This window comes from Glycine max, chromosome 2, assembly GCF_000004515.6.
Source record: "Glycine max cultivar Williams 82 chromosome 2, Glycine_max_v4.0, whole genome shotgun sequence".
Taxonomy (NCBI): Eukaryota; Viridiplantae; Streptophyta; class Magnoliopsida; order Fabales; family Fabaceae; genus Glycine; species Glycine max.
This window is the reverse complement of record NC_016089.4, coordinates 46686624-46829531: the sequence shown is the minus strand read 5'-3', so window position 1 is coordinate 46829531 and position 142908 is coordinate 46686624. Positions and strand designations below refer to the sequence as shown.

The following is a 142908-nucleotide window of genomic DNA, read 5'->3' as shown; positions in this document are numbered from 1 at the left end:
GCCTGGTGGTGGGTACAGTGGCGGGCCCAAAGGAGGCGGTTACGGTGGTGGTATTCCTATAATGGGTTTACCTGATGGGGATGGGCCCGGTGGAGGTTATGGTGGCGGGCCTGGAAACGGTTTTCCTGGTGGTGATTATGGTGGCGGGCCTGGTGGTGGATATGATGGAGGGCCTGGAGGTAGTCTTCCCGGTGGGGGTTACAGGGGAGGACCCTGAGTTGGTGGTTATGGAGGCGGGCCTTAAGGTGGTGGATATGGTGGAATCCTTGTGGGCTTGGCGTTAAGAGTCATCCCGAAGGCCATAGTTAGTGTTGTTTTATCAACAATAATTATGTTAATTATGTGATTGTATATATGATACTTAACAAATTAAAAGTAGTGGAAATTTGTCCACCTTCGAAGATTGTTTTACCGAAATAATAGAGTTTCTTTACTTCGACTTCAATGTTGCATCTAAACCCATATTATAAGGTTTCGCTGGTTGAATTCCTTTATTGTCGTATTCAATGACATTCGTCATCAGTTTTTTTTCTTCTATTCCTACTATCTAGAATAATAGGAGAGTTATTAAAACACTCTAATATCATGATTTTTATTAGCTAAAATTTATTAAACATCACATTATAAAATTATGAATTGGCCTAATTAAATAAAGAGTAATTAAGACTAATATGTTATTGGTCCAAGTAAGTTGAATTTAGATCCCTTTAACAAGATTTCTGATGCAAGTTTTATAAATAAATAAAATATGATCAATTAGAAGAAGAAACTTTATCAATGGTAATTAGAAAAATTCTCTTATATATAAAGATTCGTTATCAGCAAAGTAAAAAGTCGATGAACACTTTACATCAATATTATCATTATGATAAAAAAAATAAAAAGTGAAATTCATAATTTTGTAATTTCTAACAAATTTTAATTATTGATATAAAGTATGTATTAGGAAAATTCTATTAGAACAAAAAGCATAAAATACTATATACAACAAAACGTTTAGGCCTTATTATTTGTAGTGATTTTTGGCTTTAAGTTTTAGAATTCTTCAAAACTAAGGCAACGTTTTAGTTTTTAGTTGGTAATTTCTGGCCTCTAAATTGTACCGCCTTTTATGGGCTCAGTCCATATCGAATCATGTGATTGGATCGGGCTAAAAATACCTAGATTTAGATGGTGCTCATGATCTAAAGTTAGGCCTTATTTTTCATTGGGTGTGTTCAAATTAGGTTGGTCACAGACTATAGTGGGTCAAACCAAAAAATCAAAATTTAATTTGGAGTTCTAAAATGATGCCTAAGCTCATTGAAGAATTAAAAAAATACTAAAAAAATGAGGAAATAAAAGAAAAATAATAAATTAAACCAAAAAGGTTGTCGGAGGGTTCAATGAGTTGAGTCATATGTATCACCATTCTATTTTCATCATTATATGGTAAACCATTGCTCATTTTCATTATCTTAGTTCTAGAATTTATTTTTTTTTAAACATTAATGTTTGTCATCTGGTTGAAGCCGAAGGCAATGCTGGTGGCATTTGGGTGCTTTGCATTTGGACAAAAAAAGAACCTTTACTACAAAAGAAGTAGTGAGTCTTTCTTTCAGGTCAACAAAGGAATGTTCACTTGGGTGTGCTACACGATGTTTGCCTCCTTTTATTTGCAAAGTCACTTAACTCAATGGGACCGTCTCACTGATATTCATCGGAGCCTTAGGCGCTCAAGCTGAGGTTATGGTTGTAAATTTTAATAAAGATACAAAACCTTATCGGAAGTTGAGGAGGTAAATTCTCCCCCACAACAAGCTTTTGATTTTTTTAAAATATGACTAACTATGATCTTCTGGACCTTTGTGTTGTAGGACACTGGTTTACCTCATATAAGAGACAAGAACACTATTTTTTTCATGCCCAAACAATCTCCCGTTGGACGGGGAATATAAGATCTTTGATTTTTATTTTTTTTCTAAAGAAAGTTTCCTAACATACAAATTTTGATGTTTTAAAATAGAAAGCTATCAGGCACTTAATATCTCTTTTTTCTAATGACATTCTTGGCCCCTGTTGCATATTGGTAATATTTCTTAACTGAGCAAGAAGCCCAAGAGGCACTACTTGCCTCGGTCACAAAAGAGGAGTTTAAGAGTGCCACCGTGGGAATGAAGTCCTTTAAGGCATCTAACTCGGATGATCTTCGATCTTTATTTTCCAAGCCATACTCCTACTCGTTTTTGGCAATGACCTTTGGCATCTAGTACGCAAAGCATCTACTGGTCTTTATTCCCATATTGGACCATATATCTAATTGGACTAAAGGAGTACTAGTTGATTAGATTGTGCAATGTGGGTTATAATTAAGGTAATCACGAAAGTCCTTATCTGTCGTCTTAGTCCCTTCTTGGATGTATTAATTGGCCTGTTCCAAGCAGGGACACTATAGATAACACTATTTTAGCATGAGTGTTTCATTCAAAAGTCTAAGGCAAAAAATGGATTGAAGCTATTAAAATTGACCTCGAAAAGGCTTATGCATGATAGGATTGATTAGAATTTCATCCAAGAAGCCCTTATAGAGTTTGGCATTCTCAACATCATTGTTAATCTTATCATGTGGGGTGTGGGTGGTTCCATGCATGTTATACCTCCTCTAGAATGGGTCAAAGCTTGAGAGTTTTTCCCCATCCAGAGGCGTTCAACAAGGCAACCCTCATTCACCTTACCTTTCTATCCTTTATAAAGTCCAATCCTAACTTACCTTTTGGAAGGACAAACTCGATCTTGACTAGGGCAGGCAGGCTATGGCTCACAAGCTAAATCAGTCCTTTCCGATCCATTCCATTATACTTCTGGCTCCCGCAAGGTTTGTGCGACAAAATTGACGAGTTGTGTATGGCTATGATTTGGTAAAAAATGGGGATATACTTAATTGTATATATCAGATGCTAAAATATGGTAGGCTGGAATGTAATATGGGGATATATATCAGATGCTAAAATATGGTAGGCTGGAATGTAATATTAATTATTATACTTAATTGTATATATATATATATATATATATATATATATATATATATATATATATATATATATATATATTTCTTTTATCTCTTTGTCTCACTAACCATTGAGATAGAAAACAATTGGGCCTTATGTGTCTCTCCTCCACTCCTATATATAGATAGTATACTTTTCCATTAATTTTCTCATATGTATATATATGATATATCTTTCGTTATCGAACATATCTCATTTGAGTTAATCAACGTTAATCAACTTGTTCTCGTTAATTAGTACTGAAAAATGACTTCCAAGATACAAATATTATCAATCCTAGGCATGTTGGCCATGTTCTTTCTTATCTCCACGGAGGTGTTAGCCACTGGATTACATGGTGTTGGTGTTGGTGGTGGATTACCTGGTGTTGGTGTTAGCGCTGGATTACCTGGTGTTGGCACTGGATTACATGGTGTTGGCGGCGCTGGATTATCTGGTGCTGGTGGCGTTGGATTATCTGCCGACGCGGGATTATCTCGTGCTGGTGACGCTGGATTATCTGGTGCTGGTGGCGGCCGTCGTGGTCGTGCTGGCTCCCCTTCTTATCATGCAAGTTCCCCCAGTGGTGGTGTCAAATAATATGGTTGATTCCCAGGCAAAAGAGGATAAGACTTACATGACAGTAGTGTAGTTGTGTGTAATTCTACTTACGTACTTGTAATATATATCATGATAACAATATATATAACTAATGAATGGAAAGGGTTCTTACCGTTAATGGTTGGAGCTTAGATAGATGGAGAAATCTTTCCTTCTCGTAGAATTTTCAGTTTAATTAATTTTATATATTATTAATGTAAATTATTTTATTATAAATATAATAAAATAATCCTTATAAAAGTCCATAATCATATTATAAAAAATAATCTATAAAAACCTAAATGTTAATTGACATCCAAAGAGACAAAAGAAAGAAAAATATTTTAAAAAATAGGTATTGATAAAGTCTTTGACATATAATAACATTTATATCTAAATAAAAAATAATAACCTTTATATATCATTCTTTTTTTTTTAGGATTATAGTATCATTCTTTCTTATCATATATGACAATCGATAACCAAATAGGTGTATAATAAACTTATATCTATTCTAATTAAATTAATTTTGAACTAATACAGTATAAGAGGACAATTAATTATTGACGCTTCTGAAGAAATTGGATAAGAGTTAACTAAAGTTTGAAAATTTCTCGAATTTGGAGCATGTACCATATATAGATGTCTAACTGCACTAACAACTTGCAGTTGCAAAAACCCCTCTTTGCTCCTTCCATTTACTCATCCAATTTCCTCTTTCCCAATCCCATCCCATCGTCCAACTGCACTAACCACTCTTAAATATATCATAATGGATGGCCGTTACACCTTCATATCCTTTTTGACTTCCTACCCATTATAAACCAAATAAATAAAAGGTCAAAAATTACATTTATGGGCTGAATACTCCATCCTAACTGCCATACTTTTAAAATCATCATCATGTCTATCCAACTAAAGTTTAAAACAAACATTTTAAATTAATGAAACAAACCGTGAAACGTTATAAAATAATGACAAAAGAACCAGAACACAACACGAACAAACAAACCGGTCAAATCTTATCCACCTTCCTTGCTAGAGTTTCCAGAAAAAGGCGTTATTTGAATTGGTTAGACAAAGGAAGAAGTTATAACTTCCCATTATTAATTAATCTTTTCTCACTCTCTCTTCATAAGCGCTCAATTTTCTCAAAAAGTTAAAAACATAATTATAAAAAAAAATCACCTATAAACTTCCACCTACCTAAGTCCAAACTAAAAACACCCACACAAGTTAAGGAACATATTCGAACCAAACCTTCCCTCATATGTTATGTTCAAAAAGCAGTTACACTTTTAAGTTTTAATAAGGTTCGTGCCAACTAAATCTTTTATTCATTCATTTATGATCAAAACAAGAAAACAGATCACATAAAAACGTATATAAAACAGGCACCAACCTTTGTGTTTTTTCTCTGTCATTTTCTCGAACAGGTGAAAGGCGACGACAACGATGACCGGTGGCCACGATCGCGTGAAGGGTTCATGGAGTCCTCAGGAGGATGCGACGTTGCTGAAACTCGTGAACGAGCACGGGGCACGCAACTGGTCCGTCATAAGCGCCGGAATTTCCGGGCGTTCCGGCAAGTCGTGCCGTCTGCGGTGGTGCAACCAGCTGAGTCCGGAGGTGCAGCACCGTCCGTTCACTCCGGCGGAGGACAAGATGATCATAAAGGCGCACGCCATTCACGGAAACAAATGGGCCACCATCTCGCGCCTCCTCCCCGGCCGCACCGACAACGCCATCAAGAACCACTGGAACTCCACTCTCCGCCGCCGTCGCGCGGTGGAGTCATCCTCCTCCTCATCGGCGTCTCCGCCGGCGAAACGTCACTCTTCCTTGTTTGACACGCTTCACCCTTTCAAGAAACAGTGCATCGAGAAGGAAAACGAAGAAGAGCGAGTGCTGAGTCCCGTTACGACGTCGTTGAGTCTTTTCCCTCCTGGGGAAAAATCAGAGGAAGAAGAGGAAGAGGAAGAACAAGAAGAAGAAGAAAAGGAGAAAGAAGAGTTGTTTCAAGTGAATGTTAATGTTAATCAGAAGGTTACGGATCAGAATTACTTCATGCAGATGATGCAGCGGATGATAGCGGAAGAAGTTAGGAATTACATGGAGACTTTGCGAAATTGCCAAAGGAACAACGGTCTCTCCCTTGAGCCTGGGTTAGATCTTCTTCCTCCGACGCTTCCAAAGTAAATTATCATTCTTTTTTCTTCTTCTTCTCTTTGGGATTTCTGATTGGTTTTGGAGTTTCTTCTTCTTATGATCACAGTTTAATAATTCCTAATAGTAACATTCAATTTACTCGGTTTAAGAATAATAATTAGTCAGTGCAATGTGAAACTTTGAATAGAACTTTTTTCAAGCAAACAAGCTAGATCTCTTCCAATCCAAAAGAATATTTTGTTACCTGGCTTATGTGATGCATAAATTTTTACATGTAAAAACTTTCATTAGTACATGTTATAAGAATGAAATCAGAGATATTTTTTATGAGAAACATAAACCACTCTTACATATGCTAGTTGTTAATTTTTTAATCTTAATTATTTTAAAATTTATTAACGAGATATTCATCTATTTTTCATGAAAGTTTATGAATATTTATTAAATAAAAAAATATAAGCATCAATTAAAATCATTTATTTATGAGTAATTTTAAAATAAAAAAATTATGATATCATTAATTAATAATAACTAATTTAATTATTTTTATTAGTTTTGATGATGTAGTGAATTCTTTTATAAAAAAAAAAAAAAATCGGTGGTAATATTATTATTTTTATTAGTGTAATCATCGTGTTATATCACATATCACATTTGTGTTTTCTCTGTCTTCTCTTTCTTTACATCTTTAGGTGCTGAGTAGAGTTTGGTACCTAATAGTAATTATTTTCGGACATAATGAAAAAGTAAGAGAAATGAAAATAAATGAAATAAAGGAGAAAATGAATATTCAATACTAAGTATTGTTATTTCTTAGGCCATATTGACCATTTATTTTGAGTTCCAGAAAAAATATATATACACATACAAATATGCTCTTGATTTTGCTTTGGAGTTAAAATTAAAGTTACAATAATTAGATCCGATGCTTAAATGGGTTTGGGGGGGAGTAGGAAATAGGACAAGATGAGTAATATTAAAAAAAGAATAAGTTAGTATAAATGTATACCAAGTAGCATTAATTAAGTTTACTTTATAAAAATTAAAGATTAAGTTTGCTTATATAAAAATTAGACATGTTCTTAAGTTGTGTTCGTTTAATGGATAAAAATTAGACATTTTTTTTAATTAGAATGTAAAAAAATGTAAATCATATTAAAAAAAAGTAATTTTTTTTTCAAATGTTATTTTCATCTATTTTTTCCAACACACCCTAGTCAAATTTTATTGGGAAAATAAAAGATTAAATTATTTTATAATTCCCTATAGTTTATTTTTCTTTAAACTAAAGCGTTATATTTCAACAATCTTATCAGTCAAAAAAATTCTACAATTTTATAAGTAAATCTTTAATAATAAGGCTTTCATTAAACGTTTGAGTTAAACTTTTTTTATGTATCAAAGTTAGGCACCTCACAAGTAAATATTCACATAACCATCACATGTTTCGCCAAAAATCCTAGTCCTAAATTTACCAGGTGATGACAGCATTATAATATTATAATATCCTATAAACTTGTATGGAACAAAAGAAAATACACATGTTGAGAGAATATAACAAAAGAAAAATTCATTGTGGATCAACAGAATGGTTGATTAATCAAGAAAATAACAGACTTTGTCTTCAATTATTTTCTTCTTTCTCAAAAGAAAACATCATTTACCATGTGACCTACTGAAAATCAATTATTCTAAATTTCTAACGAATCTATACTAATCTGGTCATTTCAGATGACCCACGAAAATAAATTCAAGACATATAGGTAATTCAAACCCTAAGCATGGATGAGTCACTCGGTTGAAACCTCCAATCTGGTTATTTCAGAATTCCGCTTCTAGTCTCTAATGTATTTGTAATGCTCAACATTGCCGTGCCAAGGTATTATCTACTAGAATCAGAAACTATTAATTGGTGAAAAACTAAATTGATGTTTATTTCAAAATATTTATAAAAAAAAAAAACTAATGCAATACCGTGCCCCAATGGCTAATTTGTATCAAGTTTTTGTTGGTGGACATATTAAGTACTCGATCATATTTCACAACTGGTGCTTACCATCAGACTTAAAAAAATGTAACTGGCATTGTTTTAAATCATATTTGATATAAATTAAAAATGAAAAAAAAAATTCAATCTCGTGGCCCAATTGCTAATTTCTATCGGACTATTATCAATTACATTCAAGTCCTCAATCATGTTTCACAACTGGTGCTTGCCATCAGAGAATTTAAGTATTAAGCCTTAAGATCTAACATCGGGATAATTTAATCAAACCCTAAAAAGAATTGCAGCAGATATAATCCAAAATCAAAATCAACATAAGAGAATGTGGCTGCAATGTACAGACAAAGTAGCAAAGAGAGAAACAGAAATGCAAACAAGATATCCTGTTGATTCGCAAACGCAGTAACAGCATTGTTTTCAGCTAAGAACATAAGACGAAATAAAATCCAACAAAATGTATCAAAACATCAAAAAGGAGAGACCAGTGCCACTAACAACTGGGTGTCCTATTTGACAACATAAGCAATTGTAAAAGCAACGGAAACAAACTAGGTTTAACGCACTACTTGGATCTCTGTCTCATCTTTCGGCGCTTCCTCTTCAGCCTCCTCATACGCTTCTTCTTCCACTGCCAGACATAAATAAAATCCCAAACAGACCTCAACGCTTAATAAAAACACAATAGGCAAAGGACATGAGCGAAACAACAGTGAAAAATTGAACTCACCTTGGCCCTCATCGCGAAAAGAAAACAGAACCCTTCTTCGTTTCCGAACCCTAGCCGAGGCGGCTGAGAAACAACAGAGGATTAAGAAGAAAAGGAATGGGAAGGTTGCAACTATTTATAGCCTACAAGAAACCCTAGCAAACTATTAGGAAGTTTTGGGCTCTAACGCAAAGGCCCAGCCTGCACGTGTAATGAGTCATCAATGAGCTTAGAAAGGGGACTAGTATTGGCACTACTAAAAGTGTTATTTAAACTACCCAGGTGGGTCAATTTTCATGTTATTTCAAACTTACTCTTTCCACAGAACCTTTCCTACTAATACAACCGTAACGGTATTTCCATTACAAAGGTGGAAAAAAAAATATAACAACAGAAATATCCTTTTAGGCCAAATATCACAAACGGAATTATACTTCTCTTAGATCTACCTCCGATCCTCAACTCTCGTCCTCATCCACGACAATTGCTACTCCACATCCTCTGGTCAAAATTTGCACACGATCCGTAATCAAAAATCATTTACCCATCCAGGAACATCTGATTGAGACCCAAAATCAGTTTCCCTGCAGCTTCCAACCACAACACACAAAACCCGTTTGTTCCAACCTTGGAGAAAAGCCTCTCCAACACTTTATCCGAGAATATGCAAACATACCAGAGGACAGGACCTTGGGGTGCACGACTCGGGGGTGAGTTGCGCGCAAGATGGGTCGCAACGCGAGGGTGGCGTGCACGTGGCAGAGTTGCGTGGCTCCATAGTGTGGTATGAGAAATGGGAAAGGGAAGGTGGTTTAGGAATTTGGTGAGTTGACAAAAGAGAGATTTCACTAAACTTGCTAGTTAATAGCAAATTGGATAGCGGTAATAGTTGTTCCAAAATAGGAATTCCTCCCCTTCAAGCATCAACATTTTTCTTTTTTTTTTTAATTTTGTCCTTCACACTTCTTTTCTAAGATTTTATAGAAGAAGTTCCGTAATTCTTGTAGAAGAATCTTCCGTAAGACCCTATGGAAGAGTAGTGTCTTATGTCTTTTTTTTTAAAAAAAATTTGAAAAATATTTATTACCAATTAATTTAAAAATAATGACCCAAACAAGGCTCAAACTTATAACTTTCAGATTATTAGCATAATGTTCTAACCAATTAAACTAATGAGTCAATTATGTTATAAAATAAATAGTGTTGCTATACATAACAATAAGATTTCTAATGTATATTTAATGCACATGTAAATTTAAATAATAAATTTTGAGACAACTAATTTTGATATAAATAATTGGTATGATTTATATCAAAATTAATTGTCACAAAATTTATTATTTAAATTTACATGTGCATTAAATATACATTAGAAATTTTAGTGTTATATATAACAACATTATTTACTTTATAACATAATTAACTCATTAGCTCAGTTGGTTAGAGCGTAAGACACTATCTTACGGAAAACGGAAGAGTTCTTCCAAGGATCTTATGGAAGAAGTGTGAAGGGCAAAATTAGAAAAAATGGGAAATGCTGGGTGCACCAGCAATACTGCTGGTGCACCTAGCAACACCCCATCAACAATTAGAACGACCCGTTAGGTTTGTGTTTGGAGAAAAGCCCATATGAAATTTTTAGTTTATTTCTAGACCACTAAAAAAGTTTTTTACTTATCGAATAAATGAAATTTAAAATTAAAAAAATGTATTTAATTCAATAAATTAAAGTCAAAGTTTTGAAGAACTTGGTTAACTTGTTATGGTTATCTATTTATTGTTTTTGGATTTGTTTGGATACAAAATTAAACATTTATACAAATTAAGAATTTGAATAGCATATGTATGTGTGTGTGTGTTTTTTTCGAGTGAAATAGCTACATTATCACCAAAAACAAGGGCCTAGTCCCAGTTACTCACGGATGATTTTTGGTTGAATAGTACCAAATAGTTTCAAAAAAACAACCGTATCATAACTCTAAAAAATGTAAAAACATTTAAGCTTTTACTGTGATTACGGTTTAATTAGATGGATTCTCTATGTGTGGACGACGGAGAATAAAAATTTTGAAGTTTTACGATTCTTCTTTTATTTGGATCATGCAAAACAGTAAAATGGAAGCATTTACACTATGATTGGGCTAAGAGAAAGTGAAGGGTAGAAAGAAGAAAAGAAAAAAAAAATGAAAAATATATTCTTATATCTTATTTGGCTGGTTAGTACATGGAAGGAAGGAATAAAATTCTTATGGAATTCACGTTTTCTTCTTTCTTCCTCATTTGAGAAGAAAAGGATAGAAATATCTTATTAAAAATTAAAAGACAATTACTCTTAATTCTAAATGTGTTTTTTTATCATGAATATTTATGTCATTTTGTATTTATTTGTTTTTTTCTTCTTTCCTTTCACTTTTTATACAATAAAATTAATTATATTTTTTCTCTCCTACTAAACAACCTAAATAATCATTTTATTTTTTTTTACTTATTTTCCTTTCTTCCTACAACAAACAACATTAAAGTATTACACATCTTAAAAACAACTTACCCATACTTGGACAAAAAAGGAGAGAGCAAATAATAATCTTATATAATATTGGTTGCTAAAGAGGGAAGAAGGGAGGGATTATGGGTTCAAATTTTGAAGAATGTTTTTAATAAGTTTCTAAAAAAATATTATTAATATGATAAATAATTAAAATAATTAATAAAAATAGAGATTTTCAAGAAATGATTCCGTACCCTAAAAGTCCACACGTCATGGATGACTACTGAGTACTATGCTAAGGATTTTAATTTGTCTCTAAACACTTAAAGTAATTCTATAGTAAGTATTTTGTTAATTAATAGTAATTCTACTATTTTTTTTCCCTTATACCGCTAACAATTCACTTACCACAAACATGATTTCTTTTCCAACAACGAAGTGTCAATTATTTCATACTACTAAGTGCAATTTTTTGTTCTCTCTTTAAAAAAGTGAGAATTTATTCATTGCACTGCCTTTCAAATCTAGTGCTTATTTATTCTATTTTCACCCGTTAAACAAGTCTAATGTTCTATCTTTTTACCATTAACGGAGTAAGCATTTCATTTTCTAACTTCTCAATTATTTATTACCATAATGCGTAAATAACTAAAACTAAAAAATGTATAACCTAACCAGTGTGGCAAGAAAATAATTGACTAGAAATATATTATTGTAACCTTAAAGTTAAACTTTGAAAATGATAAATACAACAAAGTAAATTTTATCATAAAAATAGACACCTAAAATAAAGGGAGGGAATATTAAATTTCCATGAACTCGTTTGTTTCAGAGATTTAATTATATTCTCAAGAATAACATTCCTAGAGATGCTATTACTAAGAATATTATTCTTCAATATTCTTAAAGGTGTTTGGTAAATATTTTTAATTGTTAAGAATGTTTCTTAATTTATCTTATTTAAAAACAAATAGATATATGAGTTAGAAAAGAAGTGAGAAATTTTAAACATTCCAACAGAAATATAAGACTTTTTTCACCAAAAACAAAAATACAAGATTCTTTCCCATGAGAATATGAAGATAAAAAACATGGGTAATATGAATTTCCTGAAATGCATTATGCATTATGCCTATGAATATTCCCTTCTAAAAAACATGGGAATGTATATAGGTTTGTGGAGCTATTAATCGAAAGTGATGTATCTATTAGCATCAAGAACTATTAATTGGCGGAAAAATAAAGTCATTTTTCTTTAAAACAAAAATTCGAGTTAGATTTCAAAAAGAAAAATTAAAACTGAGAAAATTTTGTGGCTAATTGTTAATTTCTATCGGATACTCGGCTATATTTCACAACTGGTGCTTACCATCATAGTTTTAAAAAATTGAAAGTTGCAATACAGCAAGAAATCTTGTGAAATAGTTGAAGATAGACTACCTAAATCATCTAAAAATTGAATGGATAAAGACTTCAGATCTAGCATCGGGATACAATGTTTGAATTAACGAGCTCAATTAAACCCTAAACAATTGCAGTAGATATAAAACAATCTGGCTGCCATTTATAAGCAAAAAATAGCAAAGAGAGAATCAGAAATGCATATAAGAGATCATGTTGATTCGCAAACGCAGTAACAGCATTGTTTTCAGCTAATAACATAAGACGAATTAAACCAAACAAAAATGTATCAAAACATCAAAAAGGAGAAACCAGTGCCTCTAACAACTGGGTGCCCAATTTGACAACATAATTATAAAAGCAACGGAAATCAACTACTTGGATTAACGCACTACTTGGATCTCTGTCTCATCTTTCGGCGCTTCCTCTTCAACCTCCTCATACGCTTCTTCTTCCACTGCAAAAAAAAAAAAAAAAAAAAAAAAAGTCCCAATCATACCTCAACGTTTGATAAAATCAAGGAATTTAGCGAAACAACAGTGACGAATTGAACTCACCTTGGCTCTCATCGCGAACTGAACACCGAACCCTTTTTCGTTTCTGAACCCTAGCCTAAGCTGCTGAGAGGTAACAGAGGATTAAAACGAAAGGATTTGTGAAGGTTACAACAATTTATAGCCCACAAGAAACCCTAGCAAATTATGACGAAGTTTTGGGCTCCAACCCAAAGGCCCAGCCTGCACGTGTAATGAGTCAATGGGCTTAGGAATTCCTCAATCGAATTTGGAGAGAAACATGCTGACATGCGAATTGCGAAATGTATACAGTTTAGTTTATTTCTAGACCGGTAATAAAGTTTTTTTTTTTAGTTTGTACCGAAATAATTTATTTATTAAATTAAATTTAATTCAATAAACAAAAAAAGGAATTTCTTTTTTTTTTCTCCTATCAACATAAATAATAATCTCATTCAGCAAAAAACTTAAATAATCATCTCATTTTATTTATTTTCTATTATTTTTTTCCATTCACTTCCTTCCTACAATAAACAAAGCATTAAATATGTGACAATTTTTTTTGTTAAATTGAAAATTTTGGTTGTCTTTTTTCACAAAATTTTAGTTTTGGTTCCTCTACAATCTTATTGCAACATTTAGTCTTTTTAATTTTCAAACTTTACAAGTTTAATCCTTGCTTAATTTCTAGCATTGATTGTTTATCAGATGACATGACACGCTTAAAATGAGTTTATTAAAACATAAATAATTATTGTTTAATTAAATTGAGTATTAATTAATTAAAAACAAAAATTAAAATTAAAGAAAATCAGGCTATCCTTTTTTCCCAACCTTTCTCCTCCCTTGATGTTTGGAAGACAATGAAGTCGATAGGGTATTTATGTTTTTAATTATTTTTGTACTTAATTTAATTAAACAATATTCATATTTATGTTTTAATAAATTTCTTTTAAATGTGTTATGTCATCTAATAGTCAGTCCATTATAACAGTCTAACGCTTGAAATTAATAGAATGATCAAAATAGTAAAGTTTGAAAACCAGCAAACCAAATATTATAATAAAATTTTAGGAAAATCAAAATCAAAATTTTATAAAAATTGAGAGAACAAAATTATAATTTATTCTTTTTTATCTTTATATACAACCAAATAAGAAAAACGTTTTGTTTTTTTACAATCTAGACTTAAGCCTACTTCATATTACAAAACTTCTAAGTCTCAATCCTCTAAAAGCCCACAATTCATGGGCGTTGATTAAAGTCGACATCAATAGTAGGACCTATCACTACCCACGCAAGTAGAAAGCAATATCTTAGCCTAGAGTATAATTATTCTACAGTTAAACCAAAATAATATATAATTATCAACAAGACGCATTGAGTACTATGCCAAATATTTCAACTAATATCTCTTCTTCTTTTTAACAGAATTTCAACTATTCTCTAACACCTATATATATCATCAACAATACTATAGTGAGTACACATAATATATACCTCATCATCTGCGTTGTGTGAGAGTTGTTTTAATATTCCCCTTGTTTCTAAATAATAGTCATGCTAGTTTTAATTTTTTTTTCCTATCATTTTTAATTTAATTAAATCAATTTTCAAATTCAATTAGAGCTTCTATATAACACCAATTTATTTTCCTTAAATTCAAATCTAAAATCAATTATTTAAACACACAAATTATTTATGTTGTAATAACAAGAGTTAAGTTGTTGTTGTGGCTGTCTTTGCGTGGTGATACAGTATTTTGGATAGATATTTTTAGGGATGTAAGATTGAGTACAAAATTCACAAAGAGGGAGAGTATAACAAGAAGGACACACAGTCTGAAGACATGTTTGCATTAATGAATAAGCTAGATCAAGCAAGAGGCGCCTGTGCCAATAATTATCGATGGTAAATTAAAGAGGCTCATTGGCGAAGTTAGTAATAATAAAATAGTATATTTTCATAATTGATAATTTTTTTGCTTCATTAAGTTGACCTCAAATTGAGAAGAAGGGGAAAAATGGAATTAAGTAATATAGAATGAAATAAATTATGATTCATCATCCTCTCTTATTATGTTATATCCTTAATTCTACAGATTAAACAATGGCATAATTCCTCCTTTTAACTCATCTCCATCCATTACACTTTATACCACCAATCAAAACATAGTTGGATTCCCTTCATGATAATATATATATAAGAGCAATATAAGTGTTTCATTTTAGTTTTGTTAGTATTAGCAATTGTTCAATTTCCATTTCTAGTTAGATTTCAATAACATCAAATGGATCTCTCAAATTTGTTCTCACATTTAAAACTTTGTCCCTTGACTCCATCCATTATTTAATGAAGCTAGTTTATGAGATAAACTAGACATGACATCAATCACAATAAAGAAAATACAATGTATGAACTAAAGGTGCTCTAACTATATTGAAATAATATCATGTTGACGATGCTTGTAGTAAATAAATATTTCTCTGACAAAAATAAACAATAAAAGAAATATTTTTTATTTTATTTTTTAGAATTTTTTTTATTATGAGTCGATTAATTAATGACTTGAATTAGGTTATGTGGATAAAATTAGCTGAAAAAGGTTCTTGGAGTCTAAAAGTTTGAAGGTAGTAGTTATAATCTGAAAAATTAAATTATTAAATTATAAGTGTTCAATAAAATTAATTATTGAAATAACTAAAAAATATAAAATGACATAAAAATAATAAAATAATGATTTATTTTAAAAAGGTAACAAGAAAAATGAATAAATATATTAACAATAAAAGTAGAAGAAAATATAAAAAATTAAAAACTAGAAATTAGTGTTTTAAAAAATATAAATTCAAATAGAGTTTAAAAAACTGTTAGAAATTATTAAAAAAATTGTTTACCATATACACTAACAAGCTATTCAGCTAATAAAAAAATCAAAAATTAAGACTATATTCAAAAGACATTTTAGTTAATTTTTTTAATTTTTTTTACTAGCTAAAAAATTTATTTAATTATTTAGTAAACAAACCTTTATTACATATCCAATGCGACATATGGACGAATATGCAAACATAGGTTTCATATTTGTTTGGGTAATAGTAATGAGATTTCCCATTATCATGCTTAAAACAGTTAGGATCTCCAGAGAAAGATGTCATTGGTTTGATGAGAAACAAAAAGAGATATAAAAAATTTGAGTCTTTTTCTTTCATTCTTGATATATTTATTCATTTTTTGTTACCTTTTAAAAATAAATTATAATATTACTATTTTGCTATTATTTTACATTTTTCAGTTACTTCAATAATTAATTTTATCATATAATTTTAATTTAATAAGTTAACTTTTTAATTTTTAACTACCAATTAATTTTTTTAACTAGTTTTATCAAATATAATCTAATTAAGATGTGTTAGACAACATATAGCATTAAATAGAACCATTATAGAATGATTTAATTGTAAACGAAAAAAAAAAAAAACTTCAGTGCAAATTAAAAATTTACAAGAGTAAAATTGCACTTCATGATAATTAAAGAAGTAACAATACAAATAATTTTTTGTCAGAAAGAATACAAATAGTTTTTTTTGTAAGTTACAACTTATCCCATATGTTGTTTTCGTTATTACTTATTAGAGCCAATGTAATAGATAAGACCATCCAATATCTACCATAGAAAAACGAATTTGTTTTATCTACTCAATGAATCCGAATATAAAAATGTATCAATAAAAGTTTTATAAAAATAGGTACAGGTATGAGTTGTTTATTTAATACATCAATTGCAAAATTAAAAACTAATATTTTGCTTGCACCCTTACTACTTTATAATCATAATATACAAATCTTATTATAATTATCATCATCATCTAAAATCTTTCTCTTTCTAGCTATGCTGCAATGTTGTTGCAAGGTCAAACTTTTAGTTTTGAAATACGATGCAAATATTGTTCTTTAATTTTAGTTATTCCTTAAATTCCACAATTAGTTTCATTTTAAGTTTGGAATATTTATTTTATTCCTAATTTGAGCGAAAAAATGTCCCTAAACTATTTTTATTTTATTTTATTTATATTAAGATTTCATTTTTTAATTTTTTAGTAAATTAAATTTTATCCTTTTTTTATTTACAAAACTTCTCTGTGAATTAAACCTGTCATCATATACTACTTCTTTTTGTTTGATGTGTTAATTTTTTTTTATCTCTATACTTTAACTTCCTAAAAGTAAAAAAAAAAGACTTGAAAATCCGTTTGAAAACTGCAAACTTAGCATGAAACACGCATTGTAAACGTAATCCAAATGGTGGGCAAGTTGCTATTAGAGAAAACATATATAAAAATTAAAACAGAAGTCTTGACATAAAGTCACAACGATGACATTGAAGTGAACCAATTGAAAATGAGAAAAAGGATGAGGGGTCGGAGCATAGTCGTGCTTTTTCATGAAAAGTCCCCCATTATCTATTTGCACAATATAAACAGAACCTTCAGTCTTAGCTCATAAGAGCAATATTATTTTAGGACTTACACAGATGAGGGGTGCAAGGAAATTATACTCTTACCTTTTTGAAACCCGGTCTTGTACTTTTCCATCACCCAACGTGGGAACAAAACTCAATCAGAAAATATAAAAAAAAAAAATAAAACAACCCTGTCTGGACCTTTGTCACATGTGAAGGAATTTCTTGGGTAACCCTTTTTCTTTGGCTTTGGCAATTGGCATCTTCCAACTTATTATCAATATTTAATTAATTCTCAATAAATATTTAAACTTGGGCAAATGCGACTAATAATTATCACAACATTTCAAATTAAAAAATACACCAATACATTTTTAAAAAAAACTAACCATACCTTTTTTGTATTTTAATATTCAAATGGCAAGTTAGACTCAATTATTTTGATTCCACTTCGAATAAAATAATACATTTCGTTGATGTTCTTTACTCTTAAAATTAAGTGCTTCCTTACCTGAATCAGAAAACTACTTTTGGGCTAAATCTAGGTACTTATCTCCTAATTCAAAGCCAGTGACTAATTTTTTGAATTGTTGAAATCAATTTAAAAGATTAACATCTATTAACAGACATTATTTCATGTATTTAGATCTTATGCGGCGGTGATTTTAACCAATAGATTTACATTTATATGATTATTAAAAATGAGAGTATAAAAAATTATAAAAAGTTGATATGTTGCTAGAGGTAAAAATTCAAACTAATAATTCGATGCACATTATCAGAAACCTTTAATTCAAAACTCTAATCACATATTTAAGAGATATAGTTGCTTATCCAACGTATCAAACCATGTCAGTAGTGAGATAACTACTACTCCTTATAGTTTAGGGGCACTAACTTTGAATTAATTTATTCATATTTGTTATTAATCATAAATAAGATTAATTGAAAGCAATGCAATGCCATTTATGAAAAAAACTGTTAAACTATCGATATCTCTAAGGATTCCTTCTTGGTTCTTACAACGATTTACATTACTGAAGACAAATAATACATAACAAGTGGATTAGGATTTAGGATTACTAATTTACTATTACTAACTTACTATTGAAGTTACAAATCAAAAGAAAGAAAAAAAAAAGAAGGATCAGACCAGAAGACTAGTTCGAACGGGTGGCGATTGGATCAAAATCCGGGGAAACGAAGAATCGAGCTTGAGCGAAGCTCTGCAGAGAGGGCAATTGGAGTGATTCGCGAGCCACTTGTCCACGCACTCGCAATGGAAGCTGTGGTCGCATCCTGGAAGAACCTTCAGCTTCTCGCCGTCGGCGAACACGCCGAGGCAGATGCAGCACTCCGTCTCCTCCGCCGCCGCGAGGTTGCGCCGCGGGTGGAGGACGATCGGGAGCCTCTTGATCGCCTCGGCGTCGAGGCCGCTGTTCTGCGGCGGAGACAGCGACGCGTGGCGCGGCGGGACGGCGTTGGGGAGGAGGAGCCCGTGGTGGTGGCGGCAGATCCGGCGCGCGAAGACGAAGAGCGCGGTGAAGAGGAGGATGATGGAGAAGAGGACGATGACGAAGAAGAGCTTGCGGCCGCGGATTTCGAGGGTTTCATCGTCGAGTTCTGTGTCGTAGTGCCAATTCAGTGATTCCGAGTCCCGAATCGACATTGTGAAGGAGTTGATAACGGTGGCGGAGCAAAACGACCGCGTTTTTTGAAGGGGGAGCGTAAAAACGACGGCGTTTTTGAATCGCCGCACGCACAGTGATGTGGTGTGAACCTGCAACGGGCACAGAACAACTTTTTGAGTGGGTTCTGTATGTTGCTCAGGCTCAGACTGCTTAGTGAGAGGGATAGAAATGAGGATCCAAGTAACATTATTTATAGTTACGTTTGGTGATTAGGATTAGGTATACTCTCTCAGTGGGGCACACGACACTTTGGGTTTTCAATTTTATATAAGTGCAAGTGTTTATCTTAATAATGAAAAATGCTTTAGAAAACTAATAATCTGAATAATGAAATATGAAAACGATTAATTACATGTTTGACTCATCATTTAACTTATTGTATACGAATTCCAACATAAATCTAACCGGCCAACAAAAATTAAAAGCAAAAGAAATTATATAATGCATGTTTGGATGTCTTTTGTAGACAACCATTGGTAGTAAAATAAAATTTGCAAAATTATTTTTATTCTTAGTTAGTTGAGTAGGAAGTATGAGTATTATAAATTTTTTAATAATTGATTCAATTATTACAAATAAAAAATCATTGATTAAAAAACAATAATTGAAATTTATGATAAAATCAATAACTTAAAATTGTTTATTATCATTATTACATTTTATTCTTAAAAAGTACACTCTTCTTACTTTGATAGACTTTGCGGTTAAGCTAAACACGATGAAAGCCATTACATTTGGCATCCGCGTACGTGGGAACCGAAATACGAGGAGGAGGGAGTGTATGTTAAATCATACAACACATTAAACAAATACATTATCATTAAGGAACAAATAGGATGAGGTTACTTCCTTGAAAATTTAAGAGTAAACTTACCATTCAAAAAACTAAGTACTGCCACGCATCGCTGTTGGATTATTACTTGCTCTATTATTTTTTGTTTATTTGTTTGAAATAAAAAAAAATTGCAAAGAGAACTTTCAAAAATTAAATTAAAGAAAAATTCAAAAATTTGCTATAAGTTTTTTTTTTCTTTTTATTTTCTCTTCAATAAGATAAAGTTAAATAAAAAAAATCGTTATTCATATTTTTTCCCCCTTTCCTTCACAATTTTTTTCACTTCAATTTACAGCCGGCCCGACAGTTGAAGGGGATTGAGCCCTATCTTCTAACTTATATTCTGTAGAATTTGTGAGTAATAGTCACTCACAACAACCAATCAATAGCTATCGTACTCTATGACTTTAACTGTTAATAACCAGTTACATGTGCCCAAAGAATATCTTTGACTTTATTATCTGAATCGAAGTAGAAAATGATGTCCCAATTCACGCTTGCAGATAAGATCAACAAGTTCAATTTTTACGGCCATTTCACGTTACGCGTTTGAATTGGACGGTAAAAATTTATTATCGTTAGCAATTTTGTTATGTTTTTACTTTGCCTAATAAAAAAAATCATTGGAAGGAGATTTTATCAATTGTTGTCGAGCAAAGTTGAACGCTCATACTTTATGAATGTACCGTAGTACCGTACATGATTTCGGTCCACTAGGGACTTGGTCATAACACCGTGGTAGCTTATCCTGTAACAATGTCGGAAATACAACCATTTTACTGGATGTATACGTACAAACCAATGTTTTTAATGTTACGTCTATCATTCAACTATTTTGTCTCACACGCAAAACTTTTGGGTTTACCCGAATGAATATAATATACTAGTACCGGATTCGCATAATACTTTTTCTTTTATATTACATGCATGTTAAATTAGGGAGAATTTTATTTAAGTATAGTTATAATGTGTGATAATTTTTTTTAAAAATATTTAACACAATTGTATAATTAAGATTTGAACATATAATTTTTTATTAAGTTGTAACAATTTTACGTTAATCTATCTGTAGATTTGATGGGTAAATTAAATGATAGTTACATGGACATTCTTTTAAAATATTTTCATAATGAAATTATGGAGAATTTGTAATTATTTAAAAAATAAACATTGATTTGCATGAAAGATAAAATAGCGAGTGAGAAGAAAAAGAAAAATGAATGACTAAAACTAAAAGAACTAGTTTTCACAATTTGTAATTTTTATATAATAAAGAAATGGATAAACATAGAAGAGAGAAAACAATGAAATGTAACGATCTAACAGAAAAATAGTATTTCCTTGAAAAAAGAGAGAAAAACTGTGTTATACAAAATGTTTTAAAAATGATTGTCTAAATAATATAACTCTTCATTTATTTTTTATTTTAAAATAATTATTATTTCAATTTTTATGAAAGAATCAAGATATTCATTACTCATTTTAGTTTTAAATAATATAAGTTTGTGTAGTTAATTATTATGTCTTTTTATATTATTGATATATTTTATTTATATATTTTTTGAAAAGAATCTCCATGAAATCGGGGAATTTACGCAAATAAATGAGATGTCACATTTGACTGAATAACATAAATTAGATTTAATGTGGATGACTGACCCAAAGTCTCATTAAAAGGATCATTTTTGAATTAAATTCACGCTCAATTGACTTGTGTTGATGCAAGAAAATCGTGGAATTTGTATAGTTAATTAAGAAGATATATTTGACTGAATAACATATACTATTTTGGATTTCGTGGAATAACCGGCACAGAGTTCTGTTAAAGAAGTCATAGTTGTTATTATGAGCATTATTACTGCGAGCGCCTGTTTAAAAGATCTGATTTTTTTTCCTCAACAAATACTCCTATATGATTTTGATATTATTTTTTTGCGAGTCATCTTGAGATTAATATAATCTGGTAATATTTGTAAACTTAATAGTTATATAAAATGTAAATATATATGTTCTGGACTTCTTGTCCTTGTTAAATTTTCGATTTTTTTCTAATTTTAAAATACATTATTTTTGGCATCCAAATGATTTGGATAAAATTTTATAAATTAAAAAATAGATTTAACAAAAAAATGTCATAAAACAAAACTGCTCTATCAACAATTCCACATACTTGATTTAAGATGATCCACTATCCAACATTGCTTGAAGAACAAACTTTTTTTTATCACTATAACATTAATACATATTATAATCTTCATTAAAAAAATGTAACTGACTTTTAAAAGATTTTCCTCTTAATCATAATTTTAATTTTATCTTATTCATAACGAACTACACTCTATCAAAAATTAAATTAAAAGACTTTCCTCTTAATCATAATTTTTTCTTTCATAAAACTCAAACTTAAAATTTTACTTAAGAAATCAAACCTTATTCCACCCAGACAAAGTTTGAATATGTTTATCAATGTCCTTATCTTGTCCAAGATTTTTATCAAATTAAATTTTAAAATTCAAACTTTTTTCAACCTAATAATATTAATCATACCATTGTATTCATTAAATCAATAAACTATAAATTATAAAATAAGGTTGTTCTGACATTAAGTCGAATAAAACATTCCATATTTTTAAAACTAACGAATCCATTAATTTGGGCCGTGCTTTAAACCCGATGCATACTCTGTTCGAGTCCCAACACAAAATAAAAAATAAAAAATTACTGACGAAAACAAAAGCACCAAAGCAAACATGCTTTAAGTTAATATAACTACATGAAGAAAAATATTTAGGAACAAATCTAATAATAGATTAACTAAATATTTATAAAAAAACAAAAAAAAATATTTCTACCATTTCCAAATTTTCTGGTGTTCAAAATTTTTACACATAAAACAAAAATATCTAATCTATATCAATTTAAATTAAACTACCCACACTTATACGATGTCCACAAAGAAATAATATTAATGCTCCATTATAAGTAGTTTGTAAAACCCAAAATGGTCAATAATAAATTAAAATAAACTTTAACTACTCGACTACATATAAAGGTATAGTTGAATTTTTTTCATAATTACATATCATCAAAATTATTAAAATTCTAAAACAACAAAAATTTTGAAAGATAAAAAACTAAAACATACATCCCAAGTTTTGAGATGGAGGGATAATAAAATAGAGTTTTCATAAATTAAATTAAACTCATAAATATACGTTAATAATAATAAATAAATAAATAGCATTTGCCTATTGATACTATATTTTCAAGAATGATACTATATTTTCAAGAATCATATTCCCAGGAATATATGATAATTAGAATTGTTATTCCCATCGAATATCACACTCACATCATATCCTTATGAATTTTTTTTTTAGGGAAAAAAATAATAAAAAGGGAAGCTACAACATTCTAAAAAATAAACAACATTCGGAGTAACAAACATAATAATATTACATTCGCATATTAACATTTCCGGGAATAAACTATTAATTAGTCCAACGCACTGAAACAAAAATTTCCAAACTAAGTCCTCGATCTAATTTGTTAGTGGCTGGAATGTAACATTTTAACATTTTCTTAATAGACTTAAACAATCTTAAATAACTAAATAAATTTTACATTAGATAATAATTTCATGTCATAATAACATTAAAAAACAATATATCAACATATCTTGTAAGGATTTATCAACATATATACAACCATAACTATTTAATAGAATATTTTAACGAACTGCACTCTATATATCAATCATAACTAAAGGATTTATCAACATATATAGAACCATAACTGTATTTAAAAAATATCAATTCATAGCTTGTTAGACCCTGTCAATCTCTCTCTATATATTAACTCCCATTTAAGCTATGTATTGATACAACTTTTCATGATGACCCAGCACAGTGCTCTCAGAGTGTCATAAAATATATAAAATAAAGAAAAATAAGTAGAAAAGGACAAAAAGTACTCACTTTGCTACATATTAATGTTTTTTTTTTATTTCAAATTTATTGATGTTTTAAAAATCTACAAAGATAATAATATTTGTTCAACTATACCCTTGTTTAAAAAAATAATTTTTTATTAATAAATGTTTGATTTTTGCAATGTTATTGTAATAGAGTATCCTTTTTTTCAAATAAGGTCATGCCTACGAAAGTTATACCTTGTAAATGAATCTATTATCTGACTATATGAAAAGTTATTTTGAATTCTCTACATACTAAGGTCGGCTAATGACGGAGTTAAAATAATTAAATAAATACATGAATATTTAAATTTAATTGTTTATGACATTATGAAAAAAAAATCTCTAAAAAAGACACCTATCTAATACAAAAAAAGAAAAGTTGAGTATTCATAAAGTTTTCTAAAAGTGTTTACACAACTAAAGAAAATATTACCTCATCAAATAGTCCACATATAACAGATTTAGAAATTTGCAATATAACTTATATGATTTTTAGGTTAAATAAAAAAACTACCCTTCTTTCATACCTTTCATATTAACACTTTTAACTTTAAAATAATTTTAAAAAATAGGCAAACTTAAATACAATGCAGATCGAGTAAAGTAATATTAAATAAATAATAGTATGAAGTTGGAACCAATAGTAAAATAAAGGATATTAAAATATTAGAAATGAATTTTTTTACTCCATATCATTTCATAAGTCACATGTTTTACTATATTAATATTATCATATACCGATATGATGAGGAAATAAAAATTTTAATACACAATTATAAAAACCATACTTCTCAGTTTTCATCTCCATATTCTTGTAGATTATTTAACCCACTAAGTAACTTTATATACAAAATCTAAAATTTGTAATATAAAATTTAAAATCCATGATAAATAAAATTTATTAAAATAAACTATAAATAATTTATAATAACAAAATTCTAAGAAAGTATATTAGGTTTATAAAAAAAATTAGACTTTGTAATAAATTATTTTCATACTTCCCCAAATCAATATTGGGCCATGCCAACAAGAACATAACTGTGAAGATTGAAGAATGTTTGCATCAACAATTAGACAAATAAAAAGAAGAAAAAATTATATAGACAAAGTAAGAACAACGTTTATTAAGAAAATAATAATAATACAGCTTTTCTTTTTCTTTTTTCTTTCAATCATTCAATTTCTCAATTTCTGGTTTCACAGGTAAAATTCCATGAAAACCTTAGAAAGATTTGATCCCGGGAAAGAATGACTACATATATATTAATTTAAACATCACATATCAAAGGATATAAATTAATCATACAATATTGAAGTCCAAATAATAGAGAGCTGGGCTTACCGAATAATCGGACGAAACTAATGGCAAGATATATAACTCCATTGCTGATTGCTTCTCAATCACCAGCAGAAAAATGTATTTGCACTGCGTTTAGTATTAATTTCAACTGAACTAAATCTCAGCCATCAAAAATATTTTTATTTAATTCTATCAAGCTCATTATCCACAATTAACAATTAATACTAACAAGCACTAATCTTTCAGCAGCGTCGTAGTCTACCCAACACTTTATTCACAACAGTATCCATTAATCTATCTGTGATCCTCTTCCATCACGATGTACTAATACTAAGTTCAAACCAATCGAACGATAATTAACTTGAACAATAAACATGTTATAATTGCTAATTAACCAAGCAATTTTATACTCAAATTTCTCTAAAGATCAAAGAAGAAAGGATCATTATAATCCCACAAACTACCAGTGTAATCATCCTCGTTCGCCATGGACCAAAAAGGCGAAGAAGATCCAAGCCCCATTGTCCCCACCAACGCCAGATCCGGATCCACCGAAGAAGCATCCATGGAAGACGAAACCGAACCCACGACGGAGGAATTCACTCCCTCCACCACGCTATTCTGATGTTGCTGCTGTTGATTCGAAAAAACCCCATGTTGCACTTGCACATGCACATGGTTATTGTTATTATTAATATTATCCAGAAAACCATGCCGCTGGTACGAGGTTGATCTAATAGAACCATCAACAACAATATTATTATTCCCACCTAAACCCCCCAAATCAGATTCCGAATGTGGCACTTGCACCACTTCCTCAGGACAACGATAGTGATGTGGATGATGAACTTGCACTGTATTAATATTGTGATTCTTACTATTATCAATAGGGTACAACACGGGTGGGGTGTAAGTGTAATTGTGACTATTGTTATAAGGGTAAGGCACGGTGGTGGCGGGGGCGGAGTTGAAGGGAAAATTGAAAGTAAAACCAGAAGGGCGAGGAAGCAAGGGTCTTAGGGTTTGAGTGGAAGAGGAAGAGGAGCGAGAAGAGGAAGATTGAGAAGAGGAACCGGAGGGTTGTAGGTTGAGCTGTGCTCTCGAACCGTAGAGGATGATGGCGGCGCGGTCGTAAGCTCTGGCGGCGTCCTCGGCGGTGGCAAATGTTCCGAGCCACTTGCGCGTACGCTTACGTGGCTCGCGGATCTCGGCGACCCATTTGCCCCAGCTTCGTTGTCTGACGCCGCGGTACCTAAATTTGTTGTTGTCGGGGCCACCTTTACCTTTGCACTTACGACTATTGCTACTACTATTGTTGTTGTTGCTGCTGCTGCTTTTGTTGGCACTAGCAGTGATAGATGTTTCGCTGGGAGTGGTTTCTGTGGCGGTGGTGGCGGTGGGTTTGGTTTCTTGGGGTTGAGGAAGGAGAGAGGCCATTGGTTGGTTGGGCCCAGTTAGAGGGGAAAGATGGTTGGGAAGGTCGTTCCTTCAGTGTTGATGTTGATTAGGCTCTGGTGAAGGGGTTTCGATGTCATCTCTGTCAATGGTGGAATAGGGCGGTGTAACATGCAATTTATATAAACAGGAGAGAGAAAAATAAGGAAGGGATTGGTGTGCATCGAATAAAGAGAGTACCACACTCCACAGGTGCATAATACTAGTATTGGTTTCGGAATTTGGAATCGCTGCTTGCTTGCTTTTGTTGATTTTCTTCGGTTTTGTTTCGAGACTAGGGTTATGCTGTTTATTGCTCGGATAAGTTAATTAATTACTTCCTTAGTTCCTATGCTGCTTCCCGAAAATTATTTCTAAACTCATACAGCTAAACTCATTAATACAATGCCACCTAATATGGTACATGGGATTCTAATCAGGATTTTGTGCTTTGCATTTGTATCAAGGAAAATATTTCGTTTGTTTAAATATTGTTCAATGTGGTAGTATAATTTTTTTTTAAAAACCAATATTGTTAAGTGTAAGAGTATAAGACTAAAAGTGGTATAAATTTTTTATTTTTAAACTAATCTTTATCCCCTCTTATTGGAAATTAACTACTGATATTACACAAGTTTTTAGGCTCTTTTGAGGTGGCTTTTTGTTTTTTGTTTTTTTTTTTATTTTAAAAAATTTAAATTAGTTTTCGTTTTGAATTTTGATTTATTTTTTGTTTTTAATTTTTATAAAAATATTATAAATTGAAGATAAATAAAATAAATTAATTATTTTATTTTATCTCGCTCTATTGTAAAATAATGACGATATAAAGATAGAATGATGGAAGTGACAACAATGACAATGGTGGTGATGTCGGTAAAATAATGGTGGTGACAACGATGGTAGACCAGATCGAGTTATCTATCGGATTGACAGGACATTAAACTTGGTGTAATTGACCAGTACGATATTGGTCGAGTTAGCGATTAAACTTATGACCTATTGACCCATGCAGTGTGGTGGAGGCATCAAAGGCAAGGTTCAATGGTGGTGGAACGGTGGAGGCGATAGTGATGATAGTGATAGTGTGGTGGTGAGGTTACATCAACAGGATGTAATGACAGTGGTAGCACTGAATGGTGGTGACAACGACGGAAGTGATGATATCAGTTAGAATGTGTTTTTTGAAACTAAAAATCAAATTGATAAAATCTTTTTCATGATTTTGATAATAAATGTAAAATTAATTCAACTTTATTTTTGTAAAAAATATTTTATTCAGAAAATCACCATCACCGACCTTAACTAGTAGTAATATGATTAAAATCAAAGGGCTAGCTAATTACACAAGTTTAATTATAATTAAAATAGCGGCTACAAAATAAAAACCTTGTAGGGTGAGAAATGGCACAACTATCATTTTGATTTATTTAACAAATGGCTAGATATTGTCCCATTATAGGCAACCGTGTTTCTTTTGTTGGTGTTAAAGAGATTTAGTTGATGGTATCTAGCGTATTTTATGGTAATACTACTTGACATATAAACATATTCCAGCCACCCTTGTTTTAGTCACACATATTGCATGGTAGTATGTGGTAGTTAAATGTTTCTAATGTCGGAAGTTTATTCTTCAAAGCTAGTTATGTGTCATTGGACTACTAATCTAGTTATATGAAGCTTTCTGTGCTAGGGAAAAAAAAATCGGTTCTTTGTTTGGCTCATCTTCCATGATGAACTCCCAAGTCCCAACTAATACGCCACAAAAGACATTTAACTTCTAGTCCCTCTTGCAATTTGAGTGCACATGCCATTCAAGATGCATCCCATTGTCTGTGTAATTGCAAAAAAGCTTGTCATTTTTGGGAATGGCTGGATTTTCTTACCAATCTGATTTTTCTGCTTTAGACATAAAAAACTGGCTTCACCACTTGAGTGACGGCACCAATACAACCTTCCCATAACTCTCATGTTATATATGGTGGATTTGTATGCTTCCATATTGGATATGACCACTGAAGTACGTTTGATGTATTCCCAATTAATGGCCGTAAATATCGATCTCTCATGTGATGATGTGATTAGAGAAATAGAGAAATTTAACGCATGCATTTTGCTGGTACTAGTAATTTAATTACTTCAATCTTTCTTGAAAAGATCTAATTATAATTCATCAATGGTTATGGCCTCTAAATCTTGAGGTTATTCAATGCATATGACAATACTAACAAAGTCAAATTTTGAGTCAAATGAATATATAGCTTGTTCCACCACATGAATGGTTTTTAGTCTGATTAGTAGTTACCATAACTCTTGTAGTAATCATTGCTGATTAAGAAAAAAGAACTCTTGTAGTAATCATTATTCTTATGTGCAAATATTCAATCACACTTTTTAAGGTTTGAAGTCAGACTGTCTCACCTTATTAACTCCTTTATTATGAACATTTAGAAGAATCTCCCAAGTTTAATTACTTTTTCCTTATTGCACTAAATTTTTTCTCAAACATGCGTGTCATGTTAATAACACACAAAAGTCATAGGTTTAAGATTTACATAAATTATTAATTTTAAATTATTTTATAAAATATATTTTTAACAATTCATATGTTTTATATGTAAGGGTAATATTGGAATTATAAAAAAATATGTTGAGTGTAAAAAAAAATGAGGGGAGAAAGAAAATCCTGGATGTGATACTATACTGTTAAGGCCCACAAGTAAAGCCAAGCCCATCAAGGTCCAAGATGAGGTCATTATACATGGGCTGATCAGATAAGGTCCAAGTCCTTACCTTTCTTGACCAATGATCAGGAATATAAAAAAATGCTGCTGCCCATTGTGGACCAAAAAGAACCTTTCCCTTTGCGGCTTTGCATCTTCCACCTAACGCTAGTGATCTGTGCCTTTGTGGTATGAAATCACTAAATCAGTGAAAAACAGTGATAACAAGAACTATATTTTCTTCTCTCTCCACTTACTTATAGAATGGAGAAAGTTTTGAGTACATAATTACTTGTGAACGTACATTTTTGTGGTGTAACATTAACATTAAAAAGTAATATATTATTGCCCATAATCTTGAGAACAAAACCTTCAAATCAGCGTTACACAGCCCCGCGGGGCGTATAGCTATCTAGGTTCCTTCAAAATGGGAACAAAGAGATACGTAAAATCGTTTTTTTATTAATAAAGTATAGATAATATAATTTTGAGCGTCCATCTATCGATCTTGTGTTTTTGCTTTTGTGAAAAGACGTGATGGGCATGCAGCAAGCAGGACAAAAGAGGCAGCCAAAGCAACAAGGAATCAGATAATAGTGCAAGCAAATTTTCCAAATTTTACATGCAGAGATATCCATGCATATCCATCAAGAAACAAAGGTAACAAAATTTTGATTACTTTTCTGATAAGCCCTACCCTATAGCCTTTTAATATTAATAAACACTTTAATTTAAACCCTTTATGTAGATGCACTCATGCACATCATCTTAATTAATCTCGAATTGGATCCAAGTGGGGGGAGGAGAGGTCCTATCGCCTCAACTATACTTTATTCATTAATAATTTTTTTTTTTTATAAAAATCTCTTTTCCTATTGTACGATTCTGATCCCTGAACATATAATTTTTTTATTATTTATTTTTACCTTCTCCAGTGTACTATTGCGCTAATTGAGAACCATATACTTCTCTATCTCGGCACTGGGCATATTTTTGTCTTGTGTGGAAGAAGGAGACCACGTTAGAGAGAATCTGCATGAGAATTAAATGGCCGGTGATAGCTAAGTTGGGGATTTGACTAAGGTAATTAAAGACTAATAGACTATGGTTGTGTCGTTGTCAACGTCTTGCTGGGTAATATATTACATGTCATGTATGTATGTATTCGGGGTCATGTGAAAGACCCAAGCTTATTTATATTTATTTTTAATCAGGGCATATCTTCAATCATGTTTTTAAATTAGACTTTTATAAGCAATTTCATATTAACACAGCAACATTGAAGAGTACTTTACTTTTAGAAGAGATAAAGATAAAAAAACCATCCCCCAAGGCCAAGACCCCACTCTCTAAGTTGTTCTCAATTATGTGGATCCATGCAACTCTAATTTGCTGACTTCGGGGTTAGGGATAAAAATATGCAACAAGTAGGTAAACACATACTATATTTAATTTAAGTTCTATTAGATTTCATAAAGAAATAAATAGAAAATTCTTTTAAAAATTATTTAATTTATTTTAACACGAACTGTGTTTTAAATTAAAAAAATAACAAAAATGAAATTTATGAGTGTGACTCCATCGATGATATGTATGCATGCCACATGTATGCATGCGTAACCAGACCTAACATGATCTATTTATACAGGCAATGCTTTAAACTTTTATCCGTGCCTATCCTCCCAGTGAGTGCTTTTCAACTGTTGCATTTCAATATTTTGATACTCAAAATTTTCAAGCACCCACTTAACAAGTTTTTTTTCCCCTCTTGATCATCTTTCTTTTTCAACCACATTATATTATCAATCAAATCAATTATTTATCTCTTTTTTTCTCTCTCTTAAACTATAGACAATTTAAAAGTGTCCGAGAAACATTTATCTAATATTTTTGTGAGTGTTTATGTTTAGAAATCCATAAATTTTATATACTTAATTGATATTTTGTTTTCTCTTCATTTTTTTCCAATTAAATTATATATTTTTTTCTCCCAATTATAACATAAGACATGAGTGTGTATCTACATTTATTCTATTTTTATTCATAAAAATTCTGCCAAGTATAGCTAGCTTATGGAGACACAAACTGGACAGAATGACAGACAGGCCGGTGAAGCACCCACTCACGTCAACCTCATCACAAATTCACAGTTCACAAACACGACACCACCACACAAAAAAACAGCAAATTTTGTATGTGTAAATAATTTTTTTTCACTCTAATCTTATACCCTAAAAGTATAACCAATGTAATAAACAAAATTTGAAAACTAATTGTGCTTGGCGATGATTGAGATTGAGGGAGTAATAGCTATCAGTCCAACCCAACAGACAAAAAAGCTAGCGGGCACATCTGTTCTACAGAGTACAGTGTACTACATTTGTTTTGATGTTTATTTTCTTCCATAAAGCGATGCCCGGAGAATCTTGGCACCTCAATTAAAATCAAGTTCGTAAATAAATGCATGACAACACTCTTCTCCGAACATCTCGAATGCTGGAATTATAGTAGAGTTGAGCCCCTACAAAGAATTTAAGAATTTTAATAAGGTTTTTTTCCCCTTATTAATAATATAATTCTTAAAAATTTAGAATAATTTATTTGATTTACAATTCTTAAAACAGTTTAAAATAGTTACCAATTGAATTCAGATCCCTTTAAGTATATAGATTAAAAATAAAATCTTATTAAGAGTGATGAGTTAAGTTATTTGGCGAAAAGTAATCATAAGAAAATAACTGTTTGTATAAACTATAATTATTAGTGTGACCAGAAGATTTACTCCAATGAGAATTGCTTGTTAAGTTTTGAGAACCCACGAGAAACTCACATGTTCTTTATTCCTTATAAATATCATCCATTTGTAGCTTCAATTGTATTCGCACTCACACTAGCACGCAACCTGTTTGTTCGTAAATTCGGCCACTCCAAAGTATATGCACCACAAACAACAACACCATCTTAATCTTCTCCACCCAAAGCGCAACTTGCAAAAATTACATAAATTCCTAGCCCAAAAACTTGATCAGTAAACAAACATGGGAAGTTCCGTGCGTGTAAAAGAAGCATCTGTGGTTACACCTTCTGAGCCCACTCCATCGAGTGTGTTGGCTCTATCAGCTCTTGATTCGCAACTCTTCCTTCGTTTCACCATAGAGTATCTCTTGGTCTACAACCCTTGCCCTGGCCTGGACCAGGCTGCCACCACGGCCCGTTTAAAAGCAGCATTAGCCCAAGCACTGGTTCCCTACTACCCCTTCGCGGGCCGGGTCAGGACCAGACCCGATGGACCGGGCCTGGAGGTGGTTTGCGGAGCCCAAGGCGCGGTGTTCATAGAAGCCTCCGCTGACCGTTACAATGTTAACGACTTCGAGAAAGCGCCTAAAGCAGTTGCGCACTGGAGGTCGCTCTTGTCGCTCCACGTGGCAGACGTTCTCAAAGGATCGCCGCCGCTGGTCGTTCAGCTGACGTGGCTCGGCGACGGCGCCGCCGCAATCGGCGTGGGGATCAACCACTGCATCTGCGACGGGATTGGGAGCGCGGAGTTTCTAAACCACTTCGCCGAGTTAGCCAACGAGAAACGCGAGTTGTTATTATTAGCTCAGAGGCCCAAACATAAACCTATTTGGGAGCGTCACCTTCTGAAGCCAACGCGTGGGAAGCAGACGCGGGTAGACTCGGAGAGTCACCCCGAGTTCAACCGAGTCCCGGATTTATGCAACTTCATGAACAAAGTCTCGACGGGGCTTAAACCGACCTCGGTGACCTTCGACAAGAGGAGACTAAACGAGATGAAGAGACTCGCGAGTAGCACGAGTGAACCAGGCGAGACGGTGTGTTACACGTCGTTCGAGGTGCTGGCGGCGCACGTGTGGAGAAGCTGGGCGAGAGCAATAAGGTTTCCGCCGAATCAGAAGTTGAAGCTGGTGTTCAGTATAAACGTGAGGAACAGGGTTAAACCGGGTTTACCAGAGGGGTATTATGGGAATGCGTTTGTTTTGGGGTGTGCGGAGACGAGAGCGAAGGAGCTGGAGGAAAGAGGGATAGGGTTCGGGTCGGGTTTGGTGAAGCGGGCGAAGGAGAGGGTTGGGAATGAGCACGTGAGGGGCGTGATGGGGATGGTGTGGGAGAGAAAAGCGTGCCCTGACCCGGTTGGGGTGCTCATAGTGTCGCAGTGGTCCAGGCTGGGTTTGGAGAACATTGACCTGGGTATGGGCAAGCTTCTTCACGTCGGACCCGTGTGCTGCGATAGGTACTGCTTGTTTTTGCCGGTCAGAGATCAGTGTCTCAGTGTCAAGGTCATGCTGGCTGTTCCCACTCACGCCCTTCACAATTACCAGCTTTTTATGCGTAATAATTGATATATAAATTATCTTACTCATTTTATCATCGTCTTCTATTATATCATAATTTTTTTTCTTTCTAAATCTAGAACAACATACTATAGGTCTATTAAATTTATTTTGCTTTCGTATCCTTGCGTCGCATCGGTGACTTGTGTCGTCAAAAGTGTGAAATTGCCAACTCTCACTCAAGTGTGTTTTTGTCGCTACTTTTTTTAGCTTTTGAGTATTGAAGTAAAAATCTAACTTATTAACTACGGTAAATCGGTAATTTTTGTACACCGTTGGTTAGAGAAAAATAATGAAAATCCGAAACGTAAGTTGGTTATTGATGTGGTATATCTGCTCCATCGAAATAGTATTACGAATTGGGATCGAATTTAGATTAGATGCGATGAATGGCTATGGTTGAGGTTTTACGAATAAGAATCGAGATTCGGTAGTGTGTTTGCATTATCTTACATGGTGGACCATGAAGCGCTGTGGCAACGAACCAAGTGGCACAAGCTCTATCATGTAGTACAGGGAGGAACATGATCTCCCATTTTCTCATCATGTATGGATGCGCCTTTAGTAGCGAAGAAATTAAGGAGATTCAAATTAAATTTAATTTAGACTTTAAAAAAGTTTACATACACTAACTAATGTGTAACAGAATGCAATCTGTCTCTCTCTCTCTCTCTCTATATATATATATATATATTATCATAATTTTCTTAGTCTTCTTTTTTTTTTTTTATGAGCAAAAAATATTATATCAAGGGTACAAAAAGTATCATGCATGATTATACACAAACAACAACTGGCATAAGTGTGTCCACCTCTCAATAGAGTAATATCTAGCAACACTACCAGCCCCTTCCCCTTACAGTATATAAACCCAACCCTTCCATGCATATTTCATCTATTCACTTATCAGCACAACATGAATCTTCCTTACAATCACTTTGATAGTAGCTTGCAGCATCTTGTAGTTGTTTACACCAAATTCAGCACTAGAATTGGCTCTCTCATTCAAGTATGATAGTATATGATAGTAGCTTGCGCATCTTGTAGTTGTTTATTCCTTAAAGGCCCAAATTTTTCCCGAAGCATAATTTTCAGCAACCACGGGTTTGAGAACTGTTGACAATATTTCAAGGTAAGACGTTCCGTATCTGCTGTTCCATGACAAGAATCTTTGACCTAGACAAGGCTGACGAGGGAACCGAAGGGGCATTATGCTAACTTATGCTGATTAAACGGTATATTTTGAGGGCCAAGAATATCCTTTTGTTCTCTGCCTATTTTTTTCATCTATAATTATTGATATCCAAATACTATTATTAAACATTTATGCAATATTTGAATTAGTGAAATGAGATGATACGAAGCATAATAAAATTAGATAGATAGAATCTATTAAAACAAAAACTCCATTCCGTGTTATTAAAATATTTTATGATGGATCGGAACAAAGTTTCTATTCAATTTTTTTAGTACTGAATAGAATTAAATAAATTATAAATTTTTTCTTAATACACGATTAATTAGTATAACTTTATTTACACTATCAATTAATTAAAAATTGTTTTAAATAGTTCTTAAAATAATTATTATAAAAATTACCAATATGTAATTATATGATAATCTATAAGTAAATAACACTGTAAAATCTTTATAATTAGTTGCATATTAAGATATTTTTTATATTACCCTTATTTTAACAGGACTAATATTAATGCAATGTGATATTCTCCCTCATTCTATCCCTTCTCTACTTTAAGCACATTTTTCTTTGCTGTCGGAACTTTGGACGCACAAATTTTGTGGTACCTAGATGGAGAGGTTAGAAAGGAAATGCTTTGGTTGGCATATGTTGGATATCTCTCCAAAGTTACCCCAAACATACCCGAAGTTATAAATATCCCTTCTTTAATCCCAAATTATCATTCCATGAATCAGTTTCCTTCTCATAACTAAACTTCCTGCTGAATCGAACATAGAAGAGTGAGTCAACAAGAAAACTCAAAAATTAAATAAAATCAACAACATGCTGAATCTAAAAAATATATATACTTTTTTTTAAAAAAAGAGAAAAAATATACTACTGGTTTTCGTGGGCTTTTGCTTAGAAAATGTTACAGAATGCCATAATGGATGGAAAGTTGGAAACTAAGTTCAGTAACGATATCCCTTTAATGATTTGTAGTTACCAACTCAAGGGCACTGCTATTTTTAAAAAAAAAATATGTGTTACGAATTAATTAATGTTTTAAGTAGAAATTGAATCTATGACTTTCAGGTTATTAGCACAATGCTTTAATCAATTGAATTAATAGGACAATTATGCCATAAAATAAATAATGTTACTATACATAACACTAAAATTTCTAATGTATATTTAATGTGCATGTAAATTTAAATAATAAATTTTATGATAATTAATTTTGATATAAGTCATACGAATTATTTAATCCGTATATTTTTTATAAATAAAAAATATTTACTATTAAAAAAATTAATTTATTAATAAATAAATAAAAACAAATTATTGATTTCTTTTTTAAAAAAAAATACTTACTCATCCCATAATCCGTATGATATGAGTCATACAAATTAACTCATACGGATTATGTAATTTATATGACTCGTATGGATTACGTAATTCGTATAACTCATATAGATTACGTAACCCGTAAGTGCTATTTTTAATTTTTTTCAAAAATATATTTTTTTAATTTATTAATATATTAAATTTTTTAATAGTAAATATTTTTTATTTATAAAAAATATACGGATTAAATAATTCGTATGAGTTATATTAAAATTAATCATCACAAAATTTATTATTTAAATTTACATGCGTTTTAAATATACATTAGAAATTTTAGTATTATGTATAATAATATTATTTATTTTAGGTAAAATTACACTTTTGGTCCCTCAGTTTATCTCCAATTTTAGAATTGGTTCCCCTATAATTTAATTCACAAATTTGGTCCCTCAGTTTTATAAATCCCTGCAAAATTGGTCCTGAAAGTCCAATTTGAACATTGACCGTTAACCTCAGACGTTGACTGCTACGTGCCAACGCCACGTGTAACTGTCACATGTCAATGCCACGTGTCAACATTTGAGTTGTTCCTTGTAAATGCTTCATTTTTTGTAAGTAAAATTATATTTTTAGTCTCCCATTTTTACTCCAATTTCAATTTTGGTCCCCTTATAATTTAATTCGCACATTTGGTCCCCCAATTTTATAAATCCCTTTATAAATTCAGCCAAATTTCATTATTGAAGAAGTTGTATTTCAAATTTCAAACAAAAATATCATTGTCATACATAGGCCATTTAAGCAGTCGTATACACATAATATTGCATGGGGGAGCAAAAAAAGAAAAAAAAATAGGGGGTTATTACAGAACCTGTTAAAGTAAGAGATCTGAAAATTTCAGACCCTGGTTGGGATTCATGCGCCACTTTCCCAAGTTGAACAACCCTGAAAGTGGGAGAGAGACAAAAAGTGATTTTTCTCTGGGTTCCAAGTGAGTGAAAAACTTGTGATGAAAAAAAAGTGCGAGATTTATCAAGATCTACCATGTCTCTATCACCAGTGGCTAAACCATTCAAAAGAACAATTTTACAAGAACAATTTATAAAGGGATTTATAAAACTGGGGGACTAAATATGTGAATTAAACTATAGGGGGACCAAAATCGAAATTGGAGTAAAACTGAAGGACCAAAAGTGCAATTTTACCTACAAAAAATAAAGTCTTTATAGGGAATCACTCAGACGTTGACACATGACATTGACACGTGACATTGACACGTGACAGTCAACATCTGAGGTTAACGGTCAACGTCTAAATTAGGCTTCCAGGACCCATTTTGCAGGGATTTATAAAATTGGGAGACCAAATTTGTGAATTAAATTATAGGGGGGTTAAATTCGAAATTAGAGATGAACTAGGGGACCAAAAGTGCAATTTTTCCTTTATTTTAAAACATAATTGATCTATTAGTTTAATTGGTTAGAACATTATGTTAATAACTTAAAAGTTATAAATTCAATTCCTGTATGGGCCAATAATTTTAAATTAATTTGCAACACATATTTTTGAAAAAAAAACTTTGGGATTGAGCTTGGATCAACTAATCCGTAGCCCAACTCAAGTAGGATTTGAACCCAAAATCACTTCATTACCTTGAAAGAAATCAGAAAAAGTGATGCCCTTTTGCAACTTTTTTTTTTTTTCTTTCTCAAAACACTCTCTGTCACTTTTTCTTTTTACATTCCAAATTCTGAAATGTATAAAATAGTTTTAAAAATTAATTTCTAGAATGTTAAAAAAATGCATTAAAGAAAAACGGGTGCAAAAAGAAGCCCCCGTGATGAAAATGGATTGAGCTTTTCATTTGTAGGAAATTGGTTGAGGTGGGTTCAGAGTTTCTGATGTTTCTTATCGAGCCGTTTGATAGCACTGTATAAGATTGGAAATTGTCATTTTCACCTTAATTGTTGTTAAGTTCACTCACTATCATCGTTGCATTTTTATTTTACAAAAGTACCTCATGTTTTCGTTTAAGACATACACAAATGAAAACAGTTTCATTTCGTTATAAAATGTGCAAGCATAATATGAAATGGAAACACGTAAATTTTCTATTTATTTTATTGAGTTTAACTTTTATATATTCTCAGTATAAAACTTTATACATTATTAATTTATCCAAAATTATGATAAGTATAATGTTTAAAGATAATTATTGTTAAAATTAACAAAATAGTCATATTCAATTTTACGTATACTCTATATACTCCTTTCATTTTCCATGTATCACATGTATCCTTACATCCAAAATCCCGGGACTACTAGCTACTAATACGCTTATACGCATGTATCTTTTAATCTTTGACAATTGTCGACTTATTTCCCTGCATTTGATAGGAATCACAGCATTAACATATTTGACGGTAACTGAGATGTGATGCACTAATGCTTGGTTGCTTGTTGCCCGGTCTTTCAGTGCTTGCATATTCATCTGTACAATGAAATGATATATATATAAATGAAACTTATTTGAAAAATTAACCTTATGTTTAACCTTGTTTTCCAAATGCTTGTAATTCGTTCGATCAGACCTGTTAAGGGCTGTCAAGTTAGAAGCCAAGTTATGTATTGATCCGAAATGGTTTACAAAATTTTATTTTCTAGATTTTTTTCATATGTGGCATGAAGATCAACTTGGAATTAATATTTGTATTATTTTCAATCATGCGTACTATATTACTATGAGAGTGAGTCTGAGAGCTACCTAGGTAGTGTTGGACAAGTTCTTTTTAGTTTTCTAGTTTAAACAAAATACTAAAAAGTTTATGAAGAACAAAAATAATTTTTTTAATATAAAGAAAATATAAAAATTAAGCTTTACATGAAGTCATGAACTAATTTTATTAGTAATTTTCTCTTGTCTTTGTTCCAACATTCAATAATATATTATCCACGGATAAAAAAATATATTGTCAATTTTTTTTCAAATCACATTTTATGAAAATTAATCACAATCAAAACATATATAATAATTTTTTTTAATATTTAACACATGTTACACGTATTCAGAACTAAAACATCATCAGTTAAACAAAACCAATCTAATGTTAATTGATCCAGATGTTAGTATCCCAAAATATTAAAATTACTAATTATTTTTAACCTGAATTTAAGAAAAAGTTAATTCAAATTTTAAAGTAATTTTATTAAGACCCAAAAAAGTCAAGATATAAGCGTCACCTTAATGTCGGCAATAGCAATAGCTTATTAATGTCGACAGTTTGGGGACAGATGATTTGAATAATCCATCAACAACGACCTTAACGATGAAATCAATTAATTAATAAGGCAAGTTCATGCATATATATCGGTTTGCGGTGTATTAATGCAATTAAGAGACGGTTAACGTATCTTGAATAAATGTCATGCGTTATCTATTGGGCCATGGCTTGTAAGGAACTACACTGTTGTGCCATATACGGCAAAGAAAGAAACTGTAGAAGTCTTACGGTATTGGCATTAGTCTTTGGATTCCCATGACATGACACGGTTAAGCTTATATATGAACCATATGGTGGTGGGGTTGGTGACTTTGAAAATCACAACGGGTGCTCCGTCTTGCAATAAAACAGTACGGTTATTAGACCCACTTTCGTTCGTTGAGAGAGATTTGCAAGAATCAAAAGTAGCTATAGTAGTGTTGCTGTCTCTATACTAAATGGTGTCTCACACATGTAGGTGGTGCCATTCAATACTCAGGTTCATCTGGTCCACTGTCTACATCACAAATAGGTTATCTGAGTTCACCATCAGGGTCTTGTTCTTTTTCTTTTTTTTTTTTTTTTTTGGTTTGATGGTGGTGGTGGTGTCTTTACTAACCAAACAACACCGGAAATAGATCATCAGATGAACATCATACATGCGTTTAGGAGCAGAATTTCTTGTTCACTTTATGATCAGGAGAAGCATCATCGACCGTGAAAATCCTATTATATATTATTACATAAATGAAATTGAAAAGACAAAGAAAGATCATCATTTTTCCTATAATAATAGCATGGACAAAACTTAGCTATTGATCCCTTTAGGAGTGTTTTGGTGTTATTTTTCAATTAGAATTGAAATTTCACCTCAATAATTGATTTGTGTCATGCTTTAATAGAAACCTTTATTACATGAATTACTAAGATGAAACTCCAATTCTGATAGAAGAACAAAACCCAAAGCAATCGTGCAACGATATAAATCTATTTTTTGTCCTAGTAGCATAGGAATTATGAAACTAAAAGATTTCAATTAATTAAGACCAATTCATTCAAGAAAGTACTTATTTATTAGCATATACAACACAGTCGCTGCTTTTGATTGATCAGAAAATTCAGAACAATTACAACAAAAGAGAGAAAGGGGGAGGGGGGGGGGGGGGTTGGGGGGAGGATCATAATTAACTAACATTAAATCTCAAAATATATATGGGGTTTGAATAAAATCATCCACCGTTTCATGTCTGGTCAATGATGATTGAGAAGAAGAGGTGTGGCAGAAGTTGTCATTATTATTATTGAAATTATCAGCACAAGTGTAAAAATCAGGGAAGGGTGGCAAACTAACGTGGCCATTAAAGAAGGCATCATGAGAAGTGGAATTAGAAGGGGTGGTGGTAGCAGTAGCAGCAGCAGTAGCATAACGAGCAAGACGGTCCTTAGCAATGGCAAGGTCATGTTGAAGCTCCACCATCTTCCTTTGCAGCAGAGCTATGGCACCAATGCATCCATAAACCGGGTCCCGAAGCCGTGCTTCCGCCTCATAAGCAAGTGAATTCACCGTGTCCTCTCTCTGTTCCTCAGGAACCTCAACGAGGATCTTGCTCACATTGCTTGCCCCGAACACCTTGTGCACCTTGGCGAATTTCTTGCACTCGTCAGAGCGAAAGTACGGTGCAAATATGCAATTGGGTATGCACCTTCTCTTCAAGAACTTGCAAGCTGCACAAGAAGAGCTTGAACGTGGCTCATAATAACCCTTCATGGCTCGATCTCGTTCTCAATCTCAATTCTCTCAAATTTCCACTTTACTATAGTGTTTGCCCTTATAAGTATATGGTTCTCTCGAGACAGGTATTTTGCTCAATCGCTATTTAAGGGCAACCACGTTTCCTTGCCTATTAGCTCAGCTAGGTCGCTGGACTTGCATGGGCCAATGCTGTCTTTTTACTGCATTTATTTTATTTGCTTTTGATAAAAAAATAATACTATTTAGGTTTTCTCTAGCTAGTAGTACGTATAGCATATTTAATTTCCCTTCTATAGCATTCATTCAAATTGGGGAGTGCAAAAGTAGGTCCAAATAATTTATTCATGTGGACAATGGGTGGTATGAGTTGGTAGTTTTCAAGTTAGATATGATAGTTCATGAATAAAGATGGGGATATTTTGATTGATTGAAGAAAAGAAATATTCTCAATAAAAGCAAAATTATCCCTTGGCAGTGAGAGGCATGGTCACTAGAAGGAAACCAATAAAATCGAATTGAGTACTTTAGATGTAGTTGGAATCTTCAGTACAGCATAGTGGAGCCAAAAATAAAGCTAGTGAGATGTTTTTATTCTTTCTATATCATTAGATATTTCGTTTTTTCCGTTATTATTTTTTGCAATTCTAGTTGCTTTCTAACAAACTGAAACGGGAAGTTTAAGGTGAAGAAGCTATAGGCCTATAGGGCATGGAAACAAAACGAGTGCGTGTCAAATTTTAACCACATCAAATTAAACATCTTCTGGTTGGACTTGCATAGTAACCTGACATGGGTTTCCTTTTTTTTTTTTTTTTTTTTTTTCATTTCTACAAGAAGAAACACAAGGGTGTGACTTTTTTACGGGTGCATTATTATATTTAATTTTATGGGAATTAAATATACACCATACACGCATGAAAGCATATAAGAGGCTATTCCTAAGCATAAAAGCAAAACCAGGAGCTAATCATGAACTGATTGATTTCCATTTTGGCAAGCAAGGCCAAACCTGACTTTATTATTAGATTAATATAATTATTCGATCAAGGAATCCATAGATTCAAAAGTTCAACTTCATAATAAAGATTCAAGAGGAAAAATAAAGAAATCTTATTATCCTTAAGTATTTCCTGGTGAGCAAAATTAAAATAGTACGAGTCAAGAAAACATTGACGATATATATACTATAGATTTTATATTATTTTATCTTTAGGAGGCCACCTCACACTGAAATTGATGCTTACACCGATAAGGATTGAAACATTAAAATATTTTATCATTATCAACTGGATAAAGAAGGCTTTAAACTGTATTAAGAATTAACATATTCGAAGGTTCAACCTAGTCGTAAATGTCCTATAACGACTTTCTATCATTGCATATTACTGTGGGGGTGCAACTGTAAAGATTTCCTATCTCATTATGGAATCTAATATAATAATTGTAGATTGCATTTTTAGGTGGACTGATCATAGCCCAGAATTTGGAGGGACTTAAATCATTTGGTGAAACCAATCTCTTGGTTCTCAGACTGTATTTTGACACAATTTAAAGTTATTAAAATTAGAGTTTATATTTTATGCAGGATAAAAAAGTTACAATGTTAACCAATTAAAATTATGATAAGTATAACTTTAAAATTATGATTATAGTTAAAATCAACAAACTTATTATACACATTAATTTATAATTGAATGACATTATAATTTTTTATACTATTAGGTTGTCTCTAATTTTGTTGTTTACAAGAGTTGTTTTCAAGCTAATCAGCTTAAGGCGATTGCTTTAACATAACAACGGTTTTAAAAAAAATTCATAGCAAAAACAACTAAAAATTATTACAACAATATTTTATTTTCTAAATTTGTTTTTGCACACATAGTTAACATGGTGATAAATTTTAACCTTCATTATAACATTAAAAAAATATAAAAATATAAAAGATGAGTAAAGTGTATGTCAAGTCAATTCATTTTACCTATTATAAACAAACTAACTTAAATAAACATGATAATTTTTGTGTTTTCAAAGGAATGAGTCAAGTTTATAACAACTAATATATACTGCTAGATTGCTTAGTTAAAGATAATTAACTTATATTTCATTTAAGCTTAAACCTAGTGAATTCATGATGATTCCGAGGGAAATCTTGTAAGCTGTTTAGAAAGAAAAAGAAGAAGATAAATGAAGGGTAACATTATGATTAGGTGTGTGTGAGAGTGGGGAAGATAAGTGTCACCTCAAACTCAAAGTCATGGTGGTAGAGAGGGGAAAGGGATGGAAGATGATAATGCACTCACCCTCCAATTTCTAAGACCCCAACCCGAGAGCCCACTTGTTTAATGCGCGTCGTTTTCCCTTAAAACAAATAATAGACAATGGGGTGTGGGGGGAGGGAACCTTCCATGCCATCCGTTGGATCAAGATCGACGGTAGATAAGTCTCACGCGAAGGAGTGGATCGCGGAACTACGGATAATAGCTTCCGCAAAATGGGCCGGCCCAGGAATGATTGGAGATGAAGATGAGTCCCACTTCCCCCGTCTCTCTTTTGTTGTTTATTTTATTTTTCTTCATTTTAATGCACATTCGGAGACAAAACAAATATGAATTCACATTTTCTGATATTCTGTACCATGCTGGACCTAGCTTGACTCGGTCAAAACCTTGTGAGCGGCAATGTACCATAGTTCCCTCTCTCTATTATTTATATTTGAGGAAACCCTCAATTTCATTTCTAAATTGTTATTCTTTTTTTAAAATAGTTTTTAAAGTAAGAAAATTATATGAATAGTCTCTGAAGTATTAAAATCATAATGAGTAGCACTCTAAGTATTTTTTATAAAAAAAATCAATTTAAAGTATATCAACTCAAGGATTAAAATGATGGATATTTAATACTTGAAGGGTTACGTATATAATTGTATTAATTTAGGAAGAGAGAGGATAATACTTGAAAGACTAAGTTAGTTGTTTATTCTTTATTTTTCTCTAGTATAGAATTAGGGGTGAGAATAAATTAGGTTATGGCGACTTGAGTCTAGTCTACGATGAATTTTTGAGGTTTGAACCTGACCTATAGCCTATCAAAGACTTTTATTTTGACTCGGTCTTGTCTTTCTAAACGCTTAACTTGGTTAGAAAGTTTTTTTAAAAGCCTTTTTATATTTATTTGCTTTGGGGGTAAGAACATAATAAGAAAGTTAATGAAAAAGGAAACGTTAACCAGAATAGGCAAGCCAATAAAAATAATGAGTAATATAAAGGAACACATGACTCATACCTAAATTATAATTAAAGTCTTACTTGATTATATGAGTGGAAGTTAATCAAAGTCTACTGGTTTAAAAAAAATTAATTGTACCCAAAAAATAATATAAGTATAAATTAGTACCAAAAAATAATATAAATATATATAGATCGGCCTATCAGGCTTATAAGGTTTTTTAACAAGCTTAAGCCTGATCTATTTAATTTAATAGGCTTTAAAAAAAATTTGAATCTAACATTTTAATTAAATAGGTCAGTTCAGACCAGACTTTATGTAGGCCACTATAGGCCGGTCTGACCTATTCCCATCCCTAAATAGTTTTTTTTTATGAGAAAAAAAATCTTATTTAGAAGATTATTATAAATAATAAAATTTTTCTAATATAATTACATATTGAAGAATCTAATATGAAATAACTAATTAATCCGAAACAACACTATTAATCGACACGTTAGATGTTAGGTGGTGTCTCTGTTATTCATTTTGCTTTATTGAAATTGAATCATTCCTTTTTAGTTATCAAATAAAAAAGAAAAGAGAGAAAATATGTTGATTGGGGGAAGGAGCATCTTTCTGTGCTGTGTTCAATAAGTGAAGGAGAAACATAACAGCCAAAGACGAGGTAGGGGAGTGGTACTAACCCAGACCAATTACCGTTTACTATAGGTAGGCCAAATGTCTCTCTTGCTACAAAAATAATACAGTGTTGTGCTGCTTCTTGGTTCAGAAATCAGAAGTGCTACTACTCGTTAAAGTGAAACAAAAAAAAAAAAAAAGTAAAACCAAATATGATGTACTGATTGACTTACCAAATCAATGACATGCACAAACTATTGCGTCTTTTTTCTTTAGTTAAGAAAGTGACTGTCACACAGTAGTGGAGACATCGTGCATTGTTTGAAATTTTCAGTAGACATAATATTTAGGTCTTTTCGTTTTGAAATTAGAAAATTAATTCTCATATTTATAATAAAAAATATACGTTTTAATATACCTTTTCTTCTATTTTTTTTGAAACTGAACTGTATCTAATTTTACCTTAATGTTAAACTAAATGGTCTCTTAGTTTCGGATAAAAAAAAGGTCTCTTAGTAAATCAAGAAAACACGAGGAATTTAGTTATGCGATATGTTTGGAGCTTCTGTAAAGAAAAATACTGAAAGGTATTTTTGCCTTTTTTGTTACAACAAAAATATGAAAAGTTGATGAGAGGTATGAGAAGAATGAAAGTGAAAACAAGATGAAGCTATTGGGAATCATTGAGAACTGAAGTAAAGTCAAAAAAGCTTGTAAAAGGTGGGTGCGTGTGGTATTGAGTATTGACATTGCTACTTTTAGTTCGGCGGACTATGGATGTGGATCGGGCAGCTAGGCTTTCGAGTTGAAGTTGCCAGTCCAAGTCAATTTTAAGCAAGATACTGAACTTCCAAAGAGTGTTGTTAGGTGCACCCAGCATTATAAAAAAATGACAAAATTATCCTTGTTTGGTTTTAAGTTGATCCGGAACAAAATAAAATTTTTGTTAATTATACAATACATTTAAAGATATTTATATCAATCAATCATAATCATAATTCAGGCTAATTAATCAATCATGCTAATTAATCATAATTTCCTAAAAGATGATATATCTATATATAATCATAATTGATTCTAATCAATCATAATTCTCTAAAAGATGATATATCTATATATAATCATAATTCATTCTAATAAATCAATCATGCTAATCAATCATAATTTTCTAAAAGAGGATATATCTATATATAATCATAAGTCATGCTAATAAATCAATCATGTCAATCAATCATAATTTCCTGAAAGACGATATATCCGAGAAAACTGAATCTAATTCAATCATAATTAGCATAAATTATTATTATATATAGATATATCAATTATGATTGATTAGCATTAATTATGATTATGATTGATTGATTAGCAAAATAAATATCATTAAATATCTTGTATAATTAACAAAATTTTTATTTTTCCTATTACGGATTAACTTGATCCAGAAGTTACACATCAACTTGATCCGTAAGAGGAAAATCAAACAAGGACAATTTTACCATTTTCTTATAATGCTGGGTACACTAACAATAATGTTGGGTGCACCTAGCAACACTCAATTCCAAAGGATAGGCTTGACCTAAGGAAGTTATAGGCTAAGACAAGATAACGAGGAGACAATTGCTTTATGCACCCATTTTTGCTTGATGAACCTCCAAATTTTAATATAACCACATCTTATCCTTCTCTCCTCTTCCCTCATCCACTTTCCGCTCCTCTCCATCATCTTCTTGACTGCTTCATGCCTTCTCGCTTTCATCGCTAATCCCTACTACCTTTGTACGGACTTGATTTTTTTGCTGTTCTTTTTTAAATTATTCAGACATCGTTTTGAAAGGACATAAGAATAACTTAGGAAGGGACAATGAAGAAGCCAATTTGCCCTTGCACCTTTGCATTGCTGACACATTCTCCTCATCTTTTAGATTCAGGATTTAGAGTTATGATTTCACAATTTTGGATAGTGTATTCAAGAATGCAATTGTATTTTGTGATCAAACTAAATAAGAAAAACATAATAAGGAACATGTTTTATTATTCGAGAACAAGACATTCCCAATTTTTCAACAAGCTTTTACACCTTTAATCAAGCTTAGTTCAACTGCAACCATCAGAACGAAACCCTATTCTATTACCCGGATTATCATACACAATCTCAAGGGTTTTTTGTTGGACGTTCCCAAATATGGTTATTTGACTATCATCTTTATTGGGAATAAATGCCAAACAAGACTGTTTATCATCGAACTCATAGAGTACCCCTGGCGGGTGTAGGTCCACTGTGACGCCAGGAAAGACGAATGACATTTCAGGAATTGGATAATGATATCCAGTAAGATCATAACACGTGTCAAATACATTGTGCGAGGGGGCAGTGGGATAGTTGGACAAACGTTGCTGAAATACTGAACGGAGAGTTGCGTAAATGGTCGGGGGGAGGCGGGTGAAGACGGTGCCGGAGTCAATGATGAAGCCGGCATGGTTGATTTGGCTGAAGTTAAGGCCAGGGAGTATATCACCATCGATGGCGATGCCAGTGATGCTGAGACCGTAATGGTTTAGGCCACCTTGAGGGATGACTAAAGGGGTGTATTTGATTCTTTTATCAAAGTCAGTGTCAGGGTCGTAGCCAAAGGTGATGTAGCCCACGTCGTCAACGCTGGGGATGCAATAGGAGAAGGTTTCCATGTACTGTTTCGAGGTTTGAGACAAAAAAGACAGTTCTCCGCGGCCAAGGCCAAAAATGCCTGAAGTTCTGCCAAAAGTTCCATCATTAATTATGCCGCAACCGAAGTAGAAGTTATCGGTGATTCCAGGGTTGGGGGCGAGGTCATTGTAAAGGGCCAGACGATCCTTTCCAAAGTAGCCTCTGGTAAGGGATCCGTCACCATAATAGATACGGTAGTGGCATAGATGTACATCCTTACTACAATCGAGACCTACATGGAAAAATAAATCAATTAAGCTTACATATTGTTTTGAAATAACGTAATTGAAAATTAAATATTGTTTACCATGTTCGTTTTTTATGAGGACTTTGCACGTCTCATCAAAGCAATTTGAAGCCACATATGTTGTAGATTTTGCTGGATAAAATCTTGGACCGGATTGTTCATAGCATGTCGTGCATTGTTCACATTGGGTCCATGTGAGATCACTGCCCGTATCAAATTGCAGTTGATAATTATTCTCTGGCGTCCCAAGACGAATAACGATATAGTAGTTCAATGTCCCAAGTGGTATTCCTGGGATAGTTGGTATGCTAACGGATGAATCCAATTGATACGAACTATTATTCTTAGAAATTCGGGACTGAATGTACTTAACCCTTTCATGGTCCCTAAAAAGATCGTTATCAATGCTAACATTATCACGCTTCAAATGGGAGCATGGTCCATCTATATGCACCAAATCCAGTGATACTTTTCTATTGAGACCTAAAGTTTAACTGTAGTTAGAAATCATAATAATAAAAATAGAAAAAAAAAAAACAAACTGTTGCATTAATTTAAGATTTATTGAATTCAACCACCTTGAATAGAGGTACGCTTGCAAGTAGGTGATGGAATGAGATCACCTTTAGCATAGTTGTCGAAAGACAATAAGAAGAAAAAGAAAACGGTAATACAAGTGAAGGTAAAAGAAGTCGACATTTGCAAGTCTCTTCTCTGATATCGCATATGCTGCATGTGGGAGTGGAATGCATGACTCATTTATACGCATCTGGAGGATCCTTCAACCTTTTCTTATTGTTTTCTTCCTCTATTGTTCTACAATATAACTATTCCATAATAGAATATAATAATTTATATACGCAAAAGAGATGTTAACATTTATTATCTGGTCGGATTTTTTTGCTTAATTAAAATAGAATTTGCTTAAAAGGAAATATATATTTTAGTTCATAGTGTATTGACTAAAAAAGGAAATATGTTTTTCATTATATTGATTTTAATATTTTAAATATAGTATTATTATCATAAAATAGGATTTTCTTAAAAGGAACTTGAGATGAACAACATATATGTCAACGGACATTTGACATTTTTCCTTCAGGATTCTTGTCGAATAATCATAGTTGAGATTCTGTAGCACTGGGATTTCGATGACCCTGAACATGATGTATAAAAGCCCTTTGTATGAATATGTGTGGACATGATAACCATTTCTGCCAATGTCCCGATAAAAAAGAAGTTCAAAGTTGTACCTAGTGAGCATGTATATCCAACTATTGAGCTTATAAGGAGCGGAAGAGGCCGTGGCCACCCAATTGTTTTTTGGGATTTATGTCCTTGTGTTAGTGTTATCACTAAATGCTGGTTTTGGAAATACGTAATGTTCTAAGACTAATCTCACTAATATGCTTCTTTCTCTCATTAAAAAGTTATATATGCCTTAATTGCTTTCAATAAAATTTCCTATAATGTTCTAAAATGATATATTAAAATTATCTAAATTTTAATTGTTTTCAATAATATTTTTTTGTATTGTTCTTAAAAGTTTTTAAAGTCATTAATTAATCAATTATTAATGATTTCAAGCCATTAAATGAATATAGAACAACACTTTAATAGAAAGTAATTTTTAGTTATTTTTGTCTTTGTTAATAATAAAAATTACACTATTATTACTATTATTATTGTTATAAAACAACATTTTAGTTTTTTATGCAAATTTTTTCTTCAAATTTTGGCAAAAATATGAATATTTTCTTAACTTTGTAAAAAAAAATTATTGAAACTTTTAATATTTTTTGCATATAATAAAATAACTTAATTTGTCTTGCAAATTTTTTGCAAAAATATTTTAAACATAAATCCTTTAGTTTTTATTTATTTATTAGCAAACAGGGGTATTGAATGAAGTCGTGAAAAAACTGAAGAGTATTATTGATAAAGTGAAAAAATATTTTCTAATATCATAAAAATATTTTTAAACTTAAGACATTTGTAGCATCCTGCAGCCCTGTTAAGAAAAGCAGGGTGAAATGGATAATAAATCACCTTGGATAAATGTGAGGTAGTCCCAATAATTCCCTTCACGCTTCGTTTGGAATCCAACAAGTACTATTCCAAATACTGGTTTGACAAACATATAACACTCTTATGATAACTAGCTACCCATTATTATAGAAAAACCAAATTTGCCCATTCATGACTTTGTTGATTTTGGTCTACTTGAAAGATTAGAAATGTAGCTTATTCATAACTTATATATACAAAAATTCCTTAGAAGGGAGGAAAAACATAACTTATATATACAAAAATTCATCCCAAGCAAGTCCAACAAAGTGCGTAATAATTCAGTAATAATAAAGAGTGTTATTATTAATTCTTAAAAAACTTTTAAATTATCGGAAAACATCATCTTGCGTACTCTTTTTTTTTTTTCAAACACTCCACCACTTATTTCCCCCCTCTTTCTCTTACTCATGTTTTCCTTCTTCTCACCATCTATTACATATATTATGAAACATCATTTCATTGTGATTTTAGTTAAAATATATAATGAAATCACATTTTTGTTTTATATTTTTAAAACAAAAAATATATAACAAAAATACAATTTTTTTGTAATTTTCACTGAAACGCACAACAAAATTATATTTTTGTTGATTTTTTATTTTTATAATTTTTTATTAATTATAAAGGTAAGTTGCCTTTATTAAAGTAATCAAAGCAATTATGTTATAATTTACCATTTTCAATAATAATAATAGTCAATATCATTTTAATTAAAATTAAATTAATTGAATATAAATTACCATTTATAAGAATTAATTTTATTAATCATAATCAAATTAATTTATGATATTATTTTGATTACAATTAAAAAAGTAATTTATGTTATCATTAATTTAAACTTAAATAAAAAGGAAATTTATGTAACAATTAATTTGATTATTATTAAGAAAGATAACGTGTGTTATCATTGATATAATTTATATCAAAATTAATTTAGGTAAAAATGTAATTTAATTCTGCAATTATTTTTTTTTCTATAAAAAGGGATGAAAAAAAATTAAACAACAAAAATGTGTTTTCATTTTGGATTTTTTACTTGAAAATACCTTTTCGTTGAATATTTGTTACAGGATGTGTACAAAATATATTGAAGAAAAATATTTCCATATTTGAAAGAAGAAAAGGATTCAAAGGGAAGGAATTGAAGAGGATGATGAAATATTGGAGTGCGCTGGTTCTAGAGTTGGCTGACTTTCCACACAGACTTTATATGTGTCCCGAAAACGGTTAACTTTTGATAACGGCTAATTATGATAATATTTCAATAGGAGTGGGGGCAAATATATAATATGTTAAGAAAGGTTTGTGGATTCAGGGGTGACTGCCCCTATTCCCCGTAACTGGTTCCGTCTCCAAGCATATGATAATAAATAAAATGAAAGATTTTGTTTTTTTTTAAGGAATAAGAAATAGAAATTAAAAATCAAATTATAAAAAGATTTGTTTTTATATTTTAATTTAAAATTCATCATTAATTCTATCAATTAAATATTTTAATACTTTTTTCGTTTTATTTAAAAGTAAATTTTCACATATGTTCTCTATCGGGCAAAATATATTTTTCAAAATCATTATTCATCTATCTTTATATACACATACACAATTTTCGTAAGTGCCTACACATTTTAAATGAAACATAAACTTATTTCACAATTTACATTATTTATCATAAATATAAATTTACAATTTATAATTTAAATATTTTAAAAAAATTGAATTATAATTATATAAAAATGTTTATCTAGTATAATAAGAAACTAAAATACTGGTTAAAAATAAAAGTTAATATATTAATAAAGTGAAAAAATACATGCAATATTTAATTTGAAACAATGATATTTTGTTGATAAAAACTAATAGGACAGAACTAATTTGAATAAAAAAAATGTGATACAAGATTTGTTAAAACTATATTATTAGTATGTAATGAAACATTTTTTTTTATTAAAATTATGTGTAATATGTTTTAACGGATCTTATCTCTATTTCTATATATAAATATATAAATAACCGTGATCAAACTAAATTAAAAAAATAAAAAACATAATAAGTAACATATTTTATTATTCGATAACAAGATGTTTCCAATTTTTTCAACAAAGTTTTACACCTTTAATAAGCTGAATTCAACCACAACCATTTGGACGAAATCCTATTTTATTACCCAGATTATCATGCACAATCTCAAGGGTTTTTTGTTGGATGTTGCCAAATATGCTTATTTGACTATCGTCTTTATTGGGAATAAATGCCAAACAATATTGTTTTGGATTGAGCTGATAGAATGTCCCTGCCCGGGGCAAGTCCACAGTGACACCGGGAAACACGAATGACATTTCGGGAATTGGATAATGAAATCCACTAAGATCGTAACACGTGTCAAATGGAGTGTATGTTGGTGCGGAGGGATAGTTGGACATACGCTGCTGATACACTGAGCGGAGCTTGGCGTAGATGGTCGGGGGTAAGCGGGTGACGATGCAGCCGGAGTCGATGATGAAGCCGCCGTGGTCGATTTCGTTGAAGTCAAGGCCCATGAGTATATCACCATCGATGGCGATGCCAGTGATGTTGAGACCGTAATGTGATAGGCCACCTTGAGGGATGACTAAAGGGGTGTATTCAATTCTCTCATCGTGGTCAGCATCAGGGTCAGGGCCAAAGGTGATGTAACCAACCTTATCAATGTTGGGGATGCAGTAGGAGAAGGTTTCCATGTACTGTGACGAGGTTTGAGACACAAAGGAGAGCTCTCCTCGGCCTAGGCCGAAAACGCCTGCAGTACGATGAAAAAGTCCCTTATTGATTATGCCACAACCAAAGTAGAAGTCATCTGTTATGCCGCTGTTAGGAGATATGTTGCTGTATAGGGCTAGACGATCCTTGCCAAAGAAGCCTGTGCTATATGATCCATCTCCATAACGGATACTATAGTGGCATAGGCGTATATCCTTACTACATTTGAGACCTGCATGGAAACAAAAATCAAGATTACACATTGTTTTGAAATAACTTTATTGAAAATTAAATATTGTTTACCTTGTCTAGTATTCATGAGGCCTTTACATGTCTTATCTGAGCAAACTGAACCTTTATATGTTGAAGAATTTAATGGATTAAATCTTGCATCAGATTGTTCATAGCATGTCTTGCATTGATAACATTGGGTCCATGTGAGGGAACTACCCGTATCAAATACCATTTGATAACTATTTTCTGGCGTTCCAAGACGAATAACGATAATGTAGTTTAAAGTTGAAAGTGGAAGACCTGGAATCGTTGGTATGCTCACTGATGAATCTAATTCAGTCAAATTATTATTCTTAAAAATTCGTGACTGAATGTACTTCACCCTTTCATGGTCCCTCAGAAAATCATTGTCGTTGACAACATTGTTACGCTTCAAATGGGAGCATGGTCCATCCATATGCACCAACTCCAATGATATTTTTCTATTGAGACCTGAAGTTTAATTGTAGTTAGAAATCATAAAAAAAAAAAAACAAACATTTGCATTAATTTACTATTTATTGAATTCGACCGCACCTTTAATAGAAGTACGATTGCAAGTAGATGGTGGAATGAGATCACCTTTAACATAGTTGTTGAAAGACAAGAAGAAGGAAAAGAAAACTGTAATACAAGTGAAGGTCAAAGAAGTCGCCATTTGCAAGCCTCTTCTCTAATTGCATATGCTGCATGTGGGAGTGGAATGCATGCATCATTTATATGCATCCGGCTTTTGCCTTCTTCCTCTCTTGTTCTACTATATAACTATTCCGCAATAAAATATAGTAAAATATTTTTATTACTATTTTTAAAGATACAAACTATCAATATAAATATGAATAATATTAGAATAACAAATAACTCAAATTCATTTTCTTCAATATTATTTATTATATTGTAAAAAATAATTTGTTGTTAACATTCAATCTATTTTAATATTCTTATTTCCATTTTTAAAGACATAAGCTATTAATATAAATAATAAGAATGGAAAATAATTCAAAATAATATATGTGATTCTAAACAATAATATTATTTAATTAAAAATTCAAAAGTAATTCAGAACAACAAATAATAATTATTACATTTTTTAATTAATAGTTCATTTCTTTTTAAATTATCAATCCACATAAGACAAATTTAATTACTTTACTCAATTACAAATTTAGTTAATTTTATTTTATATTATCAATCTACATACAATTTTCAATTTTCTCTTTATTTGCAGCTGATATTTATTTTGGATAGAATATATTTTAAATCCTTTAAGATTTGATGAAAATTAACTTTCGTTCTTACATTTTAAATCAATCATTTTAGATAAAAATATATGTTAATTGATTGATTACCATTATAATTATTTCCATTGTTAAATATATAAACTATTATTATTTTTTCTTTTAAAAATATAAACTATCAATATAATTTTGTTAAAAAAACTAACAATATATATATATATATATATATATATATTAAATGCAAATAAATCAATTCTTATCAACTGTATTTGTCAGGCTGTACATGTTTGTCAACATGTGTCATGTTATGGTAAAAGGATATCTCAATTTTTTTTTCAAAATTAAAACTTCTAAGTTTATTTTTAAATTAAATGCAAATAAATCAATTCTTATCAACTGTATTTGTCAGGCTGTACATGTTTGTCAACATGTGTCATGTTATGGTAAAAGGATATCTCAATTTTTTTAAAATTAAAACTTACGATAAAAAAGGAAGGATAATATTTTTAATTCATGTCAATTATATTAATATATATCGTTCATGTAATTAAAAATAATAATAAAATATAAATCTACATTTCTGATAATTATATATAAAATAACTAAATACAATATTTTAAATTATATTTAATTATTTAATTTATTATTATATATTATATATGAGAAGGAATGAAATTATAATTAGGTAATATTAAAAGTATTACACTAATTCTCAGCCATTAATTTGAATAAAAGTATTACACGTGACTGCTGCTCCTCCTAGGTTTCCCATTCAGGTTCCTACACTCATGGAAAGGACTCTGCGGCAGTTACCTTAACTTCCGTCCACGGTCCACCTCCCTTGTTCCCGATTTCAACCTCCTTCCCACCCCATGATTGCAGAAAATTAGACTTGAAGCAGCCATTAACTATTGTCAATTACTACTACTTAGGAAGATAAAACATAAACACATTAGACCGCACTATTGAGAAGCAAAATGCGATACATAGCCCCAGCATATATAAGAATACCATCAAGCACAAAAAACTAAATTTCCATGGATTGATATTTATATTAGTCAAATAAAGGATGAATGGTTATAGTTAATTCATTGAATACAACTTCAATATCCTTCTCTCAATCATAACTAAATTTGTAGAATTGCATTACTGGATTTTTTTATTCAAATTGATGAACTACCTCATTTTATGAGTATTCGGGGATCGAATGATTTGTGTAATTTATGTGCAACACAAAGAGGGTTTTAGATTTAGGAGGTACATCAATACTTGTTTTGGGATCATGTGTTTCACTTTAGTGATTATTGCAGCAAATACAGCAGTGATTCATTACTTAATTTTTTATTCAATTTGACGAATGGCCTCCTTTCACTTTTATTAATGATGAAGCCGCCATGCATGGTTGATTTCGTTAAAGTGAAGGCCAGGGAGTATATCACCATCGATGGTGATGCCACCTTGAGGGATGACTAAAGGGGTGTATTGGAGCATCAGGGTCGGGGCCAAAGATGATGTTGTCAATGTTGGGGATGCAATTAATAGGAAAAGGTTTCCATGTACTGTGACGAGGTTTGAGACACAAAGGAGATCGAAAATGGCTGCAGTGTGACCAAAAAGTCCCTTGTTGATAATGCCACAACCGAAGTGAGCCAGGATTAGGGGAAAGGTCGCTGTAAAGGGCGAGACGATCCTTGCCAAAGTTGCCCGTGCTAGAGGATCCCTCTCTTGTTCTTCAATAAAACTATTCCAGGATATAATATAATAAATATTTGTATACGCAAAAGAGATGTTAATATTTGCCATCTGATCCGATTTTGCTTAAAATAGAATCGGCTAAAAAGAAAATATATTTTTAGTTCATAGTATATCTTATTATATATTGATATATATTGATGTATGTAACTAAATGAAAGAAATATGTACGAGACTAAAAAAAAAGAAAAAAAAATATATTTTATCATATTTGATTAATTAAATATTTAAGGAATTTGGACACGTAATTAAATATTGATATTGGATTAATTTGAGATCAACAACATACATGACAATAGACAATTGACGTTTCTTCTTCATGATCCTTGTCGAATAATGATAATTGACAATTTGTATAAAAGACCCTGAACATGCATGGCATTGGTATTCCTCTAAATTTCAATGTTATTTTTCTATTTGCATAGTTTTTTTTTTAAAACATTTAACCTTATAAAGTTTGTTTTCTTCTCTAGGAAGGTCAGTTTCAAAAGTTATAAAGTGATCGAAAGGACAAATATGATCTCACAATAATGACTTTAGTTGACAACAAGGTTATTTGTCGATGTATACTAAAAAAAACTGAGTTTTGTTTCTCAAACATAATTCTAAGTATTATTTTTAATTGGTAGCAAAATCAATGATGCAGTTTCCAATGATCACCACAGTAATAGATTATGCATTTATGATGTTGTAATTAGTTATTATATTTATTTTTTCATTGTATTATAGGATTGAACGGTTAATCAAACTCATCATTTTTCGGAGTTCTTCCATCATCATAGACAACGAATTTTATAAAGAACTGAGAAGTATCCTACAAAGGTATACAAATTTTTCACGTAGATCGCATAAAGAATATTATTGAATAATTTTGTTTGTTTTTAATTACAAATTCTATTGTTTTTATTTATTTTAGGGAAACTACAAATCGCTCTGAAATCCAATCATTGTTCGGTCTCCCAATGAATGAAGAATTTGATTTTATTAATCCTTAGAAAATTTGATTTTATTTATTGAAGAATTTGGCTTATTACCCGAGCACTACACGATCTCTGGTAATACAATAATTGTTTTTGCATTAATTAAAATCCATGCATCCATGATCAATTTCTTTTCATTTTTATTATAATCAAATTTACTGAAAATTGACATTAGGAGCGTGTGCTCAAATAATAAAAATATAGATTTTAAAATATATAACTTGAATAGATTAATTTGGTCACATTTATTACTTACCTTGTTTATTTTTAATTGATATGTAATATTGTAGAAAGGATTAAAAAAATTGAATTAAATTTGAACAGATTTTATAAACCTTATTATTAAAATGATATTTCCATACAACAAATTAATTAATTTCAAGTTTCTATTATTTTATATATTGAAAGGTAAGTTATAGGTCAATCACCTATCCAATTAATTTGGTCACATTTATAACTCACCTTATTTATTCTTAATTAATACATAACATTGTAGAAAGAATATAAATTAAATTGAATATAATTAATTTGGTCAAATGCAATGAGGTAGTTTTCCGGACAAGGGTGTCTAACAAGACGTGGTAGGCGAAGGAATCGAGGTCATCTAGGCCGAGGAAGCATGGAGGGTATTTAGGGTTTTCTAGCGATGGCGTAGCCAAGGACGGGGATTTGGAAGATTGTAACGAAGGTGGCACAGGTGTGGTGGAGGAGGATGAGTTATTTTGATAAGAGGAGGCACAGGGCTGAGAGTGCGATGGAGAAGGAGAAAAGGATTTGGTGGATGCGGTTCCCGAGGGAGTTGAAGGAGAGAATCTAGAAAAGAAAAAGAGGAAACATAGTTTTACATGTCTAATTTTTTAAGTTTGGATTCCTCCTCCAAATCTAGATTCGGAGAAAAAAATAAAATAAAACATGTCAATTTTAAGAGAACCAAAAATTTATCAAAATTTTTATAAGAACAAATATCAAACTTTTCAATATTTATAGGAGAAACATTTATTTAAACCTTAGTGGTAAAAGGATATTGCCCTACTGATTGGTTTCAAGTTTTCATTATTTTATTAAACTGTATACTTGACTCTTACCGTTACACATGTTTCAAAATAAGATTTGATTTACATTTGTTACTTATCTTATTTATTTTTAATTGATACGTAATATTGTAAAAGTGATATAAACAAAAAATTTAATTAAATTTGAACAGATTTTATTTAAACCTTAGTGTTAAAAGAATATTGCCCTACAACAAATTGATTAGTTTCAAAGTTTTCATTATTTAATTAAACTGTACAAATAAGCCATTTGTCCAAATCCATACAATGCTTAATTACAGTAGCATAACCGCGTATATTGTACAGCACATTCAACGAGTGCAATTGAATAATGTTCAATAGGTCATCCCCTATAATATTACAACAAGATGCATTATATATATATAGTAGACGGAAGATTAGTTTCAATGATAAATTGATTAGTTTCAATGATATAGTACTTCAAGAAGGAAGATTCTACTATTTTTTTAGTCTAAAGGGTTACACTGAACCTTAATTGAAATTGTTCTCCAGGTCATGTAGACGAGCATACTTAAAAAATTGGTAAGTGAAGTGATCTTAGGTGCCTAAAATAAAGTTCATCTCTCTTTGTCACAGGCACAAACATAATTATGTAGCAGAGAACATTAGCTTCATTTGTTTGTGACAATTAATGATTATGATTATAAGAATTATAGGCAAAAAGGTTGACCTACATAGCATAGGAACCGGCCAAAAACATGCAAATTTTGCTACAGTGAAGGAGGCCTTTTAATCTTTCAAAGTTCCAGATTACGTTATAGTGGTTAGTAGAGCCACTTCTATGTTGATCTGACTTATTTGATCTCACGACCAATCTAGGATTTTCTTTTATGGTTGTTGGTACTTACTTTACATGGAATTCTACAGCTACTTTGTCGTGTAATGTCCATGATCCAAATCTAAAATGGTTAATTACCATGTTTTTTGGCATTTAATATATGATGCAAAAAGAGGAACGCCAATTGAATTGAAGCATGAAAGTTGAAACATATTATAGGGGCTGCAATATTAGATCCTGCGGCAGAGACGACAAATGTGACATTAGAAATAGTGAGTGGATGGCACGATGATTTAGATTCAGCCATTGAGGTTTTCAGGAGTCACATACTTTACATATAATGCCTAATTTTCCTGAAACGACAGATCAAGAAAATGAATGTTATGAATCTGGTTGGGGATGCTGTTGGATTCTATATATATCAAATAACAAGTTGCACTGAAAAATATTCATTTGAAGATCTCATCAGCCAAGCTTAAAGATTTTCAAAGGTGGGATATACCAAGCAGCTGAAAACTATGTTTGACAAGGCTCATTAACAAAAAAAATATTCTTGCTTGAATAAAAAAATGGCTGAAAGTATTCAAATTTGAATAAAAAACTAGCTGGGGAATACCAACTAATCTTGCAAGCCAGGAAAATCCTCCAAATGGCAGCACCCCAAGAAATACTCAACTCTCTTCAATACTTTTCTTCTTGTCTTTAGCACTAACTGCACAAATAGAAAGAGACAAAAGTACCATGCATTTAATTAAACATATAACCTCTTTGACAATTATTTTAATGTAAGAAATAGCCTTATAGAAGCTCTCAGAATAATCCAATTCCTTGTAGAGAGCAAATTTTGCAAACCATAAGAATGAACAGAAACATCCTCCTACTAAGGTAAGAACCAAAATGAATAATGTTCTATCCGCGATGATGGTCTCCCCAGGCTTGTTACCATCAGGGACTTTGCTAGATTCTCTGATTCATGTGTGCAATGAAGTTGGCTCAATGGAGAAGTTTCCCTTGGTACACACAAGAAACGTTTCAACCATGATAAGGAGGATCAAACTTCTCTCTTCTTTGTTTGAAGAGATTCAAGAAACGGATACTCCACTCCCTCCTTCCTCGATCCTGTGTCTCACAGAACTCTTCTCTGTGATAAGAAGAGTCAAAGTTTTGATCCAAGATTGCAAGGATGGAAGTTCTCTTTGGAGTCTCATACAGTTAGAGTTCATATCCAACCAATTTTATGTGCTTGTTAAGGAGATGGGAAGGGCCCTTGATATCCTTTCCTTGAGTTTGCTTAATGTAACCTCAGATATTAAGGAACAAGTGGAGCTTCTTCACAAGCAAGCAAAGAGGGCTGAGTTACTCATTGATCCTAGAGAGCTTCACCGAAGAGAACAGCTTATACAAGTAATGGCCAACAACAGTTTACAAAACAAGAAGAAGAAGGGGCTCGTTGACTTTGGCAAAGTGGAAGAGATATTAAGTAGCATTGGTTTGAGAACTCCATCAGATTATGAAGAGGAAATATCCAAGTTAGAGGCTGAAGCTCAGAACCAAGCTGGCACAGGAGGATTAATTGTTGTCTCCAATATAAACAATCTCATATCTCTGATGTGCTATTCCAAATCCATGATATTCAAAGAAGGAGAGAGTGATACAAAAGAAGATTGTAAGCCACTATCTTCATTTTTGTATAACAAAGTATATGATAGTTCTTCATCCTCTCAGTCCATGACACCTAATGTTCCTGATGAATTTCGTTGTCCAATTTCACTTGACTTAATGAGGGACCCGGTGATTGTGTCATCAGGGCACTCTTATGATAGAATCTCAATTGCACAATGGATAAACTCTGGTCATCACACATGCCCCAAAAGTGGGCAAAGGCTAATTCACACGGCTCTCATACCAAACTATGCATTGAAGAGCCTTGTTCAGCAATGGTGCCATGACAACAATGTTCCAGTGGATGAGCCTACCACCGAAGGAAACAAGAACAGCAGCAAGAAGTTGAAGGAAGATGCTGTAGACCATATTTCTGCAAACAAAGCCGCTGCGGATGCTGTCAAAATGACAGCAGAATTTCTAGTTGGAAAATTGGCAACTGGTTCTGCTGACATCCAAAGGCAAGCTGCATATGAGCTTCGGTTACTCACAAAAACTGGCATGGTTAACCGAAGCGTCATAGCCGAGGTAGGGGCTATTCCCTTTCTTGTAACACTCCTAGGATCTCAAGATTCAAGAATCCAAGAGCATGCAGTGACAGCCTTGTTCAACCTCTCCATATTCGACAACAACAAGATTTTGATCATGGCAGCAGGAGCAGTTGACAGCATAGTGGAAGTACTTGAATCAGGGAAGACCATGGAGGCAAGGGAGAATGCAGCAGCATCAATATATAGTTTGTCTATGGTGGATGAGTGCAAAGTGCAAATTGGAGGAAGGCCAAGGGCAATACCTGCCTTAGTCGAACTCTTGAAAGAAGGAACTCCAATAGGGAAAAGAGATGCTGCAAGTGCACTGTTCAATCTTGCAGTTTACAATCCTAACAAGGTAAGTGTTGTTAAGGCTGAGGCAGTTCCTGTGCTGGTTGAGTTGCTTATGGATGACAAGGCTGGCATAACAGATGATGCTCTTGCTGTTCTTGCTTTGCTCCTAGGTTGCTCTGAGGGGCTAGAAGAGATAAGGAACAGTAGAGCATTGGTGCCACTTCTTATTGATCTTCTGAGATTTGGATCAGTGAAAGGGAAGGAAAATTCAATAACCCTTTTGCTAGGACTGTGCAAACAAGAGGGGGAAGTGGTGGCAAGGAGGCTCTTGGCAAATCCAAGGAGCATTCCTTCACTGCAAAGCTTGGCTGCTGATGGGTCTTTGAGAGCTAGGAGAAAGGCAGATGCAGTGCTTAGGTTTCTCAATAGGTGCTGCTCTCAGCCTCATCATTGTGTTTAGTAGAGTAGGGTGTGTGCAATCACATCACTTCACAGTTGTATATTTTGTGAATGGTATTATACATGAAAGACTGGTCATCATTTGTTTGCAATTTTTTTGGTATCAAAACTTTGGAGCTTTGTCCAATGATTTGCTGATTAGGAAATAATAATCCCTGGATTGAGTAGTTAATTATCACTTGTGCAAATGCTTGCTTCTAGAATTTTTAAGAATGTGGATTGATTAGCACCATTGCCTAACTCTATTTACTTGTCTGTATGTCTATGTTGCCTTTCGAAATTTTAGCTCAATGTGCATTTGGTGAACTGATAAACTAATTCAACTAGTCCACTTGCCTCCCATTCATTCTGTTTCCCTGTGGTGAGATATTTAGCAGAAATCCATGTAGGTTGCAAATCAAAAGCCTTGATTAGAGTGGTGCAACTTGCTGATTTTGTCATTTTTTGAAAGCAGTCTTAAATTTACAACATTAAATTTAATCATAAATTAATGTTCAGGCCGGTGAGATGGAGTAATAAATTTAAGGGCTTAAAGATTTTTTATATCTGAAAAATTAGATAATTTTATTTTTTGGTGCGAAGTATGATTAATATTTATGAGACAATCTAACTTGTCATTTATAAGATTCAAACTTGATATTTGAGTCTAATGCTCAAACCAAGTAACCAACTGTGATTGTTAACTTTATTTTGTGTTCTTATAAGAATATCCATTTCATCCTTAATTTTATTGAAAGGAAAATGCTTAATAATACGAATGAAATTTCGTACTTTAAGCACAAATGATTTGATCTCTTTAACATGTTTTTTCGTAATTTAAAAAATGTTCACCTAAAAAATATCTTATATAAATTAAATAATATAAAAAAATAATTATATTTAATAATATCATTTTCTTATAAAAAATTAATTTAATAAACTCTTGGAACAATTTTAAAAAAATAAAATAAAAAAATTCAACTCATGAAAGTTAGAGTGATCAAACCTGACTTGTTTACTGTCACATCAAACTAGTATAATTTAAGATTTTTTTTAATAAATTAGTGTATTTTAATAATATTCTAGATTAAATTGATATAATTATGGAAAAAAAACCTTCCAGTGACTATTCCTCTAAATAAAATGTTCAGAATTTGCTGTGAGATGGTTTATTTAGATTTTGGTGCGAGATAGGAAGTCTGCCACGATTAGCGGGATATAGAATCAAAAGTTGTTAGTTTATTTTTCTTTAACAATTTTTTTATAAAAACAATTAAACCAAAATCTAGAGTAAGAGTTGAGTTTAGAATGAAATAAAAAAAATAATTAAGATAGAAACTGATATTTATAAGGTGGATAGAAACTCCCAGTTCTTAATCGTAGGAGCCATTATAATAGGGTCTTGTAGATAATTTATTGTTTTGCAAATAATAGTTAATAGATAATGTAAATAATAGTTAATAGATAATTCACAACTTATAGATAATAGTGAATAAATGATGTATATCTTGTAGATAATTTATAAATTATAAATAATCTAATAGATTATAGATAATCAATCGCTTATGAATAAAGAAATAATACTATTATCATTAATATCCAACTATACAGATAATTAATTGTTAATACCTACTGGCCAAATAGTCCAACTGTCCAGGGAGTTACTTGTGAGTGCACATTCTACTATCACGTCAATTTTGTAGACTCCAGTAAAATTTATTATAAAAGTTAATAAATAATCTATTATACATAATAGATTGTTATTGATATTTTTTACACTATATGTGCCTATATTTTTTTTTTCAAATTTTATTTTGCTAAATGGTGACAAAAGATTTTTCGGTTTCTATCATAGTTTATAAGTTTGTATGATTTTCAATTTTTTTTTATAATTTTTTAGAAATTTCAAAATTGTATATATTTTTTATCGTTAAGTCTCTCAACTCACTAGCACCCGAGTTAAGGACTTGTTTTGTTTGGCATACTAGCCCAGTCCATTCTGTTTAAATGCTAGGCATTGCGAATTAGATTAAACAAAACAAACTGGCCTGTGTAGTATTTTTTTTTTAACCTTATTCATCCTTAATATTTCAATACAATTTCACTTTTACCTTTTTATATTAGAGTTAAAGTATTTTTTTCACATTCCCAGTCAAAAAAGCCTTTCTACATTATCATTTTATGCTTATATTACATTATTCATTTTAATTTTTAGTAAAATATTTTATCTTTAGAAAAAATTGATAAGAATTCTGTTTATTATTATTATTCATCTTTTGTCATAAGAAATACGATCCAGCAACCCATTATATATAAAAAAACCAGTAACTTCCAAAAATCATTGTACATATCCTTAACTCACAAGATAACTCAACATAAGTTAAATGTAGATATAGATATATAGATATTTGGGTAGTTAATAATTTAGATAACTTACTAATTCTGTTTGATCATATTAAATAATTTTAAGTCTTTTGGTTCCGAAAATTTGATTTTCCCGCACACGGATATACATAAACTGATAAATATTTTGTGTTACATTTCGAAAATTATATTTTAAGGCAGATATGTCCGGTGTTTTTTTTTCCTATACTGTAGCTTCTGTTTCTTTTTGTTTCTTTCCTCTTGTAACAAAAAAAAATATTAATTAAAATTAGTGTTAGCTAAAACAAAAGACAAAGAAAGGCTTATCCAATATGAAATTTCTTAACTTCAAGTGCGTGAGTTTTCGAAATTTGACTTTTACCGCACGCATGAGTATACTTTAATATAAACTGAAAACAATATTGTTTGAGTTTCTTGAAAAATTAAAATTAGATTAGAAAATATTGTTAGCAAAAAACAGAAGAAATAGAAAAACTTTTTCAAATTCGCACCAAATATAACAACATTCATTTTGAAACTAATTGACAGCCTGGGACAATTATCATCTTCTGATATAATCTAATCAATGGATAAAACCAGTTTTGAACGCATGCTTGTGGATAATTGAAATTCAAATTAAACAAACCCAATCAATTATCATCCAACAGAAGATTACATTTATCTTGGAGTCTTTTCTCATGCTACCCAAATTCTATAAATAGAACATAACATTACGTACTCAGGTCACGTAGCATACAATATACCATATATAGTTTTCCAAGTGCAAAAATTACCTACATCAGGTTGCCATGGCTTCCCTAATAACCTCCAGCTTCTCCATTCTCCTCTTGCTATGCATGCTAAAGTCCACCACTGCCTCGAGCAATTTCTCGGCCATCTTTGCCTTTGGGGACTCCACGGTGGACCCCGGCAACAACAACCACTTGTTCACTCTCTTCCGAGGGGACCACTTCCCCTATGGTCGCGACTTTCCCACTCACCTGGCAACTGGGAGGTTTTCAAATGGGAAAATCGCAACCGATTACCTTGCCCAATTCCTAGGCCTTAAGGACCTTTTACCCGCTTACTTTGACCCGCTAGTGACTGTTAGTGATATGGTCACCGGCGTTAGTTTTGCCTCTGGGGGCTCTGGCTTGGATCCCAATACCGTGGCATTGGCCAGGGTTTTGGACTTGTCCTCACAGCTTGCTTCCTTTGAACAAGCCTTGCAGAGGATAACAAGAGTCGTTGGAAATCAAAAGGCCAATGATATACTAGAAAATGCCTTGTTTGTTATCAGTATTGGGACCAATGACATGCTCTACAATGCATATTTGATGCCAGCAACATCAAGGATGATTCGCTATGGTTCTATTTCGGGCTACCAAGATTATCTCCTTCAAAATCTTAATGATTTTGTTCAGGTTTGTATATTTTAAATAATTATTTGTCCCATGTTTAATTCAATTTCTCTTGTTTGCACGTTAATTAGAGTCATATGCTTAAACCATGAGTGCATAAATTAATTTGTAATTAGAGTCATATACTTATTAGATTTCGAATTTCTCCCTTTTTTTCTATATAAAAAAAAAAAACTATTCGTCGGGGAAGAGTTTATCTTTAGGGTTGGAAATTGGAATGATCCAAATCCGTTATAATATTGCCATCAATTAACTGTAGATGTATTTTATTTATTTTTTCTTCCAATTTATTGGCATTTTCAGTTTACGTCTCTTGAAATAATATATTCATAACGAGACATTGACAAACAATCATTATTCTTATTAATATTATCTTATAGAAAGTATATTGTTCATAAAGAAATATTCAAAACAAGGCAATTTAAATTTTCTTTCGTCTGCATTCCCTTATAAATTAAGTACAAATTCTACGAAGCTTCACAAAAATGAAACCACTTTGATTTCCTAACTTCTTCTCTTGAAAGCAAACTACATATTAAAGAATGCATGCATTTTTTTCATACATACTATAGGCATATCTTTATACAACTCATTTAACCACATTGCATATGTCACTCAAGCATTGTGTTTATGAAAAAAAATCTGAATTTGATTCTGATATAATATATTTTTTTAAAAGAGTTGATGATGTTTAAAATTAAACATCAAATTAAGAATTAGTCTCATAATTAATCTTAAGGATCAAAGTTAATGAGAATATCTTCAAGTTCCACCCAAAATCAAAGATTTTAATTACAATGGTTAAAAAATAATTTATTTTAATTAATGTTGGATATTGCAGACACTTTATGGAGCAGGAGCACGTAGGATTTTGGTGGCAGGTCTTCCACCAATTGGGTGTCTCCCAGTGCAAGTGACTTTAAGCAGCATCAAAGACCTACATTGGCTCCAACGTGTGTGTGACGCCCAACAGAACATGGATTCTCAAGCCTACAACAACAAGCTTCAATCCCATATCCATTTACTCCAATCCACACTCAATGATGCTAAGATCGCTTATTTCGATATCTATACACCCATTCTCGATATGGTCCAAAATCCAACCAAATATGGTACTACTTAATTACTCACTCATTTTTATATATATATATATATATATATATATATATATATATATTTATTTAATTTGCACAACTCGTCAAGTTTGACTCGTGCTAATTTTGTTCATTAATAATTTGTGAAGGCTTTGCGCAAACTCTTCAAGGATGCTGTGGGACAGGGCTCTTGGAGATGGGTCCTGTGTGCAATGCACTTGACCTAACTTGCCCCGATCCGTCTAAGTACTTGTTCTGGGATGCTGTGCACCTTACTGAAGCAGGAAACTACGTTCTTGCTGAGAATGGTCAGCAAAATGTGATTCCATACCTTAGTAATTAGGCTATTATGATTTTACATTTTATATACGCATTTTTTTCCTTAGGACCTTAGTAATTAGGCTATTAGGGGGATTATATTATTTTTTTTCATGGCGGGTTAGGAATTCTATTTTATCTATAGAGCATGTTATTTTGTTTAGGTACAGATTGTTTTTTTTTATAATATTAATATTAAATTAGTTTTTTATTCATTCAATTTTTTTTAGATTTAATTTGATCCTTTAATTTTTTAATTCAATTTATTTTTCTAATTTTTTAAATAGATTCAATTTGACCATTCAATCTAAATTATAAAAAATTATATTATGTGATGATTCAAAATTTTTACTAAATGGTTTTAAACTAACATAAAATATAAATTTTAAAAAAATGAATTAATTTTAAAAATTAGAGGACTAAATTAAACCAAAAAAACTAGATGACCAAAGTGAATGATTTTAAAAATAAAATAATTAAATTGAATCAAAAAATTGGAAGATCAAATTTAACTTAAATAATAAATTAGAGGAAAAAACTAATTTATCCTAATATTAATAAATTAGAGGAGTCATTCTTAATCTTCTCTTTTTTTTTAGATGTGTATTTCACACGTTAGACACTATTTTAACAATTAGCTAATGAAACCAAATCTATCGAGTTGCCTAGTAATAAAATTTTTAAATGGTAAAAATTGTGTACCATTCTTAGGAATTAAGAGTTAATTTTCGATTTCAAAAACAAAATCCTAATGGGAATCATAATATGCATTTGATCTCATTGATAAAAAAGAATAAGGCTTAATTGTAAAAAGAGTCTTCCTATTTATCTCATCACTAGATCGGTTCCTTTATTTTTTAATTTATTATCGCAGTTTCCTATTTTTTCAGAATTTATTATTTGGGTGAATGAAGTTATGTTTTGCAATTACGTACATTCTAAACTATCAGTTACCAATAAGAAAACTTCGATAATAAATTAAAAAATAGGGGAACTCCCATTGATGAATTAAAAAATAAGAAGACTGATTTAAAGTTTGTTTTTTACTTATAATTTTTAAAGTTATACAATATAATATTTAAATGATATATCAAGAAATATTCTTTTAAACACAATCTCTTATTTAGTTAAAATTTATTTAAAATTACAAATTTTTGAGAATCACACATTATATTTAATGAATCTCTCTTCTGATTTTTATAATTTTTAATAAATTTTAAAAAATAATTAAAGAATGTATTATTAACACTCCGTTTATTTTTTGAAAATTTATTAAAGTTACTTTTATTTCTATTTTTCACGTTGACTTTTAAAGTATTTTCATTAAGTTTTCTATTAAATAAATTGGAGAGTGAGATTTTCAATTTTTTTATTCTCTCACTATGATATTTGGTATATTTCTCTCTTGATGTGAATTTACGAATGATAGTGAGTGAAACATGAAGGATTCTATTCTGCGAAATTAAAATATTTTTTCGCATGGTACAAAAGTTAATTCATAGTGTTGGATTTTTCTTACTTGAGATCTACGACTCAAAAAATTCTTCTTTCATTTTTTTTTTTGTTTTGTTTCCCCTTTTTCCAATTTTGTCCTCTAGTTCTCTCACTACCTCTCTTCCCCCTCAAAGACCCAACCTCTCCATTTTCTTCTCTGATAACGGACGACATCACCGTTGACCATCATCAATTCTTGGTTATTGCCATTCTTTCCTCTTCGACCACGATCACTGTTTGTTGTTGCTCTGAAAAAGGTCATGTCGTTTGGGTTTATGAGAACGGGCTGCATGCTTGGATTTTTAGAATGCAAAGACGCTAGATCTGTTGCGACAATGGAAGACCGTGAAGTGTACGACAACGACAACTTCTTCAAGCACAAGGTTGTCGAATCGACACTAGATCTATTGATTTTTGTTTTGTTAGATCCCAACTTGATTTTGTTAGATCTACGCTTGATTTTGTTAGATTTGGAGTTTGATTTGTGCAATCTGGGTTTAAGACTAGCTACTATTCCCTCTATTGGCAATGTGACCTTTCTTCGAAATCGACGAATGCCGCGATCTAGGTTTGGAGTTATCGTTGCAATGTTGCCAATGGTTTTTTCATTTATCAATTCTGTAACTTGCGTTCAAGATTTGAAAATATGTGATTGTTGACGAAGAACGAAACCATAGTGTGTTTGGAACAGTGGAGGTGTTGGCATCGATAGCGTATGGTGTTCACCATCGATGAAAGTTGCAAGAGTTGGAGTGAGAGTGAGAGGGAAAGGGAAAGGACAAATCTAGAAAACAAAAAAAAAATAAATAATAAAAAAAATCTGAACCTTTCACTTGAAAACTAAAAAGATCGAATGGTGTGAAAAAACTTTTTTTAAGGTGCAAAAAAAACCTTCGCACCTTAGAACTCGTCATGAAACAAATCAGACACTATATCGGTTCGTTTCAAAGTTTTTGCATTTCCATGCATTCACTCATCTATTTAGGTCTTCAGATGCTTTCACTCCAATGCTAAATTAATTGCTACTTTATCGAACTACGGGTTGGCCCGTTTTATTTGGGTATACTGTAGTTATTTTTGGCACTTGATATCATTATATGTTGTTCGTACCTTGAGTACTGCGAAGGTTGAAGTCAACTCACTATGAGAAGTTATAACTTAATTATATAGAAAAAAGAAGAAAGGGAGTGAGATATACATTATACTTTTAACAACTCACATGGTGACCTCTCAACCAACAAAAAAGGGTGGTGTACACTTCACAATCCAAGTAGGACGGAAAAAGTAATTAATTCTCAGTTGCAATGCTTCTAAAATTGCAGTACATGAGTACATTATTTTTTGAATTTAGTACAACTATTGTGTCAAAATCTGCTGATATGTTATGAATGAATGCCCTCTCTTATTTTGTCTGGATTATGGTAAGAAAATGAAAATACCGTGCCATGATAGATAGCAAAAAATATTTAATGCTTGAAGAACTACATGAAAAAAATGGAAGAAAACACAGCTGCTATGATGGAGCTGAGAAGCTAAACCTAAATCCAGTCTTCCCACGATCATGTTCATCCTTTCTGAGTATGTAAAAGTAGTTACCCTGAAACAAGAAATATGTTGGTGAATAAGTCAAAGGAAGTTTTGATATAACACATAAATAGCAAATTAAGAAAGGCATGGTGGAGAGCAGGAGATTGGTACTACGTACAACTAAAAATAGATTTACTAATCCTGATAAAATGCTAACCTATCAATTCAACAGATTGTGATTGTTCATTGTTCACCTAAATTACCTTGCTAAATTCAAATACCAATTTATATCAGATAGTGCAGACATCATAAGTAACAAGTGCTCAGTTTAAATGAGGGAAAAGACAAATAAAGAGGAAAATTATGCAAGCAAAAAGATTTCAGGATTAAAAAATTATATAGTTCTCTTCTCTTCATACTCTTTAATGTCCAAATATAACAAGGTTACCCCAATATCCAACATATTTTGTCTTCATCATTGACATTTCACTTCTAACTCCACCCAATCTCCCAACTTTTGGCTAGTTTGAGCTTCTTTTTAATTAAATATAAAGAAATTAAAACAGATGCTGACCTCTAGGCGGAAGAGTCTAGTAGGAATAACAACTCCACATCCCACTGACATTCGAAAGGATTCTAAGAACTTCCGAGGAGAGAAGTGCTTATATTCATTCTGAGTTAATTTAGCAGCATTCCCCGAACCAGCAAAAACATGCCCATGGATTCCATGTTCTCTCAACCACCTAATTGGAAGATCGAAAGAGAGATCTGCAAAAGCAGTAACAGCAAGATCTCCACCAACGAAGTCCCATCCAGAGGAATCAACATTGTCATCATTAGACCCATCTCTATTTTGCCTCCGAGGTTCAGTAGGACCTAATCCTCTAGTTTTAAATCCCCATAATGTTGTTGGTCCTCCTAGGGTGCAAACTGGAGAAAAATCACCACCCAAATAAAACCTTTCTGGAAGGGGAGAAGACTTGGTTCTGAATCCATGCCCCCATGGAAAAACAGCACCAGCAGATATCCCAAGGTTTAGTGCTGTATTGTAAAACCCAAAAGGGACAGCAAAGCGAACATCAAACTCCTGCATTAGAACTTAGCAGAGTTAACAGAGTTGCTGAAGAAAAAATACTTTGAAAAACAGAGCAAAGAAAAGAAATATTAAAATGTAGACAAGTTTTTTACAACAATTTTTTTTTAAGCAGATCACCATTTTCATCCCCAAAATTGTAAAACACTGTCGTAACAGTACCAGGTTTTCACTTTCTGGCAAATAAGTCCCAGAAATTGAATTCCATTACTCAAGTTAGTTGTTGTTGTTAGTCATCCACTAACTCCGTTAGCCAACACATGATGCAACTGCCAAAATGGCAAATAACATGCCACATCAGATGTTGGTTAACGGAATTAGTGGATAACTAATGGAATTCAATTTTGGAGTCTTATGTTCTAGAGTTAAATCTAGGGACTACTATGACATTGCTTTACAATTGTGAGGACAAAAATGGAGGTTTACTCATTGTTTTCTACAACAAATTATATGTATCTATATGTTACTATGACAAAGGTTCATCATTCATGCCTTAAAGGCAGTCTCATCCCCAACAATTACTATAACCAAAAGCATCCTGAGCAATTTACCAAGAAAAAATTAATGAGCAAGCCATGCATATAGCATCTAGTATCTGATTCCCTTTCCATACACAATGGAGACCACACAAAATTCTTGAAATATCTTCCTTCCACTGGTCAGATATTAAAAAGCAGCAAAACATAAAGAAAAAAAGAAATAAATAGTAAAAACTCAATTTACTATGAACTAACTCCCAGGAAAACAAGTGGAAGGAAAGAAGAAACAGTCCTTTAAATCTAGTTATATTGATGGTCATTGGTCAGTAACACATGACATTAAATCTATTTTGGGGTAGTTTGATTATTTATTTCTATATCTCTTATTTCTATTTTCAATAATTTTATTCCAAGGTCTCAATTAATTATAATAGCAGCTAGATCTAATCAATAAGATTCAACTATATGAAAAATAAAAATATATGGCAGATGAAAGTTGCACTTGTTATCATCATCAAGGAAACACTAGAAATGGGAACAAGGGAATTTTTTAACTAAAATTCATTCATTATATGGCATCATTGACATAGCAAATATCACCCCCAAACAACAAAAATATGAACTAAATAGATTTTAAAAAAAAATGAAAGAAAGAAAAAGAAATTGTAGTGCTTTTCCAAATGCACGCTGGATTTCTCTTCTAAGGGAAGAGAACTTCTTTGACAAAGAAGATGAACTCCTTCCATAAAAAATAGATAAATCCAAAGTTTTAACCATAATTTTCTGCTTTTTAGTTTAATCAAATCATTTTAAAATTTCTGATCACACCGATTTGGAAATTCTAACCACTCCCAAGATTATTTCAATAATTCTTACACCAAAATCATTTAACCTATGTGTTAATATGCTTCATGCATTGCACATAAATTTGTAAAGTAACATTAATTGGAGGAAAATAAAAGGATTTAATCACACCTGACGTAGAAACCGCAAGCTCCTGGGATCCGGTGTAAGGCCACCAACATGAGTGGTGGAAAGAAAAGCATATCCTTTAGTTGGCCTAATAGGAGAATTTCTCCTATCAATTTTAAAAGTATACTTCAAAGATGACACTAAACCATGCCCAAGCTGCCTCCTTATAGACCTGGATGACATCTGTGAAGGATCTGTTAAGGTACGCCATCCAAGAGTGTATGCTAAGTCATGGTGCTTTGTTGAGATTAAGCCAAGAGATGCACCCAACAACCGCTCTTTGTATGAGGAAGACTCTTGCCAATCTTGGGAAAGCATGGATATTCGTGTTACAATAGGAGTCAAAAATCCTTTAACTCGAGGGGCATACACCCCTACACTCACCTCGGTTGCTTGGTTGGCACCATAGGCCAAAGAAGCATCCCATAGATCACCATAACCCAACAAATTCTTATACTTAAGAGCACCTTCAGCAGTCCAAGAACTAGTCTACAAACATCACACAATTTCACAAAAATAAAAAATTAGATTCTTTTGCCCTTTTTGACACCTTAAACCTAACATGTAAAATCTTAGGACAGAACTTAGATATAGTTCCATAGGTGCTATTTGTGTTCTCCAATAAGAATTGGAGTTTCACCTCAGTAATCCGTATAATAAAGGTTTGCATTAAAGGATTATCCAACTTACCGAGATGAAACTCTAATTCTAATGGGAGAACACCAGGATGAAACTTCAATTATGATGGGCAAACAATACAAACAACGCTTAAGGTAGTGCATACAAGTTTTGTCCAAAATATTATGATGAAGTGATGTATACATAGGAAGCGTGATAGCGTGACCATTCAATCTTCCATAGACGGTCAAGGTTAATTTAACTTAAATCTAAGCTTGAGTATCTTTGTAAGATTGAATAAGCAGAGTTAATTTTCTCACTTCTCACTTGATAGTTGCTACGCTCATATATTTGCATGTGTTTCTATAAAATGCAATGCCTTAAATCACAGTAACATGTATTATCAATCTGAGGAAGAGAAAGTGTACCGAGGGTTTGGTATAAACGCCGAATTCGCCGGAAACTTTGTTATCGGTTTCGACAACGTCGACGATGACATTGGCAGTGTTTGGAAGCTCTCGGGGTCCAGCCTCGAGGCGAACCTTGCAGGAATCGAAGATTTCGAGGCCCTGAAGCCTGGCAACGGCGATTTGCGAGGCTTGCATAAGCTCCTGCATGCTGGTGGCGTTCTCGATGTCTTTCAGCTCCGCTTCAATCACCCAATCCTTCGTCTTCGTGTTGCCGTTTATGACAACGTCGTGGACTCGGATCGGAACCAGCTCCGACGACAAGCGCCGCGATAGGCTTTCCACCTTGAAACGCTGCTCCCGCAACTTGGACGCTGCGGATTGGGGAATTCCGCGATTCGGTTCCTGAACGACGTCGTCGTCGTCTTCTTCGATGTCTTCGTCGTCACGAGGTTCCACATCGTTGTTGGTGGAGTGTTGACTGTGATTGTTAGGGTTCGAAGGAGTTGCTTCTTCTTCTTCTTCAGTGTTTGACATTGTTGGACAAGAAAGCAAAGATTGAGTGTGTGAGTAATTCAATTGACCTCCTTGTGAATGGTAACCTTTTTATATATTGTTTTTTCAACAAGGGTCAATTACACATTTACACTGTCTATTTCTCCTGAGATGTCTAATACTCTAATAATTAATTTTGTACCCAAAAAAACAAGTACTTTATGTACTAGTAATTAATTAAGCCAATAGAAAAGTGTTGAAATGAAATTTTAATTGCTGCTGAATCCTTCTTCAGATGCTGGATAGAAGCAAGCTCACCCCCCAAACAACAGAATCCAAGCTCGGGGAGGGAAAATCGAAACAACAACGTGACTAGATTGTTTCTTTCCTTGAACATGTAAAAGTGGCATTGGCCTAATTGTTAGGAATCATGAGGGAAAATTCTTAAAATATGCATATGCATCCATCCCTCTTTGGTACAACCACTGTTCAGTGATGCTACCTTGAGGCCTGACTTGTGCTGGAAGTATGAAATTTGCTGCTTACCACCAATGAAACTTCGTTGCCATCGAGACTCGAGAGTAACTGCATGAATTAGTTGTGCAAGTTCTGAACAGAAATGTGGATGACAAATCCGAATTAGGAACAATTTGTGGACATATTATTTTGGCAAAATACTAGTTTCATGATTTCTAAATTGGAATAAAACAAAATGATACATTATTATTATTAATAAGAATTTGTGCCCATAGTCTTGCAAAATGTCAAAGCATAGTTCTAAAGGTTTAGCTTGGCTTGTAGAGCATCCTACCTTGGTGATGTTAAAAACAGCTTTTGGTTAATGAATTTCTAAATTTTATTAGCAGAAAAAGGTGTTATTTGGTGTGACATTTTAAAATTTGAGTCTCAATATTGTGTCAAACAGTCAGTAATATTTATATTTGAGTAATGTTATTTACATATCAAATTTTGCAACCAAAAAATTTTACATAAAGGAAAGAAATATCAGAAAAAGATTGTGTATGATAAATTAAGTTATGCAATGCAAAGAAGTAAAAAGAAAAGATGAATGTACAAAAATTATTTCAAAATTTTAATGTGTGAATAACATTATTCTTTATACTTTGAGTACGTCCACAACATAAATTAAACTCGTGTCATATCATATCTTTTTAAGAATTAATTTGCCCATAAATAAGATGAAGATATTTAATATCAAGTTAATTAATTTGTTTTTGTTATAAGACATAATTTAACTTAATATTTTAGTAGTGTTTAGTGTATGAATAAAGTAGAATAAATTGGAATAAAACAAAATGATACATTATTATTATTATTATTATTATTGCAAATAGGACGAAAATAAGATATTTTAAGAACATGCATATTAATTAGTGATTGTCATATAAGAATTTTAAAATCTATGGTATATTAAATAATATTTATTCAAGTTATACAGAGAAAGAGATAAATAGATAGCATATTGAATACAGTAAGATGCATGAAATGAATTTTTATATCAATTAAGATCTATATTAAATTCTCTGTTTTTCAACATGATCTAAATCTTTGAATGATGAAAGAGGAAACCAAAGACAGATACAAGGGTTATGTTGCATTAAATTAGGGTTTAAGATAGTTTACTAAATTATAAATTTATGAAAAGATTAACGGTTAAAATAACTGAAAATATAAAATAAATGAAAATAATAAAACAATAATTTATTTAAAAAGAATAAGTATGAAATTTAATAAATATATTAAAGATATAAATATAAGAAAATATATAAAAAAAACTATAAATTAGAAATTAACGTCTTAAAAAATATTAAAAATTACTCATAAACTACTAAAAAAAAGTTTATTTATTTAACAGTCAAATGAGATTTTTAATTGATAAAATTTTGTTTTACTGAAATATGTTGTGAAACATAATCAGTAATTAATAAAATAGGTATGTTGGGTTCTAATTTCATAATTGGCTGTCACTCTAGGAGAATTTGATCTCCCACACTGTAACCCTTACCCTCTGTTGCGAAAAGAATGCTTTCAACAAATGCAAGAGAAAGCCTCTCACTCTCGTTAACACTTGATAGTTTGATCAACGCACGCGAGCAGGATTAAGATTATTAAACTACTATTGTTCGATACATTTGAATGGAATGAGAGACGAGTACGAAATATCATGATTAACCACATATACTGACTTGAAATTAAGTAATATACAAACGCTATTTTTCGAGGTGCATTTCCGTAAGCTACAATTAAAAAAAAGCACCCAAAAGAACTTCAGCACACTTTCTTGGTCTCTCACTCGTCATTTGTGACCATGTTCTACAACAACAGATACTTTAAGTAAAAACTTTTTTATGACTTCACCTAAGGGAAAAAAGGATCAAAAAGCTAAAAGCTCTCAGACTCAATAATCATAATCTGCTTCACTTGTTTCAGCGTGCTTCTGCAGAAGCAATCTCAAGTTCTGCCCACCAAAGAGGAGAAAGTTTTGGAACTGCTGATTCAGGTGTTATTTTTGTTATCTCTCTGAGTCTCTCACTCACATCTTTCATTGTTGGTCTCTGCTGTGGATCAGGGTGGACACAAGATGTAATCAATGCAGCAACTTGTTCCAGCTGATCCTCTTGGTAAGACACTAGAATTGGATCCACCATTTCTATGAGGGGCTGGTCCCCTTCTAAATAGTGTGATGCCCAGTTTTCAAGTGAGTCCCTATGTTCCACTGAATAAGGAAGACGACCCGTGACCATTTCAAATAGTAGAACACCAAAGCTATAAACATTACTTTCTGGAGTTGCTATTGGCATGTCAATGGCTCTTGCCTCAGCTGAGGTTATGTCATTGGAGAAACTTAAATCTGAAAGCTTGGCAGCGTAGTCATTGGTGAGGTAAACGGCTGAAGAATTCAGCTTGATAAGGGTCATAGGAGGGTCCAACTGGTGCATATGTTGCAGGCAATAAGCCATACCCGTTGCAACTCTAAGTCTTGTTCCCCAATCCAAGTGCTCAGCCTCTTTTACTGGAATTCACAACAAGATCAAATACATCAGCTATTTACCAACTCAAACATAACAGGGATAATAATTGGAAAGCATTCTTGCTTCCAAAGAGAAAAGGAAACATAGTATAATTTCAAATATATTGTAATGGCAATTTCACATTGAAAATTACAAAATTATGAGCGAGTTTCAATATATAAGGAGTGAAACTTACAAAATTTTGCAATTTTCAATAAATTTCAGCTAATAATTGACCATATGCTAGAAAGAGTGTGTTGTTAGCCTTTCTCCTTAGTGCAGTAATTACTCTAAAATGATACAGTACTTACTGTGTAAATGCTCAAATAGTGTTCCGTTTGGGGCATATTCAAAAACCAACACTCTGGTGAAAGGATCCTCTTCTTCACAGTATCCAATAAGATTGACAAAATTCTTGTGGTTCACTTTCGACAATGTATCTATCTGAAGCCATGGTATGGTTAAGAAGTTAGTTATAATTAAATTTCCTGAATTGCAATTCTACAGTTAAATTTGCTGGGTTTTTTCTGTTATAATAATTGGTGTACCTTGCTTCTAAATTGAGCTTCTAAAGTCTTTGACCAATTCCTGGATGATGTTACCGGAACAAAAGCTACAGCTATTTCAACGCCACTAGACAAAGTTCCTTTGTACAGTGTACCGATGGGTGAAGTACCAATTACATTACTAAAATCTTCACATGCTGCTTCAAGATCTGATCTCCTTAGCTTTTGCGCACCTGAAAATGTAAGACTCTGTCATGCATGTACATAGGCAGAAAACATACATGTAAGCATGAGAAATATAGCTCAAAGACATGGGAATGCAATCATTCAAAGCCAAATCAATTGGATGAGACCAAAGGACCCAATGAAAACAAGTTAAATAAGTTCCTATTCTTTGTCATCTTTCAGGAATCCTAAGCCTGTATGCAGTATGGGATTTAAATGTTCTGTTTTTAAATTAAAGGACATGGTCCTTCTTGGGAAGAGAAAAATAATTTTATTTATTAATATAACTAGTAGACTCTATAACTAATAATGTAGGTCCTTGCATGATAAAAATTATATGCTGCTTATAGCCTTGGTTTACTCTTGTTAACTTAGAGTAAAAGAAATGCTTAGATTTACCAGTTACAAATGCCTTCTGAAGCTGTCCACTTAGTCCCGTGGCCCAAGGTCTGACATTAGCTACCTTTGTTTTACAAAGATATATGCCAATGCTTGAAAAAATAAGAAACACAGCACCACCTATGACTCCGGGCAAAATAGGAAATGTATGAACCTTTGGTGAGTTGCTTTCAGTTTTAGATAATGTTCCAGAACCTGGTGTAGAGTGGGGAGGAGGAGAATCAGAACCATTTTTCCTATGAGGAGCTAACTTTGGCCCTGGTGGTTTTGCTGAGGCTGATGGGGAAGCAGAGGGAGGAGGAGGAGAGCTCTTGACAGGTGGATCAGCCACACGATAAAAATGGCCTTGATTAGTACGGGGTTTAGCCTTTTGTTGTAGTAGGCCACGAGTACTTTTACCTTGATCGATATTCCTTCAAAGAAGAGAAAATTATGTAAGTTTGTTTTCAAGAAAAAGGAAATAGGATAGGATTAGCCTATAATAATAATAGCATGAAATGGGCACATCTTAGAATAAAAAATACAAGTACATAAAGAGTTTGTTTTCAATCAATTAGTAACATACCATGTGGTGACTCTTTTTGTACAAGCTGGCATTTTAGCAGCATTAGTTAACTTATTTTCATCTACTTGACATTCAGAAAGCATCCTCAGTTCATTTATTTCGGGAGAGAAACCAACAAGAAAATCATTGTTATCCAGCAAACTGCAACAAGAAGAAACTAAGTACATGAAGAGAATTAAAAAAAAAAAGTGAAATTGAACTGTCTTAAGAGTATCATCATCATCGTACAGAATTGCTAGTGAGATATCACTCCTAAGATCAGCTGGTAGATGTCCACTGAAGTAGTTGTATCCCAAATCCAAAACCTCCAATTCTTCCAATTCTACAAATCCTTCAGGGATGATCCCAGAAAAAGAGTTATTCCGCAAAATACTGCAACATATTCACCCTCCAATTATTAGAATGAACGCCAATATAGAAATCATGGAGAATAGGAACTACAGCGATAGTCAATTCAACCAAGTAACAAACAATTACTTACATAGATTTTATGTTGACAAGTTTCACAAGCTCAGGCCCCAGAGTTCCTCCAAGGCAGAGATCCTTCAAATTCCTGAACAAAGGAAAAAATTTCTCTTCATTAAAAATCTCTCAACTTTAAAAATATGAACACTAGTTATTAGATTTATAAAAAATTATTATGATAATAGTCACTGTCGATAGTGTTGATCACTTGAGCATGCAAGGTTTTGCCAAGAGAAAATATAGTTTAAAAAAAAATTGGACCTTCTCTCATTTGATGAGACAAATAAAGAGAGAGATTAAAAAAGAAACATGTATATTCCTCTTCATTGTGCCCATAAATTATACCACAGAATTGGTTACAACTTACAAATAACAGATAACAGAATTAGCACTTACAAGGCCACAACAACTCTTCCATCTGAGCACTCAACTCCAAACCAATTACAAGGGTCAACAGATACTTCATCATCTATCCAATTTGACAAAGCACCAAAAGGGTCACTCACTATTCGCTGCCTCAACTTCAAAAGAGCATTACCTGCACACACACACACAAACCATGTCTGAGCATCTATCTTCCTAGTAGCCACAACAAGATTCCACAAACTCAAAATTCCACCACTACTAGTCAAGTACCTTCTTCATTTAAAGAACAACACAACCCCAATTTCTGAAGCAAGAAAAAAACTGCCACAAAGCGAAAAGCTATAGAAAGATCCTTGAACCGAGTGAGTTTCCTGTTCTTGGCCATTCTTGCTGCAAGAAAACCGTCTTTTCTGCAAGAAACAAACCTTGGCTTGGATGATGGAGCTTAATAGCCCAAGGAAGCAAAGTTAGAAGTTGTAAACATATTAAAAAGAAAATTTGAAGATATGAAGTGGAAGGAGCAAAAGTGTGATATCTAAGGTGAAGCAATAAAGCATGGACTGGTTCTAAGTTCTAAAGATGAAATGTTGTGACACCTGCAAGGCTGCAAGAGAGATTGGTGAATGGACCCAACTCAAAGAGACTTGAAAGCGCGTTCGGTGTCGCTCAGCTAACAAGTCATAATAGTAACGGTGGAAGGAGTGAAGGACAACAACATATTTACATAACCTTTTTAATAGGTTATTGTGAATTTTAGGGAAAAATAAATAAACTTGTGATCCTATTTATTAATTCTTTAAAGATATTAAACTATTTTTTATTATTACGTTATTGTCATTTTTCAATTGTTGTCTGTCAATTTCGAACCCAGGTTTTGAAGTTTCTTGACAGTCATGTTCCAAGCCATCAAGTTTACTCGAGGAATTGACTTGTTTATTAGTATCATTTTATCATCAAATCTTATTATATATTTTTGAATTCTTACTGTTAAAATTAAAAGACTAAATGAATTCACTTTTTCATACAGAAAATTATGTCAGTTTTTTGTCATGTTTTTTTCACGAATTTAGAGTATATATTTGAGTATGTGTTTTCATTTTTTAGTATTTTCATATTATAAAAATAAGTTTTGTTCCAGCTATTTTATATTTTTTTCAGGTAAAAAAATTAAAATATGAAAGAAAAATTAAATATTTTCCTCTCACATCTCAAAATTGTGTTATTTAATTAACTATAAGCTAGTTTGATTTGGTACAGAAACTATCTAGTTTATTTAAATAACGATATATGATTAATTTGTTAAATACTATATTAACAAATGTTAAAAGCAAGATATCTCTTCATCACATTAATAAATACTAATCTGTAAATAATTAAGTGATAACATTAATTTGATTCAGTAAAAAAAACATTAATTTGATAATTAATCAAGCACAACACAAGTAGTCCAGGAGGAGTCGCCTCTGAAATCTGAACAAATAACACGAGCCATATAAAGAAAAGTAAAACAGCAGTAAGGATATCAACGAATGAATGAATGGCTGTGTTTTGGTAAGGATGATATGAGAAAAAGATGTTAAATTTTGGTGCTATTTATGTTTATTCTCCGACGACTTGACTTAGCTATAGTTATAGTGGGTGATGCTATCAAGACATGCATGCATCTTGTCTATGCCTGTCTTTCTCCTAGACTTGGTAAAAGACCTCTTTAATTTATGGATGGCACTGTCGACTCTATAAAGTATAAACAAAAAATACAAGTACTTTTTTTAATATATTTTTTGTTATTAAAAAATACAAACGCAAATATTTTAGAGAATATATTTGAGAAACTAGCTAGTTTTAGTTTTATTAAGTAGTTGCTTAGTAAGTCTTTATTATATAATAATTTGTTATAAATTTAAGTTTTAATTGTTTTTAATCCCTTGCAATAAAAAAACTATGTTTTTAGTCTTATAAATCTAGTAAATTTTAGATTTAAACTTTCAAAATAAAATTGTTAATGATTTTTATAAGTTTATTTTTTTTAAAAAAATTATTATTATTATTTCCTGGTGACACATGATATGTATATAAGTATTATAAAAAAAGTCTCTCACTCTATAATATATATATATATATATATATATCAGCAATTATATAACTTTATATTCTAATGCTATTTTATTAGCTTATCAAGTTTAAATTAAATAAAAATATATCTTACTATACCTTCTTCTTAATCACTAAACTAATTAAACTTCAAAATTTGTTGGCATACTATATGCAAGAAAGTGTATATTTGCAAATAATTCTAACCTGACATATTACACGGGGAACGAGCATACAACTTGTGTCCCGCTTATGAAGTAAGCTGGATAATTTTACTTATTCAAATTGCTAAAAGCCTATCTGACACGGCCTTCTCTTTGTAATTTTGTGATATTAAGAAAAAGGGGGGAAATAATCTACGTGTTACGTGAATAATTTTAGACTTTAAAACATTTTCTTCGAGACTAGTTTTAATAGTATCTTTTTATGGAAAAGTTGTTGAAATAGTTAATTTAGTATAGACAATTGATTGATCTTCTAGGTTTAGCGGGAGACACTAAATTGAATATTTGATGCTTGAGAGGGGATGTGACAGTTTAATTTGGGGATGGAAAGGGGAAATGGTTTTATGAGAACTTGGGGGATGTTGTCATTAGATAAAGAATCCAGACACCCGCTAAAAATGTTAAATTAGATACGTCGCTCTTGACAATGACATACGATCTACTCATTACATGCATAGATTGTGACCTTTTCATTTTCATAATGCCACATATCATCATTAATGTACATTGATTTGCATAAACTCTTTCAGCATAAGTGGCTATTATATAAAATAGTTATCATTATAGTTCACAGACGATGATATATAACTACGGAATGTAATCTATATTTTAAAATTAATTTAAAAAGTTTTTGAATGAAAAAGAACCTATATATGCGTAAATTTCCTCTAGAGTTGACTTTTTTAGCTATCTAAAAACTATAATTAACAAGTATCAAAGAAAAACTATATAGGAAAGCTCGTTTGGATAGGTTAAACATTTTTTTTTAATGTGCACAATTTAAAGTTTTGTTTTTTTAATACGGCAAATAGAGTTTATATATTTTTATTACATAATCAACATTTTCACAAATAAAATTACATACATTCTTGAGAACATAACAAAGATTACATCAGACAAAATAATAATAAATATAAGAATTTAACGTGATTTGAAACATCTTGCATACATCCACGGAATTGTCTCAAAAGTATTTTCTTATCACAAAAATGATTATAAGATTGTAACCACATAGTAGTGTATCACTCTACAAATCTGAATACCTCATTCAATGGTTACAATAAATGATAACAAAGATATTTTTCTCTCAATAAAATGATTTTGTTTTACAATCTCTCCTCAAAGACTCTCTTCATGTGTCTCCTCACTAATTTTCTTTTTTATTTATAGTAAAAATGGTCACCAACTATAATAAATAAGTTGTTATCTTAGGAGTTGAAATAAAAATAACTTTCAATGTATTTATTTAAATAAGCTTCATATAGTAAAATGTAATATTTCATTTTATATTTAAAATATGTAAACCTTAGTTCAATTCTCACTATGCATTAAATGCACCTTATCTTAGAAATTTACACCTTTTTAATGTAAAATGACATTGTTATGTAATTTTTGCAGAAGGAGAAAATTCTTCTATGAATAGTAAATTTTGTTTCAGATTATATACAAATAGATAATTAATCTAACATTATTTTTTGTCGTAATCTATCATGTTTATACAGTAAGGCGGCTTAAAACTTATTTAAACCCAAAGATAATTAATTGAGTTGAGATTGAATTTAAAAAGAGATGTATTATAAAGATTCTCATCCTTATCTTTTCAATAGTTTTTAGTTTTTAGGTTTCCTTATTTATGTGTCCAATAAATCTTATAGTTGTTGTCCAAGAGAATTGAAATTTAAAACCTCAAAAAGACTCACTGTGAGTTAGGGTTCCTCGCTAATTTCCCATATATATGCTATTGCATTGCAAGATTTTGTGGTTCCTCGCTTCATCGTGACAAAAAAAATCTGTTAGTGTTATGTATGATTTATGCATGTAAACAGAAAAATAATTACTTTTATTCATAAGGTAATTTTCAATTAAATAAAAGAATTTAAAACTACCATATAGTCTGTACAAGATTTTAAAATACTAAAGAGTAAAGACTCTGTCAGAGATAGGGTTCTATTGGGCATTGGCCAAGTCTTAACGTGGAATTATTCATTAATTGTTGTTAGCCAGTTACTCTTAAGTTATTTTCAGTTGAAAATGTTAAAAAAAAAATGATGACGAGAGATGTATCTACACTTCTTGTACAGAAGGTTTTTGGATAAACATTGTCCATCCTAGTTCATAACTTCCTACACACTTTTTCATTCTGATTTAAGGCGACAATTAAAAAAGATACAGGTACAAAATCAAGAGACAAGATGGGATCATGTTAACGTGAGCGACATGGGAATTGAGCATCAAGAAATTTGCGCTATAAAAAAAGTGGGCCAAGCAATCAAATCAACACTCCAGAAAAGCAGGGAAATAGAAAATGAGCCAGACCCAAAACTACACAGGGTTCCCACGATCTGCCCCAATGATTATTATTGAGTATATGAGCAAGAACAAAAATTGAATCGAAACGGTGGGAACAGTTTCGACCCAATATGGCAGCATCACCCACCACACCAGACAACATAATTTCAAAGGAACCTCCCACAAAGATCATTGTGTGCTGTCAGTACATACATGACTCCAACATGGTTTACTCCATGTGAAAATCATTAATGTTCAAGTGCCATTACAACTAATCAACCCTAACTCCTAAGTCCTAATAACATAATTTTTTTATTAATATGTTATTGATTCAGAATATTTAAATATACCAAGTGTCACTGAATTTGATGATTAATTTTTGTATTCACAAAAATTCTTCTTTTTTATTTATAAAACTCAGACCGAGACCATTAAGAAGATAGAATACGACTCACGTCATATAATGACAACAAAAATTATTAATAATATCATTACCTATTCATACCGTAAGATTCTCAGACTACACGATTAATTAATATATGTAATGTAGTAACCTAAACGAAATGAAAGTGAGGAAGTGTTTATTTATCAACATAAATATGATTGATTAAATTTCATCATTGAGTTGTCTGTGAGCTGTAACTAACTGAGGGGTAGGGTAGCTATCTGGTGTGGCGCGGGAGCACGAAGAAGCATGCAGGGCAACGAATCAAGCCGTTGGCATTGCAAGAAGAACAGCTTCTAAATCCGTTTTTCTCTGTGAAGACTTTGTGGCTTCCGTTGCACTCATCGCACACTACGAATCTGAAGCCTCCGCAAGAATCGCAGGCGTTGTTCTGGTTGGAGCGCGGGAGGCGTTCGATGAGCCGGTGGAGCTCGCCGCTCTCGTGGAGCTGGCGGACGTCGTCAGCTCCGCCAACGTAGATGCCACCGACGAATACGCGCGGCAGGGCGAGGTTGCTGCGGCAGCCGAGGACGGCGTGGAGCTCGTCGCGGAAGCGGTCGTCGATGGAGACGTCGCGCTCGTCGACGGCGACGCGGAGGCCGCGCAGGATGGATCGGACGGCGCGGCAGTCGTCGAATGTGCGGCGAACAACACGGAGGGAGGTAAAGTAGACGACGACGCCTTGGTCGAGGCCGGGCGGGAGTGCGGCGGGAACGGTGGCGCGTGAGGCCCCCCAGGCGCGGAGCACGGCGGTGGAGATCCGGACGCGGCGGAAGAGAGACGGAGATTTGGGAGCGGCGGGTTCGGATTCGGGGTTGTCTTGGAAGAGGCTCTGGATATCTTTGAAGGAGGAGCAGGAGAAGCTGAAGGAGCGAGTTCGAGAATGCGATGGCGATGACGACGGAGAGGGTGAGGGCGGTGGAGTGTTGCGGAACCCGCTCGGTGAGTTGAGCCACGGTGGCCACATGAGAAGTGGTAAGAGGAAAAGGGTTTTGAGGGTAGTGAAGAGTGGAGAAGGTGATGGGCACGCAAAGAAAACGAAACGAAGGGGGTGGGGGTTATAAATGGAAAACGGGTTATTCAAGGTGAGTGTCAACCATGATGCATAATCATAGCTAATCATAACCCTACCTAGAGCAGCATGTGCGTTTTTTTTTTATTTCCTTTTCTCTTTTTTTAATCATTTCTATTTGGAAGTTTTTTATTATTATCTTTTTGCTACACAAGGAATATTCTTTTAAGAAAAAAATATAAATAATGCAATAATAAAAATAGAGATACAGAAAAGGTATAATGTGTGTAGGTTTGAAAAAAGTTGTTGTATTTTTTCGGTTGATCTATTGTGCACTGAAGAATATTTTTCATAATGGTTTATTTTCTTAGTTAGAAATAGATTGTGTTATTTTAATTGAAAAATAAATTGCCTCAACTCTAAGGGAAAAAGTGTAAAACACCTTGCCATTGAATGGACCATAGTGAACGGGTGATTGGAGAGTTTGAGTAGTTTTAGCCTTTTAGGTTTAAATTTTATTAGTATAATTGTAAAAAAATTATAGTTAACATATGTACGAATGTCATTATTTTTTATTTTTTTTAGGCATCACTATATATTAAATGTGGATTATTTTTATAGTGATTCAAACATTGATTTATCAGAAATTAGTCATTGTTAGACCCAACTCTCAACACTAATGTCATTATCCAAACTGTAATACTCTTTTTAGTCTCTATTTTAAGAAAAAAAAAATCAAATTAATTGATATCATTTAATTTTGTTGATCCCACAAAGAAAATAAGTTTTCTTCCTAAATTATCTTTCATTAAAACTTGATATCAATAATAAAAAAAAAATACTCATATGAAATAGAATATCAATTAAGTGAATAATATCTTGGAGATGATTTCATTAAATATTGAAAAATTAATTAAAATTTACTTATATTTAACACTAAAATATATACATTTTTTTATATATTTGAGACCGAATAATAAGCACTAATGTAGCTATTCAAGAAGAGTTTACTTCTTTTTTTTTACAAGGGAAGAGTTTAGTTGTTAGAAAATATAAAATGAAAGAATGTTATATTATTTCAGAATACATGATAAATACAAACAGAATATAAGAAAAAAAATTATAAGATGAAAGAATATTTGATAGTGTATCTCAATTAAAGATGTTAATATTTTTTATATAATTCTTAAGTTTTGAGAATATAAGAAAATGTTAATATATAACCTTTAATTTTCAAATCAATTTATAATCAAACCCATAAAGATATTTGACTGTAAATGCAATCAATTATAGTTTATAAATTTGTAATAATAGATTACAAAATAAAATACAAAAAAGAAAAAATATATACTCAAATATTTTATATAAAAAAATAAAAAAAGAAATTGCCTCTACAACAAATATTATAAAAGGGGGAAATAAAATATTTATCAAAAAATGAAATTAATGTAACTAATTATCTTCCAAATAAAAACTGTAAAAATGAATAAAATATTTTCAAAGTAGAGAATGCTGTTATATTTATTATATATATTTTTATTGTTTCTAAGTTTTCTAACATAAAATATATCAAAATTTAAGTAATTTTTTTTTAAAAAAATAAAATTATTTTCTGGTTTTTGCACTAATAAAATTTAAACAGCGTTTCCTTGAAAAAATAGTAATTAATTTTTCTTTATAATTTTTATAATTTTTCAATAAAAATAAAATGTCATTAAAAAATTACATAAAAACAGTACAATAATAATGAAAATAAAAAAACATAATGTTAAAATAATAATATAAAAAGATACTTTGCCAACGACAAATGATGCTCTAGGGTTACTCATGCTTTGGATATTTAGATAACTATAGATATAATTAATAAATAATTAGATTATAAGTTGGTATTATAATTATAATTAGTTTTATATGATTAGTTATAATTTGATATAATCAGTTATTGGTTTTAGAATATGCGTATATAATCGGTTATGAATAAATTAGTTATATAATAAATTTTATCTAAAATTAATTACTTAGCCGATTATAAATGAATAAAAATAAGTTATTTGAATAATCATTTCTATAAAATTATTTAAACTAATTTTATAATTATAACTGTTTTTTAAATAAAAATAAATTATTTGAAATAACTATAACTATAAAAATTAGTTATAATTTTATAATTAATATTATATAGTGATATAAAATTAATTATAGTTTCAATAAAAAAAACTAATTATCATTATAATTTTTTTAAAAAACTAATTTTTTTAATAATTTTAACTATCTTGTTAGAATGTAAATGTAAGTTTAGATTTAATTCAATCTCAAAAGTTATCAATTGTCTCTTGACAGTGAGCGAGCTCTATTGAATATGGGAAGTGAGAGTGCAAGGTTTAAAAATAATAGGACAGATATCAGAAATATTAGCAATGATGCTTATATTAGTAACATCATGTCATCCGATCTAGTGAAAAAAAATAATTAAACAACTTATGTAACACCCATCAGAAATACTCTTATTATAGAATATGGTTTTAAAAAAATGTCAAACTATTAAATAAACTATTTAATCAAATAAGCCTATTTAATTTAAACAAATGTTTTTCAAATAACTTGAAAGTGACACTCTTAATCATCAGACAAAATAGTGGTAGTGCAGTACTACCTAACAATTTCTCCATTAGACATTGTCGGAGAGGGAAAACAAAAAATCTAAAACATTTAATCCTAGCTAATAGGCAAATAGCAATGACTATTTGGATAATCGTTGTCGTTTCCTTAATTAAACACCAATACCTCTAGCTGATAAAGAAAACAAGCTGCATTAATAAAACTCTTTAAAGGAGAAGCAGCAAATTAGAGGAACTAAAACTTCATCACATTTTTAATCCTCTAGAGAAGACAATCTCTCCATAGGGAACCTTTTGGTCAACTTTCAGCGCATCGCGGGAAGCAAGAACTGTGCATGAAAAAATTACAATAGTCATTAGAAGAACACTTTGGATGTTTATTTTAAATAAAAGATAGATAAGAGGACTATATAATAAATAAATACCACAAATTTGATAGAAAAGTTGTGCTGCTGATGTCCGTGTCATTCCAGCAGCTAGGTTATGAAGGGATTCAACTGGAGGAGCTCCAGGCGTGTCAAAATGTGCCTTCATTTGCCTGTTCAAATACAAGGAATATGCAATTATTAAGGTTAATAAATTTCTTTAAGTTATTAAGGTTAATAAATTTCTTAAAGAGACTCATACGCTTGGATTGAATCGGTTATCTTGTCACTAGGATGATTGATGTTTGCTTGTGTTTGAGTGGGTCCTGTTTCCACAAAGAGTTCTGAAAAGAAACTAATGAGACTGATGTATGCATGTGCTAAGTGGATAAAGAATATACCATTACAGCAAGGATGCTTCTAATATTAGCGAAGCCTTAACAAGTAATATACTATCCAAAAAAACAAGTAATATACCTTGATCAGGTGTGGGACCATCTTCATACAGTCTAGCTAACTTGAAATTTACATCTTCAGCTAGTGGCTCAAGGCCTCCTAGTGGCTCGAGGCCTCCACTGCTGTTTGCAGATGATGAATACCTTTTATTTTTGAATCTGTTAACAGTTCTGAAGAATCAGACTACCACTATCTTATTTAACAAGATGAAAACTCTCATCTCTTTTTGTCCTTAAGATATTAAGATGAAATGTACATTCGAAACTATAAATTGAACTACCTTCCCGAATCAAAATCTGAATGTGAGGCAGGACCATTTTCAGACGTTGGTCTTGGAAAGGAATGTACACTGTCTCCTAGAATATCACGTGGAAGAATAATTATCTTGTATTTCCTTAGTTATAGAGATACATTAGAGAATTGAAGGATCTAACAAACAAATCAATAAAATATACCAGCTTTCCCTGATGAGATATGAGGAGTAGCTTCATGCCCTCTCAAAAGGCTAGTTGTCAGTTCATCCAAGAGGATATGTTCCCGAGCCTTTTCCATTGGAGGTGCCTGGTAGTCTGGCCTACTGTCAAAATCTTCAGAAGGCTTCACATTTGGACATTTTATCGGAAATAAGCTACATATCCTCCTGAAACAAAGAAAAGCCAAACCAAAAGATGGCGCAGAAGACTAACAAATTGCATGAAATCTTCATTCTGTACTCCTGGAGGCGATGAAAATGATGGTTCTGGAGGATGGTGGGCTGAAATCCTTTCTGCATAAAATTGAGTTTGTTACTTTCTGGTTAACCTTTTCCATATAAAGGTTGATTATTTTCTCAATACCAACTAATATGATTTTAACACCCCCCAGGCACCCCAGAGAGACACACTATGCTGACCTGAAGGTGAATCATGAGGTGGTTGAATGCTCTTAATCCATAAGTCCATAATAGCTTTTGGATAATATATATTGTCATTTTCAGCAGTAAATAAATCACCAATTAGCACAACGGGTGGCAGCTTCATGAGGTTGGCTATCTTTGTTGAAGACATGACATCGGTTAGCTGAAACAAGAAGTAGAATTTTGTTGTGTAAGTATGTTGTTGAAGATATAGCTGGATTACTAATTTTATCCGCTTCTCTTTTCTTTTCTCATTTTTTATGATATTAAACTCTCAGCTCAGTACTTTTCCTTAAAAAAATCTCTGGTTTACAAAATATCATACATGATCAGTCTCTTCGGTGCTTATAAAATACATGAATAAGCATTTCATTCAAAAAACTTGGATGCTATATGCATAATGGATATGAAATGAAAACCTTTTTCTTTCTTCCTCTTCGCGAGACAATATCAGAAGCATTCTGAAGCCAGTGTTGATATATATGAGCAGGAATAATGGTTTGCTCATAATCCATTTCTATAGTCGATGGCTGTCCTCTTTTCCTTTTATTTGGTCCCCGCCTTTTAGGTTCCTGTTGCATTGCACTTCGTTGGTCATTTCTTTTCTCATCAATCATAACATAATGGTCATTATACTATTAAATAGTTACGGTACCTGTCTAGGTATCATGCCTTCACTAGGTTGCTGAATGTCTGGGTGTCCAGGATGATGGTCTTGAAACGTATCAGCTGCAGAATAGTTATATGTCAGCAAACAAATTCATTTCTTTCTTTTTACTTTTTATATTGACAATGCTTATTTATTTCTACAACAGTTCTATATTTTAATATTTGCTTGACTCTCAGGAAAAAAACTATGTCTTAGAATATTTTCACAGCAAATAATTATACAGCTGAAATGTAGTTTCATAATCACTAAACTCTAATAATAACAATTCAGTTTTTATGCAAAGATGCCCTTTTACGAGTCACAAGTCACAGCTTATGATACCAAAACAATTTTTTACTAACACGTCACCAACTGAAAAAATTACAATTGCTTACCTTCCACTGTCATTTGTCAAGACTAAACCTCCTCTCTGGTAAGAAAGGTAGAGCAGGACAAGGAGATATACACAGGTTGTATATGTATGCAATGCAGTATGGACACTCCATTACTCCCCTACAATCCTTAAGCTACATACGCTAGGAACATGGCACTCTATTACTCCCTTACAATCCTTAAGCTATATGTACACTTCAAGTTGTAGCCAAGTTCAGTCCGAACGACACACAACTTTCCAAGCTTCTAAGTTATGATGAGGAACTAAGTTTGATGGAGTTGTCAAACCATACCGAGGTTGGGTCATGAACGAGTTTGGTCTAGATGGTACAGTAGTCTCTTCCATCAAAACCCCAGTATTGGCATAAGCTATATGTGTAGGGTACAGACAAGTGAAATGTGGTGAAAGAAAAAGAAATGCAACTAAGGTGGAAGGAAAGACATGTTTTACAATCTACCAATACTTAAAATTTAAATGACAAAATGTTTATAAAGAAAAACGACATTATTTAAAATCTTAATGTTTAAAAATGATTGTTATCCTAATCACCTCTGGTGGGTTCGTCTTGATGAGGTGGGGAGGGCACAAGCGTGGTTGGAATTTGATCTGCTGAAGTTACGTTTACCTGTGTTTCCTCATCTCCTTCAATATCAAACCTGCCACAACATTAAAAAAATAAATGGAATGTTGCAAGAAATTAAAAACACTTATACAAAAAAAGATGATTGAAACTAAAAACCTCTCAAAGCGTTCAAATAAGAGATGATTGTAAGGATCCGCATTAGCTTGGAATGTTTCAAAGCGTTCAAATAAGGTAATATTCTCCGCGTCAACTGAGAATGATAAGAGTTAGCGAATGGACACTTGCATGGACAACACATATATATATGTTTAGCAAATTCAAGGAACAAAACCTTGATGGAGAAGTTCTGATTGATCTTGGTCCTCTCTTGCTCCATTACTAATGAAGGGTTCATCCACACTGTCAAGTCGCTGCAGCAAGGGTATGGATCAGCTCAACCTAATTGGTGATCAAACCTAGATTAATTTATTGATTAATTCTTTTCACTTTCTAATTCCATGCATTGAGGACAGATACATACCATGGTAAAATATGCGTTATGTTGAAATCCATTTGTGGTGCCTGTGTTGGAAAACTGAAGGGACTGTTCAATATCTGCCACATTCGTCTCACCGGTCCCTGGCAGAGTAACAGCCTCTTTCCTGTCAAAAAGGAGAAAAAAAAGTTAATACAGAGCACAAGGGAATTCAGTCTTTGAAAATATGCATGACACTATTCATTGAGTCATATAGTTATCTCAAGGGTACCGTAAACTGTTCATCATTTGAACAACAAGAGCAACAAAAATGTGACTAACTTGGCCTTGGATTTGGACTTGGGAAGCAATGTAGGATCTGGAGCAGCTTTTACTTTCCAGGCTTCGTTTATTTCAACCTTGTACCCATAGGAAACAAATGCAGAGAAGTGTAAAGAAAAAGAAACCGAATTCGCAGGAAATGTTAATGTTGAGCTTTGTACCAGAAAACGGGTCACGTCATCTGCGAGAAAACAAGGTAATAAAAAAAGAAATGATGGAGAATTCAGAAACGTGAGCGCTTTGATTTTAATGCTACACTAATATTGAAAACAGGATTTAAAAAATTCACCATAAAGGAGCTTCACTTTTCTCTCATAGACAATCACTACTCCCCCTGATGAAAACGCAGCAACGATAATTAAACAGAGGTGCAAAGATATCATACATTTCTACTAATTAATTGAAATCGAAAATGAGATTAAACATGGCAGAGGATCAAACAGAGAAAGAGTGTGCACCCATGAGAATTCCAGAAAGTCTAAGAGCCATAGGAATCGATGGGTTCAGAATCTCCTCGCTGCAAAATAAGCACAAGAAACAAAAATAATATAACTCTGCACTACTATAAGAAAAACATGCGTTCAGGTAAGCAACCGTTACCAAATATTGATGATGTTGAGCTTGTCTAACTTTCTACGGTTAATCTTTGCGTGCATTGTGGCAGCCATCCTTCATCAAGGACCAAGTGAGAATTCATTCGTCATTTTAGAAATAAACTTCCAAGTTAAAGGAAATTGAAATCCAGAATCACCGATAAGGTTACACGGAGACAGAAAACAAATTAGAAAAAGCATTCGTAAATCAAAACCATGATTAATTTAGTTCAACATAAGTTCATAACATTCACGTTTGAAGCTCCATGTATGCTAGATGGTTTGCAGAAACGAAGAAATGGACAAGCATGGTGACCAAAATTAGAAACCAGTTATCTCACAGAAAACAGAGTAACGTGGAAACAATACTTAAAACAGAAAGAAGAAGCGTGAAATAAATCGAGACGGAGTTACCATATTTGGCCGAGTGGTGCTTTTCGAGCAAGAAGCTGGTGAGAGTAAAACATCTTGAAGCTTCAAGCCACAGAGAAACAGAAACTCAACTAAATATCTGTATTCACCAAAGTATCAGAGACTCAGTTTTTGTTAAATTCAAAAATATCAAAGAAAGAAGCGTTTGCAAAAACAGTCAACCCGCCAAATGCAATATGTAATGGCAATGCTGCAAGCAACACAAGATCTACCCGAGGGTGCACCGAATCTCCCCGTGATACAAAGCATGACTATTATACGTGTCAGTGGAGTGAGAATGCAATAGTAGCAGCGTAGCACTCTTGGTTGTTAGAGTGGGCTCCACAAGATCAACGATATTTTTATTTATTTTATTTTCATTTTTCCATCACGGTGAATTCGTTAGAAAAAGTGAAAAACCATGTCAAATTAAAAACCGACACGTGGGGATGGGTCGTAACGATTTCAGTGTCACGAGACTATCATTTTCTTTTTTCTCATCTATACCCCCGCACCACCAATCCAAATCCCACAGGGTTGGTAGATGGAGGCACTAGTGGAAGTGTGTGAACCCGCAGAGGTTCGAATTGAGTTCGCACTGAACTGCAAATGTCGAGCCACGGTTCGGATTCGGTCTCTAACCCAAACCACACCAGTTGCCTTCAAGATCCAAACCTCATCACCAAACAAATTCCTAGTCAACCCGCCCAGTGGACTCATTCAACCTCTATCCTCCGCCACCTTCCAAGTCATTCTAAAGCCACAGTCCCACCTCCCTCACTCCTACCCTCGCTCCCCCTCGGATCGTTTCCTAGTCAAAACAGCCGAGTTCTGTGCTAACTCGTCCTGCTCAACTCACCCCGAGTCAATCAACTCGTGGTTCGCCTCGCGCCCCTACGGGTTCAAGACTCTGGACATCAAACTGAAGGTGGCATTCGTTGGCCCCATCCTCCTCAACGACGCCGTCACGCGCGGAGATTTAGACGCGGTTAGGAACTTGATTAAACGACAGCGTTCCATGCTCGCCGAGTTGTCACCCACCCAAGCCGAGACGCTCCTCGGAGCCGCCACCAAGCTGCTCAACCCGGACGACATGGTTCACCTCCTCCTCGAAGCCGGCTTGAGAATAATCCCCAATCCCAATAATGCCCCTGATCAAGTACACGTGGCAGATACAAATACAAACATAAATGTAAGTAAAGCCCAAGCCCAAGTCCAAATTAATAGGCCCATCAGATTCTCAATTTCTTATGTTTGATTTAATGAGATGAGATTTTCCTCTCTTTTTTTTTTATAGGAGGGAGAAGAAATATTTGAGGCTTCGAGGAACGGACACGTGGCGGAAGTGGAATCGCTGTTACGGAGATGTGGTGGGAGTGTGAAGTACCGTGACCAGTATGGTCTGACGGCGGTTCACGCGGCGGCTTTTAAAGGGCACAAGGATGTGTTGATGGTGCTTAGTGAATTATCGGATTTGGATTTGGAATGTGAAGACCGGGAAGGTCACGTGCCGCTTCACATGGCTGTGGAGAGTGGCGATGTAGGGACCGTGAAAGTGTTGGTTGAGAAGGGAGTGAACCTTAATGCTGTGAATAAGAGGGGTGCTACCCCTTTGTACATGGCTAAAATTTGGGGGTATGATGATATATGTCAATTGCTTGTTAGCAGGGGTGCCTTGTATTCTCTAACTTCGACTTCGGGTTGAAAATGTATCTGTAATGAAATCTTAGATTGTTTAACAAGTTCAGCATAATGATGCTGCCCAATGTTGTTACTTGTTATTGGGACTTGGGAGTTTCACATGAATAAGTTTCTACTTAAATTACTATTTGATAGAGGTAGTAAAAATGTGTAAGGGTCTTCTTAAATTTGCTGTAATATTTTTTGTAAAACCTTTTTTTTTTATGAATTTATCATATAATTAATGCACTAATTTATAAACGATTGAACCTTTTTAGAAAAGAGATGAATTAAATTTGAAAATTATATAGCATGGTGATTACGTTTTTTGTTTTAGAAAATAGCTAAAATGACCTATGGAAAAGATGGGGCATTATAGCACAAGTCATATTACTCCCTAAAAAATAAAAACGATCACGTGAGTTCACGAAATGCGTATCTTGTGAACTAAATTATTGCTTGATTAATTCAACTTTTAAAGCAAAGTTGCCAATTATCTTATTTTCGTCGGTTTTACATTGTGCTTAAAAAGAATAAATGAAAGTTGCTCATGTTAAGTCGTATTTCGCTATTACAATTAATTATAACATTGATTCAGTGGTTGTTAAAGAAGAAAAAAAGAAGAAAAATATATGTTTAAATCATTTTCACTAATAAAAACTAACAATTAACATATTGAACAATAAAAAAAATTATCTTTGTTAATATATCATCTAATATATTTTAAAGATAAATTTGATCTTCAAACTTATGTGTTTAAACTTACATCTCATTATGTATAAGATTTTTCTTACCAAATTCTTTATGTGAATTGTCTTACTTCTTGCATGCTCCAATCTCCTTCTTTATGTCGATCTATTGGTTAAAGCATAATGAAAATAACTGCAAAAGAAACTTCCATGTTCAAGTTAGTCTTTGTCCAAGATGTCTAGACTCTAGAGTGTATGATACTATCTATGGTTGTGATACGTACCTGGTTATCCCTCGGCCCCTGTTGGTTAAGTATATGAATAAAACGAGGGAGTTACTAACTCGATAATTGTCCTAAATTATTTGTTATCTAGAGTTGACATTGTTATAAGTCACTTTCATACATGCATAAAACACAAGCATTATATGCATTGCACATTGAAATGAAAATGCTTTTAATTCAATATAAATCATTGTACCTCAGTAAATTTTATGAAAATTGATGAACCGGCCAAATCAATAATCATATCAAGGGCAATGATAATAATTAGGATCAAATGTTTTAGTTCTTCAATTTTTGGTTAAAATTGAAATTTGCCCAATAGTTTTAAAAATGATTTTATTTTTTTTAATTAATGAATTTGATCCTTAGTCTAACATTTTATGTTTTATAAAAAGAGATGAAATTTCTAATTATAAAATTTATGAGACTCAAAATCATCATTTTAAAATATAAAAAGAGATTTTATATATATATATATATATATATATATATATATATATATATATAATGTGTAATAAAATGAATTCAAATGTTAGTGTAGCGAATATATAATGTTTAATAAAATATAAAAAATAAAAATTTTAACAGAAAATTGACTAACACACATTTTACCCTAATAATTACAATAAGTAATAATTCTAGCGTCAGTCGGTTGTTGGTGTCCATTTTTCTTATCCTTTTTGGTCAGATTCCTCCTACACAAATCAGGGTTTGGTCTTCGGCTTTTGCAGAATGTGAGTGAGGTGAGACACGACATTGTTCTAACGTTGACATTAAAGACCTTAACATGTTCGGAGACAGCGTTTAACCTTAGTAATCTCACATTTTAAAGTCACCATAAATGTAATTTTCTTTTATAAAATTTATGTTTTAGTATATATAACACGAACCTTCGTAGTATTTCGTAAGATCCTGCTAAACAAAACAAAGCACAACGCTGCCATTGTCGGTTCGAAAGTTTGAGAACCTAGGATTGAGGTGAAGCTGCGTTCTGAATACTGAATCTGACCGCCAAAGTACACAGTCTTTAGGATCCGAAGGACAACCGCACGATCCAGAGATTTCTATCCTTTGATCTTGCTCTGATAAGGACTTGTCTCCTTCTTCCACGTAAATTCATTTTTTTTTATCAGAAATGGTAATGGTTAGTATGTTAGTGTTTTGTTAATAAAAGAGATCCAACCCACAAATTTTCTCTTTTTTTTTTCTACTTAATCTTCCAAACTACCTTATATCTCCTGCTAAAGCCGTGTGTATCTCTACCTCTGTCTCCCTTGAGCAGAGTAAAAAAACAAAAATGGCGATTTTAGCTGAAGACTTCTTCAAGGAGAGAAAATACCCTTTCATTGTCACTCTCTTAATCTTGCTCATTTGCGTCACGCTCTTCCTCTTCAGCTTCAACCACACCACCTCAAACACTGTTGCTTTCTATTCTGTTATCCAAGAGAAACCACCCCTTAACCCTTCTCAAGCATCTGCTGATTATACTGCAAATCCAAAAGTGCAAGAGCTTCCCCCAAACGTGACCAATGTGAGGTTCGATTGGAAGCTATGTAAGGAACCGCAGAATGTTGATTTTATACCCTGTTTGGATAATTTCAAGGCGATTAAGGCTCTTAAGTCTAGGAGGCACATGGAGCACAGGGAAAGGCATTGTCCTGAGACTAGACTGCACTGTTTGCTTTCCCTTCCCAAAGGGTATAAAGTCCCAGTTCCGTGGCCCAAGAGCAGGGACAAGGTGAGATTGATGAGAATTGAATAGGTTTTGCTTTCTGATTTGTCACATACCAATTTCTTCTTACATATGAAAATGGTGTTCATTGCTAGTATTAGTTAAGTATTTGAATTTTACCGGCATTCTTGGTCCGTATGGTAATTGTCGTAAGACAATCCGATAAGGACTGGGTTTGAATCCGGCAAGTATAACACCCAAAAAAAAAGTATTTGAGTTTTACTTTTATCTAGTCATGAAATTAGTGGAGAAGGAATTTTATATTTTTTTTTCAGATTTGGTATGATAACGTCCCTTATTCAAAGCTGGTGGAGTACAAGAAAGACCAACACTGGGTAGTGAAGTCTGGGAAATATCTGGTCTTTCCAGGTGGTGGTACTCAGTTTAAAGATGGGGTTGACCATTATATTAAGTTCATAGAGAAGGTATGCTGTCATCTGAATTCACATAATTTACCATAATTATGATATTCGCTTTAATCTTTTATTCTTCATGTGTGACTGTTCTAGATACAGAGAAACTATAATCAACTATTGAAAAACAAAATTGGGAGGACATGGAGACTGACTCAGTAGGAACCTTACTACTGTTTGGATCTTGTTTGGCATTGATATATGGACACATCAAAAAGCTCAGGGATTATAATTAGGAGTGTTAGATGTAGTGCTTTGTTGCTTCTCTCTAGGATTGATGGAACACTGAGGTTGAATTTTTTTTTGCTTAGTGCTGTTAGATGTATTGCTTTGTTGCTTCTCTCTAGGATTGATGGAAATGTTTAAGATCTCACATAAAGAGTTGACATCTTTAACTCACAGTAGTTGGTGTCCCTTTATTGTTTTATTCGATAAAAATAATGTCATTTTGTTAAATTTTGTTTTAATAAGTGCCAAACAATGTTTCATTTTGATTTCTGCATGACTTAAACCAGTACGTTACATATGTTATACTCGCAGGACTAATTTTTGAGTGCTTACTTCATTTTGTGGTTTGCTGATTTTTTTATTTTTTTTAAACTAGACATTACCTGCAATTAAGTGGGGAAAGCATACCAGGGTTATTCTAGATGTTGGCTGTGGTGTTGCTAGCTTTGGTGGCTATCTGCTGGACAAAAATGTTATTACTATGTCATTTGCCCCAAAAGATGAACATGAAGCTCAAATACAATTTGCTTTGGAACGAGGAATTCCTGCAACTCTTTCTGTCATTGGAACACAAAAACTGACTTTTCCTGATAATGGGTTTGATTTGATTCATTGTGCACGATGCAGGGTTCATTGGGATGCAGATGGTACTTATCTTCTTTTCTTGTTTCCATCAAGACAGGCTTCTATAATTGTCTTCCATGCTCCAATTATATTTATCTCAAATAGAAATGTTTATTCACAAATCTGATCACAACTTTAGGTGGGAAGCCCTTATATGAGCTCAATAGGATTCTTAGACCAGGCGGTTTCTTTGCATGGTCTGCTACACCAGTTTACCGTGATGATGAAAGAGACCAGAAAGTATGGAATGGTTTGTCTTTCTCTTTTACTCTCACCTCAACTCTGTCTATTTATGTCAATGTCTCTCCTTCTTCTGTAGTTAAAAATCTTTCATCTGTGTTGAGAATGTTTCTTATTGAATATATGGAGATGTTGAATTTCTGTATGACCCCATCATAATGCCCCAAACGAATTTGTTCTGTCTTATGTTTAAGAAAATAATTTCTTTTTCAAACTGCAGCCATGGTGGATATAACAAAAGCCATGTGCTGGAAGGTTGTGGCTAAGGGTCATGATTCATCTGGAATTGGACTTGTTATATACCAAAAGCCAACCTCATCTTCTTGCTATGAGAAACGTGAAGAGAACAATCCACCTTTATGTGAAAATAAGGATGGCAAGAATATCTCATGGTATTATCTCTCTTCTCGGGATCTTATTTATATGATGTTTATATTTCCTCCAATTTATACTTTCTCCACAATGCCAGCATGAAAGAAATGAATATCGTCCCTATAAAAAGACCATAGAAAATGTGCATGGACCATTGCAAGCAATGCTAGATATTACTGTGTTTAGTCTAGTTTCTACCTTTGCTTATTTTCTTTGCATGCTTATATTTAGGTATGCCAGACTCGATAGTTGTCTTACTCCTCTTCCGGTTGATGGTAAGGGTAACCTGCAGAGCTGGCCCAAACCTTGGCCCCAGAGGCTTACCAGTAAGCCACCGAGCTTACCTACAGATTCAGATGCCAAGGACAAGTTCTTCAAGGACAGCAAACGTTGGTCTGAATTAGTTTCAGACGTTTATATGAATGGTCTTTCAATAAAGTGGTCAAGTGTTCGAAATGTAATGGACATGAATGCTGGTTATGCAGGGTAAAGTAATTTTGTTAAAATTTTGCTCTTTTACCCTTTACATTCTTTATAGTAGAATATGGGCAATTTTGAGGGCATTGGTAGTATTTACCCGTATACTTGATCTGTCTTTCAGACCTACATATGAATCAATAATGGCATGTCAATCTTCTGTGACATGTACATTATCTGCTGTTGCATCAGCATAAATTGGCTAGTTTCCTCCAAGCAACTTTGAAAATTGAAACTGATACCATGTCTGTTATTTGCAGATTTGCCGCAGCTCTCATTGATCTACCAGTCTGGGTGATGAATGTAGTACCTATTGATGTGCCAGATACTCTTTCTATTATAATGGACAGAGGGTTAATAGGAATGTATCATGATTGGTGTGAGTCCTTTAACACCTATCCTCGCACATACGATCTTCTTCATGCTAGCTTTCTTTTCAAATATCTTGAGCAAAGGTATGCTTATTGAAGAAAGTAACACCTATAAGATCATGTTATTTGTCCTTTTATTGAACTCTGTCAACTTCTACACGTAGCATAGGTATGTGTTAAGAAATATGATTCTGATAATGAACATTTTTTTTTGTCAGATGTGACATCGTAGATGTGGCTGTGGAGATTGATCGCATATTGAGACCAAATGGATATCTCGTGGTTCAAGATTCTGTGGAAATACTTAACAAGCTCAATCCAATCTTGCGTTCACTTAACTGGTCTGTAACGTTGCATCAAAATCAGTTTCTTGTAGGTAGAAAAGGTTTCTGGCGTCCTACGAGCTCTTGAGACTGAATGTATATTAGGTTAATAAAAATGACGTATTCTTCAATCACCCGTGTATCAGTATATTCTGGATAAAAATTAGGTGCAAAAAGAATGAATTTTAAGAAAGGAATATTTATTCGACAAAGTAATCTTGTCTGAGTGTGAAGTATGTTAACGAGACATTTACTTATAGTATAATACAGAGGAATTTGTTCTAATTTTTTTTTTCGGATACTAATGTTCTTCGAACGTAATATACCTTTACCATAACTTCTGCTGTTCTGCATGCAGTAGTTAAAAGTAATTTCGTTCATGCACTTGTTAGTCCACGCAAGAACCAATTTAGCATGTAGAACATGTTACAAAAATGTCAAATTTCTTTACTCTATTTGTTTTCTAAAGTTTGGATATAAAAATAGTGAAAAACAAAGTAAAAATAAAAATAGATTTCCATTATTTATTTGTCTATTTTCATTATTTCTTGTACAAATTTTTGAAAAAAGTAAAAATAAAAATAGATTTCTTAAGCCAAACAATCCTTAGGCTTTTGTTATGGACTTGCACGGATGGCCTTGAGGCCAAGAACAGCATCACTCTTGAAGCTTAAATTGCTCGTCTGCAAGCCCTACTCTGCTAGGAGTTATACAATTAATTGTGATATGATCCTTGTTTACTAACCGTAGGTAGGTTCAGTAACTTGTGTTTTCCTTCGGTGTCTAGATCCAGGCACAGTGGCACGAATGGAAACAATACATACACTATGCAGATTCAAAAGATACTATCATACTACATAATTTACTACACATTCTTCCCCCTAGAAAAAAATAAAACCAAAACCCTATGCAGGAAACTACATAATAAAATAGATGTACGAAAAAAAAAGAAACTACAAAGAATTTTCACAATTCACAGACAAAAGTTGAATTGTCCGCAACAATCCTGCCATTAGTCGCAGCAACATTGCGTGAGTAGCAAGTGAACCTATCAAAGTAACTGTAATTCTGCGAGGTGCTTGCTTGACCCGACACAACAGAGTGACCCTTCACATCGATCCACCCTTTTGAGTTCTGCTCGTTATTAATCGATTTCACGAAGCACCCACTCACATGCTTCTCCTTAAGAGTGTGAGAAAGATCAGTGACAAGCCTATAAGACCCATCCTGAAACAGCTTAGTGTTTGTGACCACCCTCAAAGGGTACCTCCTCCTAACCTTCAACCTAGTAATCGATTCGCCTTTTCCATCGATCACCTTAACTTTTTTCTTGGCCTTGAACTTCTGCTTAACGGTCTTGATACTCCCGTTGTGTTGGAACTTCATGGAGTTCTTAAAAGAGAAACCTTGAGAAACCGTGGTGGTGATGTTGCCGGCACTGGTCATAACCCACCCTGTGATCTGCGTTTCCTTCTCTGCGTCCACACCAAACGCCCCATCAAGCCCTTTAAACTCCTCCTGCCGTTCAATTGAAGTTTCAGGACTGTGATGAACCACAGGGTTTGCATGAACCACCGTGGATTCATGATCCAACCAAAGATGCAAATTGGCGTTCAATAACCAATAAGAGATTCCCTTCACAACCCCTATTCCGAACACGTGCTCTTTTCCATCCAAAACCTTCCCCAAAAACGGCGTCAAATCGATGTCGTATGAGGGAAGGTCAAAGGCCCCAATCGCCACCATCGGTTCCCAGAACAGAGGGTTTATTCCGCCGGTGAATATCACCGGAAACGGAATCTCCCATCCAACAACCTGGCCGTCGATTGTCACGTACACTTCCCTGTACGCGCCGTTTCCACGCTCCGTTTCTAATCCGTTCGCCTTTATGTACGAATTCGGCGGGTTCGAGTACCAAAACTCGTCGTTTCCGTGGAAAGAAACGTATAACTCAAGCACCGCGCGGTAAGTGTTCCGCGGAATTCGAATTGTCTTTGAACAAGAACCTTTTTCTTCCTCCAATTTGAACCAGAACCCTCGCCGTCCGTCGTCGGAGATCGGAATAATCAAATCCGCCGGCGATTCATTAACGCCTCTGGAACCCGGTTCCTGAACAAGAGATCGCGATCTTGATCTCGATCTTGATCTTGATTGAATTGGATCAAAATTATTGAGTTCTTCGGGGCAGGGGACAAACGGAACCCTAACGGCGTACTCGTTGTAGAAGAGGAGAGTGACGGTAACGTGGTAGACGCCGGTGAATTCATTATTGACGATGTTTTCGAGCATCATGGTGAGGTCCTGGTTGGGCTTGGCGAGGAGGGAGGAGTATTTCGTGACGTCCTTGCGGACGTTCCAGAAGATGCCGGCAGGGCTGGGCTCGGCGGTGCTGGTGCGGAGAAGCTCGGCGCCGGCGAGCCAGATGGCGGCGATGCGGTCGTACTGCTCCCCCTTACACCGCACGTGGAAGTGGAGGACCACGCGGGACCACGGCGCCGGACACCGCGGTGGAGGCGCGTAGGTGGTGGTGTACGGTGGAGAATTGATGGTGTTGGCGAAAGCGTGGTGGATGATTCGGTGGGAGCATGAAGGTGTGGGTTCGTGCGAATTTGGAGGGTAATTCACCTCGAAGTATTCTTGGTTAGAACCGCCACTAAGGGTTTTAGGTCTCAAGAAACGGTCTGGTTGGGACTCTGATAAGGTTGTCATCAAGAGGAAGAGTAAGAAACAGAGGAAAGTGGTCATCTTGTTGTTTGTTGTGTTGAATAATGGCATGTAACACTGTTTTTCAATAACTAGTAACTAACCTCTCAGTATGATTCATGGTTAGGAAATCATAGGTAAAGTGAAATGAAGCTGAATTTGAGTTAAAACCCTGGAGAACTTTGGATACCTGTAGATTGCTTCATTTACAATTTGGTTAAAAATGGCATCATATATATAATGGAGTTCGGTACTACAAAATAAGGAAATTTCTTGGTCGTATTTTTCTTATCAGCATCCTACACAACAGTAAACTCCGCGTGTACTGCCATTCCATTGCAAGTGTTGCCACGTCCAAAATAAGAAACTAAATTTCAATTATGAACCTTTTTTATATTATTAAATTGACCTTGTAATAATAATAGTAAAGTGATAACGATCATTTTTAGTCTTTTTTGGGCCAAAGATATACAAGAGAGAGTAATTTTTAAACACCGTAAGGTAATTCGGGAAAATGATAAAACAGAGACAAGTTTGAGCGTAGAATATTGGCATACAATACATTCAAGTTAGAGATTGAAAAGATTAACCACCCCCGTCTCAAAATAATAAAGGTTGTGCTTTCTTTTTGCTTCTTCACTCTACCCAAAAATTTGGTCAATCTGTGATCTCAGAATCCTGATTCTTCTACGCATTAATGTCTCCCATTCCTATCTTCTTCCTCACAATCTTCACCACCACTTACCTTCGCATTGTCTTGGCATAGCTTTGTCATGTGTTCAACAAGAAAAATACCATCATGTTCACTCACCTGAATCACAATGTAGGATCAACTATCAAATCTCCAAAAAAAGTATAATTCTACACTATATTAAAAGATAGAAGAAAGCATGGCAGATGGAGTATTAGTGTATTGCAAAACATATAGAGTAGAATGATATGTATTATAATTTAGAAAATCAAAATTCAGTCAAATATAGAAAATATTGAAACCCTGCTCTTCGTGCCTCCTTCACAAGAAGTTTACCTTTGTTGTTCTATTGACTGGGTGCAAACAACAGCAACATTGTTGAGAACAAGTATTCCTTGCAACTGTCCAGACCATAACAAAAAATACAATTTACTAGCAATAATACCGCTTGAACTTTTAATGCAATTTCTACAAGACTACAACTGCCTACTTCTACTTGATAGTGGATAAGACATGAGATTTAGGTGGAAAAGAGAAAGGAGGGAAGAAGAACAAAACAGAACACAAGCATAGAGAGAGACAAAGATCAAAGAACTGTGTAGTGTACTTCTACTATTATTATTAATAATAATATTATTATGATTATTATTATTCCAAACTTTCTAAAATACAACAGTCATGCTTTATTTTTAGGCGGACTGATTAACTAACATTATTTTCTTGTAGCTGACTCAGTAGTGTACTTCTGTTAGTTAGGACTTAGGATCTTATATCTGTTGACTGACTAACCCAGATATAAAATCCTAACTAACATGTACAGTAGTTGATTGACTAACTAACTAACATTATTTTCGTGTTTATTTTCAGATAACAGTATACTGTATGTGGTCTAGTCTGAAGTGTCTATTGTCTAACAGTTGGGATTGTCTTCCAATAACATAGTGCAATTACAATCTCAGGTGCCATTTGCTTAAGTAACCACAACTTTTAAAGTTATCGGATAGGACATGAAGGGGAAATTTTTTGAACCAATACAAATTAATCTTCAGTAGCTAGATACCAAGAGTTACTTACCATATCAACTGCATACTCCATGTTAGTAACCAAGAGAGTGAAACTGTGAAAGATAGCTGTAGGCTGGGGGTACACATGATACTTGACTAGTTAGTAGGATAAACAGACAACTTTGAGTAGCATACAGAAACACAAACAGCTATATGTTTGAATTCTGAAATGCATAACCCCCTTAGATTTTTTTCTTTGTACAGTAGAGTACAAGGGGTGTGTTCGTACCACTCCAAATAGGAGTACAAAGTGCAAAGATATAAGGCAAATCAGGATCCTCCAAGTACAAAGTGCACTTTAGACAGTAGAGTCCAAGCGGTGTGTTCGTTACCACTCCAAATAGTTTAGGATTGTTGGTTTTAAGATTGTTGGAATAGTTTAGGAATCATGAATGTTCTACTAATGTGTTTACCTCGTAGGTTGCGTTTGGGAGCATTTTGGTTATGGAAATAGCTTAGCAATTAGTTTTTTCATTCACGATCGCCATATAAACCATACATCTGGTAAGAATGCAAAAGGATGCAGATGGATTATGATACTCTAAAGTGTATGGAGGCAGTACAGAGAGAGAATCATTGATGGGAAAACAAATACAAGGGCTATCTAATCCTGGTTCTATCAAAATGGTTTAGATTTTAAAACATCCAATACAAGCACATGTATAAATCAACGAATTGGAATTAACTCTGATTTATTTGTTTTATTCTATTTTAATTTTCTAACCTGTTACCAAATTATGTGCGTCTTGCAAGCTTGGAAAAAAAAGACGCCCACCGTGGGGCTCGAACCCACGACCACAAGGTTAAGAGCCTTGCGCTCTACCAACTGAGCTAGACGGGCTTCTTGTTACGAATTTTGTCTTAAACTATAAATTGTTATGTTATCATAACAAGTTATAGGTCTTTTAGTGCAAAGGAGAAACAAATTTTAAGAATAAAAATGTGAAAGAATTAGATATTTAATAGGCAATGAGTAAATTTTAAGAGGAGTCTTGTTTCCCTTTCAAAAAAAAAAGAGTGGTTTTTTTTATGCTATGGGTTAAAATTTTTACCCTAAATAAAAATAAGGCAATTTTTTTTATTTCAAAGAATTATATATTATAAATCATTTCAACTCCAATCTTAATAACTTTTTTTTTAAATTGATTTTAATCTAATTAAGATTAGAAGAAACATATTACATGACCTAACTGACTTAATTTCCCACGTGACAATTTATTTTAATCTGAAAGAAAAGTAAGCATAATTTTATCAACATCCATCCTAAATTTTTCAATTTGCTTTCCATTTAGCATGACATATTGTTTCCTTCACATTTTTCAATTTGAATAAATTATATAGTGTATGTTTGAATTAAAATTAGAAGAACATAAAAATACTTTTACTCCAAAAGTAACAATATTTTTTTCGAGTTCACAAAAATACCTTCTAAACTTTAATTCAAACATAGTATAACCTTGCATAAATCTACCAATTTGGTATTTTTTTTACCATAAGATATCTACATAGACTGATAATTGGCATGGCAAAAATAATTAGGTACCACAAGCACTAATTCACTCTCATTCGAACTGTTATATTTACTTTAAAATATTCTTTCAAAATAAGAATGAAACAAATAAAATCGTATATAACATAAGAGTAAAATGTAATTAGAAGAGAAAAAAGCGTAACACTTTGTATTTTTCAAAGAAATGCTATATTTGCCATAATCTTTTTTAATCGAAGTTAATGGAACTTTAACAAAAATTTAAAAATAAAGTAAAATGTCATATACTTGAATTTTAATTGAATCATTATGATCCGTTTAGTGTTGGGGTTGAGATAAGTGCTTGAAGATTTAGGTTAAATTTTCATTATCTACATTGTTAAAAAATACTTAAATTTATCAAGGAGAGAATAAATATTTTAACATGAGAAAAGAATTCGCATATTTCATTTTAGGAGAGTATAATGCACTCTTGGACTACAATTTATATTTCAGAACGTGCTATTTATTTATTTTTCCCCTCGCTCATAATGATATTCTAATCCAGTTCGTAATCCAATGAATTACTACAAAAAAAAAAAAATGAGTCTTTCCTCTCTCTTTTTTATCACAAGGATCATAATTAAAAATAATATTTACAAAACGTTCAATATATCATATTCAATATTTTGAATTACTTTAAAAGCAAATATTTTTTTTTATATTTTTAGTATGACAAAATCCTTTTTAATTTCATTAGCAAACTTTCTTTTTAATTTTGATGATCTTAAGAAGTTTTTTTTTTCTTCAGCAAACAAAAATAAGATTATCATTCACGTCCCTCCATGGCGCGCAGTACGCACCATTTCTGTGCAATTGTCCAAGCTTAATCAACGTGTCGCTTTCACAAACTTCAAAAACTCCACAGGCTAAAGCAAAGCTCAAGAAAATAAAAGGTGGATCTCACTGTAAACTCTCTCTCTCTCTCTCTCTCTCTCTCGATCTCTCCCTTAATTTATTTACTTCACTGTGAAAAGAACACAAAAACAAGAGAAAATGGAGAACCTAGCGCAGGTTGCAGGGTTGAACGCAATGAGCGTGACGAACACGGTGATAACGGCGGCGCACAACGCGAGGGCGCACCGGCGGAACTGCGAGCGCATGGCGGCGCAGGTGAGGATGATATGGAACCTATTGGAGGCGCTGAAATCGACGGAGGTGGCGCGGTTGCCTGCGACGAAGGAACCCTTGGACGGTCTCGAAGAGGCTCTGCAGGAAGCGTTGGATTTGGTGGAAAGTTGCAAAGACAGGAGTTACCTGTACATGCTTGCCATGGGTTGGAGCGTAGTGAATCAGTTCCGCCACGTTCAGGCGCAGATCGATCGCTACCTTGGACTCGTGCCATTGATTTCCGTAGTCCATGACTTTCGTATGCAGGTTTCCACACTCTAACTTTCACTTGTTAACAGTATTAGCCATTAAGCCTGCATTATTTACTCTTCCATTTTCCATTTCTTCCCTAATGAACACCGGCATTGATAAATTATTTTTTCAGGTTAGAGACAAATGAACTTTTACTTACACAATTCAGTTTTTTTTTTTTCCATTTTACTTTCTCCTCAATTAAAAATGATGACATTCATACTTTTATCTTGTTTTTTTTTCCTCTATCTCTTATAATTACGTCACATTATTAATTGCATTCATATATTTGTATATCTCTTATAATTAATTTCATGCTGGTTGAATTATCGTTAGCTCAGTCATCAGTCATCACATACATATCAGTAAGGCTAATAATACTTGATTACCATCACTTTTCTTTGCATCCTTTTATCTATATTGTGTCTATTTTTTCAAAGTGAATGTGTAAAATGTTCAATATTTATCTAAAAAAGAACTTAAAAATCAAGTTCACGCGGTAAGTTAAGCATGGTACGTATATTTATTTTCATATTTTTACTCTTTAAATACATTATAAACTTGTGAATTAGTGGCACTCAATTTTGAATTACTTTAAAAACAAATATTATTTGTCTTTTATTTTTTAATACGACAAAATTATTTTGAATTTCTTAAGATCACTGGCATTCACCCAAAAGCAAACAACCTAATCAACGGCGACAACACAATTTACTATAAACTTGTGAATTTGTAGCACACTCATATTGTTACTTTTTAAATACATTGTAAACTTGTGAATTAGCGGCACTCTGTTTAATCTGATGACTCCAATTATTCATCTTCTTTAGAAATAAAATTAACGTGAACAATGTTAATTCTCCAAAAGTTTGGTGAAAGGATTGTCGGTGCTACTACTAGTATCAATGTTTTCATTTTTTTGTTAATGAATAAATATATATATTTTTTTTGTTTTTCTGTCCTATCATATATACTACAAAGTCAGGTAGAATAAATTTTGGACAAAGCTCTAGAATGTCAGACTTCACTGTTTACTTTTTGAAAAGCGTAGACGAAAACGAAGACTAGTCTAGAGTCTAGCGTAAATTGCTCTGTGCTACACTGCTAGTCTGCTACCTTTAGGAATAACATGGATCTTCAATCTTCCAGTTATATTGAACGCCATCGGTGGTACTTGGAGTTGGAGCTATTTTTTTTTTTTTTTTGAAAGGCAATAGAGCTGGAGCTATTATTATTATTAGAGTATCGATTAATTTAATTTTCAAAATCATAAATATTTTTATTTTTAAATTTCATTCATTTTCTTTTTTATTTTTATAATTTTAAAAATAAAAATGACCATCATTTATCAATTATAAAATTAAAATATTCCTTTTCAATAACTTTTTAAACTAAAATAATTTTTTTAGTTTTAAAAAAATTAGACTGTTCATAATTTTAAAGATATTTTTGTTATTAATTAGTAAGCCTTCGCTACCTTACGAGACAGAGAAAACAGGATATATGCATATAAGTCTATTTTTTGAATAATAGATCCTTTTTTGTTAAAAATAAAAACAATAGAAATATATGTCAAATTAAAAAGGCAAGTATGATGGAAGTGGACCAAGTAACTTTTGGCTCTTGCGATATTCTTAAGTATGATGGAAGTGGACCAAGTAACTTTTGGCTCTTGCGATATTCTTAAGAATCAAAACATTACTTCCTGAACTCTATTTGTATTGTTCTTGTTCATGGTACTTTTTTAACATGTCAATTATCAATCTTTAAGCTAGTCAGTTAGCTAGTAATAGTATTAAGTATTGATTTAAAATACGTATAGTTTACGAGTGATAGTTTTTCAAAAGTTGCAGTATTTAGCTAGTGAGGGAAATTTAAGCCAATACAGGAAACGAATTATATTATTTGCAAAGTTTTTAGTCATAATAGGTTTGGAAATAATAAGGGAGTAAGTGGAAATGCATTACTTCGTGGGTGTTTATACATGTATAAAGTGCATCTTGCCATGTTGGTTTAATGAACACATTCAAATAGCACATGCACATCTCTTAGAATCTATATGATATTAAATGTAAAACTTTTAAATTCATGAACAAGTATTGCATTAATCAAGTTTAATTAATTGCTTCAATTTCCTCCGATAGGCCATCTTATGTATCTATTTCATTCCCTTGATAATCATCTGCCTCTGATTTGATTTAATTGGTCACAAGATCCGATATTTGGAATGCAGCATTTCAGCGAAGAGGATAAAAGGGAATACACTCTGGATGAAGAAGAAATGGAGACCCAAAATGTGATATTAAAGACTAGTCGATCTAAGAAGGATGCATGTATATTGGAGAAGTCCTTATCTCGTAGGTATCCAGATTTGGTGTTCCACGAGGCCCTCAAAGAGGAGAAAGAAAAACTGCATGTTGAACTAAGTAGATCAAGAACCAATAATGACCCAGAACAATGCAGGGTAATTGAACATCTTATTGAAGTCACAAAAAATGTTGTCAACATGTCACCCAACAAAAAGGTTACAAAAATTGTTTTCAATGAACCAACTGATTTGATTGCAAGGTAATTTTAAGATTCGATTAAATGATTTTATCAGGTTTCAGGTAAGCATGTTATTGGTAAATATGCTTATTTATACATATCTTGGTCTAGGCATATAACTGATAATGCCATAGCCTCTGAGGACCTTGAGTTGGAATCTGGAGATAAAAGTCAATCAGAATGGAAGACTGATCTCTTTGGTTGCTGTAGGGAGCCTTGCTTATGTAAATATCTTAACCCCATCTTTTATAGATTCTATTTCAAAAAATGGTAAATGATAAACTTGTTCTGTGGTAGCTTCTTGCAAGTTGCAATTCAACAGTCAATGCCTCAGTTTTTTATTTTCATGTCTAGTAAAACTTTTTCTACTAAGACAGTTGGCATATGATAGTTGCATTTGCAAGACCTCAATAAATAAAGGTGCTTGGTTCATCCAAAAAGGCATTGGAGCAAGAAGCAATAAATAGTAGAGCTTCAAACAAAGTGAGTGAGAAAAAAATTAGGGTTTGTGAAGGAACTTTATAGTGTAGTATAGGTGGTACACTTGGAATTTAGGGTACTCTTTAGTTTTCTCTAAATTAGGAAACACTATATCTCATGTCTCTCGTAATAGAATGTAAAAAGAAGATAGCTAATTATCTTTATAATAGTAGAGTAATTTTTTAGAGATTTTTCCGTGATTTTCCCCACATTATTTAAACGGGTTTTACATGTTAAATTTTGGTGTGTTGTTTCTTGATTTATTTATTATAGTGTGAATAATGACAAGTGGATCGTGCTACCAAGTACTCTCCAAAAGACATAAATTTTACTAGTTTTTCTTCATTATTTTTGTGCAAGATTCCGGCGTGTTTCTAATTTTGATTTCCTAACAAAATCAAATAATCTTGTTCATTACAGGCTTGAAGACCTGCTTCTTCCCATGTGGAACATTTTCTTGGATAGCAAATGTGGTTACTAGAGGAGAAACTTGTAAGTTAACTGTGACTAACGTGATTTTAGTGGATATATGATTTACCTAAACAGTTAACAATAATATGCATCATGAAGTTTTGAAATGAACTGTAACTGGTACACAGCAGTTTGAACTGATAGCTTTGACAAACATTGATGCATTACTTATTGATGCCTCTTGAAATTTTTACAGCTCGAAAACGAGCAATGACTAATCTAGTGGCTTACTCCATCTTTTGTGGTTGCTGCTGTTATTCTTGTTGCATAAGAAGGAAACTGCGTAACCAGTTTAACATTGAGGTTGGTTTCGGTTCCACTTCTTCCCCTTTATAAATATCAAGAAATGAGAAGTGAGGGATACAGAATTATATCTCATTATTATTAACCGTTTTGTTTTTGTAGGGAGGTTTGTGTGATGACTTCTTAACGCATCTAATGTGTTGCTGTTGCGCAATGGTTCAAGAATGGCGTGAGCTTGAGCTCAGTGGTTTTGGAGGTATGCTGAATAGACTTAACTTTTTCAGACATATCTTCATCGTAAAACTGTTACTAAGGATGGTGTATCAAAGAGAGTCTATAGTGCTGCAGCCTAAGCCTTGTGGTTAATACGTGCGAAGCCATTGGGTTAAAAATTTTCCTCACTCACATTGTCAAATGCAATTGACCCCTGAGTAAAGGCGTGTGCCATCAATGACTAATAATAATCTACCACTTTTCCAGATTGCCAGGAAAGAAAGATGTTTCCCCCTCCGAACCAGTTCATGGAGTCGTGAATTTTTCTTTCTCATGTCACAGGTTAATTTACTTAGCCACTTAATGTCATTCATTGGAAGACTCAGATTTTGTTCATAGTATTCAGTTGTACTTGCATGCAAATGTTAGTCTTCAGTTGAATGAAAATAGGAGATCAGATTCGTTTGTTTGATTGAGGTGCATTGAAGAGAGGCTCTGCATCGTCATACATCTACACAAGGCCCAAACAAGAATTTTAATATACTTACTCATATTTTCCAAAATATTTATTTACTGGGTTTAATTTATAAAAAGAAAAACATTTCCACACATATACGTGTATATGTAATTTAGGAAAATAATTATTGAAATGTTACAAATTAAGTGATAGTTACTTATAACACTTAGAAAATAAGTCCATACTATAATTGACCTAACTGGTCGCTAAATTTTTACAGGACTAATTTCTTAGACCTAAACTTATCCTAAAACCGGATGAACACGATAATCAACGGATTAAACTAGGATGAGCGTCATCGGATTGGGGTGGATCTTGCACACTCCTAATTGATTAAATGACTATATTGTGTTAAAATTAGAGTGGGTGACTCGTGCATAGGTATATTTTTTATTTTATAAAATATATTAATATTTTTTCAAATTTATATTAAGAAATATTTATAAAAAATAGTTTTTAATTATTAATTGTTGTACATGATAGATGATAGATATACAGTTGACTATATATTTGGTAGAGGATGTTTTTTAAAATATAATGAATGAGAGAAATAAAAATTAGTCATGTGTTTTTTAAGGAGAAATTAGTTATGTGTTAAGTAAGGTAGAAATAAAAATTATATATCCGTAAGAGTTTCTAATTAAAAATAATAATATTTTCATCAAATAATGTTTTAATTATATTTTTAAATTAAAACTTAAATTCAAACAATGAGTAAGATGTAAGTAAGATATTATAGTACTTGTTTTTATATTCATACTATTAAAAAAATTATATCAATACTCATAAATGTGAGAATTGTGCTCCTACCTTATTATGAGTGTCTAAATGTGCATACCCATCTCAATTACCAACATTTTAATTAATATGAAAATTTGATAAACAAATAATTAATTATAAAAATGATAGTAATTAAATTAATATCTCATTCAAAGATTTTTTCAATTATAATATTTTTGTATAATATAATTTAAATTTTTATACTCTCACTTTTAAATAAAAAAATATATTCATTAAATGAACATTATATAAAAATATTATAAAAAATTCTCATAAAAAATGTATAAAAATTATTTACATCTTATAAATAAAAATAACAATAATTAAAATTTCATACTCTCATTATTTTTTAAAACTATGTATCCATACTCATACAAGTGCAAATTGTATCCTTACCTTGTGGGTACCTACATGCACATACCCATGTCCATTATTTATATTTGAATTAATATGAAAAATTGATAAATAAATAATAGTAATTAGAAAAGGATATTAATTAAATTAATATCTCATTCAAAGTTTTTTTTTTAATTATAAAAACTTGTATAATAGATATTTATAACAAATGCCTAATAAATTGCTCCAACTTAATTATCTCAATTTCATCATTATTAATTATTATAAAAATTATTTATATTATAATATAATATAAAAACAATTAAATTTTTATGCTCGTAATTTAAAAAAAAAAAGTATTCATACTCATATCTGTATGAGTAGTGTCCTTATTTTATAGGTATCTAAATGCACATACCCATGTCCATTACTCACATCTAATAATATAAAAAATATTTTAACATTGTCTTTGAAATTATTGTTGAATGATAATTTTTTCAACCCTAAGCTTATTTTAACATCACTTCCTAGCTTGACTATTATGTCTAATAATGTGTGCATTCTTTTTGTCATGAATCAAAATATACCTTATGTCAAGTTCTTTATAAAAATTACAATTGAATTTGATCTCCATCTCACCACATAGTTTCAAAAATAAAGATTTAATATTTAACTGTCATATACAAAGTTTGCTCTAATTAAATTACCCTAACAACATAATCAAATAATTACAAAGATATGAAGATATATATATATATATATATATATATATATATATATATATATATATATATATATATATATATACAGAGAAATTTTAAATATGTTTGTGTGTTTTATTTTTATTTTTAAAATTATTATGTAAAATTCTTGCAATCCATATCACCTAAGCATTTCATTATTGACTTACAATAAAGAAAAACTAATACATTTTTCACATAATAACTTTGCATAATAGTCTACCATTATGAGGCATTGTGTTTCAACTACTAAAATGTGGCTTTTTCTTAGCTAAAAAATAATTGTTTCCATTGATATGAATATTGTTCTAGCTCTTCATTCCTTACCTTTGCTCTACATGGAAAAACAAATAAAAAGGAACATAAAAATGAAATAAGATTATTCCTAGACAAAATTAATAAAAAATGACTGATTAAAATTTCTAACTATGAACAAATATGACATATCAAAATGATTATTATACCTAATCTTTATAATCTTCTCTGAACTATGATAATAACATTGACACTAAATACAAATTTATAAGAGTGAATTGTCTCTTGTCATTCTGACAAACAAAGTCAATTCTCTAGTAGTTGTTTCCTAATCAAACCCTGAAAAAAATACATATATTAATAGAGAAAAATCATAGATAAGCAAGATTAGTGGCATGCTTTAAGAAAAAAGAATATTTGTCATATAGGTGGAAAACAATAAAGCCTACCAACTCACTCATCTCAATAATAAAGAAGCAAGTGATTCCATAATTTTTAAAGAATTCTAATCGTAATTTTAAGTTACAAAGATAATTCATATGAGCAACAAAATTATAGAAGGCTTGAAGGAACAATTATTATGGGCAATAAAAAATAATTTGTTAAAGAAGAGAATGTGAAAGATTTACAATAAAATTTTGATGGAATGAATAAATAGAAAACAATAATAAAATATATGTGAATCATGACCAATCATTTTGCTTGCTACCAAAATGAGGAGCAACAAGCATCATGCGTACCTCGACATATTTTGAATTGTGAGGGTTACTCTCTAATTATCACGCGGATACCGTGCCTAAAAATTTATTCACAAATTTAGATAAATTAGATTAGATTTTTATAACAAGAAAATGTCATTATTGCCTACTATACATAAGGCCAAACTCACCAATTTCACAATTTTGAAAGAATAAAAACCTGAAAATGAAATCGTAATCTTATTATTAGTATAGGCCCCAAATTATGGTTTAAGACTCAAATGTGATTTTTTTTTTTTTAAAAGGAAGACTCAAATCTGATAAGTTTTTTAAAGAAAAAAAGAGTCAAAGAGTCTAATATGAGTGCAATTAATTAAATGGGCCATTCTGACAAAGAAAAGCAATGTGGGCTTTTAAGGCCCATGATCCAGCACTTCTACAAATTAGGGTTTTGTCATCAACCTCCCACCTTAAGTGCCGCAGCAACTCTTTTTGTTTCTTCAGTTTGGTATAACCTTAGCCGAGGTCACGAGGAGCACTAGCTAGTTTCACAATTTCCAAATGGTTCGTATTCTTATCCTACTTCTGATTTTGATGCATTCTCAATTTTATCTTCGTAATAGGTTTCGATCTTCATCGTCCTTTATGCACTTTAATCTAATTAAATCTTCACTTTTTCATGAAATAGTGTTTGGTTTTGTGCAATCAGAGTGTCACTATCTGTCTACATTTCAGATCACTTGCTTTAATTCACGATATCATGACTATTTGTTTAATAATGGATTCGTGCCTTTGAAGAGTCTACATTTCGATTCTTTAGATTTCACTCTGTGAAGGATGTACTGCATTTTTTGGACCAAACTGGAGTAAACTAGGGTTTTGTATATGATTTGTTCTTTGTGTTTTTTTTATCCATCTCGGCTATCCATTGATACTACCATAGGTTTTGGTCATTTAATGTCAGACTTGCTGTTTGAATCTTTTTGTTTAATTTGTGTTTGAGTTTTAAACTTTCGTGCTTATGACTGTTACAGGCTAGGGGATTGAAGAAGCATCTCAAGAGGCTCAATGCTCCTAAGCATTGGATGCTTGACAAACTGGGTGGTGCATTTGTAAGTGAAACTTTCATCATTCTTGGTCCAGTTTTGAAGTGTATTATTTTAAAGACTGATGTGAAACATTTTCATCCTGTACAGGCGCCCAAACCCTCATCTGGACCACACAAATCTAGGGAGTGCCTTCCCCTCATACTCATCCTACGAAACCGGCTAAAGTATGCTCTGACTTACCGTGAAGTCATCGCTATTCTGATGCAGAGACATGTTCTTGTTGATGGAAAAGTCAGGACTGACAAGACTTACCCTGCTGGTTTCATGGGTATGTTTGTAGCTTGTTTTTTTATAATAACTGCCCGCGTCATGTTATCAAGCCAAAATATGTTACTGTATTGGGGTGGGGTTTTTTTTTTGGGGGGGGGGGGGGGGTGCTATAATATGCTATAGTACATTTTGTTTGTTAAGCTTGACTAATTCTGAATCTGATGCATTTAGCAAACTATCTTGATGTCTGGGTAGATGGATATATGTGTTGAAGGGGAGTTAGGTGTTAAATGATTCTCAGCGATTCATGTTTCAAGATATAGTCTGTTCCTCTGGGAGAACTTCAAACACTGTAAATGTTAACCAGTATTTCTAACATTCTCCAGTGGCTTGTGAGTGGGTTATGGTGAAATGTGAGCTTGAATTTAGGTAACCAAATTAGCTGCAGGAGCTTCCACCTGGCTCTTTCTCCTCCCTACCACCACCAAAAGAACTTTGTCTGTCCCAATATATATGTTTCTATTGATTTGGTTGGATGAATGATTTCTTTTTGAAATTTTTATCTTTTCACAGATGTTGTTTCAATCCCAAAAACCAATGAGAACTTCCGCCTGCTCTATGACACTAAAGGCCGATTCCGTCTCCATTCTGTCAGGGATGATGAGGCAAAGGTATTTTTTTATATGGTTTATATTAAATATTCTGATTCATTTGCAGCCTATGTACTATTTTACTATTGTATAGTTGACTCTAGCTTTGTTGTCTTCGGTTCTTGTGTATATAGGCTAACAAATGTATTGATGCTAATGAACCTTTAAAATTTTCAATTTCAGGACTTGTATATTTGATTGCTTGAATTTTTGAGTTGCAATTTTCCTACTTAATGGTTATGGTTTAACATGTATTCTTTGTGTAAATGGCAGTTCAAGCTCTGCAAGGTTAGGTCAGTGCAGTTTGGCCAGAAAGGTATCCCATACCTGAACACCTATGATGGTCGCACCATCCGTTACCCAGACCCTCTCATCAGGGCCAACGACACCATTAAGCTGGATCTGGAGGAAAACAAGATTGTTGATTTTATCAAATTTGATGTTGGGAATGTAGTTATGGTAACAGGTGGGAGAAACAGGGGGCGTGTTGGAGTGATCAAGAACAGGGAGAAGCATAAGGGTAGCTTTGAGACAATTCACGTGCAGGATTCCACTGGACATGAATTTGCTACTCGCATGGGCAATGTGTTCACTATTGGCAAGGGCACAAAGCCATGGATATCACTGCCCAAGGGTAAGGGTATTAAGCTATCAATCATTGAAGAAGCTAGGAAAAGGATTGCCGCCCAGCAAGCAACTGCTGCTTAAACCCCTTTTGGATGAATAGACTTGAGTGCTTGGTAGTTTTATTCAATGTTTTTGTTTTCTAATTTCTTTTGGCTAAGAGATTTTAATCGTTGAATTTTGACTCTTGCACTATACAACTTTATTGTGGCTGTTATATTCATGAAGTAATCTTTCTATTCCTTACCTAGTATTTGACTGGGTTTTTGGTTTTCGTACAAAATCACCGAATCAATTTCACCATATAACAAAATGCCGCAGCTGTAGTAAGATGGTATTGCTTGCTATTGAAGTGAATATGGATGTTTTAGTAAATTATTCAATGTGTGCCTCATTGGTTTTAGGATATCTTTGCTGCACAGCCGGTTCTTTTTAAATTGTTGGTTTATTATTGTTTGACTTAAATTCTCGACATTTGCTTTGCCTGTATTTTTATATGCATTCCTTAAAAGGAAATGCTATCAACTCAATTTTTAACATGGTTCTTTTATTTGAGCACTTTATTGACTAAAATTTATAAAATTAATGTTGAGGACTAGAAGTAATTTATTTCAAGAATACTAAGAAAAGTAACTTAAGTCTTTTAAATTTTATTCAGCGTTTTGTATTTTTTTTTCATTCTAAAATTTAATTAGTAAGTTTTATTGAACTTGTTACACGAGCAAGATGTCAATAAATAAATTTAGTTTGACTTAAATGTTTTTTTGTTATCCCTTCAAAATGCTGTGTAAATTTTGTAAATGATGTTAATAAATTGTGTGAAAAACAATTCATCACTATGAAATATTATCTAATTTATATGCAATTTTAATTATATAATCATTTGTAACAATATTTGTAGAATTCAAATATTCACCCTAATTGAATGCATTAGCATTCGACACAAAAATTTGGACTACAGAATTATTAGTTGTTTAGTTTTTAAAAATTTAATTCAAGGATATTATTGTATTTTGTTATTTAATTTTTTTTAAAAAATAGATTTTTTTTCTCATTTTTTTGACGATTCTCTTGTGTATATATGAATTTTTTGAAGTTAAATGATCTAGTACCATAATACTCTTAAATTAAATTTTTTTAAAAAAATTAATGATGTTTTAATCCAAATTTTTTTATATTACATGTTAATGGACACCAGCTAAGATGGATTAACATTTTCCTATATTATATAAATGTTTTAAAAAACTATTATAACTATTATATTTTTAATTTATATAATTATTTTTTATAAATGATTTAATAAAGATAAAAATATTAAATTAATAACTTATTATGCTTCTTGCGTTATTTTTATTTAAAGTAATACCCACGTTCATGATTTTTACGTTTCACAAAGAATTAATTTCTCACTATTAATTATAAAATATTGTTAGTCTAAATATAAAAAAAAATATTTATATTTTGGAGTAATAAATGCTTTGACTATATTGTCCTTATCTCTTAAATAATTTTTTTTTCTAAAAAAAAAACTGTTTCATTTATTTCTCATGTAAATGATTGTAGGAATTGTAGGTATAATATTTCCTTATTAATTTCAAAGATTATATCAAAGACTTCTGAGATATGTTAATTACTTATAATATTTGATTTGATATTCAGTATCAATATTTTTATAAAGAATTTTACATACTTATTTAGTTATAATGGGGATGGGATATCCTTCCATTTTTTTTTATCAGTATATATCCTTCCGTTTTGGTCTGTACAAATTTGAAACTGAAAATATAATATAATTGAATTAATTATGCAATGTGAGCAACACTATAAAGAATTCATCACCTCAAAGAATTGATTTACTCCCACCCATCCCATTGCAACCACAAAATGAATTCTTTAACGCTATTTCTCTCCTTTTGCTTGATCCTCATTACCAATTCTCCTTCGCTGACAAATGCTAATGGTTCTGACCTAATTTCCCAAATTTGCAAGGCCTCAGTAAACCAAAATGAATGCACGGACATCCTGACAGCTTATCCTAGAATTATGCATGCAAATAACTTTTTTGAACTTGCAGAGGCCATCTTGCAGTTGTCCTTATACAAGGCAATAGAAGGACAGAAGTTTCTTAGGACATTGATGAAGTCAGAAAATGTTCCAGCCATTGCACAATGTGCAAACTCTGACTATGAAAGTGTGATTACAGCGTATAAGAGTGCTCTAAGCAAGTTGAAAGACGATCCTAAAACTGCTAAGCATTATGCCAGAGATGCTGGTAATGGTCCTGTTTCCTGTGAGACAGCCTTGGCTGCTACAACTGTTTATTTTAACTTTGAAATTTCTAATCTTAACATCCAAATGGGGTCGCTTAGCTATATTGCAACCCTAGTCATAGATAAACTTATTATTTAGTTATGGGTCAACTTGCAATGTAAATGCATGCATATTTGCTACTTCGATCAAAGGTGTAGGGATTTGTCTTTGCTTTAGCATTTTCTTTGAGAAGGGAGAGTAATTAATAAAATCAAATAAAAGTTTCTTGCTAATTATTTTGGAGTGTTAGACCATCATCTTTTTTTTTATTAATAAATATTAATTTTTGTGGTTTTGTTAGAAATGTTACTTGAAAATTCAATCTTGCAATTATCATCTTTTCTTGTTTATGCACGAGATATTTATCGAGAAAAATTTTAGTCCTGTCATCTTAATTTATTTTTTGTGTACATATTCATTATGCAAGATATCATTATCAATCACGTAGTATTTTCATGCTATTGTATTTTCTCGAGGAAAGATTTGAGTATTTTTTTTTCTTTTTTTATGAAAAAATCAATTGATCCAGTATTAATAATTTTTTTCTTATTTTAAAAAAAATCAATTAGTGAATAATATTGCAGCAATACAAAAATTCCCAAATTTATTTCTTATATAAAGGAGTGAGGATAGTATTTTTTTATTAATAAATATTGTAAAAATATTTCCTTGAATATTAAGTGTAATGTTTTTTTTTCCCCTTATTTTAAGGATCTTGTTAATGAATATTGTAAGAATGTTTCCTTTGGTATTAGAGTTACATGTAATTAACGATTTATATACTAGTATATGTTAATTACTTATAATATTTTATATATAGTATCCATATATTCATTCTAAATTATATAATGTTTTATAAAGAATCAAACTAGTATTTTTTTTTTATTTTACAGACTTATTTAGCATTAACAGTGATATCCTTGAGTTCCGTTTTGATCTATACAAATAGAAAGTATAATATAGTATATGATGAATTACTTACGTAACGAGCAATGCTATAAAGAATTCAACACTTTAAAAATTAATTTAGTCCCTCTAATTGCAACCAAGAGCCCTTGGTTGAAACTCCCCCACCATAAAATGAATTCTTTAACACTGTTCCTCGTTGCTCCCTCTTTGCTTGATCCTCATTACTCAGCCATTGCAGAATGTGCTAACTCTGACTATGAATATGTGGTTATGGCGTTTAGGAGTGCTCTGAGTGATTTGAAATACGACCCTCTAACGGCTATCTATGCTAACTTGATGCCAAACATGCTGCTGATGGATCTGAATACTGCTGCTCATATTTTTAACCCTGCAATTCCTGCTCTTATCGTTGCTTAGCTTTATTGCATTCCGAGCCATAAATCAACTTGCTATTTAAGGCAATTTAGCCATGGGTCAGCTTGCAATGTATATCCATGCATATTTGCAATTGCAGGTTCGACCAAAGTCCAATGGTGTAGGGATTTCTATTTGTTTTAGCTTCTCACCAGGGTAGAATAATTAATAAAATCATGGATCAAGTAGTAAATAATCTTCGAACGGACCGAAACCAATCCACATTTATTTTATTCATCCATATAGTTCAGTTTCACCTTCAAGCAAAAGACTTGAAAGCCACCTAAATGAGCAAGATACAAAAGTCTAGAAAGGGGTAATAACATTGACAATAAATACAAATTTATCAAGAATGAGTTGCTCTCTCTTCTCCTATTTTTTTTTTTTTCCTTTCCCTTTCTGTCTCTTATCATTTTGACAAACAAAGTGAATTCTCTAGTCATTGTTTCCAAATCAAACCCTTAAAAATGGTTCCAATTCTTATACTACTTCTGATTTTGATGCATTCTCAATTTTATCTTCATAATAGATTTCGATCTTCATCGTCCTTTATGGACTTTACTCTAATTAAATCTTCACTTTTCATGAAATAGTGCTTGGTTTTGTGCAATCAGAGTGTCACTATCTGTCTACGTTTCAGATCACTTGCTTTCATTCACGATATCATGCCTATTTATTTATTAATGGATTCGTGCCTTTGAATAGTGTACATTTTGATTCTTTAGATTTCACTCTGTGAAGGATGTACTGCATGCTTTGGACCAAACTGGAGTAAACTAGGGTTTTGAATATGATTTGTTCGTTGTGTTTTTTTTATCTGTCTCGGTTACCATTGATACTACCATAGGTTTTGGTCATTTAATGCCAAACTTGCTGTTTGAATCTTTTTGTTTAATTTGTGTTTGAGTTTTAAACTTTCGTGCTTACGACTGTTACAGGCTACGGGATTGAAGAAGCATCTCAAGAGGCTCAATGCTCCTAAGCATTGGATGCTTGACAAACTGGGTGGTGCATTTGTAAGTGAAAGTTTCATTATTTTTTGACCAGTTTTGAAGTGTATTATTTTAAAGACTGGTGTAAAACGTTTTCATCCTGTATAGGCGCCCAAACCCTCATCTGGATCACACAAATCGAGGGAGTGCCTTCCCCTCATCCTCATCCTACGAAACCGACTAAAGTATGCTCTGACTTACCTCAAGACGAGTAGGTGAGGGGATATGTGGAGATTTTACACATGCACCACAGCACACAACGAACAAACGATATCTTGCCTGTATTTTTATATGCATTCCTTAAAAGGAAATACTATCAACTAAATTTTTACCATGCTCTTTTATTTGAGCACATTATTGACTAAAATTTATAAAATTAATGTTGAGAACTTGTTGTAAAATGAGCCACGACGAGACAAGAAAATAAAATATTCAGATAAATAAATTATTTTTCAAAAAAATGAAACACTTGGAGAGTCGCGACCAATGTTTATTTAAGAAAAAACGTAAAAAAAAACCAAAAAAGATAAGAAATGATCTACCGTTCGAAAAAAAGATACGAGAATCGTTTGCTCGCGGGAAAGGCGTGAGCACCCCACGTGTCATTCATGAAACGCCTTTAATCGAATACGCTAAAAATAAAGTGATTTTAATTATTTATCTTTCCTTGAAAACATAAACTATATTTTTTATATTATTTTTTTAGAAAGGGAAATCAAAATTTTATTTTATTTATTTTTATTTTTCTTAAAAAGGATTTTATTATTTTGTTTTTCTTTATCAACAAGGGATTTGCCCTTACTCTTACGTATCCCTAGGTGCAATGAGAAAAATCAGACTTAATTCTTTGTATAAAAAGTGTTGTGTGTTGAGTTGATTTTGTTTTATTTTCTTTTCTTTTGAAACATTTTGGTTTTGTGGTAAACTTTGTGAAGTCAAGCAAGTCGGAGACCCAACATGACATTCATAAAATTTACTCACACTTTATTAAAACATTGTCAAGCAAGTCGCATACCCAGGATGAAGTGTACGAAAAAAAAGGAGAATTGAGTGATCATTTATTTGAGAATGTTACATTTTTTGGAAAAGACTTTAGTTTTTGTGGTAAATTTTGTGAAATCAAACAAGTCGGAGACCCAGTATCTAATTTACAAAATTTACTCGCACTTTATTGAAACACCACCAAGCAAGTCAGAGAGACACCATGAAGTGCACATAGTGTAAGCGTGTACTAAAGAATACTAATGTGGATTTGTAAAAATAAATAAATAATTGACATAGTGTTACAAAATCACATAAATAGAATGAAAATGAAAAGAGATAAAATAAATGTGGAGATTACAATTAGTAATTAAAGATGCGTGATTGAAACGTGAAAAAAATATTATCTAATTTATATGCAATTTTAATTATTTAATTATTTGTTACAATATTTGGAGAATTCTAATATTCACCCTAATTGAAAGCATTCACATTCAACACAAAAATTTGCACTAGAGAATTATTAGTTATTTTAATTTTAAAGATATTATTTTATTTTATTATTTATTTTTTTAAAAAAATAGTTTTTTTTCTTTCTTTTTTTTTTTTTACGATTCTCGTGTGTATATATTAATTTTTTGAAGTTAAATGATGAAGTACCATAATACTCTTAAATTAAATTTTGAAATTTTTTTTTAATGATGTTTTAATCCATTTTTTTTTTATATTACATGTTAATGGACACCAGCTAAGATGGATTAACATTTTCCTATGTTATATAAATGTTTTAAAAAACTATTATAACTATTATATTTTTAATTTATATAATTATTTTTTATAAATGATTTAATAAAGATAAAAATATTAAATTAATAACTTATTATGCTTCTTGCGTTATTTTTATTTAAAGTAATACCCACGTTCATGATTTTTACGTTTCACAAAGAATTAATTTCTCACTATTAATTATAAAATATTGTTAGTCTAAATATAAAAAAAATATTTATATTTTGGAGTAATAAATGCTTTGACTATATTGTCCTTATCTCTTAAATAATTTTTTTTTTCTAAAAAAAAACTGTTTCATTTATTTCTCATGTAAATGATTGTAGGAATTGTAGGTATAATGTTTCCTTATTAATTTCAAAGATTATATCAAGGACTTCTGAGATATGTTAATCACTTATAATATTTGATTTGATATTCAGTATCAATATTTTTATAAAGAATTTTACATACTTATTTAGTTATAATGGGGATGGGATATCCTTCCATTTTTTTTTATCAGTATATATCCTTCCGTTTTGGTCTGTACAAATTTGAAACTGAAAATATAATATAATTGAATTAATTATGCAATGTGAGCAACACTATAAAGAATTCATCACCTCAAAGAATTGATTTACTCCCACCCATCCCATTGCAACCACAAAATGAATTCTTTAACGCTATTTCTCTCCTTTTGCTTGATCCTCATTACCAATTCTCCTTCGCTGACAAATGCTAATGGTTCTGACCTAATTTCCCAAATTTGCAAGGCCTCAGTAAACCAAAAAGAATGCACGGACATCCTGACAGCTTATCCTAGAATTATGCATGCAAATAACTTTTTTGAACTTGCAGAGGCCATCTTGCAGTTGTCCTTATACAAGGCAATAGAAGGACAGAAGTTTCTTAGGACATTGATGAAGTCAGAAAATGTTCCAGCCATTGCACAATGTGCAAACTCTGACTATGAAAGTGTGATTACAGCGTATAAGAGTGCTCTAAGCAAGTTGAAAGACGATCCTAAAACTGCTAAGCATTATGCCAGAGATGCTGGTAATGGTCCTGTTTCCTGTGAGACAGCCTTGGCTGCTACAACTGTTTATTTTAACTTTGAAATTTCTAATCTTAACATCCAAATGGGGTCGCTTAGCTATATTGCAACCCTAGCCATAGATAAACTTATTATTTAGTTATGGGTCAACTTGCAATGTAAATGCATGCACATTTGTTACTTCGATCAAAGGTGTAGGGATTTCTATTTGCTTTAGCATTTTCTTTGAGAAGGGAGAGTAATTAATAAAATCAAATAAAAGTTTCTTGCTAATTATTTTGGACTGTTGGACCATCATCTTTTTTTTTTTGTTTTCTATTAATTAATGTTAATTTTTATGGTTTTGTTAGAAATGTTACTCCAGAATTCAATTTCGCAATTATATCTTTTCTTATTTACATTCGACATATTTATCCAGAAATATTTTAGTCCTGTCATCTTAATTTATTTTTTTGCAAATATTCATAATGTAAGATGTCATTATCAATCACGTAGTATTTTCATGCTAATGTATTTTCTCGACGAAAGATTCGTGTATTTTTTTTCTTTTTATGAAAAAAAATCAATTGATCAAGTATTAATAATTTTTTTCTTATTTAAAAAAAATCAATTACTTTTATTGTGAATAACATTGCAGCAATAAAAAATTCCCAAATTTATTTCTTATATAAAGGAGTGAGGATAGTATTTTTTTATTTGAAGGATTTTTATTAATAAATATTGTAAAAATATTTCCTTGAATATTAAAATGTAATGATTTTTTCCTTATTTTAAGGATCTTGTTAATGAATATTGTAAGAATGTTTCCTTTGATATTAGAGTTACATGTAATTAACGATTTATATACTAGTATATGTTAATTACTTATAATATTTGATATATAGTATCAATATATTCATTCTAAATTATATAATGTTTTATAAAGAATCAAACTAGTATTTTTTTAAATTTTTTTATTTTACAGACTTATTTAGCATTAACGGGGATATCCTTGAGTTCCGTTTTGATCTATACAAATTGAAAGTACAATATAATATATGATGAATTACTTACGTAACGAGCAATGCTATAAAGAATTCAACACTTTAAGAATTAATTTAGTCTCTCTAATTGCAACCAAAGCCCTAGGTTGAAACTCCCCCACCATAAAATGAATTCTTTAACACTCTGTGAAGGATGTACTGCATTCTTTGGACCAAACTGGAGTAAACTAGGGTGTTGTATTTGATTTGTTCGTTGTGTTTTTTTTATCCGTCTCGGTTACCATTGATACTACCATAGGTTTTGGTCATTTAATGCCAGACTTGTTTGAATCTTTTTGTTTAATTTGTGTTTGAGTTTTAAACTTTCGTGCTTACGACTGTTACAGGCTAGGGGATTGAAGAAGCATCTCAAGAGGCTCAATGCTCGTAAGCATTGGATGCTTGACAAACTGGGTGGTGCATTTGTAAGTGAAAGTTTAATTATTTTTTGACCATTGAAGTGTATTATTTTAAAGACTGTTGTAAAACGTTTTCATCCTGTATAGGCGCCCAAACCCTCATCTGGATCACACAAATCGAGGGAGTGCCTTCCCCTCATCCTCATCCTACGAAACCGGCTAAAGTATGCTCTGACTTACCTCAAGACGAGTAGGTGAGGGGATATGTGGAGATTTTACACATGCACGATAGCACACAACGAACAAACAATATCTTGCCTGTATTTTTATATGAATTCCTTAAAAGGAAATGCTATCAACTCAATTTTTAACATGCTCTTTTATTTGAGCACATTATTGACTAAATTTTATAAAATTAATGTTGAGAACTTGTTGTATCATGGGCCACGACGAGATGACAAAATAAAATATTTAAATAAATAAATTGTTTTTTAAAAAAGTGAAACACTTGAAGAGTCCCGACTAACGTTTATTTAAAAAAACGTAAAAAAAACCAAAAAGATAAGGAATGATTTACCGTTTGAGAAAAAAGATACAAAAATCATTTGCTCGCGGGAAAGGTGTGAGCACCCCGCGTGTCATTCATGAAAATGACAGCATTTGATTGAATGCGCTAAAAATAAAGTGATTTTAATTATTTATCTTTCCTTGAAAACATGAATTATATTTTTTAGAAAGGTAAATCAATATTTTATTTTATTTATTTTTATTTTTCTTAAAAAGGATTTTATTATTTTGTTTTTCTTTATCAAAAAGAAATTTGTCCTCACTCTTACGTATCCCCAGGTGCAATGAGAATAATCAGACTTAAGTAGTTCTTTGTATAAAAAACGTTGTGTGTTGAGTTGATTTTATTTTATTTTATTTTATTTTATTTTCTTTTGAAACATTTTGGTTTTGTGGTAAACTTCATGAAATCAAGCAAGTCGAAGACCCAACATGACATTCATAAAATTTACTCACACTTTATTAAAACATTGTCAAACAAGTCGCATACCCAGGACGAAGTGTACGGAAAAAAAGGAGAATTGAGTGATCATTTATTTGAGAATGTTACGTTTTTTTGGAAAAGATTTTAGTTTTGTGGTAAACTTTGTGAAATCAAACAAGTCGGAGACCCAGTATGTAATTCACAAAATTTACTCGCACTTTATTGAAACACCACCAAGCAAGTCAGAGACTCACCATGAAGTGCACATAGTGTAAGCGTGTACTAAAGAATGCTAATGCGGATTTGTAAAAATAAATAAATAATTGGCATAGTACTACGAAATCAGATAAATAGAATGAAAATGAAAAGAGATAAAATAAATGTAGGGAGTGCACTTAGTAATTAAAGATGCGTGATTGAAACGTGAGAAAAATAAAATAAAATTAATAACGAGATATTTACAATACAATATTAATTAAACCAACTAACAAGCTATGATAAAAAAAAAAGAAAATCATATTGAAGAATAAAATAAATGATAAAGATCATAAATAAATAAGATAGAGGAAAAAAATATCCACTAATATTTATAGTTTTTTATTTTGTTTTTTTAAGTCAAAGAATTGACTTGGGCTTAGTCAACACTGACATATAGTGCTAACATGACAGACCTAGTCACAATCTTAAGTGACAGAGGTGCACATATAAAGAAAGGAGTGTAACCATCAATTTTATTTTATTTTGGACTTCACAAAAAAAAATAGGGCTAAAAATGGTGCATATGAGGAAAGTAGGGTATAAACAATAGTTGTTCATTTTATTTCAGACTTCACAAAAATGGGTTAGGCCCAAAACAAAAAATGTGCATGTATGAAAAATCAGTTGTGATTGTCTTTCTGTCATTTTACAAACTTTGCAAAAATAAGCTAGGCCTACAAAGAAAAAAAAGAAGTTGCATGTATTAACAAATCGGTGTTAACAACAATGGTTTTTTTGATCTTTTGTTTTTTAGGGTTGGATTGGAACCGGGTCAGGACGATCCAGCCCAACCCGCATTTAGGCAACAGGGTTGGAACAACCCTAGATGAGACAAATCCCAAAACGATGCAAGACTTGGGGAACCACCACGGAGGGTGGTGCGCCTTCTCTGGCCGGCGATGCGAGATCGTGATAGGGGCAGTGGCGACAGAGGGGCTACCGAAGGCAAGGTGGCGCAACCAAAACAAGAAGAAAGGAGAGTTGTTAGTGACTGTGGAACATGCGAACAAAAATTAAACCAAAACACAATAACAAATGAAGAAAACGCGATTGAATTTACAGGAAATTCGCCGACGGCAAAGCCCATCGGCAAGATAGCATTGAACGAAGCAACATCACGAAAGGAAAAAAAAAAACAAAGAAGACAAAAGGAAGAAAGAATAAGAGAAGGGAGGAAGGGGAGAGGAAAGGAGAAGAGAGAACCGTGAGAATCAAGGAATCAAACGATTATCTTCATATCCCTTTCTTCTTTTTTTTTCTACTCTTATTATTATTATTATTATTATAGGTTTTTTTTCTGTTAATAATTTTTTTCTTTTTTCATTTTTATACATTTTCTTTTTTTTTCTTTACTTTTTTTAATCAAACAAAATTAGGGTCTCACAAGCAAAAATGTAATTTATCTCAAGAATATGATGACAATTAACTGTCTTTTAAATTCTATTTAGTGTTTTGTATTTTTTCTTCTTCTAAAATTTAACCAATAAGTTTTATTGAACTTGTTACATGAGGAAGATGTCAGTAAATTTAGCTTGACTTAAATATTTTTTTCTTATCTCTTCAAAATGGTGTGTAAATTTTGTAAATGATGTCAATAAATTATGATAAAATAATTTTATTTTTATATTGAATTTGATTACGGGATGAATATGAATTCGAAAAACATTTCATCACTATAAAATATTATCTAATTTATATGCAATTTTAATTATATAATTATTTGTTACAATATTTGGAGAATTCTAATATTCACCCTAATTGAATGCATTAACATTCAACACAAAAATTTGCACTAGAGAATTATTAGTTATTTTGTTTTTAAAAATTTAATTCAAGGATATTATTGTATTTTATTATTTATTTTTTTAAAAAAATAGATTTTTTTCTTTTATCTTTTTTTTACGATTCTCGTGTGTATATATGAATTTTTTGATGTTAAATGATGAAGTACCATAATACTCTTAAATTAAATTTTGAAAAAAAAAATTTAATGATGTTTTAATCCAATTTTTTTTTTATATTACATGTTAATGGACACCAGCTAAGATGGATTAACATTTTCCTATGTTATATAAATGTTTTAAAAAACTATTATAACTATTATATTGTTAATTTATATAATTATTTTTTATAAATGATTTAATAAAGATAAAAATATTAAATTAATAACTTTTTATGCTTCTTGCGTTATTTTTATTTAAAGTAATACCCACGTTCATGATTTTTACGTTTCACAAAGAATTAATTTCTCACTATTAATTATAAAATATTGTTAGTCTAAATATAAAAAAAATATTTATATTTTGGAGTAATAAATGCTTTGACTATATTGTCCTTATCTCTTAAATAATTTTTTTTTTCTAAAAAAAAACTGTTTCATTTATTTCTCATGTAAATGATTGTAGGAATTGTAGGTATAATATTTCCTTATTAATTTCGAAGATTATATCAAGGACTTCTGAGATATGTTAATTACTTATAATATTTGATTTGATATTCAGTATCAATATTTTTATAAAGAATTTTACATACTTATTTAGTTATAATGGGGATGGGATATCCTACCATTTTTTTTATCAGTGTATATCCTTCCGTTTTGGTCTGTACAAATTTGAAACTGAAAATATAATATAATTGAATTAATTATGCAATGTGAGCAACACTATAAAGAATTCATCACCTCAAAGAATTGATTTACTCCCACCCATCCCATTGCAACCACAAAATGAATTCTTTAACGCTATTTCTCTCCTTTTGCTTGATCCTCATTACCAATTCTCCTTCGCTGACAAATGCTAATGGTTCTGACCTAATTTCCCAAATTTGCAAGGCCTCAGTAAACCAAAAAGAATGCACGGACATCCTGACAGCTTATCCTAGAATTATGCATGCAAATAACTTTTTTGAACTTGCAGAGGCCATCTTGCAGTTGTCCTTATACAAGGCAATAGAAGGACAGAAGTTTCTTAGGACATTGATGAAGTCAGAAAATGTTCCAGCCATTGCACAATGTGCAAACTCTGACTATGAAAGTGTGATTACAGCGTATAAGAGTGCTCTAAGCAAGTTGAAAGACGATCCTAAAACTGCTAAGCATTATGCCAGAGATGCTGGTAATGGTCCTGTTTCCTGTGAGACAGCCTTGGCTGCTACAACTGTTTATTTTAACTTTGAAATTTCTAATCTTAACATCCAAATGGGGTCGCTTAGCTATATTGCAACCCTAGCCATAGATAAACTTATTATTTAGTTATGGGTCAACTTGCAATGTAAATGCATGCACATTTGTTACTTCGATCAAAGGTGTAGGGATTTCTATTTGCTTTAGTATTTTCTTTGAGAATGGGGAGTAATTAATAAAATCAAATAGAAGTTTTCTGTTCATTATTTTGGAGTGTTAGACCATCGTCTTTTTTTTTGTTTTTTTTATTAATAAATGTTAATTTTTGTTGTTTTTGTTAGAAATGTTACTCGGGAATTCAATCTCGTAATTATATCTATTATTGTTTATGCATGACATGTTTATTGCGAAAGATTTTAATCATGTCATATTAGTTCATTTTTTGTGCACATATTCATTGCGTAAGATGTCTTTATCAATCACGCAGTACTTCCATGATAATATGTTCCCTCTTGGAAAGATTCAAGGCTTTTTTTCTTTTTATGAAAAAAATCAATTGATCAAGTTGCAAATAATCGCCAAAAGCACCGAAACCAGTCCACATTTATTTTATTCATCCATATAGTTGGTTCCACCTTCAAGCAAAAGACTAGAAAGCCACCTAAATGAGCAAGATGCAAAAGACTAGAAAGGGGGCAATAACATTGACAATAAATACGAATTTATGAAGGTTGAGTTGCTCTCTCTTCTCCTATTTTTTTCTTTACCTTTGTGTCTCTTGTTATTTTTGCAAACAAAGTGAATTCTCTAGTCGTTGTTTCCGAATCAAACCCTTAAAAATTACATATATTAATAAAGAAAAAACATAGGTTAGCAATATTAGTGATATGCTTTAAGAAAAAAGAATACTTGTGAAAAAAAATTAAAGCCAACCAACTCACTCATCTCAATAATAAAGAAGCAAGTGATTGCATAATTTTTAAAGAATTGTAAGCGTAATTTTAAGTTACAAAGAAAATTCATATGAGCAACAAAATGGATCTTCAAAAGGAGTATATGGAAGGCTTGAAACAACAATTATTATGGGCAATAAAAAATAATTTGCTAAAGAAAAAAACTGTAAAAGACTTGCAACAAAATTTTGATGGAATGAATAAATAGAAAACAATAATAGAATATATGTGAATTATGACCAATCATTTTGGTTGCTCCGAAAATGAGGACCAACAGGAAACTTGTCGGCGACAAAGCCCATCGGCAAGATAGCATGAAACGAAGCAACATCATAAAAGGAAAAAAAAAACAAAAAAGACAAAAGGAAGAAAGAATAAGAGAAGGGAAGAAGGAGAGAGGAAAGGAGAAGAGAGAACTCTAAGAATAAGGGAATGAGAGGATTATCTTGAGATCCCTTTTTTTTTCTTTTTTTCTTTTCTTCTCTTTTTATTATTATTACTATTTTTTTATAGGTTTTTTTTTTCTCTTAATACTTTTTTCATTTTTATAGATTTTCTTTTTTTTTTTTCTGTTTTTTTTCTTTACTTTTTTGGATCGGACAAAATTAGGGTCTCACCAAAAAAGAAATAATTTATCTCAAGAATATGATTACAAGTAACTTAAGCCTTCTAAACTCTATTCATTGTTTTGTATTTTTTTTCTTCTAAAATTTAACCAATAAGTTTTACCTAACTTGTTACATGAGGAAGATGTCAATAAATTTAGCTTGACTTAAATATTTTTTTGTTATCTCTTAAAAATGCCGTGTAAATGATGTAAATTATGTCAATAAATTGTTATAAAATAATTAAATTATTATATTGAATTTGATTACATAATTGTGATGAATATCAAAAACATTTCATCACTATAAAATATTATCTAATTTATATGCAATTTTAATTATATAATTATTTGTTACAATATTTGGAGAATTCTAATATTCACCCTAATTGAATGCATTAGCATTCAACACAAAAATTTGAACTACAGAATTTTTAGTTGTTTTGTTTTTAAAAATTTAATTCAAGGATATTATTGTATTTTATTCTTAATTTTTTAAAAAAAATAGGTTTTTTTTCTCTTATATTTTTTTACGATTCTCTTGTGTATATATAAATTTTTTGAAGTTAAATGATTAAGTACCATAATACTCTTAAATTAAATTTTGAAAAAAAAAAGTTTAATGATTTTTTGATCCAAATTTTTTTATATTACATGTTAATGGACACCAGCTAAGATGGATTAACATTTTCCTATGTTATATAAATGTTTTAAAAAACTATTATAACTATTATATTTTTAATTTATATAATTATTTTTTATAAATGATTTAATAAAGATAAAAATATTAAATTAATAACTTTTTATGCTTCTTGCGTTATTTTTATTTAAAGTAATACCCACGTTCATGATTTTTACGATTCACAAAGAATTAATTTCTCACTATTAATTATAAAATATTGTTAGTCTAAATATAAAAAAATATTTATATTTTGGAGTAATAAATGCTTTGACTATATTGTCCTTATCTCTTAAATAATTTTCTTTTCTAAAAAAAAACTGTTTCATTTATTTCTCATGTAAATGATTGTAGGAATTGTAGGTATAATGTTTCCTTATTAATTTCAAAGATTATATCAAGGACTTCTGAGATATTTTAATTACTTATAATATTTGATTTGATATTCAGTATCAATATTTTTATAAAGAATTTTACATACTTATTTAGTTATAATGGGGATGGGATATCCTTCCATTTTTTTTTATCAGTATATATCCTTCCGTTTTGGTCTGTACAAATTTGAAACTGAAAATATAATATAATTGAATTAATTATGCAATGTGAGCAACACTATAAAGAATTCATCACCTCAAAGAATTGATTTACTCCCACCCATCCCATTGCAACCACAAAATGAATTCTTTAACGCTATTTCTCTCCTTTTGCTTGATCCTCATTACCAATTCTCCTTCGCTGACAAATGCTAATGGTTCTGACCTAATTTCCCAAATTTGCAAGGCCTCAGTAAACCAAAAAGAATGCACGGACATCCTGACAGCTTATCCTAGAATTATGCATGCAAATAACTTTTTTGAACTTGCAGAGGCCATCTTGCAGTTGTCCTTATACAAGGCAATAGAAGGACAGAAGTTTCTTAGGACATTGATGAAGTCAGAAAATGTTCCAGCCATTGCACAATGTGCAAACTCTGACTATGAAAGTGTGATTACAGCGTATAAGAGTGCTCTAAGCAAGTTGAAAGACGATCCTAAAACTGCTAAGCATTATGCCAGAGATGCTGGTAATGGTCCTGTTTCCTGTGAGACAGCCTTGGCTGCTACAACTGTTTATTTTAACTTTGAAATTTCTAATCTTAACATCCAAATGGGGTCGCTTAGCTATATTGCAACCCTAGCCATAGATAAACTTATTATTTAGTTATGGGTCAACTTGCAATGTAAATGCATGCACATTTGTTACTTCGATCAAAGGTGTAGGGATTTCTATTTGCTTTAGTATTTTCTTTGAGAAGGGAGAGTAATTAATAAAATCAAATAAAAGTTTCTTGCTAATTATTTTGGACTGTTAGACCATCATTTTTTTTTTGTTTTCTATTAATTAATGTTAATTTTTATGGTTTTGTTAGAAATGTTACTCCAGAATTCAATTTCGCAATTATATCTTTTCTTGTTTATGACATGTTTATCGAAAATGATTTTAATCCTATCATTTGAGTTCGTTTTTCGTGCACATATTCATTGCGTAAGATGTCTTTATCAATCATGTAGTACTTTCATGCTAATGTATTTCCTCCCCGAAAGATTTGAGTATTTTTTTACTTTTATGAAAAAAATCAATTGATCTTGTAGTTATAATTTTTTTCTTATTTTAAAAAAATCAATTACTTTTATTATGAATAACATTGCAGCAATAAAAAAATTCCCAAATTTATTTCTTATATAAAGGAGTGAGGATAGTATTTTATTATTTGAAGGAGTTTTATTAATAAATATTGTAAAAATATTTTCTCGAATATTAAATGTAATGATTTTTTCCTTATTTTAAGGATAATGAATATTGTAAGAATGTTTCCTTTGATATTAGAGTTACATGTAATTAACGATTTATATACTAGTATATGTTAATTACTTATAATATGATTTGTTTGTTGTGTTTTTTTTATCCGTCTTGGTTACCATTGATACTACCATAGGTTTTGGTCATTTAATGCCAGACTTGCTGTTTGAATCTTTTTGTTTAATTTGTGTTTGAGTTTTAAACTTTCGTGCTTACGACTGCTACGGGCTAGGGGATTGAAGAAGCATCTCAAGAGGCTCAATGCTCGTAAGCATTGGATGCTTGACAAACTGGGTGGTGCATTTGCAAGTGAAAGTTTCATTATTTTTTGACCAGTTTTGAAGTGTATTATTTTAAAGACGGGTGTAAAACGTTTTCATCCTGTATAGGCACCCAAACCCTCATCTGGATCACACAAATCGAGGGAGTTCCTTCCCCGCATCCTCATCCTACGAAACCGGCTAAAGTATGCTCTGACTTACCTTAAGACGACTAGGTGAGGGGATATGTGGAGATTTTACACATGCACGACAACACACAACGAACAAACGATATCTTGCCTGTATTTTTATATGCATTCCTTAAAAGGAAATGCTATCAACTCAATTTTAACCATGCTCTTTTACTTGAGCACATTATTGACTAAAATTTATAAAATTAATGTTGAGAACTTGTTGTAACATGGGCCACGACGAGGCGACAAAATAAAATATTCAGATAAATAAATTGTTTCTCACAAAAGTGAAACTCTTAGAGAGTCGTGACCAACATTAATTTAAGAAAAACGTAAAAAAAAAATCGAAAAGATAAGAAATGGTCTACCGTTTGAGAAAAAAGATATGACAATCGTTTGCTCGCAAGGAAGTGTGAGCACCCCACTTGTCATTCATGAAAATGACAGCCTTTAATCGAATGTGCTAAAAATAAAGTGATTTTAATTATTTATCTTTCCTTGAAAACATGAATTATATTTTTTATATTGTTTTTTTGGAAAGGGAAATCAAAATTTTATTTTATTTATTTTTATTTTTCTTAAAAAGGATTTTATTATTTTGTTTTTCTTTATCGACAAGGGATTTGCCCTGACTCTTACGTATCCCTAGGTGCAATGAGAAAAATCAGACTTAAGTAGTTCTTTGTATAAAAAAGTAGTGTGTTGAGTTGATTTTGTTTTATTTTCTTTTCTTTTGAAACATTTTGGTTTTGTGATAAACTTTGTGAAGTCAAGCAAGTCGGAGATCCAGCATGACATTCATAAAATTTACTCACTTTATTAAAACATTGTCAAGCAAGTCGCATACCCAGGATGAAGTGTACGGAAAAAAGGAGAATTGAGTGATCATTTATTTAAGAATGTTACATTTTTTGGAAAAGACTTTAGTTTTGTGGTAAATTCTGTGAAATCAAACAAGTTGGAGACCCAATATGTAATTCACAAAATTTACTCGCACTTTATTGAAACACCACCAAGCAAATCAGAGACACACCATGAAGTGCACATAGTCTAAGCGTGTACTAAAGAATGCTAATGCAGATTCGTAAAAATAAATAAATAATTGATATAGTGCTACGAAATCAGATAAATAGAATGAAAATGAAAAGAGATAAAATAAATGTGGGGAGTACACTTAGTAATTAAAGATGCGTGATTGAAACGTGAGAAAAATAAAATAAAATTAATAACGAGATATTTACAATGCAATATTAATTAAACCAACTAACAAGCTATGATAAAAAAGAAAATCATATTGAAGAATAAAATAAATGATAAAGATCATAAATAAATAAGATAGAGAAAAAAAAATATCCACTAATATTTATATTTATTTATATATTTTTTTTAAGTCAAAGAATTGACTTGGACTTAGTCAACACTAACATAGTGCTAACATGACAGACATAGTCATAATCTTAAGTAATAGAGGTGCACATAAAAAGAAAGGTGTGTAATCATCAATTTTATTTTATTTTGGACTTCACAAAAAAAAAAAATAGGGCCCAAACTAAAAAATGGTGCATATGTGGAAAATAGGATATAAACAATAGTTGTTCATTTTATTTCACTTCACAAAAATGGGTTAGGCCGAAAACAAAAAGTGTGCATGTATGAAAAAACTAGTTGTGATTGTCTTTCTATCATTTTACAAACTTTGCAAAAATAGGCTAGGCCTACAAAGAAAAAAAAGAAGGTGCATGTATTAACAAATTGGTGTAAACAACAATGATTTTTTTTGTTCTTTTGCTTTTTAGGGTGGGGTTGGAACCGGGTCAGGGCGACCCGGCCCAAACCGCATTTAGGCAACAGGGTTGGAAATGCCCTAGATGAGACAAATCCCAAAACAATGCAAGACTTGGGGAACCACCACGAAGGGTGGTGTGCCTTCTCTGAATGCCACTGGCCGACGATGCGAGATCGCGATAGGGGCAGTGGCAACAGAGCTGAGGCACTACCAGAGGCATGGTGGCACAACCAAAACAAGAAGAAAGGAAAGTCGTAAGTGACTGTGGAACATGCGAACAAAAACTAAACAAAAACACAATAACAAATGAAGAAAACACGATTAAATCTACAGGAAATTTGTCGGCGACAAAGTCCGTCGACAAGATAGCATTGAAGAAGCAACATCACGAAAGGAAAAAAACAAAGAAGACAGAAGGAAGAAAGAATAAGAGAAGGGAGGAAGGGGAGAGGAAAGGAGAAGAGAGAACCGTGAGAATCAAGGAATCAAAGGATTATCTTCAGATCCCTTGTTTTGTATTTTTTTTTCTTCTAAAATTTAACCAATAAGTTTTATTGAACTTGTTACATAAGGAAGATGTCAATAAATTTAGCTTGACTTAAATATTTTTTTCTTATCTCATCAAAATGGTGTGTAAATTTTGTAAATGATGTCAATAAATTATGATAAAATAATTTTATTTTTATATTGAATTCGATTACATAATTGGGATGAATATGAATTCGAAAAACACTTCATCACTATAAAATATTATCTAATTTATATGCAATTTTAATTATTTAATTATTTGTTACAATATTTGGAGAATTCTAATATTCACCCTAATTGAAAGCATTAGCATTTATCACAAAAATTTGCACTAGAGAATTATGAGTTATTTTGTTTTTAAAAATTTAATTCAACGATATTATTGGATTTTATTATTTATTTTTAAAAAAATAGATTTTTTTCTTTTATCGTTTTTTTTTACGATTTTCCTGTGTAAATATGAATTTTTTGAAGTTAAATGAACAAGTACCATAATACTCTTAAATTAAATTTTGAAAAAAAAATTTAATGATGTTTTAATCCTATTTTTTTATATTACATGTTAATGGACACCAGCTAAGATGGATTAACATTTTCCTATATTATATAAATGTTTTAAAAAAACTATTATAACTATTATATTTTTAATTTATATAATTATTATATATAAATGATTTAATAAAGATAAAAATATTAAATTAATAACTTATTATGCTTCTTGCGTTATTTTTATTTAAAGTAATACCCACGTTCATGATTTTTACGTTTTACAAATAATTAATTTCTCACTATTAATTATAAAATATTGTTAGTCTAAATATTAAAAAAATATTTATATTTTGAAGTAATAAATGATTTGACTATATTGTCCTTATCTCTTAAATAAATAAAAAAAATTCTAAAAAAAAAAACTGTTTCATTTATTTCTTATGTAAACGATTGAAGGAATTGTAGGTATAATATTTCTTTATTAATTTGAAGGATTATATCAAGGACTTCTGAGATATGCTAATTACTTATAATATTTGATTTGATATTCAATATCAATATTTTTATAAAGAATCTAAATTAGTATTTTTACATACTTTTGTAGTTATAATGGGGATGGGATATCCTTCCATTTTTTTTATCAGTATATATCTTTCCGTTTTGGTCTCTACAAATTTGAAACTGAAAGTATAATATAATTGAAATTTGAAACTGAAAATATAATATAATTGAATTAATTACGCAATGTTAGCAACACTATAAAGAATTCATCACCTCAAAGAATTGATTTACTCCCACCCATCCCATTGCAACCACAAAATGAATTCTTTAACGCTATTTCTCCCCTTTTGCTTGATCCTCATTACCAATTCTCCTTCGCTGACAAATGCTAATGGTTCTGACCTAATTTCCCAAATTTGCAAGGAACCCTCAATAAACCAAAAAGAATGCACGGACATCCTGACAGCTTATCCTAGAACTATGCATGCAAATAACTTTTTTGAACTTGCAGAGGCGATCTTGCAGTTGTCCTTATACAAGGCAATAGAAGGACAGAAGTTTCTTAGGACATTGATGAAGACGGAAAATGTTCCAGCCATTGCACAATGTGCAAACTCTGACTATGAAAGTGTGATTACAGCGTATAAGAGTGCTCTAAGCAAGTTGAAAGACGATCCTAAAACTGCTAAGCATTATGCCATAGATGCTGGTGATGGTCCTGTTTCCTGTGAGGCAGCCTTGGCTGATACACCTGTTTATTTTAACTTCGAAATTTCTAATCTTAACATCCAAATGGGGTCGCTTAGCTATATTGCAACCCTAGCCATAGATAAACTTATTATTTAGTTATGGGTCAACTTGCAATGTAAATGCATGCACATTTGTTACTTCGATCAAAGGTGTAGGGATTTCTATTTGCTTTAGTATTTTCTTTGAGAATGGGGAGTAATTAATAAAATCAAATAGAAGTTTTCTGCTAATTATTTTGGAGTGTTAGACCTTCATCTTTTTTTGTTTTTTTATTAATAAATGTTAATTTTTGTGGTTTTGTTAGAAATGTTACTCGAGAATTTAATCTCGCAATTATCATCTTTTCTTGTTTATGACATGTTTATCGAGAATGACTTTAATCCTTTCATTTGAGTTCATTTTTCGTGCACATATTCATTGCATAAGATGTCCTTATCAATCAGATAATACTTTCATACTAATTTATTCCTTAAGAAAAAGATTCAAGTCTTGTTTTCTTTTTATGAAAAAAAATCAATTGATCAAGTAGTAAATAATCTCCAAAAGGACCAAAACCAGGCCACATATATTTCATTCATTCATTTAGTTCAGTTCCACATTCAAGCAAAAGACTTGAAAGCCACTTAAATGAGCAAGATACAAAAGACTAGAGAGGGGGGGGGGGGGGGGGGGGGTTAATAAAAAAATCCTTAAACTGCATCTCTTCCCTGAGGAGTATCTATTCAAAGTGCCAAACACCTGAAAGTTCATCAAGGAAAACACATAACATCAAGCAAAAGACTTGAAAGCCACCTAAATGAGTAAGATACAAAAGACTAAAAAGGGGGCAATAACATTGACAATAAATACGAATTTATCATGGGTGAGTTGCTCTCTCTTCTCCTATTTTTTTTCTTTTCCTTTGTGTCTCTTGTTATTTTGACAAACAAAGTGAATTCTTTAGTCGTTGTTTTCGAATCAAACCCTTAAAAATTACATATATTAATAGAGAAAAAACATAGGTGAGCAATATTAGTGACATGCTTTAAGAAAAAAGAATACTTGTGGAAAAAAATTAAAGCCAACCAACTCACTCATCTCAATAATAAAGAAGCAAGTGATTGCATAATTTTTAAAGAATTGTAAGCGTAATTTTAAGTTACAAAGAAAATTCATATGAGCAACAAAATGGATCTTCAAAAGGAATATATGGAAGGCTTGAAACAACAATTATTATGGGCAATAAAAAGTAATTTGTTAAAGAAAAAAATGTAAAAGACTTCCAACAAAATTTTGAAGGAATGAATAAATAGAAAACAATAATAGAATATAAGTCAATTAAGACCAATCATTTTGCTTGCTACGAAAATGAGGAACAAGTATAGTGTGTACCTCGAAATATTTTGAATTGCATGTGAGGGTTACTCTCTAATTATCAAGTGGATAGTGTGCCTAAAAATTTATTCACAAATTTAGATAGATTAGATTATATTTTTATAACAAGAAAATGTCACTATCAACGCCTACTATACCTAAGGCCACACTCACCAATTTCACAATTTTGAAAGAATAAAAATCTGAAAATGAAAGCATAATCTTATTATTACGTATCGCCAGGTGGATTGAGGAAATTGGACTTAAGTAATTATTTGTAAAAAAAAGTGTTTGTGTATTGAGTTGATTTTGTTTTATTTTATTTTCCTTTGAAAGATTTTGATTTTGTGGTAAACTTTGTGTAGTCAAGCAAGTCGAAGATCGAACATGACATTCATAAAATTTACTCACACTTTATTAAAACATTGTCAAGCAAGTCAGAGACCGAGTGTCGAGTGCACGTAAAAAGGGGTATTGAGTGATCATTTATTTGAGAATGTTACATATGGAAAAGACTTTAGTTTTGCGATAAAGTTTGTGAACTCAAGCAAGTTGGAGACCCAACATATCATTCACAAAATTTACTCACTTTATCGAAACACCACCAAGTAAGTCGGAGACACAACATGGAGTAGGCATAGAATAAGCGTGTACTAAAGAATGCTATTCGGGATTTACAAAAATAAATAAATAATTGATATAGTGCTATGAAATCAGATAAATAGAATGAGAATCAAAAGAGATAAAATAAAAGTGGGGAGTATACTTATTAATTAAGGATGCGTGATTTAAACGTGAGAAAAATAAAATTGATAACTAGATATTTACAATACAATATTAGTTAAACCAACTAACAAGCTATGATAAAAAAAAGAAAGTTCCATTGAAGAATAAAATAATCGATAAAGATCATAAAAAAATAAGATAGAGGAAAAAAATATCCACTAATATTTATAATTATTTTTATTTTGGTTATATTAAGTCAAAGAGTTGACTTGGACTTAGTCATGATCAACACTAAGAGAGTGCTAACATGGTAGGCCTAGTCACCAACCTAAGTGGCAGAGGTGTACATATAAAGAAATAAGTGTAACCATCAATTTTATTTTATTTCGGACTTCACAAAAAAAAAAAAACTAGCCCATACTGAAAATGGTGCATATGTGGATAACAGGGTGTAAATAGTAGTTTTCATTTTATTTCAGACTTCACAAAAATGGGTAGACCCAAAATAGAAAGTGTGCATGTATGAGAAAACCAGGTGTGAATAGTTTTTTCGTCATATTACAGGCTTTGCATAAATAGGCTAGGCCCAAAAAGAAAAAAAAAATAAGGTGCATCTATTAACAAATATGAGTAATCAGCAATGGTTATTTTTTTTAGGATTGGGTTGGAATCGGGTCAAGGAAACCCGAACCAACTCGCATTTAGGCATCAGGGTTGAAATAGCCCTACAAATCCCAAAACGGAGCGAGCCTTGGGGAACCACCATGGAGGGTGGTGCGCCTTCTCTAAACGCCACTAACCGATGATGCGAGATCGTCATAAGGGCGATGGCGACACGATGGCGACAAAGGCGCTACCGCAGGCATGGTGGCGCAACCAAAACAAGAAGAAAGAAGAGTCGTAAGTGA

The 142908-nt window shown here is 31.9% G+C and overlaps 17 protein-coding genes, 2 long non-coding RNA genes and 2 other non-coding genes across 27 annotated transcripts in view; 10 read left to right on the top strand and 11 right to left on the bottom strand.

The window, feature by feature from the left end:
- LOC102664748 (uncharacterized) overlaps positions 1-445 on the top strand; it is a 1116-nt gene extending 671 nt beyond the window's left edge. Inside the window, exon 2 of the transcript XR_005888340.1 lies at positions 1-445. This exon is cut by the window's left edge and continues 229 nt beyond it. This is a non-coding gene — a transcript (uncharacterized protein).
- Positions 446-4801: 4356 nt separating this feature from the next.
- Positions 4802-6009, top strand: LOC778069 (transcription factor MYB73). The gene is made up of 2 exons (XM_003518391.5): positions 4802-4942; positions 5066-6009. The coding sequence occupies exon 2, from the start codon at positions 5085-5087 to the stop codon at positions 5826-5828; it is 744 nt and encodes a 247-aa protein (XP_003518439.1). The 5' UTR covers positions 4802-4942; positions 5066-5084; the 3' UTR covers positions 5829-6009.
- Positions 6010-8171: 2162 nt separating this feature from the next.
- Positions 8172-9621, bottom strand: LOC100804466 (uncharacterized). The gene is made up of 2 exons (XR_413318.4): positions 8531-9621; positions 8172-8431 (listed from the first exon to the last, which is right to left on the bottom strand). It is a non-coding gene; the product is annotated as an uncharacterized lncRNA (long non-coding RNA).
- A 2975-nt stretch (positions 9622-12596) lies between these two features.
- LOC100803940 (uncharacterized) lies at positions 12597-13307 on the bottom strand. The gene is made up of 2 exons (XR_413319.3): positions 12956-13307; positions 12597-12855 (listed from the first exon to the last, which is right to left on the bottom strand). It is a non-coding gene; the product is annotated as an uncharacterized lncRNA (long non-coding RNA).
- A 5033-nt stretch (positions 13308-18340) lies between these two features.
- On the bottom strand, positions 18341-19238 carry LOC100794554 (RING-H2 finger protein ATL66). Its single transcript, XM_003518390.5, has one exon. The coding sequence runs from the start codon at positions 19042-19044 to the stop codon at positions 18523-18525; it is 522 nt and encodes a 173-aa protein (XP_003518438.1). The 5' UTR covers positions 19045-19238; the 3' UTR covers positions 18341-18522.
- A 6142-nt stretch (positions 19239-25380) lies between these two features.
- On the bottom strand, positions 25381-26696 carry SGR (AP2-domain transcription factor SGR). The gene has a single exon (NM_001249003.2). It carries the CDS (start codon positions 26612-26614, stop codon positions 25598-25600), a length of 1017 nt encoding a protein of 338 aa, NP_001235932.2. The 5' UTR covers positions 26615-26696; the 3' UTR covers positions 25381-25597.
- A 5436-nt stretch (positions 26697-32132) lies between these two features.
- On the top strand, positions 32133-33761 carry LOC100794022 (alcohol acyltransferase 9). Its single transcript, XM_003518389.5, has one exon. It carries the CDS (start codon positions 32373-32375, stop codon positions 33693-33695), a length of 1323 nt encoding a protein of 440 aa, XP_003518437.1. The 5' UTR covers positions 32133-32372; the 3' UTR covers positions 33696-33761.
- Positions 33762-40074: 6313 nt separating this feature from the next.
- On the bottom strand, positions 40075-41485 carry LBD10 (LBD domain-containing transcription factor). Its single transcript, XM_003519379.5, has one exon. The coding sequence runs from the start codon at positions 41239-41241 to the stop codon at positions 40675-40677; it is 567 nt and encodes a 188-aa protein (XP_003519427.3). The 5' UTR covers positions 41242-41485; the 3' UTR covers positions 40075-40674.
- Positions 41486-59575: 18090 nt separating this feature from the next.
- LOC100793498 (U-box domain-containing protein 1) lies at positions 59576-62067 on the top strand. The gene has a single exon (XM_003518388.5). The coding sequence runs from the start codon at positions 59821-59823 to the stop codon at positions 61867-61869; it is 2049 nt and encodes a 682-aa protein (XP_003518436.1). The 5' UTR covers positions 59576-59820; the 3' UTR covers positions 61870-62067.
- Positions 62068-65020: 2953 nt separating this feature from the next.
- Positions 65021-67069, top strand: LOC100792981 (GDSL esterase/lipase At2g40250). Its single transcript, XM_003518387.5, has 3 exons — positions 65021-65635; positions 66474-66744; positions 66876-67069. The coding sequence occupies exons 1-3, from the start codon at positions 65021-65023 to the stop codon at positions 67067-67069; spliced, it is 1080 nt and encodes a 359-aa protein (XP_003518435.1).
- A 2757-nt stretch (positions 67070-69826) lies between these two features.
- Positions 69827-74288, bottom strand: LOC100802876 (sorting and assembly machinery component 50 homolog). The gene is made up of 4 exons (XM_003519378.5): positions 73656-74288; positions 72613-73098; positions 70640-71152; positions 69827-70135 (listed from the first exon to the last, which is right to left on the bottom strand). Exons 1-4 carry the CDS (start codon positions 74169-74171, stop codon positions 70052-70054), a joined length of 1599 nt encoding a protein of 532 aa, XP_003519426.1. The 5' UTR covers positions 74172-74288; the 3' UTR covers positions 69827-70051.
- Positions 74289-76312: 2024 nt separating this feature from the next.
- On the bottom strand, positions 76313-80440 carry LOC100792450 (probable inactive receptor-like protein kinase At3g56050). 2 transcript variants are annotated; one of them, XM_003518386.4, is made up of 10 exons: positions 80284-80440; positions 79958-80131; positions 79718-79859; positions 79338-79409; positions 79085-79228; positions 78857-78997; positions 78292-78704; positions 77710-77900; positions 77473-77605; positions 76313-77163 (listed from the first exon to the last, which is right to left on the bottom strand). In XM_003518386.4, the coding sequence occupies exons 2-10, from the start codon at positions 80070-80072 to the stop codon at positions 76577-76579; spliced, it is 1938 nt and encodes a 645-aa protein (XP_003518434.1). In that variant the 5' UTR covers positions 80073-80131; positions 80284-80440; the 3' UTR covers positions 76313-76576. The 2 variants fall into 2 exon arrangements, with proteins under 2 accessions (XP_003518434.1, XP_040864981.1); XM_041009047.1 differs by having other exon boundaries at positions 78857-79228; positions 79958-80390.
- A 4412-nt stretch (positions 80441-84852) lies between these two features.
- Positions 84853-86863, bottom strand: LOC100791927 (uncharacterized protein At5g39865). The gene has a single exon (XM_003518385.5). The coding sequence runs from the start codon at positions 85857-85859 to the stop codon at positions 84954-84956; it is 906 nt and encodes a 301-aa protein (XP_003518433.1). The 5' UTR covers positions 85860-86863; the 3' UTR covers positions 84853-84953.
- A 1438-nt stretch (positions 86864-88301) lies between these two features.
- Positions 88302-94064, bottom strand: LOC100791405 (sister chromatid cohesion 1 protein 1). 3 transcript variants are annotated; one of them, XM_006575492.4, is made up of 21 exons: positions 93692-94064; positions 93512-93608; positions 93105-93173; positions 92963-93021; positions 92794-92838; positions 92666-92685; positions 92505-92581; positions 92229-92349; positions 92040-92118; positions 91865-91958; positions 91675-91781; positions 90738-90811; positions 90502-90654; positions 90080-90245; positions 89874-89953; positions 89643-89784; positions 89468-89543; positions 89209-89345; positions 88994-89075; positions 88792-88904; positions 88302-88695 (listed from the first exon to the last, which is right to left on the bottom strand). In XM_006575492.4, exons 2-21 carry the CDS (start codon positions 93562-93564, stop codon positions 88613-88615), a joined length of 1830 nt encoding a protein of 609 aa, XP_006575555.1. In that variant the 5' UTR covers positions 93565-93608; positions 93692-94064; the 3' UTR covers positions 88302-88612. The 3 variants fall into 3 exon arrangements, with proteins under 3 accessions (XP_006575555.1, XP_006575554.1, XP_040864978.1); XM_006575491.4 differs by having other exon boundaries at positions 93512-94064; XM_041009044.1 differs by lacking the exons at positions 92666-92685; positions 92794-92838; positions 92963-93021; ... (1 more) ...; positions 93512-93608; positions 93692-94064 and having other exon boundaries at positions 92455-92575.
- LOC100802001 (protein VAPYRIN) lies at positions 93900-95274 on the top strand. The gene is made up of 2 exons (XM_003519377.5): positions 93900-94700; positions 94806-95274. Exons 1-2 carry the CDS (start codon positions 94053-94055, stop codon positions 95211-95213), a joined length of 1056 nt encoding a protein of 351 aa, XP_003519425.1. The 5' UTR covers positions 93900-94052; the 3' UTR covers positions 95214-95274.
- Positions 95275-96823: 1549 nt separating this feature from the next.
- Positions 96824-101153, top strand: LOC100800390 (probable methyltransferase PMT23). The gene is made up of 8 exons (XM_003519374.5): positions 96824-97899; positions 98169-98318; positions 98911-99181; positions 99298-99408; positions 99619-99790; positions 100002-100256; positions 100508-100702; positions 100837-101153. Exons 1-8 carry the CDS (start codon positions 97459-97461, stop codon positions 101027-101029), a joined length of 1788 nt encoding a protein of 595 aa, XP_003519422.1. The 5' UTR covers positions 96824-97458; the 3' UTR covers positions 101030-101153.
- A 622-nt stretch (positions 101154-101775) lies between these two features.
- Positions 101776-103989, bottom strand: LOC100801465 (peptide-N4-(N-acetyl-beta-glucosaminyl)asparagine amidase A). Its single transcript, XM_006575490.4, has one exon. The coding sequence runs from the start codon at positions 103714-103716 to the stop codon at positions 101908-101910; it is 1809 nt and encodes a 602-aa protein (XP_006575553.1). The 5' UTR covers positions 103717-103989; the 3' UTR covers positions 101776-101907.
- A 2178-nt stretch (positions 103990-106167) lies between these two features.
- Positions 106168-106240, bottom strand: TRNAK-CUU (transfer RNA lysine (anticodon CUU)). The gene has a single exon. It is a non-coding gene; the product is annotated as a tRNA-Lys (tRNA).
- Positions 106241-107683: 1443 nt separating this feature from the next.
- LOC100790874 (protein MID1-COMPLEMENTING ACTIVITY 1) lies at positions 107684-112713 on the top strand. 3 transcript variants are annotated; one of them, XM_006575489.4, is made up of 7 exons: positions 107684-108304; positions 110523-110857; positions 110948-111060; positions 111737-111808; positions 111984-112090; positions 112193-112286; positions 112511-112713. In XM_006575489.4, the coding sequence occupies exons 1-7, from the start codon at positions 107924-107926 to the stop codon at positions 112561-112563; spliced, it is 1155 nt and encodes a 384-aa protein (XP_006575552.1). In that variant the 5' UTR covers positions 107684-107923; the 3' UTR covers positions 112564-112713. The 3 variants fall into 3 exon arrangements, with proteins under 3 accessions (XP_006575552.1, XP_025982301.1, XP_003518431.1); XM_026126516.2 differs by having other exon boundaries at positions 107694-107823; positions 107905-108304; positions 112193-112713; XM_003518383.5 differs by having other exon boundaries at positions 107811-108304; positions 112193-112713.
- A 3268-nt stretch (positions 112714-115981) lies between these two features.
- LOC547645 (40S ribosomal S4 protein) lies at positions 115982-118445 on the top strand. 2 transcript variants are annotated; one of them, NM_001248897.2, is made up of 5 exons: positions 116042-116133; positions 116604-116681; positions 116766-116946; positions 117462-117559; positions 117812-118445. In NM_001248897.2, the coding sequence occupies exons 1-5, from the start codon at positions 116131-116133 to the stop codon at positions 118244-118246; spliced, it is 795 nt and encodes a 264-aa protein (NP_001235826.1). In that variant the 5' UTR covers positions 116042-116130; the 3' UTR covers positions 118247-118445. The 2 variants fall into 2 exon arrangements, with proteins under 2 accessions (XP_040862553.1, NP_001235826.1); XM_041006619.1 differs by having other exon boundaries at positions 115982-116133; positions 116604-116946; positions 117812-118415.
- A 1565-nt stretch (positions 118446-120010) lies between these two features.
- LOC106796777 (uncharacterized) lies at positions 120011-120571 on the top strand. The gene has a single exon (XM_014770012.3). The coding sequence runs from the start codon at positions 120047-120049 to the stop codon at positions 120569-120571; it is 525 nt and encodes a 174-aa protein (XP_014625498.1). The 5' UTR covers positions 120011-120046.
- The last annotated feature ends 22337 nt before the right edge of the window (positions 120572-142908 follow it).

What these genes read in the sequence shown, in the direction of transcription:
- LOC778069 (XM_003518391.5), top strand. Translation starts at nt 5,085, where the DNA reads ATGACCGGTGGCCACGATCGCGTGAAGGGTTCATGGAGTCCTCAGGAG.
- LOC100794554 (XM_003518390.5), bottom strand. Translation starts at nt 19,044, where the DNA reads ATGTCGATTCGGGACTCGGAATCACTGAATTGGCACTACGACACAGAA.
- SGR (NM_001249003.2), bottom strand. Translation starts at nt 26,614, where the DNA reads ATGGCCTCTCTCCTTCCTCAACCCCAAGAAACCAAACCCACCGCCACC.
- LOC100794022 (XM_003518389.5), top strand. Translation starts at nt 32,373, where the DNA reads ATGGGAAGTTCCGTGCGTGTAAAAGAAGCATCTGTGGTTACACCTTCT.
- LBD10 (XM_003519379.5), bottom strand. Translation starts at nt 41,241, where the DNA reads ATGAAGGGTTATTATGAGCCACGTTCAAGCTCTTCTTGTGCAGCTTGC.
- LOC100793498 (XM_003518388.5), top strand. Translation starts at nt 59,821, where the DNA reads ATGAATAATGTTCTATCCGCGATGATGGTCTCCCCAGGCTTGTTACCA.
- LOC100792981 (XM_003518387.5), top strand. Translation starts at nt 65,021, where the DNA reads ATGGCTTCCCTAATAACCTCCAGCTTCTCCATTCTCCTCTTGCTATGC. An exon ending in ATCTTAATGATTTTGTTCAG is followed by an intron (nt 65,636 to 66,473) that starts GTTTGTATATTT and finishes TGGATATTGCAG; the next exon opens with ACACTTTATGGAGCAGGAGC. An exon ending in CCAAAATCCAACCAAATATG is followed by an intron (nt 66,745 to 66,875) that starts GTACTACTTAAT and finishes TAATTTGTGAAG; the next exon opens with GCTTTGCGCAAACTCTTCAA.
- LOC100802876 (XM_003519378.5), bottom strand. Translation starts at nt 74,171, where the DNA reads ATGTCAAACACTGAAGAAGAAGAAGAAGCAACTCCTTCGAACCCTAAC. An exon ending in GCTTGCGGTTTCTACGTCAG is followed by an intron (nt 71,153 to 72,612) that starts GTGTGATTAAAT and finishes GTTCTAATGCAG; the next exon opens with GAGTTTGATGTTCGCTTTGC. An exon ending in CTAGACTCTTCCGCCTAGAG is followed by an intron (nt 70,136 to 70,639) that starts GTCAGCATCTGT and finishes TTCTTGTTTCAG; the next exon opens with GGTAACTACTTTTACATACT.
- LOC100792450 (XM_041009047.1), bottom strand. Translation starts at nt 80,072, where the DNA reads ATGGCCAAGAACAGGAAACTCACTCGGTTCAAGGATCTTTCTATAGCT. An exon ending in TTGTTCTTTAAATGAAGAAG is followed by an intron (nt 79,860 to 79,957) that starts GTACTTGACTAG and finishes GTGTGTGTGCAG; the next exon opens with GTAATGCTCTTTTGAAGTTG. An exon ending in CTTGTCAACATAAAATCTAT is followed by an intron (nt 79,229 to 79,337) that starts GTAAGTAATTGT and finishes AATATGTTGCAG; the next exon opens with TATTTTGCGGAATAACTCTT.
- LOC100791927 (XM_003518385.5), bottom strand. Translation starts at nt 85,859, where the DNA reads ATGATTAGCTATGATTATGCATCATGGTTGACACTCACCTTGAATAAC.
- LOC100791405 (XM_006575491.4), bottom strand. Translation starts at nt 93,564, where the DNA reads ATGTTTTACTCTCACCAGCTTCTTGCTCGAAAAGCACCACTCGGCCAA. An exon ending in ACTTTCTGGAATTCTCATGG is followed by an intron (nt 92,839 to 92,962) that starts GTGCACACTCTT and finishes CGTTTTCATCAG; the next exon opens with GGGGAGTAGTGATTGTCTAT. An exon ending in ATAACCGATTCAATCCAAGC is followed by an intron (nt 88,905 to 88,993) that starts GTATGAGTCTCT and finishes GTATTTGAACAG; the next exon opens with GCAAATGAAGGCACATTTTG.
- LOC100802001 (XM_003519377.5), top strand. Translation starts at nt 94,053, where the DNA reads ATGGAGGCACTAGTGGAAGTGTGTGAACCCGCAGAGGTTCGAATTGAG. An exon ending in ATACAAATACAAACATAAAT is followed by an intron (nt 94,701 to 94,805) that starts GTAAGTAAAGCC and finishes TTTTTTTTATAG; the next exon opens with GAGGGAGAAGAAATATTTGA.
- LOC100800390 (XM_003519374.5), top strand. Translation starts at nt 97,459, where the DNA reads ATGGCGATTTTAGCTGAAGACTTCTTCAAGGAGAGAAAATACCCTTTC. An exon ending in GGCCCAAGAGCAGGGACAAG is followed by an intron (nt 97,900 to 98,168) that starts GTGAGATTGATG and finishes TTTTTTTTTCAG; the next exon opens with ATTTGGTATGATAACGTCCC. An exon ending in AGACCAGAAAGTATGGAATG is followed by an intron (nt 99,409 to 99,618) that starts GTTTGTCTTTCT and finishes TTCAAACTGCAG; the next exon opens with CCATGGTGGATATAACAAAA.
- LOC100801465 (XM_006575490.4), bottom strand. Translation starts at nt 103,716, where the DNA reads ATGCCATTATTCAACACAACAAACAACAAGATGACCACTTTCCTCTGT.
- LOC100790874 (XM_026126516.2), top strand. Translation starts at nt 107,924, where the DNA reads ATGGAGAACCTAGCGCAGGTTGCAGGGTTGAACGCAATGAGCGTGACG. An exon ending in TCCATGACTTTCGTATGCAG is followed by an intron (nt 108,305 to 110,522) that starts GTTTCCACACTC and finishes TTTGGAATGCAG; the next exon opens with CATTTCAGCGAAGAGGATAA. An exon ending in GGTTACTAGAGGAGAAACTT is followed by an intron (nt 111,809 to 111,983) that starts GTAAGTTAACTG and finishes AAATTTTTACAG; the next exon opens with CTCGAAAACGAGCAATGACT.
- LOC547645 (XM_041006619.1), top strand. An exon ending in TTACCCTGCTGGTTTCATGG is followed by an intron (nt 116,947 to 117,461) that starts GTATGTTTGTAG and finishes ATCTTTTCACAG; the next exon opens with ATGTTGTTTCAATCCCAAAA. An exon ending in TCAGGGATGATGAGGCAAAG is followed by an intron (nt 117,560 to 117,811) that starts GTATTTTTTTAT and finishes TGTAAATGGCAG; the next exon opens with TTCAAGCTCTGCAAGGTTAG.
- LOC106796777 (XM_014770012.3), top strand. Translation starts at nt 120,047, where the DNA reads ATGAATTCTTTAACGCTATTTCTCTCCTTTTGCTTGATCCTCATTACC.